Here is a 144,179-nt window from a genome sequence, read left to right as displayed (position 1 = left end):
ATGTTTCGCTAGAAGCATGTTTCTGTAAATCGTTGTGTTAGCTCACTGGTAAGCTGTCGGATTTCAAATCGTAAGGTTGTGAGTTCGATTCTCATCTCCGTCAACGGTTTTTTTTAAATTATATTTTCCGCAATGCATGAAAAATTATATAAAATAATTACATTAAAATACATCAGTTATATATATATATATATATATATATATATATATATATATATATATATATATATATATATATATATATATATATATATAAAACATAATCATTGCAGAACATAGTAATTATTATGTTTAAAATATAACATCTGAGATAGGTAGGTGTTCACAGCAGGTCGGTATTATATATGAGAATGTTAAATACAAGTTAGGAAAATCGTTCAATAGCAATAAATAAATTATGTAGTGTATTTATTTGCAGCTATTTGTCATATGGAGGGTACTTCTCAATATTCACATTACAGCATATCATTTATGTTCTTGAAAAATTATTCGATGCATAAAGAGAGGGTATAAACAGAGAATCCAAAGTCGGAACGCTCGCAAGAAATTCATGAACCCCAAAGGTCACGTGAGCAGACTGGAATTGTCCTTATGAAGCATGCCACAGCAGAAAGTCTTTACATAGATTTTCAATTCAATTCCCATTGGCGTAACTAGGATATGTTCCTAAGGGGGGTGGGGTGGGGCATGGTCCATTAGTTCTGAAAAATTGGAAGAATCTTTTAGAAGACCTTGTTATGATGTTATATATAGTCTCCCTTACCCCGCACTCATTATCAACTCAAAGTTATTTAGTTCTAACACGACACTGTCATGTAACATTTCAGTGAAATTTTTTTTTGAAATTTACTTAAAATTGTATATTCCCTATATTCTGATGCTACTAAATAACTACCTAAAATCTACTCTAATTATGAAAACTCATAATGTTCTATTACTGTTTTACTCAAGCAATTGTGAGCGAAAATACATTATTCGTAAACGTTAATTGTCATGCTCTCACAGTCAGTTTACTCTTACACAAGGGTAAAAGTGGGTCTGAAAAGATAGGGGGACGGTTGACGTCACGCCGTCTTCCGTGCCTATTTTTGCCCATTGCATTTTTTAGGAATTGGAGGGGCACCGTAGATAGTTTTGGAAGTGGGAGAAGGGTGTCCTCCTGTGTTCCCCTTTACTTTTACTCCTGCTCTTACATCTTTTAAAAACACAAATAAATATACAAGAAGTGACATAATTTAAAGTTATAACTTTTCAAAAATCAGTCATGGGCTATTCATTGTCGTTTACTAATGTTGCAGTTTAATTACATAAATCTTTGCGAACAAAGAAATGCAATAAATTTTTATACACAAAACATTTTTAACTAAAAAAACAGAAACAATGGTATACAAAACAGTGGTAGAAATATAGTTGGCTAACTCCCGAACAACTTAAATATTAAAAAAATACAATTAGAGTGAAGCAGATCAACAATACGAGAGGGGAAGACATGTAGACAGACTTGAGGGACCCGTTTTCCTATAAAAGATGTTTCCCATTATCTTTTCAATTAAATATTAAATTACACACCTTACAATTTTCGGAAGGACGTATGATAAGTGGCCCTGATGGACAAGCAGATGTGATTGTAAAAATTAAAACAACAAACATTTAATGAAACAAAGATTCAACCAGCAGAATTGATTGATAATAATGTTGATCACAATATTTTAAGAGAGAGAGAAAATATATCAACACTTATAATATTCCTGAATTACATTATGAGCTTTTAAGCGTATTGTTGTAGTTACATCGTTAGCGTCAACCGTTGGGAAATATCATTACAGCCAGGGGACACCCACAAATAGGTCCACCGGACCCGAACCCTCAAAAAAAATAATGATTGTGTTTTGTCTGTACCAGGGAGCACTCATGGAAAGTCCATCGAATTTGGATCGCATAAAATCTTAGTGACTTGACATACATATGTGCACTTCCTTAATAAAACTATACTTGACTTAACAGCGAAATTATTATTGGTTTATTTCCGACGAACAAAGAAAAGCTTAAATATTTATATTGGCTAATCAGTAAGCGCAAGAATTTCTCTAGATTAGGGAAATTTCCCTCAAACTACGAACACTGCTTGTTATTGCTGCGATACCCATGTAACTTTTACAGCATGAAACTACAATATCAGGTTATCAGGAACATATTTTTTTCTTTAGCATAGCACAAATACACTCCCTTTTCGAAAGCAAAATATAAAAATTGTTTTATGTGGTGCACAACTTACGCTACTTGGAAATTATTTATGGTTTACTCGGACGCAGAATAACGTTATGTCTGTGTCTTGCAATATTGTATCCCTCCCAACTTTCGACACTCTGAACAAAAATTTCTGGGTGCGCACCTGATTACAGTTTATACCTTAACAATGTAACTACAAACTTCAGTTCATAAATAATACTAATACTAAGAAGAAGGAGGAAAAGCAACAAACGATATTGAATAGTGAATTTTGAATGGGTATTATATGCGTAATTGCTTCAGTTTAGCAGTTCAAGAGTTCGGCTTCTTTTTTTCTTTCCTTTCTGTTTTTTTTTTAGTGTACCTTAATAATTTGCTCTGAGAATCGTAACTGTTCAAACATTACTACAGTATGCTATAAATAAAATAATAACAATAAGACTGATTTATCACACATATATAAACAAGAAAAAAGTACTACGTCAATAAGTGAATTACTTGAAAGAATACAAAAATAATTTACATTAATGAAGCTATCAAATAAAAAAAGTCGCATACAGCTCAAGTCGAGAGGTCACAATACTGCCCACTATCACATTAGTCCAGGTATTTTATTACATTCAGGCACAAGACCATAGACCCATATTAAAAAAAAAAAAAAAGTCGATAGGCGGACGAATATAGACACTATTAAACATGTCGAATGCAAGCATCATTAAAATTGTTATGCGTAAATTGAGGTAAATTAATAACATTATTTTCATCAAGTATAAAAATTCTGGGGAGGGCCAGCTTTGCTTCTAGGGGGAGCCGGCACCCCCTGGACCCTTTCTAGTTCGGCCTATGTCAATTCCTGATATATGCTTTTGCAATGTGGAAGTGGTGATGCCTTGAGTCGCTCTCTCTCGCTCGCTCGCTCACTCTCTATTTATACAGCAGGGGTGCCCACAAGGGGGGCTATGACGCAAACTGCGTCATTGAAATATTTGGGGGGATTAAAAATCTATATAAATATGTTTGATGGGGGGGGGGGGTAAAATTAATCGAAAAAATATTTTTTTCATGGAAGAACACCTATGGATAGACAATTGGGGGGGTGCGTCATGGACATAAGGGGGAGTGGGCAGCACTGTATACAGAATATAAAAGTGGATGTTTGTGTGTGTTTCAACATAATTCTGATATATCTAGAGCAATTTTAACTATATTTCTTACAGTCTGGAAAAGAGTACTGTCGGGATACATATCAAAAATGCTAGAAACGGGTCGAAATTAGTATCGAATCCATAGTTTCGTGGTCGCTTAGATGAATAGCTCTATTTTCAATTCAAGTCCAATTAAGCTCCCATTAGCACCCAGGATGGTTACGTAGCGACATAAAAATATCGACTTCAACCGATATTAGAATCGAATCGTAAGTTTTCAGCGCCGCTAACAGTGCCGCATTTCCCATTAATCCACATTAGTCCACATTTCACATTAGTCCCATTGCCTAGAGGGCAACATATTTGCAGCGTGCGAAGTTTAAAACTTGAATAATATCTTAATTTTTTCCTTATGAAAAAAGTTAAAAATCAAGAGCAAATATACTATTTCATGAACAATCCTCTTTTACTATTGTAATATGTTTAATCTTAGCGTTAGAAATTTAAAAATAATTCAGAACATGTTTCACATTTGTTATTTTTTGTTACGTAGTTGTAGCTGTAGCATCTAGTGAGTGGTATTTAATTGTAATAAATTCACTAATTAAGCATATTCGAATTAAGTTTTATTTTTAAGTTAGGGATGAAGGGGCGGAGAAATATGCAGTTATTGGGGACGACGAGAGCAAAAGTGCGTATGTTTTGCCGTGAATTAGAGATCATCTTTTGTTGTAGTTATATAGACCTTGAATCCTTTTGCTGCTTTATTTCGGTAATCCCCGGGAGAATATTGGGATGAGACTGTGCCTTTGACATTTTTTTTTTTTTGGCAATACACAGGAGAGTATTGGGTTATATTAGTTAGCCGGACATGGTGTTGATTTTGAATAATCGGACAAAGTGTTGGAAAATAGAAACAACAAATGTTACTATGTAGAAATAAATAATGTGTAATCGTGTTGATGTAGAAATGGAGCCATATAAGTGGCTGAAGTCTTTTTTATGTTAAGGAAAGTTAGAGCCAGTGTGGCAATTGATATTTTATGGATTATGAGCCAAGCGTGGCTGTTGATAATAAGGTCGAAGAGCCGAGAGTGGACACTTATGATAGGTTGATGAGCCAAGAGTGGCTTTTGATATTTTAGTGGCTTATAGAGATGCAAGGGCTCGGAAAAAAACCGGATTTCTGGAAAAAAACTTGGTTTTTTCTGCTTCGCTTTTTTGCTTGGAAAATTTTGGGCTTTTTTCAAAATTCTGCTTTAAATTGATAAAGCAGACTGTTTCGCTTCTATATAACACAAAAAGTCATTTAATTAGTGGTTGATGCTGATAATAATATAAAACCTCGAAAATAAACTATGAATTTCGAAAAGATATTTTAAACAATTTTTCTTCAACATATTTACATTATGAATTCCATAGGATTAACCAATGAATATAATAAGAATTTTTTAACCTCCTATATACAAAAGTAGAGTTGGCAAGAATCATGGTTGTTTTTGAAAATGCCAAAAACCCGTTTTTGGGGGGATGTTTAAACCAGGGTTTTTTGGTTTAAACCAGGCTTTTTTGGTTTAAACCATGCTTTTTTGATTTAGAATTTTTGCTTTATGTATTTATATTACATATTCACAGAAATAAGTTTGTTTCGCCTTGATGTTATTATGCAACAGCGGGGTTATGCCGGAAGAATTCCCATAAGCTTAAAGAAGTCCGGTCAGTAAATTTCTTAAATTGAGAATCTCCAGCCCTAGCCATCGGGAAAATCCCGTCATTACTTGAAATGTAAGGCAATAACGGGAAAATCCTGTTATTGCTTTGCATGTGAAATTTAAAGGTCAACGTATCATAATCAGTACGCTAAAACTGAGGTATTAAATTACAAATTTAGTACGTAGATGCCATTGAAAATCCAATCGAAGCTAATATTGGAAGCTACGTAGGCAATCGATAAATTTTGCCAATCTATATTTAAGCAATCTTGGCTTCTTTATAAAACAACAGGCATTTAGGCATGCAGAAATATACAATTTGGTTTCGTTTCGTATGTTTGGGCTTAACATCCTTACGAAATACCGAGGTTATCAAGGAGAAGACTTTCGCTTAAACTGACATCCGAACCGCTACTTTGTTTACGCATGAAAGAGGGTTGTTGTTCGACCAAGAATTGAACATGGGGCACCTTGATTAAAAGGTGAAAAGGAAATAAAACTAATGCAGATGGTTTGATGTGTGGAAACGTCACCATGAAGTTCACACGATTCGCATTTTTCATTCTTTTTATTTATTTATTTATTTATTTATTTTTGGTTTAAACCAGTTATTAACAAAAAGTTGGTGTAAACCAGCCAACCCTAAAAGTAAACGCTTCTTTTAAAAAAATACACAAATAACTAGCAAAATAGTATGTAGTATTTTTACTTCAAAATATTCCATACCCTCTTTTTGAAACAAAATAAAATTAAAGTAAAACATAAGAGAAATACTTAGATTTATATGATACACTTAAAGGCTGCACATCTGGAGCTTTTGGTTCTGTATATTCTTGAAATTCTACAGTTAAGTTTTATATAACCACCATCACGGTTTACCCAATCCTCAAGTTTTCTGAATTTTTAACAAGAGGGATTCAATATATAATTACGGAACTCCCCCACCCAAAAAAAGGACTACGGAATACATTTAAGTTAAGCTAAATACAACTGCACAACAAACATGACTGAGTGATTAGCTTTTGCGCTTCTATCGGGAAGTCCGGGACTCAACCAGCATTCGACCATTCTGACAAAGCTTTTCTTCATTCCATCTGTGAATGTAGAAATAGTGCGTGTACTGTGAGTTGGCCGACTTCCTTTCTTATTGTTTTTAAATCGTTATTATTACTGATTACCAGCAGTGACGGTTTTGCGAAGGTTAGGGGGGCGGTCTTTCGGTCTGAAGCCCGTTCCCCAAAGTTACGGAATGTCTGCAACAAAGGAAATATCTATTAGTTATGCGTTTACTCATAAATTTTAAGCTCCCGTCAAATAAAAATTACGAATGTTTAGAAAAACTAAACATTAGTAAGAAAAACCCTTCCCAAAATACTTTTCTAAATCCCCCACTGATTTTCAGTATAAAATGATTTTTGAGGTTGTATCCGGAAGATTATTGCTAAACATATAAACGAAACGAAATATTAGCTATGCCTGTACTCATAAACTTCAAGCACCTCTCAAATAAAATTAGGACTTTTTAGGAAACGAAACAATCAGACCCCCCCTAAAGTACTTTTCTAAATCCGATACTGATTATTTGTATAAATTGGTATTCAAGGTTGTGTCCGGAAAATTATTGCTAAATCACTTCACAGCTACAGTATAACAGAAATGTGGAAGTACGGCTTGACGATATATTGAAAAACATACGCTTTGACGGATAAATAGAAAAACGGGCAAGTTTAACTTTTGCGCTAGAAGCTAGAATACTAAAAGCTCTTAGAGATGACAAACTAAAATGATCTAGAGAAGGAAAAAGATGTCGATAACTCAAAAGTTAAAATTAAGTTAAATAGTCTCTAAAATTGCCCTCAAATACTACATTCTTTATGTTAGTTTCAATTTGTAAAACATGTGCTCCATCCATCTTGATGGTGAATTTCAGAGCGAAATATCGCATTTAGGTCATGGAATTCCTATCTAACTATAGAATATACTATAAGAAAGCTATTTAGATAGAAAAATCATGAAAATGAAAAAAAGCCAAAATTTCCAAAATTCTCGTTTTTTTCCAAAAAAGCCGGCTTTTTATGTAAAAAAAAACATCGATTTAAAAAAGCCGGCTTTCTTGCATCTCTAGTGGCTTATGGTAACGTCAAGTGGGATCATAGTTATTGTTATAGTTTTTGGGATTCAGAAAGGCTCCTGTTTAATTGAGTGTATTGGTGTAAGTCAATTAAAGGTTGACAGTGAAAAGAAAACGGTATAATTCATTTGTAAACTCTAGTAGATTGGAGAAGTTAATTAAAGTAATACTTTGCTTCACTGAAGGTACCAAAAATAAACAAACCTTACAATTATAATACATATCCTTAGGGGGGAGTAGAAGTCCGAATTTTTGCGAAAAATTGAGTATCTCACAAGTCGTTGAACTAAGAGCTGAAATTCAGCATATAACTCTTTATTAAAAATAAACAGCATATGTCCTGACATTTTTTTATTTTTTATGAGCGGGGGGGGCATTTTCTATATATTGGAAATTGGTAGTGGGTTGATTTGTAAAAATAATCGAAAACGTTTGATGTTAGTTGAGAAAGAAATTGAGTAATGAAAACTACAGTTCTTCGAATTTTATACCCACTGCTTTCTATTTATAATTGCAGAAGCTGGTGTTTAATATATGGAGCGTTCAGAACATAAGGCAATCATGCCATAAAGTTGAGAGAAAATGGCCATAAAATTGGTATTCTGAACTTAATTACATGGGCATTTTCAATTAGTACGGCATGCTTAATTATATAGAAAATTAATTTTTCTTTCTTTTTTACGTTCTTCTACTTTTCCTTGATTTGAGACTTTTAAATTTCATCCTATTTTCTACTGAAATGTGTATGTAAGGCAACAAAGAAATAATTATATATGATAAATTTAAATTCATTTTAATTCGGAAGATGAGAAACACTTTACCATTGTATATCTTAAAGGTTAAATCCACTAATATTGTAATAGAGAGGTGCAATGAGCCATTGACGGTAGAAATTCAAACTCCATAAGTGATAATTTCATAGTCTTGTTTTATTACAAGTGTGACCTCTTTAGTCAATAGAGAGAAGGGCGTGGATCATGGGTCAGAGTTGATGACGATGGGTTTTGGTCGGTCGGAGTTGGTCGCAATGGTTCAGAGTAGTTCATAGTTTGTGGTAGGTCAGAGTGGATCACGATGGATGATGGGTCAGAGTGGGTCAATGGGTCATTTGGGTGTTGGGTGATAGTAGGTCATGGTGGGTCGTGGATCAAATTTTCATTTACCCACACCATCTCTGGTTAAAATTGTACTAAAGAGAAGAGGCACCGAAGATGTATGTCGGCTATTATGCTCAAATTTTGCACATAGATAGTACCCCACCAGAAAGCAATAAATCTGAAATGGTTCACGGTACCACCTCCTAGAACTCGAGATGTAGGGGTTTGTCTGATTGGCTAAATTAAGACCTCAATGATTTATCCTTCAACAAGCAAGCTTTTTATGATCGTTTCCGTGGGGAAGTCAGAAGAACACGTGCCTAGTAATCGTAATATTGATAGTTCACATCCACCCCGGGGTATTTGTTTAGTGTTTTTCTGACTCACCTAAGTATAAACAAATCACAGATATAGGCAATTTAACATATTTTGGAAGAGTAATTTTGTGGTTCGTTGGCGTTTCATCGCGTCTCTGCCAACGGTAGTAAAGTTTTCAAATTGGAACTGGTGCCACAGCTGATCGTCACTGCGGGACCACCAATTTTTGGCGAGAGGTCAATAGTTGACCATCTGTAGTCTACCGACGCTTACAGCTTAGAGTAATGAACGATGTCTTTGCCTTGTAGACTTCATGACTACCGAGTTATTATTATTATTATTAATAATAATATTATTATTATTATTTGTAGTAATAGTAGTATAATTGATAATAGAATAATTATATTGTCTATGTATTGTCTCGGTAGGACTACACACAGGATTGGGCTCGTTTTGGTTCGACTCGACTCTAATCCGAGTCGAGTTGGAGGAAATTTTTCGCGCCGAGTCCTAGAGTAGACCTCAAAGATGTCTGTTTCAAGTCGAATCGAGTTTCAAAGAAAAGTCGCTCGTGCCCATTCCAACTAATGAGAGCTAATCGGAGTTAAGCGAAAGTCACACTATTTCTCTAAGCGACTCCGAAAACTATGAATTCGACACTAATATCGATCATTTTCTATCATTCTTTTATATGTATCCCCCTCCCATTCACCATAGGTAACCCAACAGCACTCTTTTTCAGACTATAAAAAATGTGGTTAAAATTACTCTAGGCCAGTGGTTCTCAATCTAATTCCTATCACGATCCCCTTTTATCACATCCTCTTGCCAGCGACCCTTTTATAATTTGTGTTTTATAATAAGCTTGTATGGGATTTTGAACATACCTATTTCTATAATAGTAGAATCCATTTCTTGTTTATAATGAACAGAGCCGTGGCATGGAAAATCAGCGCCCGGGGCGAGAGTATATGACGATGTCTCCGTACATATGAGTGAGGTCGACAGACTAACTGCGAAGCGCCACCATGGTTGGCACGAAGCTCAATACAATTTTCAAAAGTAAACCCTGCTTTTCCTTGATTTTGAGCACATTTTATTACTTTTTCCTTCTATTTTATACATGTGCACATGCGCCTTCCTAACATGAGTAACACACTTCCTCTGAAATTTTTTTCGGCGCCCGGCACTGACAGTGGATTCAGTAACTGTAATATCTATATTCCCAACGACGAAGGAGTTGGTTCAAGATGGATGTTAAACTCCTTCATTGAAGAGGTCATTAACGTATCTGATCTAAGCCCACAACTTCTTGACCAAATAATCGAATGATCATGCGACAAGTCTTTGCAACTGGTTTTCTGTAACGAAGACTTGGACAAGTTCTGCCTGAGAAAAGAATATCCTGGTCTGGTATCTGCTGCTTTAAAAGTAATAATTAAATTTGCTATTTCGTATCTGTGCGAAAGTGGGTGTGTGTGTTTTATTTCATGGTAAACATTAAAACAAAGACAAGAAATCGCTTATCAGTTGAAAATGGCTTGATAATGTTCGTCACGAAGATTGAACCGGGCATTGCTATACTAGTGAAATTACACCATGCTTAGGTATCTCATTAGGTTTCAATTTTAATTGTATTTCAATGTGCAGGTTTTGTTCCTTGTGTATTTTTCTAGCATTTCTATATACAATTCTCAATTAGTTTCATATCATACCCCTTTCATTTAAATTCATTTTTAAACAACTCTGCACCCTTTGAAAATGTTCAGTAGACTTATTTTATATTGTGCTTTACAGTAGGCCTATGCATAAAAATAAAAGTATGCCTATCAGAACAAAATTCAAAATAATATTTAAAAATAATTTCCGGTATTAGATTCTAACTATATTTATCTCTTCCGCTTATCTTCGCGACTCCCTAGGGGCTGCGACTCCCAGGTTGAGAAACCCTGCTCTAGGCATACATGAGTTATGTTGGAACATACATACACACACTTTTATATGTATAAATACAGATAAGAGAAGGTTGAGAGAGAGCGATTAAGGTATTACCGCTCTCAATCTCTTCACTTTACTTTTGCGATTCGTAAATTTCTTACGTGACAGTTTGGGGCTAGCTAGTTTTTTGTCTTGAACCACGATCCGATTTTCGATATGCTCTACCTAAATGCTGTAATGCGAATATTGAGAAGTTACCTGCATATGAAAATAGCTGCAAATAAATACATTACATAACTTATTTATTGCTCTTACACGATTTTCTTAATTTGTATTTAATATTCACATATAACATACCGACGTTCTGTCAATACCTCAGATGTTATATTTTAAAGATCAGTATTAATTATGTCGTGAAATGATATGAATATATATATATATTCAACTGATATATGTATATACAACTGATGAACTGTAATGTAACTATTTTACATAATTTTCATGCATTGAGGAAAGTAGAATATCATAAAAGAATCTCACCTGAACGGGTATCGAACTCACGATTTAAACGCTCGGGGTGTACCACTGAGCTAACATTACCGCTTTCCGGAATCTGCTTCTGAAATATAACTGAGCTCATACGTAAATGCTCTTTTCCGTATGGAAATCACAATGACGAAACAAGAGTGTGAATACATAGTTTCGAGATATTGTATCATTAAGTATTTCAATCAATGCTCTTTTTTTTCTACACTTAATACCACTTCAACATGTCTTATTATATTTAACAGAAGGAAAAGCATATCTCTACATTTTTTTCCCGATTACTAAGGTTGGCTTGGAGGTTCGAACCAGCAGCTTTAGTTTACTGTTTTCCGAAGATACTCGAAGTTGGACTTCGAAAGTGTTCGTCTCAAAACAGCTATCATCATATCGCTCAATCTGTTTGGTATATGGTATATGTTTTTATACGTATAAAGTCAGTATAATAATTTATTCTTTAAACAGCTTTTCGTATGTATTAATATTCCTTTATAAAAACTTTTTTAATATTATTATTACGGCGCACCATTTTCAGATTTCTTTTGCGAGTCGTTGACCAAGTCGTTCCCCACAATAGGCGTGTCGTGCAAGTAACCAATCACACGTCAGGTACTAGCTTTTACCTATTGCTTCCTGCTCACAGCTCAGAACATTGGTAACTATGGATAGACGTACAGCAGTAATTGCTTTATGGGAGTTGGAAGGCTATTCTGCAACTGCAGCTAGCAGGCGAGTAGGTGTCCCGGCCTCTACAGGAAGGCGATGGATTCGGAAATATGGTGCTACAGGTCAGACTGGTAATTTACGATCTCCTGGTCGTCCGCATGTGTCAACCGAAGCCGAAGATGCGAGATTAGTAAACGAAGCCCGGTTAGACCCACTAAGGACGTCTAGACAGCTAAGGGAAGCTTCTCTCTTTCCTGGTAGTACGCATACAGCTCTGGGAAGGCTTCGTCATGCTGGGTTACCTGGCTCTGTTGCTGCCGTGAAGGAAAAACTCTCAGACGACCACAAAATTTACCGTCTCGCGTTTGCACAGGCGAATGTGGGTCGCAATTGGGAAAACGTAGTTTTCTCAGATGAATCCATATTCACATCATCAAATGAGGGACGCCATTTTGTGTATCGTCCGAGAGGCACCCGATATGACCCTGGATATGTGGCTGCTTGCAATCGCAGTCGCCATGTATCTATTTCATGTTGGGGATGGATTTCCAGTCGCGGAGCAGGACAGCTTCACAGAATTGAAGGACATCTAAACAGTGCTCAGTACTTAGACATTATGAGTAATATCATGGTGCAATCTGTACGAGTGTTTCAGCCTGATGGTGTAATTCAGTTCCAGCAAGACCAGTCGCCAATACATACTTCCCGTGTGGTTCAGGAATGGTTCGCAGGGCAGCCTGAGATTGATTTAATTGACTGATCGCCTCGTGGAGCAGACCTCAATCCCATAGAAAATATGTGGGCAGAAGTGAAGCGTACTCTAAGGGACAGTTGGCCTGAGGCAGATCCAACAAGAACTCAGGATGACCTGTGGCATCTTGTTTCCGGAGCATGGCTGGAGGTAGGGAAAGGAGATAGATTTGTCACCCATTTAATAGATTCCATGCCCAGAAGAATGGAGCGTGTAATAAATTCAGAAGGGTCTTGGACACAATATTAATGTCCCCGCCTTAACTCCCGAAAACAGCCCTTTTCAGGGCTACCTAAACGCTTCTGAAAATATTTCTAGAAGTAAACCACTCCTTGTATCCGATTTCAGTGCAATTCTATTAACAAAAAAACGATAAATCGCTGCAGGCTTTGAACTCAAGACCTCTTCATTACCAAGTCGGTACTCTACCAGTGAGCTAACATGAACACGCAACCCAAACACGATTTTCAATTTCTGGTATCCGATGAAAATGATGCTCATATACTTTGCAAATGGTGTATTCAACTTGGGATATTCCGCAACACACACACATACATAAACAAAGCGAGAGAGAGAGAGAGAGAGAGATGAAAATACAAAAGCATATTCAACGTATTCGAATGAGACTCTAAGTAACGACATTCCGTTCTAAAGAGAATTTGTGTTTCTTCCCGTGACGTTAAGGGGATCGGGAAAAATTATGTGTCTTCAAGCAGGATCCAACTTTGGATACTCTGTTTATACACTTTCTATATCCGTAGGAATATACTGTATTTCACGAATGTAAAAACATGCTGTAATGAGAATATTGAGAAGTTACATCTGTATGACAAATAGCTGCAAATAAATACACTACATAATTTAGTTATTGCTATTGAACGACTTTCCTAACTTGTATTTACATCCTCATATATAATACCGACCTACTGTGAACACCTACCTATCTCAGATCTTATATTTTAAACATAATAATTACTATGTTCTGCAATGGTTATGTGATATATATACAACTGAGGTATTTTAATGTAATTATTTTATATAATTTTTCATGCATTGCGGAAAATACAATTTCATAAAAAAATCACTGACCCAGATGGGAATCGAACTCGTAACCTTAAGATTTGAAATCCGACAGCTTACCAGTGAGCTAACACAACGATTTACGGAAACATGCTTCTAGCCAAACATGTATAACGTTTCTCAAGATAATTATGACATTCACATCCAGTACAAATGCTGTTTTTGTTCTACTTTGACTTTTATTTTAGTACTCAGGCGATAATTATGTTCTATGTCTTAACTTTGAGCATTCTTTTACATATGGAAAGATTCTTTAACGTATCTAAATGTTCAATTACGTATGGAGAGCTAAATGACAAACAAGAATGTGCTGACATTAATACAAGGTTTCGAAATATTGTATCATTAAGTATTTCAATCAATGTTGCTTTTTTTCTACACCTGGTAACAAGTCTTATTATATTTAATAGAAGAAAAACACATCTGCAAACTTTTTCCCGATTGCAAAAGCTGGCTTGGAGGTTCGAACCTGGTTTACTTTTTTCCGAAGATACCCGAAGCTGGACTTAGAAAATTTTTGCCTCAAAACACCAATAAAGAATGCGCTCAACCTTTTTGAGACAAGGTGTACATAAGACAAGGATAGATAAAGGAGCCTCTTTCCATCAGAGGGTCACCACCCATTCCATTGGCAGTAAGACTGCAAATTGATTTGCAAATTAAACAATTTGGGAGGCCAGTATTATCAAAGAGACTAGTGATAGTTCCTATTCCTCGCCACTTCCCATAGTGAGGAAACCAAATATTTCAGAGTACCGCCTAGTTTTGAATCTACAGGTCTGCAATAAATTTACACAGTATTTGAGCATTCCATTCCAGTCCAGTGAAGACATTTTACATGTACTTAGAGGCAAATCTCGCATTTCGACTATTGACATAAAGTCGTTATTTTCAACTAATATTGCATTCTAAAAGTCAAAAATTCATGACTTTTGAGCTTAACCATACTAAGAAGACGTATAAATTCCAACGCTGCGTCATGCTTAACACCACGTCTTCGGCAGCCCTAACTATAGCTGTACGCATGCCCTTGGAAGGTCTATCACCTCGCAAAACTGCTTTTGCAAATTACCTCGTAATAGGGAGCAAAAATTGGAAACAACAACTATCAGACTTGGAATTGCTCTTTAAAAGACTAAGAAAGCACGATTTTAGAGCGAGCCCGAAAAAGACCCATCTATTATACTCGGAATTGGATGTTTTGGTATTTACAGTTAGTGGCGATGAAATCAAAACTTCACCCAATATTGTTAATAAAATGCGAAATTTTAGGAAATCAACCTCTAAAAGGACCTTGAATAGTTTTCTGGGACTTTGCCCTTATTTGAGAGCACATATTAAAGATTTTACGGGAAAAGTGGAACCCTTTCAAATTATTTTGAAGAATTCAAAATTTAAATGGACAACTCAGCATGAGTAGTTATTTGAAAAACTTAAGATGGATATTATTCAGGCCCCATCTTTGTTTCATTTCGATCCATCATTGGAAATCCGAGCATATTCAGATGCATCTTCAACCTCCGCAGGCGGCATACTGGCATGTTACAACCCAAAAACTAATGAGGAACGTCTTGTTTCCTATTGTAGTCGACGTTTTATCAAAAGCGAGAGAAAGGCCTCAACATGGCAGAAAGAACTATATGCATTGATATGTTCTTCAAAAATTTCAATATTTCTTATTGAATAGAAAATTTGAATTATTTATAGAAGTTAAATGTTTGCCTTCACTTAATACCCAACCGGACAAAGTCGGAAAATTTAGTCGCTATAAACTATTCTCGGCGGATTACAATTTTGAAATTCAACACATTAAAAGTCAGCAGCATCTTGCAGACATTTTTAGCCGCTTAGAAGACAAGCAAGCTGTACAACAGGACGAGAATCAAGAAGTTGATAACTTTTCCGACGCAGAGGACGCTAAAGTTTTTGCTTCGCACTCTTTAGAGCACACCTTTCAAATTGACCAGTCCATTATGTTACCCAATTTAGCAGATGAACAAAGAGAGGACCCTTCATTTTCGGACATCATTACTGTATTGGAAAACAAAGAACCTAGCAAGTTATCTACACTCCGTGCGGCGGAATACTTTTCTCTTAAAAATGGTTTGTTATATAGGACTCAGAAATACCCTCAATTAGGACTGCTGTATTTACTTTGCGTACCGAAATCTTTACTAGGCAAATGGTTTGAGGCTATCCATTACAACCCACTGGCACCACATTTTTGGTATACTAAGACATACCAGTCGGCACTAAGAAAATACTATTTTCCAAATATGAAAGCTTACATAGTAAATAGAATAAAGACATACAATCTCTGCCAAAGACTCAAGAAGTTACCAGTTAAGCCGGCGGGCCAATTGCTTCATCATAGTCACAAACCGATTGCGACAGCCTGGAAGTATGATTCAATTGGAAAAACTCCAGACGAAGAAGAAAGATTCAAACATATACTATTTGCCATTGAAATGTCTACGCGATACTGTGTGACCAGGGTTGTAGACAATATTACAGCAAAAGAAATTGAACAATTTCTTATATATGACATTATTCTAAAGTATGGAGCTTTTTCATACCTTATTTAGACAGACACCCTATACGTAATGCTAAGACGCTGCAGAACTTAGCGAAATTATACAACTTCGAATTTAAATTTTGTCCAGCGTATGACCACAAAACTCTGGGTATAGTGGAAACATTCCACAAAATGATACAGAACGCTCTTAAATTTTTTGTAGTGGAAAACCAAATCGTTGGAAAAAACTAATTCCGTATATAACATTCGCAATTAATACATTTGTACAAGCTGGAACTAAATATTCAAGTTTTTTTCTTATGTACGGATACGAACCTAAGACTATCTCTGATATGCCTTAGCATCAACTCTGACGTTATGTGTCGACAAAGAACACCTAAATAAGATAAGTGGGATCGTACAGGATAATTTAATCGCAAGTTATAACAAACAGAAAAGATATTTCGACCGTAAACATCAACAAACTAATTTTGATAAGGGCCAGAAAGTACTTGTATTTTTTCCCAATCGGCAAATTGGAATACCACAACCTTCTCAGCTAGATTCATAGGACCTTTAGAAATCATCGAAAGAGTTAAACCCAATCTTCGTAAAATCAAATTTCCAGGCTCATATCGTCAAACAATACAGGAGATTTCAGTAGACAGAATTAAGTCATATTATGAAGATAAAGAGGACATAGAGCAAGAATGAATAACTTATTTTTATTTTCTACACGAGCGAAGACTTTTAATTTTAAAAAAGGAAGAGAAAGAAATTGATACAATCACGAACATTCACATGGACTTTAAAAAACTTTTCATTGCAATACAAATACTTACTATTCTTTGCTTTACAAAAAGCTGATTTATTATTCTGCAACTGAATGAAAGAATGCTGAGATCTGCTTTTCCGCATTTAAAAGGCAACTGATCTTTACAAGGAGCTAACCTATAATTTTACATTTTCCTCGATATTTTTTTCTTTTTCCACTGTGAACTACATACTGTCACCGACATTATGCAACATGAATATTATACAGGATGTTCCAAAAACCATGATCACTATACAGGATGTCCAGAAATTCAAGACCATCATTATCATCATCATTGGCATTTACAATTGGATTATTTTATTGAAGTACATATCTTTAGTGCAAATATTTTAGAAATTTTACACCTTATGCATAGTGACCAAGAAATTACGCCGTTTGCATAACGAACTTTCCAATATAAATTATCTTTATATCTCTGTGTCATTAGCAGCGTTTTTAGTACTTATATATATATATATATATAATATCCGTCTTCGCTCAATACCAAAAATCTCCAAGAGATGTCGCTTAGAAATATCTCCTCCAATTCTAATGGACACATTTAATACAATCCATACAACTAAAGAGCGACAGAGTCCACACACTCCAAAACCCCTCACTATAAGTGAACTAATATATATATATATTAAAGCCAAAGATAAAAACAGCCCTACCTCGAGGGAAATGAAGTGACATAAAAAGTGCCCCGATCCTGTCTGTGACTAGTGAACAACTGTTTAGTGCTTTCTTCCGCTACCTTTTTGTGCTAAGAAAAAAGAATTTTTCAGTGTTACCAGTGTTGTTAATGTTTTCGGTGATTTTTTGTGATCCTTCAGTATTGCCAAGCCTCACATCTAGAAAAATTACACTTCGGCTTATTTTTTAAACAAGCCAGTGGGTGTAATATCCCATGTGATGTTGTAAACAAGTAATTCCACATGTCAGTATTTACAACCACTACCACGTGGTTTGGCAAGAAAACTTCACACCAGATGGATCTACAATCACTTACAGACGACGTCTTCTAGCCCCTCCCACGGAGCAGAAGATGACATCGGAACGGCAGCGCCACCGCCACTCAAGGAAACCTATAAATTGGGTGGACAAAGGCAATTCAGTACCAGTTTTCTGGTGACCCTCCTCTAGTCTGCTACGGGACTTTAGGAGTAACCTAACCACAGGCCTCTAGTCTGCTACGGACTACGCCTACCCTATCTCCTGGCTTAGCCTGCTACGGGCCTCTGTCTGGGAATCCTAACTTCAGCCGCTCAGCCTGCTACGTGGCTCTGTGGAGATCCTGTCTGCGACCTTACGGTCAAAGACAACCTATAACTTATCCTTTATATTAGAGAAAATATTAGTGTAGTATTTTGTAAAAATACTTTTATAGTGAAGTTTTATAATAAAAACTGGTAGTGGGAGATCATTTCCGGACATTCTTTTTATTAAATGCTCTACCTATACCTATATGGGTCAAAGTTTTACAATATGCATTAAGGCAAGAAGACATACACACATACATAACAAAGAAACAATTCAATATGGCACATCAAAATATAAACTAGGTGAACTTCTTTGGACACACCTCATTTTAAAAACGAAAGGTAGGAAAAAGATAACAAAAATGTCTGTGTTGTCAACTTAGAAACTATTTCTACATATGAAATAAAATCTTTTTACGTGCAGAACTATTCGTCAATTGCTGTATATAAAAATGGATATATTAGTTGTATATAGCATCTACTTTCCAGTGATGGTATGTTTTAATCATTGAAAAACCAGAGACGGTATGCTTTCATCACTGAAAAAACAGAGGCGGTATGGCATACCACCGCATACTGTCTTACTTCGACCACTGTCCTGAACGGTTGGAAACTCCCAAGAAGTTCGCCTTCGATCTTGATGGTGCGAATATTTGTGATCACTGTGGCGCGTCATTTTTCATTCGGTTTTCATGGTGTAAGTTAATAGTTTGTTTGAACATTTTGTGAATGATGACGATGTCTATTTTCTGAGGTGTAATACATATATCCCTGTCGCCCTCCTGATGCACATGGTGAGTCATTAGCAGCTAATATTTTTCCTGTCATCATTGTTCACACTACACTTTCAAATGAGCCTTACTTGAAATTGCACTTGCGACCTCGCACTCAAGGGGTTCCTTGTAAGCGATTGTGTACTAAAAGTACAGAAAGGGCGAGAAACCGTTGAATGTTACTGCGCATGAGTAAATGCAAACAGCTGACTCTCATTCGTGCGTCGTTGCTGATACCAATTATGTGTCATAAGTATTTAAAAAAGTATGCACCTAAAGGACGTACCTCGAACATGAAAGATATATGTCTCATGTGACAACATAAAAACAAATGACTATCATATTGCGATACTGAGTCAGATATAATTATGAATTTAGCGAAAGAACGTTTACAGTAATGATATGTCGCAAAAAAAACTGTGTGATGGAAAACATCGTTTACAACACGCACACTTATTACGGAAATAACTGTAAACAAATTGCAAAATGCTGTTGAATCTTTGAAACAAAATGTTACGTGATTTTCAAAATCAGGTCTTTTTTTCTTCCAAATAACCGCTTTTGTACCACGCACATTTAATAAGATTTGTAAATATGGGAGAACAAAACTGATTATGAATCACTGATTGAATCTTAATTATATTATTACGGAGATTTAAATTTATGTTATGGTTATAGAGAAAGACAATGTCAGAAAAATATCTCAGGAAGTTTTTCCACTGCCTAAAGAAAAACAAATCAAGAGGCTGAATCTTACCAGTTGTTCCTGCAGGAATGGTTTCTATTTTGAGGTACTCATTTTGTTCTTAAAATAGGTTCAAAAGTTGATGAATTGTGATCACACCACGAATCAAATAACAAAATGGACTTTGCATTAGACAATGAGAGAAAAAAACTCTTAAAACCATGATCTCACAAGACTTTTTAATTTTCTCTAATTTGTTGCTTTCACAAGGACATTTTCAGATTTAAAGAGGTTGTTTTGGACTATAGTGAGAGGCAAGGGAACTCACTTTCAATAAGCACCAGGAATAGTGAGAGACGAGGGGCTCACTATAAATAAGCACCCCTAATAGCGAGAGGTGCAGAGACGCACTTTAATCAAACATCCCGTTAATTATAAGTACAGAAAGGGGTTCAAATCGGTCGCCAACCTTTTGCAGTAACCCATGCCAACTCTGATTGTTCTTGCCTAACTGCAGAGCACTTCAAACCAGAAGATTTTTGTAACCGGATGTGAAAGTCTGATGCCGGTGGTGCTCTTGACACCCCCTTCAAGCGAAGTTTGAAATTACGCCCCTGTTCCCGTTTCTGACAATGTTTCCACTATTCGGTAAAATACCTTCAAATTGAGTCGCTGGCTAGATATCGATTCTCATATAATCGAGCATTGAAAAAAGTTTTCTGCGCCTCCCCGTAAGTAAATATATAATATTTTCTTATATTGTAAAGCGGGCCATTTTTCTCCTCAAGAGTACGTATTAGCACAACACCACAAGCAAGACACACTATCACAGCGCACCCCTATATTTAATGATGTATCAGAACACACGCTCACACGTATCTCGTGCACAAGATCGTAACATACTTCATGTCTTATCGCAGAATGAGAATCTAGTAACGTCGAGGTGCTGCAGTTTCTAATTACCTATTCACTGTCCTGAGATTGGAAATGGTAACTACATGAGGTTCCTTTGTAATACAAATGCAAGATAATACATAGACCTCAGGAGGTAGGACGTAAACCAAACAAACCAACAATCTTTATGCCGCAGGGTACAGATATATAATCGAGTTCCTAGTTCGTAAACAGTCCAACATTTGCTGAGGTAAGTGCTCACGATACAACGTCATACTTTTTGACTTTCTACCTCATCGGTCCATATTTATATTAGCGTTTTAATACGCTATGCAGCCATAGGGAACTTAGGCAGCCACAAATCTGCCAGATGCCGTCCTTCGGCGGGTAACAGATGAAACGATATTAGCCAGGGCCTGACAAAAATTATGAGAACTCTGGCAAAGCCAGTCAGAATGGCCGATTGAAAGGTTCGATCTAAGATCTGAATGCCAAACTACAGCTCTACCAGCTTCGATCTAAGATCTGAATGCTAAACTACAGCTCTAACAACTAAGCCCCGCCTGTTTATATTTCCTGGATGCATAGCCGTACTGAAACCCAGGGGCCACCAGGAAAGTACTTTCTACGGTGCTCACTTATATGTACGTACTGCCCCTTCCCCCGACAATAAAAGGTGTCCGGGACTGTCACTCAGATCAAGTGTGCTGGAAGGTCTTGAAATGTAGATTTAAAACCTTTTTAAGGCAGTAATTTCTCCCCTGAAACTGATTGATCTGAGATAATGTCCAATCCTCCACTCTTCTCTTGCAACTGTACAATTATCTGCAAAAGCTCTATTACTTCATATCTCCCCCTAAAATAACAGGGCCACCTATGAAATGTTTATGACACAAGTGTGACATTGTTCATATATATGAAGCTGTGACGTAGTAAGAGGCAGGAAACTCACTTCAAATAAACACATCCACTAGTGACAGGCGAGAAGTCTCACTTTCAATAAGCACCCCGAATAGTGAGAGACGAGGGGCTCACTATAAACAACCATCCATAACAGTGAGAGATGCAGAAACGTACTTTAATCAAACATCCCGATAAAAATAACTACAGAAAGGGGTTTCAAATTGGTCACCAACCTTCTCGCAGTAAAACCTGCCAACTATGATTGTTCTTACCTAACTAAAGAGCATTTCAAACCAGAAGATTTTTTGCAATTTTAATCACTATACAGGATCTCCCATTTTGAGTTTTGTAATTTTCACGTCAGATTCTGCATTAGCTATTCTAAAATCCCCCTGGGAGTATGTTTTCTTCTACATTAAATGATTGTTTTCTGTTTATGCTTGGAGACCACCCCTACCTTTCAAAGGGTGGTTTCTACCCTGAAACCCACATCATTGCCGAAATAAAATACGTGCGGATTATTTTTCAGTGTTCTACAAGTATGCAAGGGTTATAGTAGTAAGGGCGTCACCCTATTGCGTTTTTGATTATCCTCAATGAGGGGCCCCAAGGCCCGGGGTCAATGACTTAGGGGTACCTAGGACCACCCCTCTAGATTTTGGCAGGGCTACCTTGGCCCACCCCTCAATTTTGGCAGGGGTACATACGACCATCCCCTTAAATTTTGGAAATTGCCAAATTTAAACATTTGGTATGGTAACCGAAGATCAGGGTATGTACCTCTATTAGTATTGGGGGGTCCACTTCGTTCCCTTCATGGGTAAAAAATTGCCAAAAAATCAAATTTCGGGGGGTTTTGACCTAATTTAACCCCTTAGATGATGTGTTATCACCCTATATGGTTACATGGGCATATACAGGGATCCATTCCCTTTAGTAAGAGCGACACCCTATTGAGTTTCGATTAACCTCAATGAGGGCCCCAATGCCCGGAGTCAATGACCTAGGGTTTCCTTGGGCCACCCCTCTAGATTTTGGCAAGGGGTACATAGGACCACACCAATTAAATTTTGGAAATTGCAAAATTTAAAAATTTAGTATGGTAGCCTAGGATCAGAGTATGTACCTTTATTAGTACTAGGGGTCTACCTCGTTCCCTTTCATGAGTAAAAAATAGCCAAAAAGTCAAATTTCGGGGGTTTTTGACCTAATTTAACCCCTTTGATGAGGTCTTATTACATTATATAGTTACATGGGCATATACAAGGGTCCATTCCCTTTCATAAAACATGGGTATATTGATGCACCCCTTTAAATTTTTGGGAGGGGTATCTTGGACCACCCTAAAATTTTGGAAATTCTATAATTTAAGCATTCGGTACTATAGTACAGGACCTCAATATGTTTCATCATAAATTTGGATGGTCCACCTCGTTCCCTTTCATGGGTAAAGAGCTACCAAAAATCAAATTTCGGAGGTTATTGACCCTTTTTGATGACGTCTTATTACCTTATATGATTATATGGGCATGTATAGGGGTATATTCTATTTCTTAAGATATACATACATTGGTGCATCCATTGAAAAATTTGAAGTAGTACATTGGCCCCCACCTTAAATTTTGGAAATTGCCAAATGTAAACATTTAGTATAGTACTATAGGACCCTAATATGTATTAGTATAAATTTGGGTGGTCCATTTTTTTCCTTTTATGGATAAAAAATTTTAAAAATTCAAATTTCGGAGGTTTTTGAGCCCCTTTGATGCAGTTTTATTACCTTATATGAACAATAAATGTGTTCAGGGGTTTATTTTCTTTCATAAGGCATGAGAACATCGATGCTTTTATCTTAAAATTTGGAAGAGGTACATTGGCTCTCCCTTAATGTTAGGAAATTGCCCAATTTGGTATAATAATATAGGTTCTTAATATATACCATTATAAATCTCGTTCCCTTTCATGGGGAAAAATCGTCAAAATGTAAATGAACCCTTTGATAAGGATGAATCAGTACAGAGGTTTATTACCTTTATATTTTTATGTTCCCTTTTAAATTTTGTTGGGGTACATTGAACCATTTCTTAAATTTGGGAATTATGAAATAACAAGTTGGTGTCCCTCTTATGGCCAAATATTCAAATTTTAAAGGTTATTGACCTATTTTATCTTCTTTGATACGACTTTATTATTGAACTAGCAGCGTTCACCCCGCTTCGCTGCGGTCACCCCGGAACGCAATAAACTTTGTTACTTAGATAATTTTTACTTTTTAGCTTTCAAGTGATATGATAAAAACCATAGTAGATTGCAGTAAATGTTAACATTATATCGCCTGTCATTTATGTTAACCCGCCGAGTGACACGGTCATGCGGGTTGCATATAAATACGTTTATTTTTACCTATGATGAACTAACAAAGGATTTGTACGTTATGGACACTTGAATGGTCAATTATCTCAAGACACTGGTAATTGAAAATTAAAGTGATATGATAAAAACCATCTAGGGTCCAAATCCTAATAACCCCCCAAAAATGAAAGAAATTGGTTCAGCCGTATTAGCGTGATGAGGGAACAAAGGATTTGTGCGTTCTCTTTTATATATAAGACTAGCAGCGTTCACCCCGCTTCGCTGCGGTCACCCCGGAACGCAATAAACTTTGTTACTTAGATAATTTTTACTTTTTAGCTTTCAAGTGATATGATAAAAACCATAGTAGATTGCAGTAAATGTTAACATTATATCGCCTGTCATTTATGTTAACCCGCCGAGTGACACGGTCATGCGGGTTGCATATAAATACGTTTATTTTTACCTATGATGAACTAACAAAGGATTTGTACGTTATGGACACTTGAATGGTCAATTATCTCAAGACACTGGTAATTGAAAATTAAAGTGATATGATAAAAACCATCTAGGGTCCAAATCCTAATAACCCCCCAAAAATGAAAGAAATTGGTTCAGCCGTATTAGCGTGATGAGGGAACAAAGGATTTGTGCGTTCTCTTTTATATATAAGATGAGTACAGGATTTATTACTTTTTTATAAGACACAGGTGTATTTGTGTACCAATCTTAAATTTTAGGAGCATTACACTTCTTATTGTTAAACTAATAATTGGTAGTTTTTCTTAGAATTGGGTGGTATCTTATTCTTTGGGTAAGTCATTGTCAAATATGAGTATGGTCACGTGGTCAGTTATTGACCTATGATGGGAATAGGAGTCCAGGACATTGGTACATTGAAACTTTGTAGGATAATTTGAGAATTGTCAAAATGAAATTACGTTATTGGTTTGGTTATTCCCGCCTATGCATCAAATATAAACGTAAGCAATACGATGTACAACGTGATTGACCTTGACGAGGTAGTGTACTGTAAACCATTTCCTTTGTTATGGTACTTCTTAAGTTTAAGTACACATTTCTAGAAAACAGATGGTTCTGCTAAAATAAACAATTGACGGACATTATTGACCTTATTGAACATATAATGATATGGTTAATTTTAAGCCAGGTATATCGAGAGAAGTATTCTTTAAATTTGGGAATTGTGATAAACAGAATTTTAACATAAGGCGCGAAATTTGAAACAATACTTTGAACTTTAGTCCCAGCTCATAGTCTAAGATCATTGGTTGTGGTTGATTTGCCCTTGAGCTTTAGAAATCTGACAGCTAACCTTATTGAATCTTATGACTCATAGTCTAAAGGCAATACATGCTACAACACTGAAATTTAGTCACAAGGTGATGTAATTTGACACTGGCAAAGTTATTGTTGATGCAATTTGATTGGATGGTCACTATCTTTCGTGCAATCTGATTGGTTGATCACTATCTTTCACGCAATCTGATTGGTTGATGATTTTCAAATCTTTGCTGCATTCAGTTTTAAGTTTTGTTTAACATTTATCAATTAGATCTCTGTTTAGAAATCTTGGTTTCGTTCAACATTTTGCACTCACTGATAAATATGATTAAAAACCGTTTATTTGTTAATCCAATAGTTAAAAACCGGATAAAGTTTGACGGTTAACCGAGAAAGGTAAAGTTTTTAGTTTGAAAATTTTTGTTTGAAATTTTTTATGAAAATTTTTTCGTTTCAAAATTTTTGTTAGAAATTTTAGTTTGTTAAATGTTTTCGCTTCAAAATTTTGTTTGAAAATTTTGTTTGGAATTTTTTTGTTTCAAACTTTTTTGTTTCAAAATTTTGTTTGAAAAAATTTTTGTTTAAATTTTTTTCGTTTCCAAATTTTTAGTTTAAAATTTTTTTTGAATTTTTTGTTTCAAAATTTTTGTTTGAATTTTTTGTTTGAAATTTTTGTTTGTAAACTCTGTTTGAAATTTTTGTTTGGAGAATTTAGGTTTCAAATTTTGAAGTTTGTGTACTCATTAGTAAAGAACCGTTTCGTAACTGTTTAGAACAAAAACCTCTGGCAACATTTTTTATCATGATGCAATAGTACGCGTCAGAACATGGGGTTGTACTTGAAATAAAAAAACACAAATCATTGAAATGGATCATTTTATTACATTGCACATACATCCATAACAGATAAAGAATCTGGATATTGTAGATACAATGTATTTTGAACTTCTTGCAGTAGTTTGTCTTTAGCGTATAATTTTAATTCCAATTGAAGTCTTTTAAGGTCTATTGCAATGTCGATTGATGGAGACCCAATGTCCATTTGATCACAAATAAACTGTTTATCAATACAGGTATGCACCCACGAACGATGTTAACAACCATCACAACATCTAGATACATGTACAATATGCATGATACATTTCTGAAAATAATACTTTTTCAGGAATATACTTTTTTGTTGCACACTTCCACTGCACGTTTAACACACTGGAATACATTGATGAATTTTTTCCATTCCGTTTGCGTTAGATACACCATGTTGCGGGCTTCATGCAATGTACTCTTTTTACGTAACAGCACCATCTTCTTCTCGAGGACTGTACGCAGCACAACTTCATGATTTGAGCCTAATGATTTGACTATGGTCGCATTTAGCTCACCATGAAAATAATCATTCATTTGGTCGATACGTGAACATAATATTTTCTATTCTTCACAGGTCAGTTTTACACCAAATTGTTCTGCTTTGCCCAATCGAATCACAGGTTCAAACGTTGTAGCACAGATACCAACCATGACATGTTTTGTTTATTGGATAATAGCTTGCGAAGAGGAATTCGTTATCGTTAGAAGTACACATCTTTCCTGCTGCCGCCTTGCTCGAATGATTTCATGGGCTGACACGGTATTTGCTGATTTCTTACTTATTGCTGACGTCATGCTAACCAAACCAAATTCATAGATCGGATTCTGTGATTGAAGATTTCAGCATACAACTGCGGCTGACGTCATTGAAAAGGAATGTGCTGACGTTTAAATTCATGATTTAATCACTATTGCTGACGAAACCAAGTTCACAGATCCGGCTCTGTACTAAATTCAAATTTATGACTCCGTCCAACGAGTCTTTTTATAGCACAAAGATACAGATCCAATGTTTAAGAAACGTAATAGTTCTTCTTGTTTGAGAAACTTCCATGGGTAAATAATGGAAGTAACTTGCTGGCAAAATAATATCCTTATCACTACGATTCTTAATCCAAACTTTGTAGGGATCATTTGGCTAGCTAAGATTCTATAAGGTACATTCTGTTGTAAATCGGTAAATGATTTCATCACATCACGTGTGTTTAGAAACTGCTGACAAGTAGCCATGATGACGTTATCATGAATACTATCTCGAACGATGATGCAAAAGTGATGACGTTGCATTACCATGTTCTGACGTGTATTCCATCATGATGAACAATGTTGCCAGAGGTTTTTTGTTCTAAACAGTTACGAAACGGTTCTTTAATAATGAGTGCACAAACTTAAAAATTTTAAACCGAAATTTACCAGACAAAAATTTCAAACAAAAAGTTTACAAAAAAATTTCAAACAAAAAATTTTCAAACAAAAATTTTGAAACAAAAAAATTCAAGCAAAATTTTTTAAGCTAAAAATTTGGAAATGAAAAAAATTTCAAACAAAAATTTTTCAAACAAAATTTTAAAACGAAAAAGTTTCAAACAAAAAAATTCCAAACAAAATTTTGAAACGAAAAAATTTAACAAAAAAATTTTAAAACGAAAAAATTTCATAAAAAATTTCAAACAAAAAATTGTTAAACAAAATTTTACGTTTCACGGTTAACCGTCAAACTTTATCCGTTTTTTAACCATTCGATTAACAAATAAACGGTTTTTGATCATATTTATCAGTGAGTGCAAAATGTTGAACGAAACCAAGATTTCTAAACAGTAATAGATAAATGTTAAACAAAACTTAAAACTGAATGCAGCAAAGATTTGAAAATCATCAACCAATCAGATTGCGTGAAAGATAGTGATTAACCAATCAGATTGCACGAAAGATAGTGACCATCCAATCAAATTGCATCAACAATAACTTTCCCAGTGTCAGATTACATCACCTTGTGACTAAATTTCAGTGTTGTAGCATGTATTGCCTTTAAATTATGAGTCAAGATTCAATAAGGTCAGCTATCAGATTTCTAAAGCTCAAGGGCAAATCAATCACAACCAATAACCTTAGACTATGAGCTGGGACTAAAGTTCAAAGTATTGTTTCAAATTTCGCGCCTTATGTTAAAATTCTGTTTATCACAATTCCCAAATTTAACGAACAACTACCAATTATTAGTTTAACAATAAGAAATATACCGCTCCTAAAATTTAAGATTGGTACACAAATACACCTGTGTCTTATAAAAAAGTAATAAATCCTGTACTCATTCAAAAATAAAGCCGTATCAAAGAAGATAAAATAGGTCAATTACCTTTAAAATTTGAATATTTGGCCATAAGAGGGACACCAACTTGTTATTTCATAATTCCCAAATTTCAGAATTGGTTCAATGTACCCCAACAAAATTTAAAAGGGAACATAAAAATATAAATGTAATAAACCTCTGTACTGATTCATCCTTATCAAAGGGTTCATTTACATTTTGACGATTTTTCCCCATGAAAGGGAACGAGATTTATAATGGTATATATTAAGAACCTATATTATTATACCAAATTGGGCAATTTCCTAACATTAAGGGAGAGCCAATGTACCTCTTCCAAATTTTAAGATAAAAGCATCGATGTTCTCATGCCTTATAAAAGAAAATAAACCCCTGAACACATTTATATGTTCATATGAGGTAATAAAACTACATCAAAGGGGCTCAAAAACCTCCGAAATTTGAATTTTTAACATTTTTATCCATAAAAGGAAAAAAATGGACCACCCAAATTTATACTAATACATATTAGGGTGCTATAGTACTATATGAAATGTTTAAATTTGGCAATTTCCAAAATTTAAGGTGGGGGGCCAATGTTCTACTTCAAATTTTTCAATGGATGCACCAATGTATGTATATCTTAAGAAGTAGAATAGACCCCTATACATGCCCATATAATCATATAAGGTAATAAGACGTCATCAAAAAGGGTCAATAACCTCCGAAATTTGATTTTTGGTAGCTCTTTACCCATGAAAGGGAACGAGGTGGACCATCCAAATTTATGATGAAACATATTGAGGTCCTGTACTATAGTACCGAATGCTTAAATTATAGAATTTCCAAAATTTAAGGGTGGTCCAAGATACCCCTCCCAAAAATTTAAAGGGGTGCATCAATATACCCATGTCTTATGATAGGAAATGGGCCAATATACGTGACCATATAACCATATAAGGTAACAGGACCTGATCAAAGGGGATGAATTGGGCCTAAAGCCAAACACATGGTATTATCTGTCAGGAAAGTAAATGTACACCTATTTTTCGAGTCTGGCATTCCTGCGCTCCATCCGTGAAGAGTATGAGAATTAAATCAATCAAATGTTTACTGAGGGGCAAAAAGAAAAGTTTAATCTGAATAAGACATTGTAGAGGAGCACAAGCTGTGAATACGAATAGTGCATAGGGTAAATAAAGGATGACACCGAAAGAGAAAGCCAGAAACAGCTGTTAAACTTAGAAAAAAGAGTAAAAATTGTCGAAGTGGGAACATAAAACTCAAATACAACAAGTACGCCGACAACTAAACGTTCACCACGCCATGATCCTGGTGTAGTGCTTAAGGTGCTGGCTTACAAATGAAAAAAACGCGAGTTCGAATCCCCATCAAGGACGTTTTTTAAAAATTTTGTTAATAATACATACAGCTCATGAGAGATGGTAAAAGAGGTCGTATTTAGTCCTTCGTAGCAATTATTATTGGTAATGTTTAATACTGATAATACTTTTTGTCTTTGCGTATTGCTTTTATTCTCTTCTTAATTTTGAAAGAGAAGAATATCCGAACAAACGCCACCAAAATTCCTCATATTTGGAATGTAAACGACATTTGCAATTAGTAAAGAATAAAAATTGAACGTTCCGATGTAGCTGCAAAAACTAAAAGAAAAACATGGAAGTGGAGTGTTCGAATCCATACTCATGGTTATTAAAAATACAATTTCTACATGCTTTACACCTCCCGACCACGTTTCTACGTTAGCAATTAAGAGGTTTTGTTTAGGTTAGGCTGGTCAATACGTTTTGCAAAGGGGCCCGGCTTAGCTCTGACGCACCACAGGTGCGAGCAGGGAGCAAAACACCTTTTCTCTCTCCCTCTGTGTGTCTATTTATCTATCTATCTGTATATATATATAACGCTATTTGTGAATGCCATAACCACCCTAATTTTCAGCGGATTGATACGAAACTCGGCACAAACATTAATTGTTCAAATATCTTGATGAGTTCGTTAACCAGAATAATCAGACGGAAATGTTCAAAATGGCGGCCCTTCAAACTCTTAAAAACTTCCAAGGGAACCAAATTTCGCCCATAAATAGGTATTCAGAAAGTTTGAAGAACTTTTCCTCTTTTACTGAGATATTTGTGTGCAGGGACTTATTGAAATATTGGACCCGATTAATCGCATAAAGAAGGTTCACGCTCTTTCGCTACGGTCAGGCTTTTTTTTTTGCAGGAGGGAGTTATTTTCGTATCGGAACAAGATGATTGTTAGTGATGATATGAAATTACACATTGAAAGTGAAGTAACTTGTGAAACGTGTTATTTGAAAGAATAATATAATAAATGTGCTTTCCACTAACACAGAGGACTGTAAATCATGCATTTCGAGTTCGGGAGCGTGAATGGCGAGGAGTGTAATTTGATTTGCTTTTTAGTAACACATTGCATTGGAAATAAAGGTAGGCAAAATTAGTGGTAAGTAAAATAGTATTATTATTATTATTATTATTATTATTATTAATAATAATAATAATAATAATAATAATAATAATAATAATAATAATAATAATAATAATAGGTGTTGTTTGTGGCAAGACAATATCTTCCTCAATTCTTCTTCAAACGTAATAATTGTAACGCCATATCTCCCTTACAAACAAAATATTAGCAATTTGTATCAAGAGAACGGGAAATTGTAGAGTGATGGGAGCAACGTTGGACAGTATGCACTCATAGTAATCAGAGAAATAAGCGATTTCAATGCAAAATGAACGAAGAGTCATTGTCATGGGTAGTCATGGAGTCACGGCAGAGCCCTCTTTAGGCAAAATGTCGATAACTTATATCGATAGAACAGGTGGTGATAGTGAGATGGGACGAACGTTGGACACTGTGAACCCATAAGGCGCATCAAAAAAAATTAGTGGGGGGGCGCCAGCCAGTCTTATTTCCACATAATAATATAAAATTATATTGTCGAAATACACACACGAGTTAGCTAGTAATATTTGACATTATTATTATTATTATTATTATTATTATTATCGACAGCGTCTTTTCATTACGTGTGCATGTTTGACATGAAGCCAAAGAGAAAATCCATCATTCGTAGAAAGAATAAGAATAGTCAGTTACTTTAACTGTGAACGACAGCGAAAAATACGAAAAGAGTGATTAGCTGTAGCGAAAAGAAACAATACTTTCTCTCAAATGGATAAAAAACCAAGCCGAGATAGATTCGAACTCGCATGGACGGCGTGAAAAGCCAGTGCTTTGTCCACTTTTTTTTAACTGACTCACCGAACGTGTTTAAGTAACTTACTTATTGCTAATTTTACTTGCTTCACTCGTTTAACTTGCTTTTTCTAATAACTTATAACGACAGAGACACGAACACAGAAACATAAGGAACAGTTAAAAATCATAGATGCTCTCCCGCCGGGAATCGAACCCGGGACACCATACACCAAAGCCGCACGTGCTAGCCACTAGACCAGCGGGGAGGCCACCACTCGTTCTCTGTGTCGTTAGGGATTACGACCACTGTATTTCCAGCTATCACTTCTGTGGGTTGTATACTATGATCACATGTTTCTTCTTTGCTGGAAGAGTTAAACCTACATTCTATGTAATACATGAGGTATTTAGACCTACATGCTCTTCATATAATGTAATAAAAGGGTCATGCTGGGAATAAGAAAAAGAACATTCATTGGACAAAACGGAAACTATTGGCATCAGAAATATTTATCTACGAGGCATGCGCAGAAACATAATTCAGAATAGTTACTGTTTAGTTCAGTAAACGAAGAAAGGGGTATAAAAAAGCAAATATGTCGCGTCAACGAGATCGACCGGAGTTGACAGAGGCGGAAGCAGATGTGTAGTAATACAACAACTTGGTTAAATTGATAATTGGTTCTTTATTCTGTAGTAGATCGTATCAGAACTTTACGGGAGAGCAGAGAAAGACTTACTAACGCTGTCATATAGTAAGCTTTAGTAACACGATCATATAGACACAAATGGATGTAACTGTGAGTACTAAAACTTGGATTTAACGAAAGCCGTTTAGATATTCAGTGGTTTGCAGGGTTGTATAAGACACAAAAAGATAAGACACAATACAATTCTTCATACCTCAGCTTCCAGTAACTAGATACATCCAAATTTCTGGTTAGATACTGAAACTGCTGTCGGATTTTAATACATGACGTATTGCAGGATACAAAATGCTTTGCATTACTTGTTTGTTTGTAGACAGCTACTAGCTTAGTGTTCTGAAAGGTTGTGCATAAACTACCGATAGCCAATTCCGGAATTATTTCTTTCCGGACTCCCGAAGGTAAAACCGGACAAATTCCGGAATTCGGTAAATTCCCATTTTGGAATAATTCCGGAATTCGGAAAAGTCCGGAATTTAGAAATTTCTGATTTCGTTAACATTCCGGAATTCGGAGCAATCCGAATTTCTTCGAAATCCGGAGTTTTTCTCCATTCTGGAGTTTTCTAAATTCCGGAATTTTTCTGAATTAGGGGGTTTAACTGAATTCCATAATTTTCCGAAATCCGGAAAGTGAAAGTTCCGCTTCCAAAAAATGAATTTACTTTGGTTGATATGAATCGTGACGGAAATAAGTCTTTGAGCAGGTAATGGCGACTGCTTTGAAAGAAATGGAGTGTATGAGAATTCAAGCTGTCATATTTGTAGTTTCGTGTGGAGAAAAAACAAACTTGTGAACCAACGGTTTAAGAAAAACTGAAGTTATTAATGTAAACTTTCCGACATCATAAAAGAAATACGAAAGACATTTTGAATCGAAGAAATATAACACACAAGTTTGCAAGCGGAGACAAAGAAACCTAACGTAACCAGACTAAAGATGAATCGTTTACCGCGTAGCGATCAAGGTCAAGCTGTTTTCGAGGGCAAGTTTCGAGTTGAGTCGAGTTTGATAATGGCTAGCTCGCACGTTCAGTTCGTTTTAACTCGTTTTGAAATAATGGCCTGATTAGACTGGAATTGCGAAAGCCATGAGAAATGTAAGCAGTAGCGTGGAATACTTTTAGTGTTGCTCACGACAGGGGTGCGTCTCGTCTCGTAATTTTAGTGCATCTCGTGGGGCAATTTTAGTGTATCTCGTCTCGTCTAGATAACGAGAAGACAAGAGTTTTTTTTTACGAGACAGCCTCAAATGTCGTAATCACCAATATAAGTATATACTGTAGTTCTTAAAATTAAGGCTGAGACCTGCACTGTCGAATTCTTGAGCCCAAGCAGAAGACCAACTCGGGTAGTGATATCAACCGGTTTGGCTCGTTTTATAGAAAATGTAGCTGTAAGTATAAATTTAATTTGGTTTGGTATTAGAGTTGTAGGTTGTAGGCGAACAGCTCGAGTCGGCTCGGTTGGGATGAGCCGATGACCCGAGCCGGCTCAGTTAGAACGACATTTGAGCTGAGTCGATGGCTCGAGCTTTCTCGGTTGGGATGGGTCCCCTACTCGGATCATGTGAACCGGTTCAAGCCAGCTAAGTTGAAACTAGTCCATCGGCACGTTTCGATTCAGCTGAAATAAGCCGATGGCTCATATCGGCTTGGTTGGGTGAGCTGTTGGCTCGGCTCACTTCTCGTTTCGGTGCGATAGTGAATGAGCTGTAAGCTGAGCCGCTCGAGCCGTTGAGAAGCCTAAACCGGGTCCCAGCTGTTTTGAACATGTTTGGCTGAAGCCTATAACTTTCAGTGTTGCCACGAGACGAGACAGAACCCTTTTACACGAGACACGAGACGAGACAGACTACTTGTCCCGTCTCGAAAATGAAAACGTTGGCTGGAATGGCCAAGATTGATATTGCCAGTGGTCATATAGATTGCAAAAGGAAAATCCCCTTTGTGAGAAAAAATGTTGAAAAGCCTTCATAGAAAAGTGTCCTCTGTCTATTAAATGAAACAATCGTGATACATGAGCCTCCAAGAATATCATCCTTAATGTCTTGTCCCCAATTCCTCTTGCTGTAAACTGAGGAATTCTCATTTTTTTATTTCTGGTTGGAATGATGCCAAACAAAATCAAAGACATGGAAGATTTTTACAAGGTCAAGAAACCGAACTACCACCACCATCTATTCAATTTGAAAACTGGGTAAGGTCTACATTCATTACAGGCTGTAGTTGAAAGTTCTGGCTGAGATGGCGGAAGAGAACAGAACAGACTACACTTGTCTTTATTCTCTGGTGGCGGTATTCTTTTCGCTATATGAACCGAAAACGGCAATTGAAGTATGTTATTTTGCAACTAAAATTTTGTCTTCTCTCTCTCTCTCTCTCTCACACACACACACATAAAAACACACTTTTACCATTTTACCAATCGTTCGCTTATTATACAGCAGTCATGTTGTAAAATTCACCTCTTCGTTTGTAAGCCGGGCGAAGGACAAAGAAAGCAAAAATATTGTCGACGAACCCTTCAAATTGTTTGCTTTTAGCAAATTTATGTTACTAACAATACCACTCGAGTTGAAGAGGTTTTACAGGGGGCCTTCCTGTTGTTACGCGGAAACGTTTGATCTGACCAAAGTGCGAAATTGCCCTCTGCTTCCATGTTGAGAGGAGGGGAATACTTCCCTTTCCTAGTGAATAATATTCATTAGAACCTAAATTATCTTCAAAAATGGTTTCTTTCAGGCGCATAAAATCTTTCGAACTCGATAAATGTAAAGAACATTTGGTATAACATTCATGGAACTCCGTTGAAAGCAGAAAATATCATGAGAATGATCAGAAAATATCATGAGAATGAGAATTCGAACATTGAAGAACATAATTAACAGAAAAGAAATAGGATACCCAAACCATATTTTTAAACCTGCTATAAAATGTATATCCTATATTTTTTACTAATTCCTTACTCCCATGAAAGTATCCTGGGGAGGATATTCTCTCCAATTTTTTCAGACTGAAATCCTTTTATTTCGTACGATTTCCCCCCCTGACACAATACGAAAAAACAAATGCTGTTAAAATCCGTACAGATGACCCTTCCGGGACTAACTAGGGGCCTTCACGCCGATGGTCTATCGCCGCAGACCGCTCGGCTTGGTATGAAGATGTACGTTGTATGATTGCGAATAGATCACGACAATATAAGAAACTTTAATCCAAAATGGCCACCCAAAAAATCAACTTTTTTTTAGACCACTAGCTAATCTGGGTGTACTGTCATGAGTTCGTTACACAAACGGGGCAACCACCACATAGTATCACACACCCCGCGGTTATGGGAACAGATTTGAACCATGGAGGTGAAGACTGGCCGCAAGCATTCTTTCGTCCGATGTGTCGTTCAGCTCCCATTACTATGAAACTTTAAGTAGAGCTTACTGTGCAGTAACATAAAATTTCAATCAAATACTTTCCATTACTCAATAAAATTATTTGGTTCCGAGCTTTTTTGTAAAATAATAATAATAATAATAATTGCAACAAATCTAAACATGCTAAAATGGAAAGTAATTTTTGATTGGTATGGATTAACACTGTGAAACCTAAAGGCTGGAATATATGAAATCAAAGTGTACACACATATCTATCTCTCTATTTATCTATATATCTTTCCATCTCTCTCTCTCTCTCCCTCTCTCATATATACAGACACTATAAAGCAAGTGGGTTGATAGTATACGGTAGTGTCGGGGATGGTGACACCTTTTCATCGAACTTTGTTTGTCGTGTAAACATTATTTGACATTAGTGGCTTCATCTTCGACTTACCTATTAGCAATTTACCGTATATTCGTATATTAAAACTCGTGAAACAAATTTCAATGTTCCACAATGTAAAAAAAAAGCCAGGGTCGAGAAGCCTCAGACAACTAACAGCAGAGATATATTATCTTGTAAACTATTTGTCCTTGCCTTGTGAGCTTATTTGAATTTATTTTTAAGACCGTTAGGCAACTTTGGCCGAATGGATGATGATGGGAAAATTATTGGAATGAAGAAAGTAGTAGGATACTAGACAACTTCGAGAAAACACACACATTCGAAAAATGAAATGAAATTAAATGAAATCTTTGAGTTTTCCGTCCCACGATTAGGCTAAAGGAGACAGTGATGATGAGTAATGAATGAAATGGTAGAATGAAGAAAGTGGGAGGAAACGGGAAAACCCCGAGAAAACCCACGCACACGGTGTTTGTCCACCACAAAGTTCACTTCGCGGGGCTGGGATCGAACCCGAGACCCCAAGCACCAGAGGTGAACGCTCTACCACTGAGCCACCGCGGTCCCCACACACATTCAATGTCCACCACAAAGCTCATATGGCACTAACCGAGATCGAACCGACTACCACATACACCAGAGGTGAAGGCTTCACAGTGTAGCTAACGTGACATTTTTTGGATTGTGTGTTCTGGGTAATACTTGTAACTTCGTTGTATCTTGATTAGCATGGTGCAACCTGCTACATTTTACTTTCGTTCCCATGGTATGCTGCTATATTTTTACGAGACAAGACGAGACAAAACGAGACAAACGAGACGAGACGAGACGGACAGAACCTCTCGAGACGAGACACGAGACGGGACGAGCTCATTTTTTGAGACGAGACACGAGACGAGACATGTTTTGCACGAGACGAGGCGAGACAGCCTGAAGTCTCGTCTCGTGGAAACACTAAAAACTTTTAACAATTTTTGGCTCGAGCCCGAATACTTGCCACTTCGGAACTCAAACCCAGAACGTAACCGATGTCCTTCCCTCCTGAAGACTTCTCGACAACCGAGATCGACAGTCCATTGGGTTTTACTATTCAGATACAAACCGTATATCTTTTAAAGATTATACACGGTGTTGATATAATAATAATAATAATAATAATAATAATAATAATAATAATAATAATAATAATAATAATAATAATAATAATAATAATAAAAGTTTAAACTTGCCATTGAAATTTGGCAAAACTTACTTAAAAGTAGAGATTTCGGGGAAAGGGTTCCGTACCTTCAAGACACCTCTGCAACTACCAACATTTTAAACTACAACGTTCCGTTGAAGTTTCATGTAGAAAGTATTCTACTGTATGTTTTAAGGAAAATAACTGTAATAAATATAACTGAATATCACGCAACAGTAAGGCATATAATAAACTAATTTTTAGGATATGCAGAGGTAAATATAAAAGCTTTGCTACAAAATACCTACACAGATAATAATTAAATTAGCTCTGAAATATAATGTAACGAAATAGCCTATGAGATTCAGTCTACAGAGCAATTGTTACTTAAAGAATGGACATACATTATTTCGAGAATCGAGACAAGACGGGAAATGTTTACCATACTTTTCGTCTCGTCTCGATTTTCATCTCCAAAAAGAGACGAAAATTTTCAGTTAGCCTTGACCCGTCTCTAATGTAAAATGTTAATTCTCATGTTATTTCATTTGTTTTAGAAACGAGATGAGAAACTCCTCTTCTCGTGAGCAACATTAAACCAAACCGAAATATTCTTTCCAAATGCCACGTTTCTGCTTGTAATGGTATGACCTCAGCGATAATTAGCTCCTAGCTTTTAATCTTCTACGAGATAATAATAATAATTATTAGTTTCTTATTATTACTATTATTATTCCTGAAGATTTGATAGTTCAAGTATTGAAACATCCGAGTATTCAAATATCTGAATATAATAAAACGTATGTTATCGCCGATCAATCGCCATCAAAAATCCTAAAGTAAAAAAAGTGCATTCGCACAAGCACCTTGACAAGATTCTTTTTTAGGTTACGTTATGTTTCTGGTTACGTTATGTTTCTTTGTATCCGTCTGCAAACTTGTATGTTATACTTCTTCGATTCATAACTTGAGTTGTTCTTAAACCGCTGGTTCACAAGTTTGTTTTTTCTCCACACGAAACTACAAATATGACAGATTGAATTCTCATACACCCCATTTCTTTCAAAGCAGTCGCCATTACCTGCTCAAAGACTTATTTCCGCCACGATTCATATTAACCAAAATAAATTCATTTTTTGGAAGCGGAACTTTCACTTTCCGGATTTCGGAAAATTATGGAATTCAGTTAAACTCCCTAATTCAGAAAAATTCCGGAACTCGGGAAGAATCCGGAATTTAGAAAATTCCAGAATTAAGAAAAACTCCGGATTTCGAAGAAATCCGGATTGCTCCGAATTCCGGAATGTTAACGAAATCAGAAATTTCTAAACTCCGGATTTTTCCGAATTCCGGAATTATTCCAAAATGAATTTTCCGAATTCCGGAATTTGTCCGGTTTTACCTTCGGGAGTCCGGAAAGAAATAATTCCGTAATTGGCTATCCGTAGTTTATACACAACCTTTCAGAACACTAAGCTAGTAGCTGTCTACAAACAAACAAGTAATGCAAAGCATTTTGTATCCTGCAATACATCATGTATTAAAATCCGACAGCAGTTTCAGTATCTAACCAGAAATTGCATGTATCTAGTTACTGGAAGCTGAGGTATGAAGAATTGTATTGTGTCTTATCTTTTTGTGTCTTATACAAACCTCCAAACCACTGAATATCTAAACGGCTTTCGTTAAATCCAAGTTGTAGTACTCACAGTTACATCCACTTGTGTCTATATGATCGTGTTACTAAAGCTTACTATATGAGAGCGTTAGTAAGTCTTTCTCTGCTCTCCCGTAAAGTTCTGATACGATCTACTACAGAATAAAGAACCAATTATCAACTTAACCAAGTTGTTGTATTACTACACATCTGCTTCCGTCTCTGTCAACTCCGGTCGATCTCGTTGACGCGACATATTTGCTTTTTTATACCCCTTTCTTCGTTTACTGAACTAAACAGTAACTATTCTGAATTATGTTTCTGCGCATGCCTCGTAGATAAATATTTCTGATGCCAATAGTTTCCGTTTTGTCCAATGAATGTTCTTTTTCTTATTCCCAGCATGACCCTTTTATTACATTATATGAAGAGCATGTAGGTCTAAATACCTCATGTATTACATAGAATGTAGGTTTAACTCATCCAGCAAAGAAGAAACATGTGATCATAGTATACAACCCACAGAAGTGATAGCTGGAAATACAGTGGTCGTAATCCCTAACGACACAGAGAACGAGTGGTGGCCTCCCCGCTGGTCTAGTGGCTAGCACGTGCGGCTTTGGTGTATGGTGTCCCGGGTTCGATTCCCGGCGGGAGAGCATCTATGATTTTTAACTGTTCCTTATGTTTCTGTGTTCGTGTCTCTGTCGTTATAAGTTATTAGAAAAAGCAAGTTAAACGAGTGAAGCAAGTAAAATTAGCAATAAGTAAGTTACTTAAACACGTTCGGTGAGTCAGTTAAAAAAAGTGGACAAAGCACTGACTTTTCACGCCGTCCATGCGAGTTCGAATCTATCTCGGCTTGGTTTTTTATCCATTTGAGAGAAAGTATTGTTTCTTTTCGCTACAGCTAACCACTCTTTTCGTATTTTTCGCTGTCGTTCACAGTTAAAGTAACTGACTATTCTTATTCTTTCTACGAATGATGGATTTTCTCTTTGGCTTCATGTCAAACATGCACACGTAATGAAAAGACGCTGTCGATAATAATAATAATAATAATAATAATAATAATAATAATAATAATAATAATAATAATATCAAATATTACTAGCTAACTCGTGTGTGTATTTCGACAATATAATTTTATATTATTATGTGGAAATAAGTAAGGCTGGCTGGCGCCCCTCCCCCCCACTAATTTTTTTTGATGCGCCTTATGGGTCCACAGTGTCCAACGCTGCCGTGTTGTGACAAAATGCTGTAACTTTGGCGGAGCAGTTTTGTGAAAAAGAGCCGTAAAGTTTTCATCTGAAAATGTGATCTCTATCGTGTAGAACCAGTGTATCTTGCCTTTGGAAACACGTGATTACATGTAATGTTACGTAAATGCATGTTGTGAGATTAAATTTGGTGAAAATTGATTGGTTGACCATTATTGCCCAGTTACTCTTCTTCTACACGATACAGATCACATTTTCGGATGAAAACTTTACGGCTCATTTTCGCAAAACTGCTCCGCCAAAGTTACAGCGTTTTGTCATGACACGGCAGAACGTTGGTCCCATCTCACTATCAGCTCCTGTTCTCTCGATATAAGTTATCGACATTTTGCCTAAAGAGGGCTCTGCCGTGGCTCCATGACTACCCATGACAATGACTCTTCGTTCATTTTGCATTGAAATCGCTTATTTTTCTGATTACTATGAGTGCATACTGTCCAACGTTGCTCCCATCACTCTACAATTTCCCGTTCTCTCGATATAAATTGCTAATATTTTGTTTGTAAGGGAGATATGGCGTTACAATTATTACGTTTGAAGAAGAATTGAGGAAGATATTGCCTTGCCACAAACAACACCTATTATTATTATTATTATTATTATTATTATTATTATTATTATTATTATTATTATTATTATTATTATTATTATTAATAATAATAATAATAATAATAATAATAATAATAATAATATTTTACTTACCACTAATGTTGCCTACCTTTATTTGCACTGCAATGTGTTACTAAAAAGCAAATCAAATAACACTCCTCGCCATTCACGCTCCCGAACTCGAAATGCATGATTTACAGTCCTCTGTGTTAGGGAAAAGCACATTTATTATATTATTCTTTCAAATAACACGTTTCACAAGTTACTTCACTTTCAATGTGTAATTTCATATCATCACTAACAATCATCTTGTTCCGATACGAAAATAACTCCCTCCTGCAAAAAAAAAAAAAAATAAAATAAAAAAGCCTGACCGTAGCGAAAGAGCGCGAACCTTCTTTATGCGATTAATCGGGTCCAATATTTCAATAAGTCCCTGCACACAAATATCTCAGTAAAAGAGGAAAAGTTTTTCAAACTTTCTGAATACCTATTTATGGGCGAAATTTGGTTCCCTTGGAAGTTTTTAAGAGTTTGAAGGGCCGCCATTTTGAACATTTTCATCTGATTATTCTGGTTAACGAACTCATCAAGATATTTCAACAATTAATGTTTGTGCCAAGTTTCGTCTCAATCCGCTGAAAATTAGGGTGGTTATGGCATTCACAAATAGCGTTATATATATATACAGATAGATAGATAAATAGACACACAGAGGGAGAGAGAAAAGGTGTTTTGCTCCCTGCTCGCACCTGTGGTGCGTCAGAGCTAAACCGGGCCCCTTTGCAAAACGTATTGACCAGCCTAACCTAAACACAAACCTTTTAATTGCTAACGTAGAAACGTGGTCGGGAGGTGTAAAGCATGTAGAAATTGTATTTTTAATAACCATGAGTATGGATTCGAACACTCCACTTCCATGTTTTTCTTTTAGTTTTTGCAGCTACATCGGAACGTTCAATTTTTATTCTTTACTAATTGCAAATGTCGTTTACATTCCAAATATGAGGAATTTTGGTGGCATTTGTTCGGATATTCTTCTCTTTCAAAATTAAGAAGAGAATAAAAGCAATACGCAAAGACAAAAAGTATTATCAGTATTAAACATTACCAATAATAATTGCTACGAAAGACTAAATACGACCTCTTTTACCATCTCTCATGAGCTGTATGTATTATTAACAAAATTTTTAAAAAACGTCCTTGATGGGGATTCGAACTCGCGTTCTTTTCATTTGTAAGCCAGCACCTTAAGCACTACACCAAGATCATGGCGTGGTGAACGTTTAGTTGTCGGCGAATTTGTTGTATTTGAGTTTTATGTTCCCACTTCGACAATTTTTACTCTTTTTTCTAAGTTTAACAGCTGTTTCTGGCTTTCTCTTTCGGTGTCGTCCTTTATTTACACTATGCACTATTCGTATTCACAGCTTGTGCTCCTCTACAATGTCTTATTCAGATTAAACTTTTCTTTTTGCCCCTCAGTAAACATTTGATTGATTTAATTCTCATACTCTCCACGGATGGAGCGCAGGAATGCCAGATTCGAAAAATAGGTGTACATTTACTTTCCTGACAGATAATACATCGTATTGCTTATGTTTATATTTTGGCAATTTTGTACCCCTAAAAGGGACAAGGTGGACAACCTAAATTTATAGCGATCTATATAAGGGTCCTATACTATAATACCAAATGTTTAGAATGGGCTATTTCCAAAATTAAAGGGGTGGGCCAATGTACCCCTCCCAAAAATTTAAAGGGGTGCACAAATGTAATTATGTATTATGATAGGGAATAGACCCCTATACATGACCATATAACCATATAAGGTAATAGGACCTCATCCAAGGGGATAAATTAGGTCAAAAACCAAACACGTGGTACAACGCATTGCTTGTACCCTTACAAGGGAACGAGGTGGACCACCCAAATTTATCATGATACATATTAGGTCCAGCACTATGATACCGAATGTTTAAATTGGGTAATTTCCAAAATTTAAGGGGTGGGCCAAGGTACCCCTCCCAAAAATTTAAAGGAGTGCATCAATATACCCATATCTTATGAAAGGGAATGGACCCTTGTATATGCCCATGTAACCATATAGGGTAATAACACTTCATGAAAGGGGTTAAATTAGGTCAAAAAACCCCGAAATTTGACTTTTTGGCTATTTTGTACCCATGGAAGGGAACCAGGTGGACCCCCCGGTACTAATAGAGGTACATACCCTGGTCCTAGGCTACCACACCAAATTTTTAAATTTGGTAATTTCCAAAATTTAAGGGGGTGTTCTTATGTACCCCTGCCAAAATTTAGGGGGTGGGCCAAGGTACCTCTGCCAAAATCTAGAGGGGTGGTCCTAGGTACCCCTAGGTCATTGACCCCGGGCAATGGGGCCCCTCATTGAGGATAATGAAAAACGCGATAGGGTGACGCCCTTACTACTGTTATATCAAATCGGTGAGTGACACTTCTAAGTCTCCTTGTTAGTTGAGTTTTAGGACCCGCATTGCAAAACGATTGAAGTGAACGGCCACCAATTTGAGCATTTGCTTCCCTGAACGATAGGATCAGTCAACATTGAGGCTCTGTCATAATGAATGTCGACTGAACTGGTCAGATATATATAACATGTTTCATAGTTTTCAGACACTATACTCCAATCGTACCTCTTCATCCTAATGCTGTTCCAGAAAGTTATAAATATCCATATTAAGAAAGAATACACGATGTTCGGCAGCGCCTCATCTTCCCTCGCCAATCGTATTACCTAATAGCCCAAGACCTCTCACACGCGAAACTACTGATCTATCATTAACCCTATCTGCTAAGTTCCAACTTATCGATCTCCGATCATCCACTATTACACATTGTCCCAAAGCAGTTGATACCTTTCACAGGCCCTAGCCATTGCCTTTCCTACCCTTTTCCACGGACCCTACACTGTTAAAATCGTTGTGTTATTTCAACGATTTGGCTCTATGTGAACGCGATTGTGTTAAAATATAACACAAACAAGTGGTTAGAACAATTCACTCTCCAATTGGAGTTGTGCCAAATGTCGGTAGTTGAAATGATACACAACCTGTGTGTTGAATTAACACAAGTGTAGAATCTTCGGTGTTATTTTCTGTGTGATTCTGCAATATATTGGGCATATAATTATAAAGGCTTATTTACTGAACCTACAGACAAACACAGTAGAAAGAAATACTTAAACAAATCCAGGTATTCACAAAATTTCAACATGCAAACCGCGCGATGTCTTCTCTATTGTTTTACATAATGTTTCTGAAGAAATGTCAACAGCGAGAAATAACTCCGTATTACTGTGTTACTTCTACACTGCACTAGAACTCAGCAGTCAACACCGAGGAGTGCTTCAAAATAGCGGAAAACAAGTAGAAACACTATTAAGAAGCATCATATTATAATGATATAGGTGAGAGTTTCCTATCATTCTTGAACAAGATGTTGGTGAAGGTTGTTTTCCTCACCATCAAGAAATACATCACAATAAATGACTGGGAGAACGACAACAAATTTCGAGATTTTCTCAATGTAGTGTTCCGTAGTTTACTATTCTTATTTTAAAAATATAATTTGTTTCCTTGCTCGCCCTGTTAACATTTCAGCAGTGCATTTCAGGAAAGGGTGCGTTCGGAAACACTTGACGAAATTGACGATGTTCACGCATTAAAATGTTGTTGTTCTTTTCGTTAAGTTCGTTCGTTTCGTTATTTCCGAACGCGATGGATTGGCTGTCATGTTAACTAGCTAGTATTCAAAGATGGCGAAATACTGTAAGCGTAAGCATGCACACTACAAGCTTTTCCAACACTGAAAAAGGGTTACATCAACACCGCACAGGAGTTATTTCAACACCGAAATAAGTGACGTAGTAACACAGAGTTGGAGTCGAACTAACACCAAAAACGGTGTTAATCTAGTGGTCTGACCTTGAATTTTAACACAGGGGGTGTTGAATTAACACCAAAATGATGTTATTTATATAGCTTTGACACAGATGGTGTGTTGAAATAACAAGAAAATTATGTTGAAATATCACAGGGACTGTTATATTGATACTTGACATGGTGTAATATTAATACAAAATAATTAACACACTACACACTGTGTTACTTTCTTCGTGTTAGTACAACACCACCACAAACTAACACTCAACACTTTTCCCCACATTACCGACTCTGATATGATGTCGAATCAACACCGAAAATAATAACACAGATCCGAATTTAACACCGGTTTGTGTTAAAACGCAACACACACCCTGTGTTAAACGCCAACACCGCACAGTGGTAGTCACGCTGGAACCACTGAACTGTGTTAAAATTGAGTTGAATTAACACAACCATTTTTTACTGTGTATTCTCGCCAAGGGCAGTAATCCCTCCGAATTCTGACGGGCAAAGCACACGGATGCCCAACCTTCTCAGTGCAAGATGAAACTCATATTTTGTGGGATGCATTTCCAGCATTTGCGATTCTCTAAATTTCTTTCGTTTGCATAGAACTTTACTAGCCTGTAACGTTGCATCTTAACGTTTTTTCAAAACCCTTACCTAGAATAAACGCATATTCACCTTTACTAACAAGGGCCATATGCGAACCGTGACAACTAGATATTTATGAAAATTAGTACTCTGACTAATTGGGGAGCGCTAATTATCGTGGTGATAGTCACTCGGTGCGGATATGCCCTGTTTACCCGCTATGTATAACACATATACCAAGCAGTGACCGAGTGAGGCTGTGCCGAGTTAAACCCCAAAACACAGGAAAAGGGCAGAAAACGCAAGTAACCTGATACCTATGGGAGAGGGACACGCGACCAAGAATACGGCAGTAGTGTCACACAAGCAGTGTTGCTATCCCGGCACAAACTTATAGTTTTTAAAATAGAACGTATACCATTTTATGGCATTAAAACAATTAACACAAAACGTGAAAGAAAATAAGCAAAAGTTGGGTTAACAGTGTTGCAAAATAAAGGAGATATTAGGCTGTAAAATTGAGAAATTATGGGGTCCGTACAGAGAAACGAACAAATGTATAACAACAAGAAGGCTGCAGAAGGAACAAATGTACAGTAGGGAGTAAACTACAGCATCCAGTGACTAACGGGTTTGATACAGGATTCATCCAAAACGGCACATGTTAGAGTAGACATAGAAAGAAGTTTCATGTGACATAATGCGGAAATGTGAACAGCAAGTCTTCCCGTAGCGCAGCAATTCCAATGGCGTTTGTGTAGGATCAATATCTCGAACCGTTCCCGAAAGCTATAAAACGAACTGTCTTGGGGTTGCAACACTGCATCACATCCTGCATGCCCCAGACATGGAGTGGGTCAGTGGGTCGTGGGTCAACCGCATGTGACACACTGCGACACACCACCCACCATGACCAACTGCGACCCACCACCCACCGTGACCCACTCTGGCCCACCACCCACCGTGACCCACTACGATCCACCACCCACCATGACCCACTGAGACCCACCAACTCACTCTGACCTACCGATCCACTCTGCTCACTGCATTATAGACAGTATCTTCTGAAGACTAGTGAATTTGTCTGCGTTTTACTTTCAAGACCTTCATTTCCCTTCCTTTTCCATTTGTTTCTGTCTACTTACCTGAGATAGGATATTAGTGCGGTTTTTGGCGGATGGCGCTGCTGTTGTGTTTACATCAGTTTCTAAGTAAGCGCGTTGGAACAGGGGGGCGGAGAGCGTTACACAGTGTATCCAACGCTTTTTAAAAGTTGCAATTTACATGTTGTAAGTAGCCTAATCTCTTTGCGCTTAATAAAGAACACCACAAATTATATAGTTATTATTGAATGCAGGAATGGTTCACCATTCCTGCAGTAATGCAGATGTATTGTGGATAATGACATATGCATAGAAAATAACAATTTAAGAACAGCACAGCACGTAAGTGAGTTTCTACCGTGTATTAAGCAGATTGTATAAAATTGATTACTTTTATTCGATTCCATTATAAAACAGGAGCAACCTGTTAAACGCTCGAATGAGATGTCAATAGCTAAACGATTAATTTAGGGTTGATAGCTTAGATACTTCACAATACCTTGTAACTGTAAGTGTAAATCAAGTTAAGGCTCACGATGCTTATGTTTGTTTTAAGTGTGTGTTTATCAAATAAATTATTTTCTTGAGTTTTAGCCAAGGAAGAATTCCGATACGTTTCCACTCGAGAACTGTGGAAGTTCTCTCTGTTGGCCTATTGGCTAGCGCATCTGCCTTTGTTGTACGTGGTTCTGGGTTGAAATCGCAGTAAGAGCCCAAAAATTAATTTTACAATCCTTCATTTTCATTAATCTGTCTCCTCTAGCATAAAGAGGATAATCATGGGACGTTAAACTAAAAAAAAAAAAAAAATCATTTCATTTTCTCGATGAATGTGAATCCATTGGGGGAAAGGAATGTGAAGAAGAATCTTTCCTTCATTTTCTTTAAAGGCCTATGGGATTGCATAGCTTGCCTTTCGGGATTGATTTGTAAAATCTGATTACAGTGCATCTTTCTTTTAGGATTATTATCAAAATCCAGACTTTTGATAAATGTGGAATAAAAGTATTGATAAAACATCAGCGTATGGATAATGTAAGCGTAAGTATCATTGATTCAGCACATAATAAATTCACAACTTTTATTTGAGTAGAGAAATTCACCTTGAACTCCCTCTGAATTTCTTTCAGATACTAGGACTCAGGTGACAAAGAATTAATTCTACTAACTGTTTTCACACACAATATAATTTTGAAACTTGGGAGCCTAGTGTTATCTTTGTGTCCGTAATACATAATCATTTGTCGATTTACTTCAGAGGACTGAGTTTAGCCCTTACGCACAAATTACCTATGGTTCAAACATATCATATGTACGGTCTTGTTTAATAAACCCTGCCTCTCCCCCTCCTCTTTCTGAAAAGCCCAGTATTGTTATCCACATGAAATTCAAAGATAAAGGCAATCGTCTTTAAGCAGATGTATTTTTGTTTCAAGTCTAAGTATTAAAATGTGCTACGTATGGTTGCAAGGGTTTTATTTTATTTTTTAATACTGAATTTAGGTACCTAACATTGGCACTCATTTTCTTCTTCATGAATTGATGTAAGAAGCGGCTGCGTGATTTTCTGCCAATTGTTTCATTACCGGTATCTTTGAACAATGAGATAACAGCGGGAGACAAACTTCGTTCTTCTCAAACTTCATACTTTGAAAAACTTATGCAAGTGATTTTGTTATTCAAATACATATCTATTTACTCTAATCAGATTCAAAAGTAGCATTTATTTTATAATAACATAATGCTTGTAGCTTAGCCTGAAAATGTGTTTTGTATGTTTTCTTTTTTAATACGTAATTCATTTTTTTCTGAATTTCCCTGGAGTTATAAGTAACCTTCAATTGCCAGGCACCACACTTTAAACCTTACTCGCTTCCCTACCGCCCTCAATGTAACATTGGGTATATACCTTTTAAATAAAGTTTTTAAAATATGTAAATAAATATAAGTATTTAAAATAAGAAATACTGGATTTTTTAAAATTACAAAACCATGCTAACTAATGACAGGTTAGACATCAGAGAAGGTTATCTTTATCTACCATCTCAATCAGGGGCGGATCCAAGTCTCCTTCGGAGCTGGTTAGGAGTTTGGCGGTCAAAGGTTATAAGTTTCTCTCTGACCGAACTTTTGCAGCACATCCGAAAATAATCTCAATGCAAAAGAATTTTGTTACTCAAGACACTGCTTAGACAACCGATCGAAGATCACATTGTCCAACTTGGTCGCAATTTCTAATACGTCTCATCTCAAAACTACACAATAGAACTTGCTTTAAACAATGAAAGCACAGTTGCCAAAGTATTACTTTGATTCACAAAGATGAACTTCGAGGTTTTGTTAATAGGAGAAGTAGGAATTCCTTACACTCGAATGCTACGAAGTTCTTAGTGTTTCTTTGTACAACACAGAGGTTAGTTTATTTGCAAGTTATTGCCAAATTAATATGCAGGGTGTATGTCCCTTAAAATGTTCTGGAAATACATAACTTACATAACTTTTGAAACTGTTTGTGTCTTAACTTGAACATATGCTTGAAGTGGTTTATTATGAACAGGACAAAAAGAACGGTGATAGATTCATTACAAGTAATACGGTTAGAAACACTGTTGCTTGTATTTTAGTTACAAAACCAGCCGCCCGTCTCGTTCGCTGGTTAGGTAATATCTAAGTGAAAAAAGAACTTCAAGCACTTTTGGATATTGATATTTGTAATTGTAATAATAGCAATAGGACTTATACTACTACTTGACTCTTGAAGCCTATGAGTTTTTAGAGGAGCTAACTACTGAAAAAAAAATTTTGAATCACAGTAATATATAAATTATTATATAAAAAAAATGAACGTAACTAGGTGTGCCTGATCATCGAGGTCAAATTGCAAAGTCAAATGAAATGACTTTTGGTATATACTTAGGCCTTAATAAAAACTGGGATGTTATATCGCTTTCATTATAATACATAACCTAACGAGGTAGTGGGGATCCGAATTTTTGAGAAAAAGTTGAGTATCTCACAAGCCGTTAAACTTACGGAGCTGAAATTCAGTGTATTAACTCTTCATTGAAAATAAACAGAATGTGTCCTAGCATTTTTTTACATTCTCCTTTATGGGGGGGGGGGCACTTTCTATATATGGAAAATTGGTAGTGAGTTGGTTTGTAAAAATGATCGAAAATGATCGATATTAGTTGGGTAAAAATTCAGAAACAAAAAATACAGTGCTTCGCTTCATATATCCATTGCTTGCTACTATAATAAATGCCGAAGCTTATGTTTATTATATGGGGCGTTTACAGCACAGGACAATCAACCCATAAAATTGTGAGAAAAATGGACATAAAATTTGTACTGTAAGCTTAATTACACGGAAATTTTAAGTTTGGACTGTACGCATAATTAACTGGAAAATCGTACACTTTTTCCCCCTTTATGTTGGTCTACTTATCTTGATTTGAGACTTTCAAATTTCATCCTTTTTTCCACTGAAAAGTATCGAAAATTCAACAAGAAAATAATTATACTATGATAATTTAATTGAAATTCATCGTAATTTGGCCCATAACAAACAGCAGTGTGGTAATTTAAGGGGAAGAAAAGGGGAAATTAACAGGCATCTCTGAACACTTCATCGGAACATCGTTCCCTTTTGCTTTCTAGGGGGGGGGGGGGACTTGGTAATGACATCAAACCTTCATGTGTAATTACAAAAATTAAATTTATAAACAAATAATAAATCATCAAGCTTTAATTGATCATTTATGCGCAAGATTCCCTATCGAAGGTGTGGTAGATGAAGTTTCTGTTCTCCATGAGTCGACATTGCCAACTGACATGGTCGATATAGAAAAGATGTTGTATGGTGATAGAGAGGTAATACTTCTTGCTGAGTATTTCAAAACTGACCAAGAAAAATCATTATCAGACTTAAGTCTAACAATCAGATTGTCGATGAGGATCTGCAGGAATTTCTACGTCGGGTAGAAGTATTATCAATTTCCACAACAGAATGCGAACGGGGATTTCTCCTTATGAATTTACAGATTACTGATATTAGAAATAGACTAAGTGCTCAAACATTGTGTAACTGGTTGATCATCAATGCTAATGGCCCTCCGCTAGACAACCTCAAAGTAAAGGAACTAGTTATTTCTTGGCTGAAGGATGGACATCATTCCGCTGCGGATGATTTACCAAGTAAAAATTCTGGAGACGAACAGGAAAGAAACCCGATTTCAGATTTGTTTTAAGGCGGCAAATTACGAGTTACGGAAAATGTATACTTATATTACTGGTGGCTTATTTGTGTTATTCAACTTAGTACCTAATTTTTAATAAGTCTCTTCTTTGCTTTTTATAAACTAGAAGGTAAACTACTTTGAATAAATATTGATAATAATTGCAATTATGCATATTTGTAACTTAAATTTAACGTTTTGTTTTAGTGATTATAATATATACGTTAATTATACACAAATTACAATTATGAGCATACTTTGTAGAGATACTTTCACAGAGGGTACCGAAGCACCTTAATACGCTATGAAAAACTGATTTTTCAAGTCTTGTGAGAAAAATACTGTGAAATAAGAAATCATAACCTTTTCCATATTGTATAGGGTTATTTTCCTGCGAATAGAAGTTTCTTGTGGAATGCGTTCAGAATTTAACACTTGCAAGAATACTCTCCTAGAACAAGTATATTTTAGGCACACACTAATCCCCCCCCCCCCCAACTCGAAGTGCTTCAACTTCCACACTGACAAACACTTTACCATTTTATATCGTAAAGGTCTGATCCACCGTTATTGTAACAGAGTGGTGTTTGAGCGATTGACCGTAGAAATTCACACTCCGATTAGTAACAATTTCACAGCCTTGTTTTATTACAAGTGTAAACTCTTTAGTCAGTAGAGAAGAGACTGTGGATCATGTGTCAGAGTTGATGACGATGGATATTGGTGAGTCAGAGTAGGTCACAGTGGATGAGAGTGGTTCATGGTGGGTGGTGGGTCACAGTGGGTGGTGGGTCAAGCTTTCGTTGACCCACGCCAACTCTGGCATGCCCTCCAAACCACAGAAATAACGATGTAGCGCCTGAAAAAAGTACAGAAAACTATGGCACGAAAGGTAACAAATCTGTGACAAGAAAATACGTCAGAATATATTCGTAAAGATTAATGACCTGTGATAGGTGTCAATCGAGTGTATAGGAAACGTTAGCGTGTGAGACAGTGATGATGTAAAAAAAACTGCATTTAGGTTACCAGTAATATAGAGGTGCAAAATATTTTAACATAATACACCAATACATACAACAGAGAAGCCATAGATAGTACGGCAAAACATGTACATTTCTCGACCTAGCGGCACACTCGTTATGACGTATCAAGTCCGTTACTCTCTGGATGCTGTGGTTTAGTCCCTACTGTACACTTGTTCCTTTTGCAGTCTTGTTGTTGTTGTACATTTGTTTGTTTCATTGTATGGACCCCATAATTTCTCAATTTTACAGCCTAATATCTCCCTTGTTCGGCAACACTGATATCCCAACTTTTGTTTGTTTTCTTTCACGTTTCATGCCAATAGTTTTAATGTCATAAAATGGTATAGGTTGTATTTGAAAAAACTATAAGTTGTGTTGGAATGGCAACGCTGCTTGTGTGACACTACTGCCGTGTTCTTGGTCTCGTGTCCCCCTCCCATAGGTATTAGGTTATCTACATACATTTTTCGTTTTCTGCCTTTTTCCGGCGTTTTTGGGGTATAACTCGGCACAGTCTCACCCGGTCACTGCTTGGTCTATGTATTATACGTAGCGGGTAAACAAGGCATTTCCACAGCGAGTGACTATCACGATGATTAGGGATCCACATTTAGTCAGGGTACCAATTTTCATGAATATCTAGCTGTCACGGTTTGCATACATCACTTGCATACTCCATATAACATGAAACCCGGGGCCAACCCACAGATACAATAGTTCAAAAGGCTCCATTGTAACTGTTGTCCTTATCAATTTTATCGTGGATATACATTTACCGTGGGGGGCCCGCGGTGGCTGAGTGGTTGAGCGTTCACCTCTGGTGCATGGGGTTCCTTGTTCCATCCCAGCTCGCGCCAAGTGAACTTTGTGGTGGACAAACACCTTTTGCATGGGTTTTCCTTGGGTTCTCCCTTTCCTCCCACTTTCTTTATTCCATCATTTCATTCATTTCTCATAATCACAGTCTCCTTTAGCCCAGCCGGCAAAACCGTGGGACGAAAAACTTAAAGATTTCAATTTTCCACATTTACCGCAATATTGTACTTTGTCGTTATAATTGGTCCACCCTATGTACTGTATGTGCACATCAGTCAATTCCAACTGAGTTAGTAAAATTGCAATAGCTTGCGCGATACCCCATGTTACAAATTTCCTTCTTGCTGGAGGAAAATATCGATAACTAGGTCGTTAAATTAGATATTCAAATGTCATAGAGTCCGCAGGTATTTTCACTATACGTTATACTAAATAAGAAAAATACTTCAAGAGCGCTTTAGTTACTCACCGACGCAGAAACTTCGGACCCTAGGAGAGTCGTTTTCAACATCATATTAAAAACTTTGATTAACACGTGATGCTAACTTCCATATTTAGACATACGTTAGTGAAATTAGCCATGATTTATATCGATAAAGGTCAGCCACAACTTTATCGCAGAGTTGTCCAAGCACATTAGGAGAAACTAAAATAAAAGATAATTATTCTTATCTTGATTTACCGTATCCCAATAATAGCACATCTTTATGTTGTCCGATTATTTCTTGTCAGAAAAGAACTTCCCTGGTGACCGGACGTTCCAATCGACTTCTTTCGTGGATTCCAATCGTTGGTTTGGACATACCAACAATGTATGTTTAGCCTGAGACGACTGACTAACGTGGTATTATGGTTTCCGTTTCTTTCTTGCTTTTTCTCTCTAAAAGTGACACATGTCAGTTGGACGTTTCAGTCGCATGAACATTATTTTAGTAATGTATCTTCGTAACATTGGTTTTGTTTTATTAGTTTGGTTTGGTTCATTTAACACTTCTACTCTGCGCTGACGTGATATCTACAGCTTAATGTTGAATCAAAGTACATTAGCTCCCACCGCGAATCGAACCCGGGACATTATGCGCTACAGCCGCTTGACCACAAAAAGACACATAGTATTGTTTGTTTTGCTTTGGTTAGGAATACTATGAACAGGTATAAACCTTTAAAATCTTTAAAGAATGAATAAGCACTGACACATACATTGATAACTTGTAACCCGAAAGGGCCTATCCGGTTACAATGATATGAACAGACTTTGGGGAAGATGGCTGAAATTCAGCTTAAATGTAGAAGAGATTATCTAGATTCTATACTTCAAAAGCAAATTGGCCTAAAATGGATGGAACATAGTCAAAAAGCACGAAACATTAATATTAATGTCAATGGAAAATCAACGAAAAAAATTAAGTCGACAACATATCTCAAAAACTATAAGATGACTAATTTGAAAGCTTATTACAAAGACATAATGAAGAGCTTGAAACGATGGCTCGTAAGGTAAATATGGATAGAACATTGTCAAAAGTCAAGTTGCTTGAGTAAAATCAACAATGATAAAATATATTCATCTTCTGCAAATTACCCAGGACGCCCCACGCGGAGGTTACGTGCTCGATTTAGCACACAACGTAATTTTTGACCTAATCACGTGCCACAGTCTGGTCCTTATGGTAAACCGGATAGGCCCTTTAATGAAATATTGTTAACGTGTTCTCACGCTAAAGAAGACAGAATAGTTACGCCTTCTCGTTGTAGTCTCTTAATATCAGTATTTCACTTTAGGATGGTATGTTTTTGGTTCACACGCATGCTGTTCTTTCGAAGTATTCGTATCTCAGTACCTAAATTCACAGAAATTAGCCTATTTATGTACTTTTTTTTTTAAATCATACTTCTCTCCGTAGCCAAATATGTGGGTCGCACTCCTTGCATAGTATGCCTTTAAAGGAAAACACGATTTCTTTACATGTTGAAAAGATAAAAAGTTAAACTACAATAATTTGCTTATTGGCTAGTTTGATAACTTTTCTACTTAATTCATGATAGTAAAACTGCAAATGATCCTGTATGATGTGTCGTGTCTGTGCCTCACTTTCTTTATCTGAGTTTTAACCGTCTGCTGTGCAAAGAAGGGGTGAGAGGAGCAAATTATATGACAGCTATTACCGATAATACTTTGCTTCTGAGTAGATACGTAGATTAAAGTAAAAACTTAACGAAAGTTACTTTATTATTATGTTTCAGTTCTTGGGAATATGAAAATCTTACAGGTATCCAACTATTTTAAAAGAAATGAAAAAAACCGGGAATGGGATTCGAACAAGTATCAAAATGCTTTGAGAATTTCTAGTCTTTCACTCTATATTAATTTGTCAATGGAGACTCAGTTGAAAAAGCTTGCTACTTTTTATAATATACTAGCATCAATTACCCGCTTCGATGAGTGAAATTAAGAAGAAAATAGTAATATGTTCCGTTAGTCAGTCACTTTTTACTATTACTAAAGCGCTCTTTGTTATCGGTCATTTTCGATCATTTTTAAATGTCTCTCCCCTCCCCCATCTTTAAGTTACACCGTCAAAGTGATATGACAAAATCCATCTGAGGTTTAAACTTCATCTAGGTTGTAAATTTTATCGAGATCGGTTCGGTGGTTCAAGAGTCATTAAGTTTTATTTATTTTTACATATCTCCCCCTATCCCCTCCCCTAAGTTCTATCGTCAAAGTTAATAGATGAATACCATCCTAGGCCCGAACCTCATCTTTGTTGAAAATTTGATCGAGATCGGTCGGGTGATTCAAGAGTGATGAAGTCACAGACACACTACTTTTTTTATTTTTTAAACATATATCTCCCCCTCCCCTCCCCTACGCTGCACCGTCAAAGTTAAATGACAAAAATTATCCCAGGCCCGAACGTCATCTATGCTGAAAATTTGATCGAGATCAGTTAGGTGGTTCAAGAGTTATTGTTTTATTTATTTTTATAATCTCTCCCCTCCCCAACCTAAGTTCTACCGTAAAAGTGATATGATAAAAACCACCCCAGGTAAAACCTGATCTATGTTGAAAATTTGGTTAAGATCGACTGAGTGGTTTAAGCGTAATGAAGTCACAAAGACAGTCACTTTTATTTTTATTTTTTTTACACGATCTCCCCCTCCCCTACGTTGCTCCGTCAAAGTGAAATGATAAAAAAAAACACCTCAGGTACGAACCTCATCTGTTGAAAACTTGATCGAGATTGGTCGTGTACGAACCTCATCTATGTTGAAAACTTGATCGAGATTGGTAGTTTGGTTCAAGAGTTATTAATTTTTATTTATATTTTTATAACCCCCCCTCCTCCTCTAAGTTCTACCGTCTCAGTGTATAGCTAAGAACACTCCCAGGCCAGAACCGCATCTACATAAACAATTTGATCGAGATCAGTCGGGCGGTTCAAGAGATTAAGAGTCACATAGTCACTTTCAATTTTACAATATAGATTGAGCTTTTCTAGCCATAGTGCGTCCCTTAAAGCCTCAAAAGGAGGTTACAGTTGGACAGTATCAAAACAGAAAAATTGCAAGCGAAGATATACAGGGGATACCAAAAAAAAATCTAAAAACACTTCATACAGGACACGTAAGTTTGGCCCTCCACTGTACAACACGTGTTGCGGTTACCGATCGTTTTTTTTGTTTTCTATGTGTCATATGGACCTTCCTCTTCCGTCAGCAGTAACCAGTTCACCTGTGAGTGCCGTGGTGTGAAAGTGGTGCGGTAAAATGGGCGACCTGACAGACTTCCAAAGAGGCATGATCGTTGGTGCCCGTCTGGTTGGAGCTTCAGTGACAACAGTGGCGAACATTGCGGCTGTATCGAAAGGCACTGTGCCAATGTCACGAGGGCATACACAATTCATGGGCAACGACGTCTGCAAAGCACAACAGTGGTCGAAAGACAATCCTGTCTGATAGGGACCGGAGGGCATTAAAACAGATTGTAGCAGCTAAAAAGAAGACCACTGCAATGAAAATTACGTCTGAACTCAATTCCGGCCTACGTAACCCAGTTTCATCGAAAACAGTGCGACGGAAATTTCATAAAATGAAAATTCGTGGCAGGGCCGCTATCTCCAAACCCCTGGTCACAGCAATAAATGCGAAGAGGCGTATCCAGTGGTGCAAGGACCACAAGGCGTGGACTCATGAGCAGTGGAAACACGTAATCCGTGGTCCGATGAATCGACCTTCAGCTTGTTTCCAACAACTGGTCGTGTTTACGTATGGAGAACACCGACGCAGGAGCAGACTGTCTGCTCCCAACTGTAAATCATGCGGGTGGTTCTGTTACAGTATGGGCAGTGATATCGTGGTTTTCTGCAGGTCCCATCATAGTCCATGGAATGATGCATGTTAAGGCGTATGAGGCCATTTTGAGGGACCAGGTTCTACCCATGGCCCAAATATTGTTCCCTGAGGGTGATGGCATCTACCAAGATGATTTGGCACCCTGCCAAGCTGCAAAAACGGTGAAATCATGGTTTGAGGTGCATGCCCAGGAGCTATCACACCTCCCCTGGCTCCCACAATCACCAGATCTGAACATGATTTAGCCATTGTGGTTTGAGTTAGAAAGGCGTGTTCGGTCTCATTATCCTTCACCAGCATACCTTTAAGGAACTGGAGCATGTTTTGGAGGAACAGTGGTACAAAATTCTACACACCACGATTCAGGAGCTCTATACGTCTATTCCACGTCGGATTCAAGCTGTTTTGGACGCAAAAGGAGGTCCCACACCATACTAGGTATGATTTTCACACTTTTGCAAACGTTTTAGATTTTTTTGTCCAACCTCTGTATATTCCAGTGGTTCAGAGGTTAGCTGGAGATCGTAGAGCATAGAAGCTACTCAGCTGTGACAGGTGACCTGCTAATAACGGCAGAATGCATTTGATGATGGGATTTGTGAATGAAGTCTTGATTATACCTAGGTAGAAGCTAATATATGTTAGACACACAATCTAGACACAACCAATAGATTCAACATTTTACTCCCTCCCACCCGTTTTCATAAAGCACCTTAACAGGAAATTTATGAATCTCTGCTACAAAAATACTCCCTCGAAAAACAGTTGCCCGGATAGATTCAATCGAGTTAACCTTGATTTTTGCTTATATTTTTAATGTTGTTTGGAAACATATCCATACAAAGAATACTTTATATCATTCCCGCTTACTAGCCAAAGGCGGAAGGAAAATGTAAATGTAATAAATGTGAAAAATTGTGAACTACAGTATACGCACAAAATTTAATGTGCATGGGAATACATTGTCCATTATGGGTTTCTGAATGAAGTGACCTGCTATGCTTCCCAGTAACAATGTGCAGTTCCTCATACATAAAGGATAATAAAAAAATTCTTGTTTGGAACAATACTAGGAATGATTCTAGTTCTGCACCAACTGTAACCAAAAATTCTAAGAACTCTATGGACTATGGAATCCGGAGGTTCAATGCCGCGTTCACAAAAGCTCTCCACTGACTTCTGTCCTTAGCCAATTGGATCCAGTTTCTATTTTGTATTCCTATCTCTGCGAGATCCATCTTAATATTGTCCTTCCATCTGCGCCTAGGTCTTCCTAATGGTCGTTTCCCGAGCGTTTCTACTTTCTTCCATTCTAGCTACATGACCTGCCCACCTAAGCCTCCTAGACTTGACGACCCTAACAATGTTGGGTAAACCGTATAAATTATGTAGTTCCTCGTTATGAAGTTTCTGCCATTCCCGTTCCTCTTGGGTCCGAATATTCGTCTCAGGATCTTGCTCTCAAATACTTTGTTTGTGATCTTCCCTCAGAATAAGCGACCATGTTTAGCAACCATACAGAACAACAGGCATATACCTAAGCAAAAATTCTAGTTTAGCTAATTCTTGTTACCTAAAACACATTTTACTTTATCAAAATTTTTGGTTGTAGATGGTATTTTTCTTCAATGGAAAAATAATTTCTAATGCATTCTTCATAACACGAGTTTTAAATCTATTTAATTGTACAGAACTTCAATAGAAACTTTCACGAACCTAAATATCAAATATATTCGGCACGTTTGGAAAGTCGTATTAAAAAAAAAAAAAAAGAAAAAAAAAGTTTTATTGGTCGAAGAAATTCACAGATTTGCCAATGAATCACTTTGTGAGTTTTGTAAAAACTATTAATATAATGTGGAGAGAACATATTACAGTATCAAATACTTGTTGGTCAACGTCTACTAAATTAATGTCACTGTGATAACAAAAATTCTGGACCACAGCTCTAATTTTTCAACTTTCTCAATACTTTCCTTACTGGTATATACCTTGTCCCCAGTGGATATATCTAAAACTGAAAAACCAGTGTAAAATCTATTCTTCATATCCGTGCCGAGTCGTACTGGACCATCGCGAACCGACCTGAGCCATGGCATTCACAGGGTTTCCACAAAAAAGTGAAGATTGTTTTCCCTGACATAAATTCTTGAATATAAATGGGAAGATATGGCGTAAGTTCTATCATACACTTTTGTAACGGCCTTCTTCATCCCTATAGCCGTCCCGTACACACCTTTAATTACCATTTACATATTTGTTATGTTCAATATGAGCAGCTGTTATTTACACAAAATTTAACATGTAAGTATACAATAATATATGTATTATAGATACAGTAACACATACCCTGACATTGCAAATTAGATTTTTTTTTGCTTGAAACAAACAATAAAAAGCAGTCAAGATTATATTGCCAACTCTATCTCAGACTACTACTATCAGTCCTTGTATTACCAACTCTGAGACACGTTAATGCTCACATTTACATTTTTCAGCATTATTTTGTTTTGCTTTCAGTTCTTGAATTTGTTCTACGAGAGCGTCTTGCTCTTGTTTGTAACATAATTCCATTTGTTTCTTCCTTCTTCCAATTTCTTAACTTCAGCATTTAGTTTTCTTTTTTCACCTTTGATTTTACTTTCATCTGCACTTTTGATTCATTTCTGTTTAAGATATTCATCATAGCGTCTCTGAGCTAAACGAACTGAGGGAAGCACTTTTCGATCAATAGAAACGGATTCCACACCTCCATAGTACAAAATTGCATCATGCATCTCTCTCTGTGCTACCAAAGAATCTTCGATTTGGTTTTCTACAATAAGTGTCTAATTGACTGAGAACCCGCCCTCCACTGAGGTATTGCCGCGGGATAAAATTAAACATGTTTTCATATGTCACAAATATTCTGTTATGCTCATGCAGAGTTTGTAGGATGCGTTTCATTATAGTCTGAGCAAGCTCTGGATTGTTCTTTTCTAGCCTGAGGTCCAAAGTTGACAGAGCACGTACTAGTTTGTACTTCAGAGGGCTGCTTTCCACAGTCTTCTTAATTGTGTCCAGAATAAAAGTTTCGACAGTCAAGTCTGAAAGCTTGTTTATCTGATGCTTTCAGTAGTTTTTATGTCAAAATCAATGTCCACCTTTCTTATTTCTGGTAAATTTTCATTTGCAGTCAAATCCAAAGCAAGAAGCTTCACTGCACTGTCAGCTAGTTTCATAATGCTTTGACACAACGACTCATTAGATTCCTTGAGAGAGAGAAATTCTGAGTACAGGAAACAAACAAATGGCTCAATACTCTGGAATTTCCTTTAAAATGTTTCCCACTCTGCTGTGACAGTTTCGAAGAAACATAATTTATACTTCATGACCTGTCTTGCACATTTACGTTCCCTAACATGTTTTCATTTCCCTGACATTCCCTGATTTTCCAGAATGTGGGAACCCTTTAGTGCAAAACCACGAAAGACATACTGCTAAAAATGGGCTAAAGTACCACTACTTAGGTTTGTATCTGAAACAAGTATAGCCACTGGGGATCAAACCTGGGACCATGCACGAACAAAGCATTTCGCCACAAACATGCATATCTAAAATTCTAGTATGTTAATTCGTTATTATAACTTTCTCTCCAACTTCATTTTCTGGTTGATTTTGAGTTTAACGTCCCGTTCAGCAGCGAGGCTATATGAGACGTGGACCTACTAATTAACGTGGAATCCGAACCACATGAGCTCCCGCCGGGACTTTATTTTCTGGGTCGAGTTATGTAGACACCCTTTCCTTCGATAACAAATGTTGATTCATGGTCCAATTGTCAAAATTATTATTATGTTAACAATCCAATTGCACTCACAGAACATCCTTACAAATAGAACTAAAGCTTTTGCCTTCAACACAAGATGTTACCGTTAGTTCGGCTTCAATAGCTTTCATACGGCTGATAATCGCCTTTTATTCTGACGAATGACGGATTAACCAAGGGACGACTAAAATGTATGTAAGTTAGTTGTATTAAAAATATATACAGTATATTACCAAGTACAGTAAAGAAGGTTGCTCTATAATATCGTTAGTCATAAAAAGAATTAATTCAACTTAATATATGCATTTAGGGGAAATGTGTACTCCGCTCCACGATTACATAAACATTATTTTGTAATACGTATAGGAGGAATAGATATTTTTCTTTCAAAGAATAAACTCAACAAGTCGTCTTTCTTTTAACACTCTAAACTTTTGAAAATCTCAAGGTTTTAAAGGAAATTTTAGGCTTTCCCTTATGAAGGTAATGCTCCGAAGCCTAATTACCCTTCCTTCATGCTTCGTATGTCATTATCTTTGGAATAAGACACTTTCCACAAACGAAATTCGGGCATTTTCCAGAAATTTTAAGAAAATGAAAAGCCGATTGGACGCCTTTGTGGGGCTCAGAATGCAGGTATCTTTCAAAAAAAGATCTTAATTGTTGAAATATAGAGGTTATAGGTACTAAGATTAATATTTTCGAACCAAATATGGAGGTTTCTCATCGTACCCTCATTACCTTAGCTTCGTGATTCATTCATCATTGTCTTTAGATTGAATCAAATACCTAGTACACGCCCCATAACTAGGAGGCAGAAGATCATGATCTAAAAATATAGATTTATGACCTAAAATTTGTGAAAATGACGATTAAATTTGTAACTAACTTTAAAAGAATACAATGAACACATCAAATATGTATCGTGTCCGTGATACTAGTAAAAATTAGGTATGTCAGTTCGATTTTAAATAAAAATAATCAAACAGAATATAAATTTAAACAATTTAATGATTAAGACAAATTATACATCGTAAAATGCAACCCGGCCTACTATGCAGCATGATGCGTTTCTATGTCCTGCGCATTACTGCAAAGAAATAATGCCTCCACGTAAATTGTGTAATTCTTCTTTAGAATTAACAAATTGTATATGAAAACTCGGAAAATGAAAATCTGGGACACATTCCGGGGAAAGGGGGTGGACTTCCTAAACACGCTGAACTTTGTGGTGGACAAACACCGTGCTCGTAGGTTTTCTCGGGGTTCTCCCGTTTCCTCCTACTTTCTTCATTCTACCATTTCACTCATTTCTCATTATCACCGTCTCCTTTAGCCTAACCGGCATAACCGTGGAACGTTAAACTCAAAGATTTCATTTATTTTTTCCTACACATGCTGTCTCTTTCCGCCAAGATATAGACCGTTGAAAAAGTTACAAACGTCAAAAATGATTTAAAACTAATAAGTACACACAAATAATTTTTGGAAATAACTAACTAACTAACTAACTCTATGGCCTATGGAACCCGGAGGTTCAATGCCGCGTTCGCAAAACCTCTCCACTGACTTCTATCCTTAGCTAACTGCATCCAGTTTCTATTTTGTATTCCAATCTCTGCGAGATCCATTTTAATATTGTCCTCCCATCTGTGCCTAGGTCTTCCTAATGGTCGTTTTCCGATCGGTCTTCCAGTCAAGACTTTGAAAGTGTTTCTACTTTCTTCCATCCTAGCTACATGACCTGCCCACCTAAGCCTCTTAGACTTGACGACCCTAACAATGTTGGGTAAACCGTATAAATTATGTATTTTCTCGTTATGAATTTTTCGCCATTCCCCATTCCCGTTCCTCTTGGGTCCGAATATTCGTCTCAGGATTTTGTTCTCAAATACTTTCAGAGTAAGTGACCATGTTCTTCCCTCAGAGTAAGTGACCATGTTTCGCAGCCATACAAAACAACAGGCATGATTATCGTTTTGTATATTTTAAGCTTCAAATTCCTCGACAGAATTCGCGACAACAAGAGATTTTCAACCGAATAGTAACACGAATTCCCTGCTTTTAGTTGACATTTAATTTTTTCGTGAATATGATTTTCCTCTGTTAATATTGATCCTAGATATTTGAAAGTATCCGCTTTATCAAAAGTATTATTTAATATTTTAACGCATCCATAATTTGCTGTATTCCGGTCCCGACGCACTTCCATGTATTTAGTTTTATCTGCATTTACTTCTAAACCCATGTCCCTGCAAGCGTTTAATAAGATCTCTGCATTTCTTTCTATTGTTCTCCTATCATCACCTATTAAATTTACATCATCAGCATATGCCATAACCTGGTGAATACCGTTCAACTGTAGGCCCTGGTTGCTATCTTTGATTTTCCTTATAGCGTATTCCAGAACGAAGTTAAATAATAATGGCGATAATGCATCTCCTTGTTTCAGGCCATTTTCGACGTGAAAGCTCGTGGACAAAACTTTTCCTACCCGGACTTTACTTTGGGATTCATTTAAACATATCTTAATTAATCTAATTAGCTTTCTCGGTATTCCAAGTTCTGTAAGAACGTTGTATAATGTTTCTCTCCTAACCGAGTCGTACGCCTTTCTAAAATCAATAAATAGTTGATGTACCGGGGTATTGTATTCTCACTTTTTTTTCGAGTATTTGGCGAATGGTAAATATTTGGTCGATAGTTGATCGATTCTGTAATTTTTGGAAATATTGAATGAAAATAAAAATTCCAGGTTGTTCCACGTATCTTAAATAGGGTTGCAATACACAGCCACTGCCTCGACAACACAGGAACAAAGACTAATATCTGTAACTCAGACCTCCTCCTTTTGCTTGTTAATTCTTACCTCATGAAAAAAAAAAAAATGTGTTCACTAAGGTGCAGTCTCGACCATATTGCCAAAGTCAAAAGGTGACAAAAAATTTAAGAACACTGAGACATACTAAAAACCGAAACGTAGGAAAACTGACCTAAAATCGAAAAAAAAAAAAAACGGTCTAAAAGCTGAAAGTTGGCAAAATATGCAGTAAGTGCACTTCACGATTATTATTGTTGTTTCAGAATGAAGTGTAATATTGTGTATTTGATGGACATTGTGTCCGCGATACTAGAAAAAAAAAAATGTCATTTCATCTACTTCCGCCCCTACTCACAATCCAAAAATTAAGAGGAAATCTCTCGGAAAAATAAGTTATATAGTTGTGTGTGTCTCTAGTGCCACCTCAGGAGTCGGGTAACTGCACCCCAATATTGTCCTAGACGCTACGTTTTCAATATTACAGAAAACTACTTTTCGAAGTTCCTGCTCTTACTCTGTTCTAGGTTTATTGTTTGCACGTTGCTATTTTCAGTGCAAACTTTCAAGTGATAAACAAACAAAGTTCATGATCAGGGTTTACGTTTTTTTTGCGCAGATGTAAAAACTACTTTCAAAAGAATAATTCGAAAGCAGGACACCGTTAACAGCAGAACCCAAAATAGGCCTAGCTTCAAACTTGCTAGTTGCATCAACTGAAGCGAAGTCTAAACTTTCAGAATCTGTATTAGTGGAAAAGGACACGTATAACATGTAGCAAATATTTCTAATTGTTTTACCGGCGCGCGGTGGGACCTCAGCAGAGCGCTCACTTATGGCAACTGGGGTCCCTGTTCAATTCCGGCTTACGCCAAGTGAGTTTTGTGATGAAAAACACCGCATGAGCAAGTTTCCTCGGGATTCTCTTGTTTCCTCTCACTTTCATCATTCCACCATTATCATTCATATCATCCCAGTCTCCCACAGCGCGTAAAGGTGAGACGTTTATAGTTTTGCATCGCTGCAGACTGCGGAATGAACAAAGCTCGGGAAAGTAAAACCAACTGCAAGTGTGGAATTGAGTGAGTCCTTGCGTAGAAAACAGTCAGACCCGACGACCTCAAAAGCGCATGCACATCAAAAGCAAAACATTTTTTGTTACATTGTACAATCGTCGTTCATTTCATCACGGCTTCTCTGGCTTAAAACTTGCCGACCATAGGAAATTTAAAACATAAAACATTATGCATTTTTTTAAAAAATAATCATGTGCACAAATCTTATACTGATTTGCTATTTATAGAGGTAAGGTTACTTTAACGAAGTCAATATGACAAATATAAAATTGCAAAATCGAGCGAGAGCCTATACATACTTGGAAGAAGCGTTTTCCTTTGTTACAAACAGTAGCCAGCGCTAAATAAAATAACATAACAAATCTATCTATTAAAATGCTACAATAGCAATTAAAAGCGACTGAGCTCCAACCTAGAACTATAGCTTTCAAACCTTTGATCTATGGTTATTTGCGATTTTACGTTCATAACAAAGACAAATATCTCTCAGGCGTTTTTCATGGCCAAATTATAATGAAAAACGAAGGATAACCATTTCTCCAGTCTAAGTTGAATCTTTATTGTTCGGAGTGTTCTGCCGAATGATCTGCCGATCACTGATATTATAATTGATTGTATGTGTAATGTATTAGGTTATTTTAAAATATATAAAACGATAATCATGCCTGTTGTTCTGTATGGTTGCGAAACATGGTCGCTTACTCGAAAGGAAGAACATACATTGAAAGTGAGAACAAGATCCTGAGACAAATATTCGGACCCAAGAGAAATGGGAATAGGGTATGGCGGAAACTTCATAACGAGGAACTACATAATTTATACGGTTTACCCAACATTGTTAGGGTCATCAAATCTAGGAGACTCAGGTGGGCAGGTCATGTAGCCAGGATGGAAGAAAGAAGGAACGCTTTCAAAATCTTAACTGGAAGACCAGCCGGAAAACGACCATTAGGAAGACCTTGGCGCAGATGGGAGGACAATCTTAAAATGGATCTCGCAGAAATGGGAATACAAAGTAGAAACTGCATTCAATTGACTACGGATAGACGTCAGTGGAGAGTTTCTGTAAACGCGGCATTGAACCTCCGGGTTCCATAGGCCATAGAGTGAGTTAGTTTATGTATTTGCTTATTACATACTGCATGCAAGAAGAAAGAAAACACTGATCATACATGAATTTAAAACTCAAACCGGAAGTAAGCTCAAATCTTGCAAACGGTGCGAGATATGGAAAAAGTAATCGTAAAAATCTCCCCTTTACGATATATCTTGCCGATTTTTATGAAGACGTCTTTCACTTGTGCATAGCGAATAGAAGAAAAAGTGCGCTTTCTCTGCCTTTTAACCATTAGAAGCGGTGGACCCTCGCAATAATGGCGCTGCGATCGGGGTGGCTTCAAATCGTAACAAGTGTCTAAAGGGAATAAGACCTAGCGTTGTGAAAGTTTCGCTCGTATAATCTGTAAAATATGCCTACGTGTTTTGTTCCTGGTTGCCGGTCAGGTTATCGTGGCGATAGCGAACCTAAACACTTCTTTACATCTCCCAGGGTCGAAGCATTATTTGATAAGTGGGTCAGTGCAATCCCACGGAAAGACAGGAAACTAGCCAGTAACAGTAGGATCTGTGACTTACATTTCGCGGGAGAACTTATAATTAAAGCAGATTCTTTCGTAATAAAAGGAGAAAAAGTTGAATTCCCGAGGGAAAAGTGGAAATTAATACCTGGCGCAGTCCCACATATATTTCCCGATCTTCCCAAATATTTAACCACCCCTATCAAATGTCGGAAGCCCCCTACAGAAAGGCAACTAAAAACGTAGTAAAGAAGGCCAAATTAAGGGAATCAGACCTAGTTGGTTCTTTGATAAGTTCTAGTTCCCCTCAAAATTCACCTGTTTCCTCTGTTGAAAACTTTAATGCTTCAGATGCTCGTAAGACAATTCTCTCTCTCAAAAGAGAAATTAAAAATCTTAACAGAAAATTAACTACAGCAAAGCGTAATTTATCCTCCGCTAGAGAAAGGATTAATTCTTTAGAGAGGGGTCTTAGCAAAGTCAAAGCGAAAGGAACAACTGAAAAATATTTAAGCAAAAAGCAAAAGTTAATAATAGACGCAATGTTAAAAAAAGTCAGGTTAAAAGTTCCAGAGGGATGAGGTACAGCAATGAATTCATACTGGAAAGTTTGCTATTAAAAATCAAATCTCCAAAAGGGTACAAACATTGTTTAAAACACGAATTACTGCCACTTCCATCGTCGAGTCATTTAAGAAAGCTTTGCAAAGGACTCAAATGCACATATGGAATTAACCCACATGCTCTTAGAGCAATAACAGGATATTTGGAAGATGAAAGCGGCAAAAATAAACGGCTAGGAGTGTTAATATTTGATGAAGTGAAGCTGAGAGAAGAAATTCAGTTCAACTCGTGCTCTCTTAAAGTTGACGGTTTCGTTGATTTGGGGGATAACACCCCAGATTTTCAAAAGAAAATTCTTGCAAATCACGCATTGGTATTTATGTTTGTCCCACTTATGCACGACTGGATTCAACCAGTTGCTGTATATGATAGCAAAAATGCGACACCTGGGGATATTCTGGCAAAAATTTTAATTCAAGTAATATTGCAGTTGGAACAATCTGGTGCCAGAGTAATAGGTTTCACTTCTGATGGGAGTCAGTCAAATAAAAAAGCATGGAAATCATTAGGAATCAGTGGGAAGAAAGGAAAAACACAGTGTCACATTTTGAACCCCGCTGATAATAAAAGAAAATTGTGGGTAATTTCAGATGCTGTACATATATTGAAATGTATAAGGAATTATTTTCATGATAAAGTTCAAGTTTGTTATAAAGACACTCTCATAAATTTTTCGCATTACAGACTCCTTTATGCAATAGAAACATCTGATGAATCTGCAGGACTTAGAACTTCTCCAAAACTTACCTCTGCTCACATAGACCCTAAACCATTTGAAAGAATGAATGCAAAGCTCGCATTTCAACTTTTGAGCAACAGCGTTGCTGATAGTTTAAAATTTCTTCGCGAACTTGGATCGCAGGGCTTCGAAGATTCTGAAAATACTGAAATGTTCACAAGATATTTAAATGACCTTGCAGATGCTCTTAATTCTCGTATTCCTTCGAAAGCTTTATACGAAAATTCAAATATGCATTCCACGCTAAAAACCTTTTTATCTGTCCTTAATTCCACCGTGAACACTTTTGCCTCTGAAAGAACGACTGAATCTTTGCGAGTACAGAGCATTTTAGAAATGTCTGAGTGGCTATGGAGTAGAGGGTATAAGTATGTTTTAACCGGAAAGCTCAGTCAAGATCCATTAGAGCGTCATTTTGGAATATTGACATCCTTAAGCTGCGATGACCATCCATCCACAATAGATTTTCTGCAATTACACTTGCTGCAGTGTATGTATGTTCCTACTAAGCAAGCATTAACATCAAAAGGAAATTCTGAGTCAAAAAGTGAAGCCCCTCTTACGTCTTTCGTCAATCAAATGCGTCTTTTAGCCAATGAAATAGAACAAATAAACAAATCTACTAAATCTGCAGTTGAAGCTTCCATTAAAGAAAAAATTGTTTTCGGACAACACGCCACACAATTCCTTGACTGGGAAAGTGGAGTAATAGAAGGTGAAGGAAACGGTACTGTTAAATCGTGCTTGGTCTATCACTTAGTTGGCTATATTATTAAACACTCTTCAAAATTCATCTCGTGCGTACTTTGCAACAGATCCCTCCGCAGTGAAACTCCACCAACAAAACTTGATTCATCTTTTACTAGGATAAAAGATAGAGGATCTTACAACAACCCACTTTTAACTTATCCCTCAGAAAGTATCTATCGTATTTTCCTACAATTAGAAAGTAAAATTCAGAAGAAGTTGCGTGTTGCCGATGGTCTTTGGGGTGACATTTTTTACGAGTGTCTTGATAACATAGACAATATATTTGTAGAAAATACTACAGGATTGGGATGTTGTCTTGACCACAGTGTGGACATATTGCCTAAATTGTTGTTCCATTATATGAAGTGTAGAGTCTTCTTTCGCACAAAGGAAATTCGGAAAGAACTAAAAAGTCGAAGCTTTGTGAAGTCTAATCGAAAACTTTCTAAGGTGGCTGGAAACTAATTGTGATAAGTGACTTTTATTATCGTTATTAATTATTAGATTTAAGTTGGTTTGTCTTTATAATTGTTTGTCATTCCCAGTGGCGTATTTACGATTTTGTTTCGGGAGGCTTTGCTAACTTTATTATTGGAAATGTGAAAATTCTGCAAGATATATCATTTACTTTAATATAGCAATTAACATTTCAGGGGGGGGGGCTTGAGCCCGGAACCCCCCTTAAATACACCACTGATCATTCCACATAGTACCTTGTTAATTTAAAATTATATGTAATATGCAAGTAGATTATTGAAGCTTTCTGTTACTTGATGAGTAGATTAAAAAAGAAGTTACTTCCTTCTACTACATATGGGTTCGACAGCTACATTGAGGCCACAGCGCCGCTAGTGCCATCTTAGCGACGTCCCACTGAACTACGAGGAGTGATCACACTTTTTCTTCTATTCGCTATGACTTGTGTCTGCAAAGGGACATGTACAGATGTGAGAAATAACAAGGAGATTCATGCTCATATGTGAATGATGCGCTGTGTAGAGAGCGCAGGTTTAGCTAGTATGTAATCTAAAAATAAATATAGTTTTTAGCGTGCTTTATATTTTATATTTTACGCTTTTTTCACGTGTCACGTAAAAATTTTTCGTTTAATTACCCAAACCTTGTCACGATCCATCAATTCTGAGAAAACATTTTCCTGAAGAGTATTTTTAAAAATTTGGGCGCTCTTGTGAAAACTCCATGGTCAGGTACCTGCTGTACGAAATGCACCCCGAAAAACTCTACATGTCCTTGACTTTACTATATATTTACCAAGTTTACTGACGTACGTGTAACAGGTATGAAGATATAGGGGGTTGGGAACAAAAAATGTCAACTTTTGTGAAAATGTGACTTTTCGAAAAGAGGATAAAGTGAGCATGTCTTGATATCCATGTTAAACCTATAACCTTATAAGAGTTGCATATTGCGTAACCAGTACATGTAAATATATGTCAAATACGGCGTTGCAAAAATTTTAAAAGGCCGACTAATCACCCCCTTTAAAATTCCAGGAATATCATTACGATTTAAACAATGCTGTATCTTAAAATGAATTTATTGAACCTTTTAGCAAAGCTGAATATGTAAATCTGCAAAGTACATCATACAAAAGAAGGCACTTTCACAAGCAACTGCACATGTAGAAAACTCATAGGGTAAAAATGCACTATTTTCCCACCATGTTTTAAGGAATTTTACATTTAAAAATATGCATGAATAAACTCAAACTGACACTCGAAATAAAAATTTGAGCACACACCTAAATAGTAATCCGAACGTAAACGTTTCACGGCAAGTTTGTCATCTTCAATCAGTATCTCTTCAAAATTTTATCATTTTTTGATGTCAAATTCGAGAACCAATGATAAGAAAACAGCACAGTTTATAATACCAGAAAAATTAAAAGCAACGTTCAAACAATGACTAACAATTATTGCTGCAGAGTAGATATTGTTTCCGAGTCTGGAAAGGCAATGATAATTTGTTGAAGTTTAAGAGTCCACTTTCACCACTGAGGTTCTAAGAGCCTAGACGCAGTCTAAGACGCAATCGCTGTAATCTGTTCAAATTTTTTAATGTTCTCCCACCGGAAACTGAATTCGGAAATGTAAGAAGACAGCAGTACAGGTTACTAATAAGGAAATGTTAACAACAATACTTTAATAACTCCGTACATTGTTTCTACAGTAAAAGAGATTGACCAAAAATTGCATTCATGCAACGCAAATTTTTAAGGGATACGCAATGAAGGTGATGAAATCTTACCGGTGAAACGTTTGAGATTGGATTGGTATTTGGATGCTACGTGATTAAACAAATGTTGTTATGACTAACATCCTGTTACTTCTTTAAGTAAAGATAACACTGAAAAGTCATCTATTTCATACTTCGAGAATTTATCACTCCTGTGTGTATTCTGTACCTCGGGACTTACTTTTTCCAACACACCATCATAGTATTAACAGAGATTATTGAACATCATTGACAATCTACTAAATACATTTATAAGCATTTAGAATGCAAAATAACAGAAATATTGTTGCCTATATCCTCTATATGCAGAAATGCCTATTTCGGTTAGAAGGCTACTGAAAACATTAAGATTCAGTGCGAGAGAGAGACAGATATGGAATGTGATGATATTCTCAAAACACACAATGTTTACCATGATTTTATCACCTTTTTCACAAAGCAAATTGAAAATCTTCATGTTCGTTTCCTTTATAAACTGTATAATCTTACTTTGATCAAGGCTTATGATCTGTAGCTGAAATACAGGAGAAATTACTTGTACATACAAAGAAATGAATATAACTGTATTTTTATTATAAAGAATTTCACTGTAATAAAAAAAAGCCTATTTAGAATACTTATATTCTAAAATTCTTATAAGTATATAAAAGAATATTTATATTCTTACATTCAATATATTATAAAATTTTATTAAGTTTCCAATTGTTTTCCTTTAAAATTTACTAATAGCACCAAGGAATTCTTATATAAAGCTCTTAAATCTCTATATCAAAGTTACACATACCACACACTTTAAAAGTAAATAATAATAAAATTACCGGAACTACACTTTAAATTAAATCATAATACAAAACCAATCAGTTACAATGAACACGAGTACAAAATGTAACACAACCTAATAATATAATTTCTGGAATACTTTATAGGAACTAATATCAATGTAAGACCTCTCATAAGTTATAATACATAATTAATACTCTAAAGCAGTGGTTGCCGATTTATACCAAATGTGGCCAGGACAAAGTAATAATTACTAATACTTGGGAGTCTTTTCTATTTTCCTTTCCCGTCCCTAAATCAACAGTTCGCTGAACGAACGGAAGACATACATTCTCTGACTCATAATTGTGGCTAAATTTCCACTTATTTCTTTCTCGTGGTTCGGAACGCCAAAATGGTTCTATTCTGCTTTTTGTTTCATGTATCTATGCCAATTAGGGCCTGAAATACGAATATTTGAAAGTAGCACTGTACTGCAAATTTCTAAAAAGTGGTTTCGTACCAATGCCCTCATCTTATGGAATGGGCTTGCTAACCAAAAGATTAAAGAAAGAAAGAAAAAATTACCGTTAAAAGTAGAGTCTCAATTTAGATATACTGTGATGACCAGTTACACTCTTTCTTACACATGGAGTTAAAACACAAGACATCAAAACTTGGTATGGAGCAAACAATTAGATTCTACGGAAGAATCATCAGTCTTAATTGTTTGTGCAAGTTGAAACAGAAAATAAATAAATGCCGCCTGATTTTAAAAGCTAAACAAAGAGTTTCATGCCATTACACAATCTGTTAGTATTAGTTTCAACTCGCCAATGCACGTTCCAAGCCCTTAAAAAAAATGTCATACAATTTCAAAGTTGATTTGAACCTACTGGTCTTCCTATCCTTTAGTATTACAAATGTATTGTTCAATTTTCGTAGGTGACAAAGCAGATGTCTTTCCAAAACAGCAAAGTACATCTATATCAGATCTCAAGACTCTTGGAAATCCGAAGAAATGTCTACAAAAATAAAAGTAAAATATTTATCCAAAATGGTTTAAGATTCATTATTAATATTTTGCTTGCCAACTTTACGCAAGTCTTTTTATAAATTTTCTATTTGCAACTTAAGCAATATCTTTGGTATTTGACTGTTCCATACCATAATGTATCTACTACATACTACAATATACATCGATTTATATATACGTTTGGAGGATTTTAAAATGTAATATTTCCAATCGAATTGGAAACTAATATATAATAAAACAGCAATATACTGATAAAACTGCATATATAATTTATGCAGACCATAGTAACAATCTTATCATCATACGAATGTTGACTAAAAATAATTAGTGAAAAAGAAACCCAAATACACACACACACACACACACACACACACACACAAACAAATGAAGGTTATCATAACTTTACAATACTATAAATGAAACTTCGGACACAACAGATCGAACTGTGTGTTCTACATATTGCGATCAATTTGTTTTCAACATTTCGACTCAAAATCTTACATCCTGATCACAAAGTAAAGATACAATACCAATATATCACATTGCTCTACATACGACTATATATGTATATTTTTTTTAAAAAAAATAAGCTTTTTATAATGTATATAAAACTTTAAACTACGGTTCTCAAAATTCAAAACTATTTTAAGGAAAAATAGTTATAAAAATTTAATTTCTTCTCTCTGTATATTCACATATAAACCATATTATTCTAGGAACTTACGAAGCACACAAAACTAAACTTTCTTCGTTTCCCATTTGTGCATCAGTGGCTTCGACGTTTGTTAATTTGATATCACTTGAAACATTCTTTGGCACAAATAATTGAGCAAGATTTTTCAACAGTTTTGAAACTGAAACCTATTCCTGTTGGACCAATTCTGCCTTCGTTGTCTACCAGCTCGACGTACGCCACCGTTACCAGTGTAAGGCTGCCTTTCACCCCGTTTCAATTGGCCAAACAGTTCAGCGGTTGCATACAAGTTGGGAGAAATCTCAACGCGAAGCTCGGGGAATTGTAATGCTACTCGATTCAGTCGTTCCATCAGGTTGTTTACTGTTCTGTTATTCGGAGCAGAGTACTGAATGGAAGTCGTACTACGATCAAGCTCAATAACTAATACTGGCCTCTTGTAGAGCTTTATCATTTTTTTAATTTCCTGATACAAAGCCTGGAAGTTAAAGTCCCCAAGCATGTCGTTCAAAAGTATCCTTTCAACACATACTTCTGGCGTTAAGATGTAATTACCCACTTGCAGTACTTTGAGTATTATATCATTCCCATGAAAATGTAACAGATTTGGAAGTTGATTATGGAGTTCTCTCACATCAACGATCACTTTTGGTTTGATGGGAACATCAGCGAGCAAATCTAAATGAACAAAGCGCAAAGGAGGTCTTAACAAATTTAATCTTTGCATCATCTCAAGATAATCGAAAGCTTCTTCCTCTATACGAGAGGCGGTATCAAGCGTATGTTCCTCTGCTGATTCATCATACCCTAGTAAAAACGCCATCATCCTCGTTCCTGAATACAAGCCGGAATACAACTGCACTTGCCTTAGAGCTGACAGATCTTTGTCATAAAATATCACATATCTTGGCTGGAAATTCCTCAGTACATGTAGTAAACTGCACGGTTCCTCCGCCATTGGCAGAAACATCGTATATGGAGGTCTCTCTATTACAATAGGCTCATTAGTTCCCATCTCAGCTGCATCTGCATCGAAAGTTCCATTGAAAACCTGCAACAGTACAGTGCGTGCGCCATGTAATATAACATCACGAAGTTGCCGACAAACTCTCCTATTATCTGCAAGGACCAGGACTCTTTCATTACCTCTGTGCTGTGCAAGTCGCTCCACCACGTCCATTATTTTCAGTAAAAGATGCCACTTTGGAGTAACTTCCAGTTTCGGTTCCGAATTGGGGCTGCGATTACTGCCTAATACTCTTTTCTCAGCCAGAGAAATAAAGTGAGCTATAGCTTCATATGCCCATTTGGAATTCATTACTACTGGGTCACATCTATTTAGCTCTTTCAAAAAACGGAGAAATGTTACACAATCGTAATGCATGAGTGACGCCAAAATCTTGCTCATCAGTTTCAACTCTGAAAATAATTGCTTTGTATCCAGAGACAGTTCATGCAGTATAGGATTCAATTTTAAGTCCATTGTTTTTAGAAATGACTTGTGTACAGCGTTTCTAAGTGTCAGATCATCTGTGATATGAGGAATGTTTTTCTTTTTCAGCTCCTGAATAATGAAACTAATCTGCCTCTCCACAGCACATTCAATCTTTTTCATTACGGGTGTCAAATGACGCTGCGCAAACAACTGGAAAACTGGACACCTTGCTAAATGATCCTGCACAGCTGCATGGTCAAACCGAAAAAGGTACAATTTAGTTACGTACAAATTGTCCAGAATACGATCAACTCTTGAGCTACCTTCTGTCAACAAGTGCGGGGACGATGTAAAGGCTTTTAAAAAGCCATGACGGATTTTGTCTCGGTACAAACGAACAGCAAAAGCAGTTGCCGTTAACAGAGCTACGCGATGAGCTTTATACACCAACATTCCCAATACCTTAAGAACCGGAATACGATTTTCCACAAGATCTGATATCAAAACAAGATCCGATATGAATATTACATTGCCATTCCTATAAATCTTCCATCTTTCGTCACTGGGCAGCTCATTTGTTAATATCTGCGGCAGTGGATTTACCCTTTCTAATTCTAATTGTTTTATAATATTTTCCCTTTCTCCTTTGGTGACTCCTAGTACAAAAACTATTTCTGGTAAGTTACAGTGGTGCTTTACCAATTCAAGAAACGTGTCGTAACATAAACCTCTCCCAGTTACTAATAGACCATCACCTTCCATGAAACTATTTAACAGTACTTCATTATATGTTGCCATTGTGAGCCAACCAGACAGCACTACAATCTTGAAATATTCTCTTCAAACAAAATAGTCAATTTCGACTAGCGTCCTCAAGTTCAATAACATCACCTGCAAAGAAAATTCCATAGAAGTAAATTAATTTTTTGAAAATGGAAGAAATACATCACACAAAATAAACCCTGGAATAAATAATGTCCCCTTTGTACACTATTCTGCAATGTAAAATTGAATAGTGAACCACGTAATACAGGAAATGCACAAGAGGGTTTTGTATTACACAGGCTTTTTACTTCTTCCCAAAATGATTCTGAAGCCCTATTCGTAGTCCTCAAGCATCTTCACGGAACAATTATGTGACTATTTGAAAGAATGAGAGAGTTTGTAAGTTCTGAGTGAGCAGGGCACACACTTGCGCTCTGGATTTGTCGTTCTACCCTCAATGCTTAGTTCCTTGTTTACGCTCGGGATGGCTACAACTCCGCAAAAGGTGTTCTCGAGTCCACAAAAACATGGTACAGTGTGTTTTACAAAGATGATTCAACATTCCGCCCCCTTCCAAGAACATTCGATGGTTTAAAGACTGGATGTCTGTATACGGAAGTAAGTCCTGATCGATCACGAGGTTCCAAATCATTATAATTGCCTTGATGTACGTGATGTAAGTGGTGGCTACATAAAACAATTGTAGGACAGAAACAGACTTGTCTCTCAGTAGAATATGTGAGACTCGGTTGAAGTAGTTCTTAAAATACAAAATCGTTAGGTTTAACGCCCCACAATTATACCATTTAGGCTAAGAGATTATGGAAGAATCGATGGAATGAGAATGTGCGAGGAAATGGGAGTACACGAGAAAAACCGCGATGTTGTCCACCACAAACTTACTAGGACAGGAACTGAACCTAGAACGCCATGCACCACAGTTAAGTGCTCTACCAGTGACCGACCGTGCCCCTCCTTAAAATATAGCTTCATGAAATCAGTTCATTTTCTTTCTGGCGAACCTAGTATGGCGCCATAAAGAAGGATGGCGGGCTTACATAATCACCTAGCTAAAACAAATTCTCCCATCTTCCAAATGTGTGTGATAGTGAGATGTATGCGCTTTTTTTCAACTCTACACAAGTTGTAACGTGCTACTCGAACTTAATCATGTCTAAAACTAGCAGAAGACAAAGTTAATGTCTTACTAGTAGTAGTGTCTAATAACCAAACATAGAATTATCCTTGCATATACCGCCCAAATATTTCTGCAAATAACATTTCAAACCTATATAGTATTAAGAGGCAAACAGAGAGAGCGAGAGAAGTTATAGCACACACCAAATTCCAACACGATTTTTTTTTTTTACTCCTAGAACCTTATAATTTTGTATAGAGAATTTTTTCTCCTTTTCTTTCTTTGCTAATGTAACCTGTTTACTGTTATCAAACCACAGGGCAAAAATAAAAATTCGCATAAAGAAGAAATGCCATATACATCATTTACAACAAAGTTCCAGATAGTGTAAGACAACATTTAGGTGTACCGCCTGCTAAATACGATATATGCTATCTTGATTTTGTGTGTGTGTTCTTTTACTTTCCATAATAGATCTTGACTTTCTTTTTACTTTAAAATTTCTCTTTTTACATGCTTTATCGGTGTGTTAATCCCATTTTGACCCTTGATGAGAAAGATGTAATTCACACTCTACGTTATACTCTAGGCTCTATCATCGTTTCGTGCTGAAAAAGGACACTGAATTAGAAATCACTTAAAAAAAAAAAAAAAAAAAAAAGTCTATTACAAAAGATCACAGCTCAAACTCAAAATTTCCTGTCAAAAGAATGTTAATAATGTTAAAATAATTATATTATTTTCCTCCTAAAATTCCTTCTATTTAAAAAGCCTTCGAATAACAGATTTTCTTAACAAGGACAATAATTTGTTACATTCCTGTTTCACAGTTTTAATGAAAAATGGATATTCTAATGATAAAAAGTAGGACTGCAATGAGTATAATAACGATGAAATTTTGTATACCGATACCACAATCCCTACAATCCGAAGTAACGAAGTAGGAAATAATAATAATACCGAACTACTCACGATCAGGTATTCAACTTTTAAATTAGTAAATTACATAGTACAAGACATTGATTTTACACGCTGTTAAGGTAGCTCATCAGTTCGCTCACATTTTTCTTTCTTTCTTTTTAAACACTGCAGGGACTAAATATCACTTCTACTAATATCTACCACAAAATCACGCAATTTTCTTATTGCAAGAATTGAGAAGAAATATTAATATTTTGTTACATGCAAACTAAATGCATTGAACTCCAAGTATTAGAAGCGAATGTGGGATAACGTGATTTTAAAAATCCACAAGTTAAGATCTTGGAAAATTCAGGTCTAATTTCGCACATGAATTTATCGGCACATTTTGACATACCCAGTGGATTTTCCTGAGTACTAAAAAATAGATTTTTAGTAAGATTCAACATTTTATTGGTCGTGAAACACCTAGTTTAATAGGAGTGCTTACCAAAATTTTCTATTACTACCCTATTGAAGTAGATATAACATTATTTCTTGAAGGAATACAGTACGGTAACGTACGGATATTTTTCCTTTTTGGTAAGGAAATACTACAGGATATCAACACACTACATATCGTAAAATCTTATTAAATTTTAGTACTTACTCATCTGTACAGTTCTCACAACTACCATCCCAACAATATTTTGTACGTCTAAGTTTACCATTTCTTTCAGCATCGAGTGTATGAAATGTGAACTTACGGCTTAACGTGCAATTCGAAGCAGATGACCAATCATCGGTAAATGAATCCAGATCTCCTGTACCCAAGATGTAATGCTAACCCTATAACCGTCAAGGAGCTCAGTAATATTCTTTTGTATAATATCGAAATAAATTAGCTGAAGTGCCAGTTCTTCGCACGAAAAAAAAAAAAAAAAAAAAAGTTTATGGATTTATTATTTGCTACATCCTAACCGATGTGAAACGAAAAACACTCAGGTTCAAAACTCCATTTGAAACGGCTCAAACGTTTCCTCGATTTGATTTTATGAACTCACAATGGGAATGTAAGACAGTTCAGAAACTAAGTTTTGAATGGGTACAAAATTTAGAAATGGATTTAGAATTTCTTGTGTACCAAGAAGTATATGTAAGTATACATATAATCTGACTTATTCTTTCTCTGCTACTTCTAGAACAAAAATTTTTTTGAAGCCCTGTCTCCTTAAATCTTTAACGATTGCTATCTCAAAAAGATAAAACTAACTTCATTTACTTCAAGAGTTTAGACTCTGTTAAAAATGAAAACATAATTAAAATATTTTGTTGGTTTGCAGGAGAGAAAATGGATACCACAAGAATGCGTGTGTGTTGTGTCAATGTACACTTCTCCAAAATATAATTGTGCGAGTACTGGCAACAACGCACTCGATGGGGAAAGACTCGGATTAGTGAAGCATTTCCAATACATCTTATTCTGGAGCGGGTTTTGGTTGGATGCCACTTCGTGATGGACAAACACAGCCAATGGGTTTTCTCGGGGTTCTTCCATTTCTTCCCACTTTCCTCATGCCACTAAAGAATAACAAAAAAGAGAAAGAAATGTCGCACACGGGAATCCACGAAGCCAATCAGCGTTTCGTAGATACACGTTGTACAGTCCGCAGAAAAAAAAATCCTGCAACATGAACATGTAAGTTTATTGTGAAACGACAGTCTTTTGCTCCAAAATAAGTATACAGGGGAGGAAGCCGAGGTTTCTTCTGGCGTGATTCGTGCCACTTAGACGTTATGTTGATTCCCTGCGCTGTTAGGCGTAGTTTCACAATAAACATACCTGCTCATGTTGCTTTTTTTTTTTCTGCAGACTGTGCCATTGGTACTCGCTTATATTTCGATTTCTAGAAAGTAGTAGTAAACAATTTTGTAGAGCTAGAAAGCGATCGATAAGTTATAACACAGAATAGGAATAAAATCCTCTATTACACTCCGGATTGAAATCCCTAAGCCATACGTCCTGTCTGAAGATCCATTTACTTTCCCTCAAAACACGCCAGGCAAACACTAGAATAGTACCTCAAGGTTCAGGGGTCAGAGATAAACAACTATATAGGCCTATATATATATCGGTTTCCTCCAAAACAGGTTTCAGTTTTTCCAAAACTGTTCTATTTCTGACCAGGATAGTGCTTCGCTGTTCTCCAGAACGTTTTGTGTGTTTTTCCGAAACAGTTTTCAGCGAAATCAGTTTCGGTAAAAACCAAACCGGTTTCTGAAGAAAACCGAAATATCGGGTTTTCGGTTTCTCTAGAAATCTGTTTCCGGTTTTTATAACGGTATATAGATTTGACGGTTAAAGGGCCTTTGTAACATACGATAATTGTACTATATGTCACGTTCTGCACCACGTACGCAAGTAGTAGTAGTAGTTGTTGTTGTTGTTGTTGTTCATCATCATCATCATCATCATTATTATTATCATCATCATCATATCATCATCATCGCCGCTGTCCTCCACCACCTACACAGCCATCCAACGTTCTTGTTTTTATTTTAAACATAGTACAAGTTTACTTTCTTATTGAAGCAAGCGTTAGTGAAGCTTCTATTATTCAACTCGACTGGCATTTGTCTGTCCGTCCATATGTTCTACAAAGACTCTCGTAGAACTTAACCAATTTTCATTAAACTTGATATGTGCTTTTCCTCCACTTGTAGAATTAACTCTATTGTTTGGAGTTGCAATCAATCAAATATAAGGAGGATCAAATCAACTCCATGCTGCAAGTTTACACATGTACATGAATTTTCCAATATAAACCACGTAAAAATTTCTCGATTATGATAAAACTTAGTGTACATTTTCATTATGACGATGTGAATATCCCGAACTTGGGGTTAAAATTTGCCAAAGAATGAAACAGTATTGTTATAATTTTATATTTCTATATTTAATAATCAAATATTGTTGCAATCCTCTTCACTTTACATTGTAATAAACTATTCCAAATTTCACTTAATTTTAAAGTGAGAGAGGGTATTCAGTGAGTATTAAGGTATATATCTACTGTGAAGGAAAAAAAAATCATACAGTAATTATCAATTAGTAAGAGAAATAAAACTCAGGTTAATCAAATCCTCTGAATTAAGTAATATATAATCGTTGGTAACTCAGATACTACAGATCTGTGCCAAAATCAAACTACTACTTCATGAAAGAGGTCTGGCACTGGAATATCAAACTTTGTCTACTTTATGTGTTATCTCGTAATTTTATTTCTACTGTTTCTCTTAATTTTTTACATCGATGACTGGATCTACATATAACTGACGCATTTTCAAACAAAACTTTGTTTTTGTTGTGGTGCATGTTGCACTAATGCTGACTTCCCTGGCTAATTTAATCTTTTATATATATATATATATATATATATTTATTTATTTATTTATTTATTTCAGGAGAGCTTGGTCTAGTGGCTAGCACGCTTGACTTAAGTTCGTGTAGTCCCGGGTTCGATTCTCGGTAGGGATACAGTTGAACGAACAAAGTGATTCCGATTCAACTATAATCAGTAGGTCCAAGTCTCCTTTAGCCTAGTAGGCATAAACGTGGAACGTTAAACTAAATCAAACCAAAAATATTTGAGGAGCATATAGCATTAAATTAACCAAGTAAGTCAGCATTAGGGCAATATGTACTATATAAAAAAACAAAATTTTATTGGAAACTTGGTCAAGGTATATGTAGATCCACTCACAGATATAAAATATTATTAAAAGAAGCAATGCAAATGCACGATAACACGTTGAATAAAGGTGGTTCAAAATTGAGTGAAATTTGTAATATTTTATTAACATGTAAAGTGAAGAGAATTGCAACAATATTTGATTATTAAATATAGAAATATAAAATTATAAGAATACTCTCACAATAATTAAAATACATAATATTTATACAAAAATTCCCCAAATTAGTACAACTCTGAACATAAATGCAGTCAGTGCTTTGGAAAGTCAGTTTAATTAAGTAGACACGGATCGGATATCAAATGTCTTATTTATTGAATTACAATAATCTCAGTGAAAATTATGTGGAATATAGAGTGGAGTGGATTTTAGTTTAGCGTCCTTTCCAGCAGCGAGGCTATATGAGACGTAGACTACTGATTAACGTGGAATTCGAACCACATGAGCTCCCGCCGGGAATCGAACCCGGGGTCTCTCACGCCAAAAGGCGCGTACATGTGGAATATAGAAAGGATAAAACATGTTCATGTATGTTTTAATTCATACCTTCTTGAGTCATTCATCCACTGTAAATTGATTTCTGATGCATATATAGTAAACTTTTGCGTAGTGCTACATTTGTTTATTTGAACGATGTAACTTTGTGTTCATAATAATAGTACTAGTAGTAAAACATGAAACCCATAATTTTGGAAATATAAACGTTCATACAGAGCTGTTACGGGGAAGAATTGTATAATTTTATCAGGCCCCCGTCAGAGAGATCCTGTAAAATGTGCACTTTTTCATTTTTCCGAATTTTCCCAAAACCGTAAAAAGCACCGAGCTGAAACTTGCTGCATAGGCCCACCTACATCAGAGGACTCAATCCAGAGGAACAAAGCTTCATGAACATTTCCCTTTTTAAAATCTCATCTGTTCAAGTCGGATTTTTTTTTTTTTTTTTTTTTTTTCTTGGCCGCTTCAAATTCACCCTTTGTAATTCTTGAATGACAATGGCTAAGACAATCTTGTAGCTCACAGTATGCTGAACATTTTGGTTTTCATTCGGTTAATTAGCATCTCAGAAACTCCACACTCAGTAACCCGTTTCGACACCAGTAAAATATCTGTACAGAAAATACTGCATTTTGAACATTTGTCGAGCTACATTACTGGACCACCTGACATGGATTTACCCAATTGCAAAGACAATAGTAAAGAAACTCTGTGAATAATTAACTAATGTTGTCTTTGTCTATTATCATGAGCAAAATGCTCGTTCATGGTCTTAATTTTGTAAAAACTGATATTATGTTCTAACAGAATACCAGAACCTCTCAATAAAATATTTTCCGAACGAATAACATGATGTAAGTGAAATTTTATACAAACCCATACGAAAATGAAAAATCTATACAGGTACTGTACAGGCACTGGAAACATGTCTAGTGCATGTGTTACATTTTTCCAGGCCCTGTTTTATGCATGTTGCAAATTACGTACCTGTTTCATGAAAGAAAACAGGCGTTTCTTGATCTGTAAGTGCATGTATTGAGATCTATTTTGAGGTAAACGGACATACGCTGTACAGTGAGCTCGGTAACATCAATGTACAGTGCATGTGCAGACACTGGTTTTGCCTTCAACATGTTAAAAAAGTAACAAGCAATGTAGAAGCGCTCAAAAATGCGTTGAACAGTGAATGTTTAATAGTTTAAATACAAGCATTTTACATGTTGCATGTACAGTGAATGTTCCTGTGAAAAATTCATGCAATTCGACAGAAAAGTACACCTGTACTGACGTCTGTTCTGCACTGACCATACATTGTCTGTACATAGCCCTTCCTAACAGCAATGTACATCTGCATGTCTAACACCTAACAGGGAATAATTGAACAGGTGTTGTACAAACTACTTCTAGACTCCAGAAACATTCCCCTTACAGAGGCTGCTTTTAACGTTAACATGTTAGGAATGAACAAGCACTGCACATGGGTTCAAAACATGCGTTGTACAGTATAGGTTTGATAGCCTGTACCCAGACATGGTACATATTGGATATCAATGAATGATTCTGTGAAGAAACCATGCAATTCGACAGAAAAGTACACTTGTATTGACGTCTGTTGAGCATTGGCCATACACTGCCTGTACATAGCCCTTCCTAACAGCAATGTACAGGCGATGAACAGCTGCATGTTTAACACCTGACAAGGAATAGTTGAACAAATGGTGTAGGAATGACTTCCAGGCTCCAGAAACATTCCCTTTACAGAGACTGTTTTTAATGTTAACATGTTTGAATGAACAGGCATTCCACATGCGTTCAAAACATGCTTTGCATATTATGTGTTTGATAGCCTGTACACAGACATGTTACATACACAATGAATGTTTTTTTAAAAAGAATACATGCGAATCGACCACGAAGTATACCTTGAATGGCGTCTGTTCTGCATTGATCGTACATTGGCTGTACACTGCTATTGTTAACAGCAATGTACATGCGATGTACACTCATGTCCACAATTATTGTCGCATGTCTATAAATATGTTGTTGTAGGAATATAATTTGATAATGAATTCGCCCATGTTAGTATGTGTATAATTAGTAAAGACACGTATGAGGTAAATTTCATGTCAAAAGAGCAGTAAATAAGAACAACAAAACTAAAATAAAACTTTCTTGTCCATTTAGCAACATTTTGTTTTACTCATTCTAATTTTTGTATTTATAATTCTTTTCCCATGAAATTTGCCACAAATATACATTTTCCGATTATACACATAGTATTAAAAGTACCCTGAAAAATCATTATCAAATTATATTCTTACAAGAAGACAGTTATAGACATGCGACAATCATTTTGGACATGGGTGTACATCTGCATGTTTAACATCTGACAAAGAATAGTTGAGTACGTATTGTACAAGCGGCTTGCAGACCCCAAAAACACGCCCTTTACAGAGGCTGTTTTTAATATTAACATGTAAGAAATGAACAGCACTGCACATGTGTTCAAAATATGCATTGTACAGTATGTGTTTGATAGCCTGTACACAGACACATTACATGTTGCATGTACAATGAATGTATATTTGGAGAATACATGCAATTCGACAGAAAAGGTATAGCTGGATTGATGTTTGTTCTGCATTGATCGTACATTGGTAGCACACAGCTCGTGCTAACAGCAATGTACAGGCGATGTACAGCTGCATGTTTAACACCAAATAAGAAATGCCTGAACATGTGTTGTATAAACCCTTTCCAGACTTCCGAAACATTCCCGTTACATTGGATGTTCTTAACGTTAACGTGTTTGAAATAAACAAGCACTGTACAGTCACTCAAACCTTGGGTTGTACACTATGTGTTTAGTAGCCTGTACACAGGCATGTTGCAAGTACAGCGAATGTTCCTGTGAAGAATACATGCAATTCGACCGAAAAGTACATCTGGATTGATGTCTGTTTTGCATTGATTATACATTGGCTGTACAAAGTTACTGCTAACAACAATGTACAGGTGATGTACAGCTACACGGTTAACACCTAACACGGAATAGTTAAACGTGTTGTACAAGCGATTTCCAGACTACCGAAAGATTCCTTGCAGAGAAGCAGACTTTAATGTTAACATTGAACGTACCAGCTTCGCTTCGTCAGACCAACAATTGATGAAATACCGCGCCTCCTCCTTCCCCCATGCCGATGAAGCTAAACTTGGATTTGAATGGCTTCTGGATTAGTACTAATCATCTCAGCGATCCCAACAACTACGTACTCGATACTTATCTTGGTAAATTTGAATATTTTATTACCCTTCCCTTAATGTCGATGGGGGCTAAACTTGGATTGAACGATTTCGTAATTGTCATTGGTAAACTCAGCGACCCTGAAAACTATAGATTCAATACAAATATTGACCGTTTTGGGTTATTTCACATATAACGCATTATCAATTCCCCATATAGAATATAGAAAATACCCCCTCCCCTCCCTAAAAGAGTGAATTTTCCGAAACACTAGGGGAATATCTGTTTATTTTTAATTACGAGCTATATACCTAATTTCAGCTTAATAAGTTGAATAGCTCGTAAGATACTAATCCTTCGTTAAGAAAGAAAAAGAAAAAAAAAAAAACAATCACCACTGCTCCCCCTTAGGGCACGTATTATAATCAAAGTGAATATTATAAATCCCCTGTATAACCCAGATTGGGCCTAACTGTGTGCCAAAAATTATTTCATTCGGCCTTATCGTTTGGCCGTAATGAGATGTCAAATATCGTAGCTTTTAATTTTACTAGCCTTCGGCTAGCTGGAGGCTTCGCACACAGACAATGGCGTAGACAGGATTTCATTTCGAGGAGAGCCGGGGGTCTTCTCCCGGAAAAAAAATTGACTGAAAACGCGATTTTAGGCTTTATTTTAAAAACTTTTAAAAATTTCGGGGTGTTTAGATCCCTGGATCCTCCCTAGCTACGCCACTTCCCCCAGACGCCCGTAATGGCTCGGTCTATGGCCTCGCACCTCATAAACCTGTAAATACACCGAATTTCAGTTCAAATACCAAGTGTTATGTCTCTTACTTTCCAGAATTCTGAGCTATACCAAATTTCAGTTCAAGTAACAGGGGGCAAACCCACCGCTTTTGCTTGTAGCTCGGCCTACGGCCTCGCACCTCATGAACCTGCAACCATACCGAATTTAAGTTGAAATACCAAGTTTCATGACTTTGTTCCCACACACCAAGGTATAAACGTCTTATTTTAATAACTGTATTCCTCCACATATTTTTCTTCCCGCCCTTTTCTTTCCTTCTAGGTTACATATAGATTTAAAAAACAGAAATACAGATCTATATTTTAAATAAGAGGTTCAAAAACCAAATTTCATGTTTCTAACCTTCAGAGATTCCGAAATATCGACGTCTTATTACAATAATTGCAATCCCCACACCTTTTTTTTTCCACCTCTTTTCTTCCCCTTTTTACTAAAATATTTTTTAAAAACGCTAAAACACGTGTCAGATTATTTCAAATGAGAAATCCAAATAAATTTCAAGTCTTTAGCCGTAAGGGATTCGGAGATACGGCCATCTCTGAAAAATTCTTCCCATCCCATTCTCCCTCTTCCCCGTTGAATTTCCAAAAATCCTTTCATACTGGTACCCTACATCACATATCTTATGTACTGTCCAAATTTCAAGTTTCTAGCTTAAGTGGTTTGACCCATGCGTTAATCAATCAGTCAATCAGTCACTTTGAACTTAGTCTTTTGTATATTGAGATATGTGTATGTGTTTAAGTCATAGGTGTAACTAAAGGGGGCAATGTTGTCCCCCAGAATACCATTACAATACTATATGATCACTGAAAAATTCTTTCAATTCTCAGAAGTAAGGGCCATGCCCCCTGAGCTAAATATTCTAGTAATGTTAATGGCTTAAGCCTCCCCTTTGATGAGTTTCTGGCTACGCCACTGATATACAGAGCATGTTCGTGTAAAGGAAACATGGATCTTTACAGTAGCTTGTATGTCTTTCATGTTTGTAATATTTGCCTGCAAACTGTGGTTGCTAACTGTGAAGTACGGCTACAATACATGCACAGGTTTAATGATTGAAAATACCCTCACAAGATGTCAGCAAAAATGTGAACGGAATTACGTAATTTTCTTTATTTAATTCTAACGGCATATAAAATAAAATGATAAAACATAAAATCATAGAAGTAAATGAGCATGCAATGCACACGTATCCTGTACAGGTACTGTACACGTTGCCTGTTCAGTGCATGTAAAAAGTTCAACATGCAATACACAAGTAACCTGTACAAGCATTATACACATTGCCTATTCAGTGCATGTAAAAAAAAAAAAAAAAAAAAAAAAAAAAAAAAAAAAGTCAAGCGATGTACATGTACCTGTACAAGCAATGTACATGTATTTATACAGGCAAAGTAAAAAAACTTCACAGTTATTGTGTTGGGTACTCTAAATGGGTGTTGGATGTTCTAAATGGGTACTGCATACCTGAAAAGCACTTGTATTTCGCCTTATACATGCAATGTACATGTACTGGACATGTGCATGTATACAAATTTGTGTGTGTGTTTGTGATCCTGAAAACAGCATGTTCCTCACCTGTAAACAAACTTTCTTTCTCCGAACATATACTGTACATTGCATGTACAGGTTTCTTGTATGTGCTTGACGCCTGTAAATGCATGTTCTCTGCGTCTATACAGGCACATTAACTGGATAAGTCCAGGCACAGTACAGGTGAAAAGTCGTATTCCATTTTCAGGCATATGTTTGACATTAACTGTACAGGTGCCTGTTTTTTTTCGCATGGGAAAGCAACAATATTTTGTATCTGTTTCTTGGTTTATGGTACTCTTTTCAAGCCTGACAGTTTGAATTTAAGCAACCAAAAATTCACTCAGAATAACAGCCCTGAAAAGGTTTTTACATATTCCCGACCAACTTTACCGACCGGGAGTCGAACTCAGAACATCTCCCACCAAAGGCAAGAGCGTTAGCGACTACGCTATGCGGGGCCATGTTCTATTTATATAACCCACTACAGAAAAACAAATGTGGTACTTAATAAGAAAATCAAAAAAACAACTAAAACATTTGTAAAGGAAACGGGCGCGAGATGTGAAAATACCATATGACATTATTAGTATGATGGGAATGTACTGTACTGGCCTTCATACTATATGATGCCAGTGACAAAGGGTGAAATCTAAATAATGAGAATGATAGAAAAGCCTCGAAGGAAATGCACCCTATATTTAATAAAATCCATGTGAGTTAGCCTATGTGGGAAGCCTCAAAGAAAGCACAATCCTATTTATAAAAGATGAAGTGACAGTATGTCACGCTAACTCCTAATAATACAACAGTCACGCTAACAGATGTCGCTACCTGGCGAAAACAGATATCGCTAGCTTGCAGGCAATTTGAAGAAATTAAAACTATTGTGACGATTTAATTCCAACTTAAATGGATAATGGTAATGCTGAACATAAACATGATTTGCTGCATATTATTACAAGAGCTGTAACCATATTTAAATATTAATATAAGCGGAAGTTGGTGAGCAATTAAAAATAAATTGAAATATTAACAATTAGAGCTCTTAATTAAGCATGATTTTAACCTATAGTGTACAGGATGAAAAAGGCTGAAGCGAAACTATTAGTTTCATTTAAATCGGGTAATTCCTCAAAAGTTATCGATAAATGAACACAGACGCACAAATGAATGTCGTGTCGAATGATAGAAGCTCTCATTTATCCTCGCTTCAAATGTGATTAGGCAATTTATGATATTTAAAGCTTTTTATTTAATAACCTGATACATAAACTCAATACACGCAAACTAAATAATTACCTGGGTATATTATTTGTATGAATGCATGGATGATGCAACAGTCTAAGCAAAAATCTCCTCCTTTCTAGCTTTCCCCCTTAGACTCTTCAATCAGCACTTCCATGGTCACACCGGAGTCCTGCACCTGAAAAATACGATTCATAGTAACATAGGTATACAGCAGAGAAAGAGGTCTAATGTACTAAAATGAAAATGAAATGAAATCTTTAAGTTTTACGCCCCATATTTATGCCGGTTAGGCTAAAGGAGACAGTGAAGATGTGAAATGAATGAAATGGTGGAATGAAGAAAGTGTGAGGAAACTAGGGAACCCTGAGAAAACCCACGAGCACGATGTCTGTCCATCACAAAGTCCACACGGCGCGAGCTGGGATCGAAACAGGGACCCCAAGCACCGGAGGTGAACGCTCTACAACTGAGCCACCGCACCCTTTAATGTACTAAGAACCACACAAATTAAATATCAAGACATTCATTATCATCTAGTAATCAGTTCTCATATAAAATTCTGTTCTCCAGTTTAGCAATTGCTTTGGTCTGTGGAAAATCACTTGCACTGCGTTACTTCAAGGATATCATTAATTCGCCTGTTATGAGCATTGTCAGGAAAAAAAAAAAAAAAAAAAAAAAAAAAAAGAGTCACATTGTCATTTTTTCACTTCAAACCACTGTCTCCGGTTTAACTTCTTGGAATGATTATGTATATTTGAGATTTAACGCGGACTCAAGAGTCGCATGTGCTTGTAACGAGAGTAGGAACCAGCACCATGTGATCTATTACACAACACTGGAAAACTATTATACACTGTTAAGCCTCTGTTTACAAAGGGGCTGTGTGCATACCCCATTGCTGTTTATTTTGTTGTTATGTAAGTAATAATATTTATTCGAGGATGGTGCTTCTTGACTACTTATATCTATGAAAATGTTTACAAAAGAAGCAACAATGGTCATTAAGTTGTCTTATAGAAATTGGTAGTTAATCACAGTGGGGAGATTCCAGTTGGTGACTTTGATGTTTCTGATTCTATCTTAAGAAGAGTCTGGTATGTAAATATTTATTTACTTTTCTAGAGAAACAGTTTCTGAACTCCCACCCGGTAAACAAAGTAACTATTTTAACTTGGTAAACAAATGGTTAGTACTACTACTACTCTTGTTCTCCCCAACCATAGGTTAGTGGGAAACATGGAAATTTTTCAAAATCTCTCCCCCTTGGGAGAGCTGTTTTATACTTTGATAATACAATATCCCTAGGTAAATTTCTTAATAAAATGCGTAACACCATCGTCCCTCAACAAATTATGGAGCGTAAATTAAAAAGAGAGGACAATAAAATTGTATGTACTCGTGTGGAAAACACCAAACAGAAGCTTCAAGTTAGTATCTATTATTCGGTTGGAAATATTCCGTTAACGTCAACAATGGTAAGAAAATTTCGTGTTAGAAGGAACTCTTGAAGTGTTAGATGTATTTGCGTTCCACCAGGCTGGCTGGTTAAACCAAAAAAGGCAAAATGTTCGTAAAATCTTGATGAACACATATTTGTGGGTTATCACGTTTCACTCCCGCATATTATTCGTATCATATTCAGACTTAAATTCCTCATTCATTACTCAAAGAGATTATACTACAAAAGCAACTTTTTTAAATAAGTTTATTTTAGTTATTTATTTTTTTTTTTTTTGTGATTTTTAGTTTGTTATTACTGTTATGCAATTGTAATCAAAGAAATTCTAAATATTGTTTTGTTTTAATAATGTTTACTTATGATAAAATACATCGAAATTCCGTACTTTGGGAGGGGGGTCATACAAATCCCACGAGAGGCATTTATAGAAATCAAAAGTATCTTGTGTTTCTGTTTATGTATAAGTGGGTCAAAGCCAAAGTGGACTCAAATAATTCGTATCTTTTCACTTTTCTTACTGATATGCAAATTAAGTCGTTGTATTTCTTTAACTTGGACTAATAAAAGACGTAGTGAACTAACTTGGACTAAATTAGTTCTTCTGTACTCTGCAGTATTTTGAAATTGTCCATATGTAACTCTGTATAATGGTTTCACTTGTGCAATGGTTTATCTTTTTGTCCTTCTAAAATGACCCGTAACAAGTATGTAAAGTTTAGTACAACGTATTTTCATCAGGTGTCCTTGATGAGTGAGTCGGCAAACGTATCACATTTGTAGCCAATTAGTCCCTGTTTCGAGTTCAAGTTGAGGATAATGTCTCTCGGATATAAGCCGAAAAGCGGTTTGGATTGCGCTTTAACCTAATGTCATGACCCCTTCCAGTATAACCAGGTTGTTGCATAATAACACAAAGCCGAAACAAACTTGTTTCTATCCATATGTGACATAAATACAGAGCAAATTATTAAAAAAAAAAAAAAAAAAAAACTGGTTTAAACCAAAAAAGTTTTTTTTTTTCAATAAAAACCATGGTTTTTGCCAACCCTGGATTCTACACACATTTCATTTGGTGTATGCTCAGTGGTATTCATGATTTACTCATTTAAATTCCTTTTACTTTTCATGTTAACATACAGATCCTAGAAACAGAAAGTTAATGTCTCGAAAAACGTTAAACGAAGAACGAGAAAAAGTTGTTATACCGTTAGTGTTCTTCCATGGCAGAAATTCGAGTTATATGCCCGGTAGTTCACGTGTTTCAGTCCTACTTAAACTATAAGTCAGTCTACATGTTGAAAAGAATCGTTAAATTCCAAAAGTTGAATTCGTGCGGAAGAGAATCTATCTGCTATTTTTATTTGCTTCTGGAGTTTCCAAATAAGAAGCAAACTCTCAGTAAAAATAATGAAACAATATAGAATGGCAACAGTTAAGTTTTTACAGGTCATTTAACTGTGACTCATAATTGATGGATATAACACTACACTTTTTCTTTATTTTCTTTTTTTCTTTCTTTCTTTTTTTTTTTTTTTTTTTAATCTTGTTGGATTCTGACGCACATGTTTAAAGAAAACATGATTTAGAAATCTTTACTTTAAGAGGCAGCAAGACTGAGTACAGTCACTATGGATTAAAAACTTCGATTTAACATGGGCCATAAACTTTAAGCCAAGAAACCATAAAGAGACACTAGACCCTTTCATACTCACTGGAGATTTTTGCTTCTAGGGCCTACCTGAACGAAGGAAACACTTCAGAACATGTCAAGACTGATCTGTTGATTTATGGTTTACGGAATTCAGGATGCCTTCAGCGGGGTAGAGGCTGTAGCGGAGTGAAGATCTGAAACTTGAGTACAGAGACATTTGTGGAGCAAAAAATATTTAATACTATTCGAAACCCTACAAACGTGCGTGAAAGAAAATACTTCGAATGTTCTATGCTTGCTCAATTAAGGCTAAATAACACTATGATGATTGCAACGATGAAAATGTTAGCATGAAGTGCGAAGAAACGAAAAAACCTCGAGAAAATCCATGATCACGATGCTCGACCACCACCAAACTCACATGGGCAGTCAAAGTGCCCCCATACAAATTACTATTGTCAATTGAGATGTAAACACTAAAACACCCATATTTAAATTTAGTGTAATCACCACGTGCTGCAATTACGGCATACAGCCGCTCCTGCGTGCTTGTTGCAAATGCGGTAAAGTGACCGGGTATTGCGATTGTACTGCCATACTTGCAGAATCGTCAGGTTTCTATCCTCTCCCATTTCCAACCATTCTGCACCATCAAACCCCATAGATGTTCCACAGGTTAAGATAAGAAGACCATGGAGGTCAGTCGAAGGAGATGAGTTTTGGGTGTTCATGTAACCTAACCTAACCTGGATACGTCTGGACGTATGCACAACACTGTTGTTGTGGATGAAGACAAACGCCTATTTGTCTGGAAAATTTGCAAGGTAAGATGGTAGCAAGGTGTTCTCCAGAATATCAATGTAAACCTGGCTGGTCATCCTCCCGGTGCTGAAATCAGTTTCCTTGAGCAAGCGAGTGTCATGTAGCCCTAGAAATATGCAGCAATCGGTCCAGATTCTCATCTCTCCACTGCATGTTGAGGAACATATCTTGTCCCTTGTGACCTATAGAAGATGAGTCCGTCATTGATCGGGCAGAAATATCTTTTCATCACTCCATATAATTAGATCCCAATATACATGTGAGAGTTCAATGTTCCACTGCAAACATTTTAATCGTCTCGCCTTGTGCGACTCTTGGAGAAGAGTCTGCATGACAGGACAACAGTTCTTCGGTAGGCTGCCTTTAGTCTTTACCGTATGGTTTCATGAGAACAGTCGTACTCTTTAGTCTTGTCCCGCATAAGATGGATCTATGAAGTTTCGAATTGCTCCCGACGTCTTCTATCAGTGCTTCATTCTGAGCTGCAGTTGTTGCCCTAAGTCTGCCTGATTTGGAAGAAGATTTAATTTAATTTTAACATTTGCTAACAATGTGTAGGTCGCAATCAAATGCTCTGACGATTATAGATGCATTTTGATCTTGTGATGCACGAGCCACAATTTTTCACCACGCTGAACTACTGTCAACTCCTGACTATCACGCGAATGGGACTGACTTTAATTCTCAGAATAAACGTTTTAAACGATATGCTGTAAACAACATGTGAGGCGTTACTGCACATATTCTCGGCAATAATTGTATAGACCCCACATTTTTATCCCTGAATCAGGAATGGGGGATCTTTTACTTTAGGGCACATTGGTAATACCCATTTCCCAAGAAAGCTGCATATGATAGTTTTGAATATGCCTAATTTTTGTGGATATTTTACAGTTATTAGAGTTATATTAACAATTTGCATGAAAATTTATAACTAACGAATTAAAAACCTACAGAAAAAAACACAATTTATTTAAATTGAAAGGTGTATTTTTTAAACATTTTTTTTAAACAGGAGTTTCGCGCAGACCCTGGGTTGACAGTAACGTACAGTTCCTAATGATGATGTCATAAGGTTAAGTGATCAATAACGATAGGCCCCGTTGGAAAGTCTGACCTGCTTTACGAGATGGCGTGAATCAATCCTCTTCCCTCTTAACTTCAACCATATAATAGGAAAAACTCAGTATGTAAACCATACTATATAATACCGAATAATTATAAAAATTATAGCGAAACACCTTTTTAAAGGAGGGAGGTTAATTCAACGCTTATTACAAGTCAATTCAACCCTCATTCTTGAGTAATTCTAATCCCAAGCAATGGAGATTGTGGAAATCCTAAGCGAAAACACATACCATATTGTGTTAAATTCAAGTTTTTCTTTTTTAAATAAATTTTTCTTTTAAATCAAAAGGGTAGAGTAAATTCATATTTTAATTCTTTGCAAATTTCCACCACAAGCAACAGGAATGATTGGAAAGTCCTAAAGGAGACGGCGATGATGGGAATGAGCGAAATGGTGGAATGAAGAAAGTGGGAGAAACTGAAGAACTCAAAAAACACCCATGCACATGGTGTTTGTTCATCACAAAGCCCACTTGGCGCAAGCTGACAAGGATAGGACATGAACCTGTCATCCAGACATCCGAATAAAACCTATCCATTCGATAAACATAACAAATATATGTTCATGCACAAAAAAAAAAAAAATTAGGCGCCATGGACAACGGAATAAGTCCATGGACGCCCATTAACCCTGTTAGTATAAAGAAAATCGTAGACTCGCAGTGAAAAAGCTATTGCATCAACACTGTTCATTGGAAAATGATGGTTTATATTTCATTCTCTTCAGCATAAAACAAGATTTCCAGAGGTGCTATGTATTGGCGCCCATTACATACTTGAACAGGAAAAATTGGGAGAATGTCGGGAAAAGTCCCTCCATAAATCCCTCCCATAAACTTTGGGCCCCTCTGGAGTGGCCCCGGGTAAAAGCACACAATTCAAATGTATCTCGAAAAATACTATAGGGGTTAAGAAATGTGTATACCAAGTTTTGTATTGCTAGACAGAATAGGTATGACGAGAAAGTGTGTATTGTTATACAAGATTTTCCCTTATATCTATTCCATCTATCAATACAAAACTTGGTACACCCGTTTCTATATATAGTATTTTTTCGAGATGTATACGGATTGTGTGCCACTCCAGAGGGGTCCAAAGTTGATGATTTCATATCCGTTCCTTGTGAGATCGAACCATGGACCTCACGCACCAGAATTGAACGCCCTATCACTGAGCCACAGCGCTCCTCCAATTGAAAGTACAGATCTATACAACAATCACGAGAGTAATGCACCTAAAAAGTATTTCGGTAATATTTACTGTTAATATTTCCTATGACATAAGCTGATTACAGGACGAAACTTTTAAATTTCCTGATAGAGATGAGTATTTCTGATGGCACAGTTCATTGACACACAAATCAAACTTATATATCCCCTCTTGGTCAGGCTTTGACTACCTCTTTACGAAGGCAGTTTTTATTTTATTGATGGGATTTTAATTTCAGAACAAACTGCATGTAGAAAAAAATGACTTAATTCATTCTTACAAAGAAAAATTATTGTATATACTTAATATGTAACTGCTGAATATTAAGGCCATGTCTAACGTTTTCAGCTGCAATCATCAATTCCTATATAACAACATGGTGAACTTCTTTCCAAAGTCTTATGAAAACTATTTGTCTTATACAGTTCAGTATTTCTTCAGATGTTAAACTACCCCAATAACCCCGTTAACTTTTTTATTTTTAAACTAGCTCTTATAGTTCATTAATATTACTTTTTACAAAGAAATGTGACAGTGTTGTAAATATATACACAAATTCAGATATTGGAGAATCAGCAGCGTTTCTTTTACTGCTTATGGAGGCGCAGATACTATCTCTCCTGATCGATTCAGACTATTGTTCCTCACTGATCTTCAAAATGTTGGTAGCGGAGGGAAACAAGTTGCAAAATGAGAAAAACACCGTTCATCTAATAATATGGAGAATGCTTATCTTCGAAGTTATGTTAGTTGACAATCTGATCATATCGTTCGGAAGAAAAAAGGGTTGCGTAAGGCAAGACTGCCTGCTGTCAGAAATGAGACAATCTTATCTACCTACGCATCTTTTTACTTGTATTTTATAGTAAGCCTTGTCAAATAGGGTGCACTTTCCTTATTTTCATTGTTCAACCATATTTGATCCTAAATCTTGATTCTTGCGCGGTGAACAAACAAAGGATCGTGAACAAAGGAGACACGACAGAGAAAACGCAAAACTAAAAGCATTATCATCAATATTTGGTTTCCAAAATAAGGGAAGTAACTTTAAAAAAATAATAACTCTAAAAGAAATATTTGTGAAGATGAAAGAACAAATCATGGAATTTCAGGCGTGTGCATAGCAGTAATATACAAAATAAATAAATAAAGATTACAATATTTCTGAGGGTCTAGATCATTTCGACCCGATATTGGTACTCCAAGGGTAAGCAAGTGAAATATTTTTCACTGAAATCTGATTTATGGTTTGTATATATGTATAATGTGTGTGCATTATATAGTATTTTGACTCGGTTTCTTGACCAACGTTACGTTACATCTTAGGAATCTACAATTATGTCACTTTTGAACAAAGATTATCCTTTTTCCCCTACGTACTTCATAACACCAACTCTCCTGATTCATTTAAAGAACCAATTGCCGGTTGGTCGCAAACTGGAATTATTATTTTCGGCTGAGGAATTTTATCGAACTCTCAATCAAATTTGGGCGATAAACAGTAATGGCCTTGTCGCCAATTGAAATGATCACAAATCGCACGGAATCAATTATATATATATATATATATATATATATATATATATATATATATATATATATATATGGCCGGATTTAGGGGGGTGCAAGGGAGCACATGCACCCCATTCACTGTAAATATATACTATCTAAAATGAGAACCTAGTGAAAAAGCAACATTTTCCGAAACTTTATGTTGTCATGCGTCCGTTTGAGGCTTTAGAAAAAAAAAAAAAAAAGAAGAAAAAAGCTGAGTTTTGCAAAAGGAATAACTTGAGTCGATTTTCTGAAGGTTGAAGGAAAAGGATTCATTGAACAAAGTAATATTCCTCATTCACACCATAGGCGCCTAAAGGCATTTAAAAACTTAAAAATTCACATCAAATGTAGTGGGTTATTGGCGCATCCCTCTCAAGAAATCCTGGATCCGGCTCTATATATATGTATATATACAGAAAGCTATATTTGCCCATATATCCACATTCATGCATGCTTCTATTTTGTAGTTGACCATTCATCACAAGAGAGTTAATACTTGATCTGTTGATGATTTGCGGGTGAAACATCGCAATCAAAATCTCGCCGCCTACAGTCTCGCTTGGCAAAACCTCGCGGACCAAAATCTCGCATAGTCAAAATCTGAAGGAGGACGAAATTTATCCTTGCCAGAGCAATCTAAAATCTCGCGTGACCAAACCTTGCAGTGGCGATTTCTTTTGTATAGAATGTTTAAAATATATATTTAAAATATTCACCGTACACTTGGAAAGTAATAATTATTATTATAAATAAACGACAAGACAGAACGTGTGATTTTATTATTTTTTAAAAGAGGGAAAGAAAGATAGGTAATCAGTTAGATCCTGCCTTGTTAATATAACACCTGTATCAAAGAGAGATCTTCACAATTAACGCTCACCATATAATTTAATCAAATAGAGATGCAGAACAATAATAGGATGCCACTTTTTTTTTTGGGGGGGGGGGGGGAATTTACATGTAAAACCTGTAAACTTGTTTATGTTGGCGGACAAGGCAATGATCATACTTATTTAGTAAAATTTGAAAGATAGTTTACATTTTTGCACTTAAGGAGCTATCGAGCTCAAGGCTCCCGAAAAAAATTTCACTATTATTTTTTCGCATTATACGTACAACACAAATGCTGGTTACTCGTTCTCAAGCTCCCCCGAATCAAGATCCTAAATTCGCCACTAGTTTTGATAATATTTGAATCGATATTATAAGTAGAAATACTTTATAGGAAGTTCAAACCTGAATTATCACAGAAATAAGAACACGTAAGATGTTACTAACTGTAGTCGTATTGTCTAACGAACTCCCAAAGGGTTGACCTGTTGAATGAAAGTGTCAGAGATACTTGTTAATTTGCATTTGAAACTAACATCTAAACAAGTACCTTGGCAGTTTATAGGCCCTACAGAAATATATTTCACTGTGGCATAAGAAAAAAATGGATATTGCACCTTCTTACCATTTTAAATTCGAGACGAGGCTAGAAACACAACAATTATCGTCTTGTTTTCAAGACGATAAATTTCTCGAGTCTAGTGAACAACACTAATTCACGCAAGTCTTGGATCTCAAACACTGTTTTAGTGTTACATGATTCATATATAATAAAGTACAAATTGATAAAATGATAGTACGAAAGCAATGAAGAGCATTTATCTACGTTTAAAATATACAAGTCGTTACACAATTTACTTCAATAATAAGTATGGTTTATATGTTGTTATATCACACTATTCATAGACCAATCGTGATGCGAAACGGTTGTGATAACTTCCAGATGAAATTAAGAAAAAAAAAAGTTTTTTTTTTTTTTTTTTTTTTTTTTTTGCATAAGTTAACAAAACGGAACAATAAAATTTCAAGACAAGAGCGAAAGAAGCCTTCTAGACTCGAAACTAGACGATACCTATTAAATTTAGGAGACGAGACGAGAAACCTTACTTCTTTTCTCGTCTCATCTCATGGAAAACACTACCTAAACAAAATAGATATCGCTCTTTCTTGTATTGACTAAATGGTAGATGTTGCTGCATTTTTTACATGAATAATCGATTTTATGGCATATCAATCTGCAAGCATATCATCAATCTGTACGCTATTATTGGGGCATTAGCCAAGAATAGAACATTGTAGAACGCATTAGGTTATTATTTAAAAAGGAAATTAAATCTTGAGTTTTAGGTTCCACAGTTATCCCGGTTAGGCTAAAAGAGACGGTGATAATGAAAATGAATAAAATTGTGGAATAGAGGAAATATCTCGAATATCTCTGAAGAACAGATCCTTGACGAGATTTTTTTCTTTGCAGTTTTGAATAATGAATTCTCGGTCGTTTCCTTATTACACATATATTACTATTTTGCAGTTCGCTATCCATCACAAAATGGTAAATCCTCTTTAATCTCCATGCAAACTTTTGTCAGTTGATGCGACAAATAAACGAGTTTACTCTACACTATACAGTTCGAAACTATTTTTATAAGATGAACACATCCCTCATTTGAAAGCAACACAGACAGATTTTCTGAATCTTTCGTAGATTGTTAGCACCAATATGCTACTACAGGTAAATTATTCGCGGAAATGTTTACGTAGAATCAATGAAATCTTCACGATCTATGAAGAAAGGAAACAGATTTTGCTATTATCAGCTGTCGATCTGCATTTCATCGGTCTATTTGTCTTCGGGGATAACCCGAAGTTCACACACGTGACCTAGCGAGGGGCAAAGAATGTAAGAAACTTACCTGGTTAGCCTCCTATCTGCTGCTCCAACGTGAATACCATAAATTAACAGCGTTTAAATGGAAGAAAATTGATTTTTAATTAGCGCGCTCTAATATTATTCTAGCAAGAAAAAGTAAAACTGAACATGCAATATTAGTACTAACAAACATTTGGACGAATTTCGAAATAAATAGTTTTCATAACATTTTGGAAAGAAGTATGCCAGGTTTTATATAGGGAAATCTCATTGCATTCCGAGTGTTGGACACAGTCTTAACAGCTTTAGTATTACGGTGTTATAATTGAACTACATTCGTATCAGCGTTGTGGAAACTACTGCATTGTCACAGTTCTGTGCTGGTGGCGAATTTCAGAACTAAAGCAAGTAAAGTGAATAGATACAATATCTAAACAGCGTAAGACTAAATTTAGATCTTATGTCCATACTTTTTAAGACTTATGAACGTTACCAGTTTACAAGGAACTGTTTATAAAGTAACCAGAACATGAAAAGCAACCAAGCACACAATCGAAGATGGCAGGTTATTAAAAATTATATACACACAGAAGTTTTAGCGTCATATTTATTTAATGCTAGAAATCTCTTCTAAAATCGGTATAGGAATTCTATTATTATTTTTCTTAATGGTACTGATCGATGAAAATAGTTTTACACAAAAGTAACACGAAGTTTAGTCTCCCATAAGGAAGGAAAATTTGATTCCTACCTTAAACAAATTACGATAGAGTGAAATTTTATTATTGTTACTGCGGGCAAAAACAGCATGTGCCTATATATCCATTAAAATTAAATTAAAACTGAGATTAGCATTTCGATGGTTTAAATAAAATGAAGAAAAGAAAATACAATTGCCACGTAAAACTATTTTATTAAAATTTTCACCTGATAGCAATATATATATATATATATATATATATATATATATCCTACTGTACGTAAGATAGGCAAATTATTATTATTAACGTTACCTGTGAATACAACCTCCATGAAAGGATGGATGATCGCAGAAATCTGATGTACGGATTAATTACGCAGTAAACGCTTCAATCCAGATTTCTAAATCCTTAAGATGTCACATCTGAAAAATATGGCGAACTTTTATAGTAAACAATAAAATGAAAATAACTCAACTTACAATATATTTTCAAGTAAAATTACATTTAATTCAAAGTACACATGTAAAAACAAAAGCGGACAATTAGGACATAGTTTTCACGACACAATAAATATACCTATCCGGTTTCGATTCCCGGCGGAACTCATGTGGTTCGATTCCACGTTAAACTGTAGGTTAACGTCTCATATAGCCTCGCTAAACAAAATATCAAATAAATATACCTATATAAAAGTAACCAATTCTAAGATGTAGCGTCGAGAAAACAGCTCTTTAGATTAAAGTTTTCTCTTTCAGAATACGCCTTCAGTTCAACAGTTAAATTTTAAAATTATTTGCCAATACACATTAAAAATACTGTTTGAAATATACAGAATACAGCATACTTCAACAAGTGCCATTAACGATATAGTTACTAGATGTGAGAGGTAGAGTGGGGCACGAAGACAGTGGAGTTGAAATCCATAGAAAGTATGACAGGTTCCTACTTCCACTTCATTACACTTCCTCTCAGGAGAATTTATTACTTTATACAAAAGAAATTACGTAATTGGATGTTTAGTTTGCCTACATTAGATTTTCCAAAGATCCTTAGCTAGAGAGGATACACTTAATTTATCCTACAAATGAATATGATACTTTGAAAAAGAGAAGAGCAGTATACTAAGAAAAACAAATTTTTTTTGCGGGTTGATCTGAAAAATGGTGTATTAGAAACTGTCACCTTTTCCGGGAATTAACGTCATTTTTGACATTTATTAATCGTTTTATGTATGTACACATGCTACTTAAATATTGCACATATATTGTAGTTTACGATTGTTCACATTTATTACAGTTTTCTTTGGAGTCAAGAGGAACGGGAAAGGTGGAAACTTCATAACGAGGAACTACACAATTTATACCGTTTACCAAACATTGTTAGGGTCATCAAATCTAGGAGGCTTAAGTGGGCAGGTCATGTAGCCAGAATTGAAGTAGGAACGCTTTCAAAGTATTAACTGAAAGACCAATCGGAAAACGACCATTAGGAAGAACTAAGCGCAGATGGGAGGACAATATTAAGATGGATCCAGTTGGCTAAGGATAAAAGTCAGTCGAGAGCTTTTGTGAACGCAGCATTGAATCTTCGAGTTAGTTATTAGTTTTTCTTTCCACCTTTTGCTAAACCTAAGTGATGGTAGAGAGCGTTGCTTGTATGAAAATGTTCCCCAAAAATATTTGTAAAAAACATTATAATCAAAAAACAAAATTAAACTGGAATGAATGTATCCTGGCAATCGTGCTTTCAAGTGATTTTTGTAGTAACGAAGGAAAAAACCACAAACTTTCAGTAAACGACGGAAGGAAAGGGAGTAAAAAAAATGTTGAATATGTTGGTTTAAACCTAGTGTCTACATTGTCTACCAAACATATTCATTTCTGTAATCAAGATTCGGTACACAAATATAGAAACAAACATAACAATTCACTTGAGACTCGAAGCGACGCGCTACAGCTAGAAAACTTTAATGTATGGTACAAAGTAGGAAGCCTTTTCAAGAAAGTACATGCAGGTGAGTGAGTAGAGTGAAAGTCTACAAACTCGCAAAGCATTTTGATACCGGATCGAACTCCATTCCCTTTATTTTATTTACTTTTACTTCTTTTAGAATAGAGGGATACTGGTAAGATTTTCATATTCATAAGAACTGAAACAACATAAGTAACTTTTAGTTAGTTTTTCCTTTAATATACTTATCTACTCAGAAGCATAATACTATCGGTAATAGCACTTGTATACTTGCTCCTCCCACTCCTTCCCCTTCGTTGCACAGGGGCCGCGGTGGCTCAGTGGTAGAGCGTTCACCTCTGGTGCTTGGGGTCCCGGGTTCGATCCCCGCCCCCGCCAAGTGAACTTTGTGGTGGACAAACACCGTGTGCGTGGGTTTTCTCGGGGTTCTCCCGTTTCCTCCCACTTTCTTCATTCCACCATTTCATTCATCACTCATCATCACCGTCTCCTTTAGCCTAACCGGCATAACCGTGGGACGTAAAACTTAAAGATTTAATTTTTTTCCCCTTCGTTGCACAGCAGACAGATCCACTTCGAATTTTACTAGAAAAAGAGAAGCACAGACACGTTGTAGTCTTGCTAAGACGTAGTATTGTAGCTAAACTTTTGAACTTTTCAGCATATCAAAAAATATTTTTCTTTTCTTTCTGAGTACGCACTAAGCAAAGATGAGTTAAGCTGCTTTCGAGTTTAACGTCCCTTTCAGCAGCGAGGCTGTGAGACGGGACTTACTGATAAACGTGAATCCGAACCACATGGGCTCCCGCCGGGAATCAAACCCGGGTCTCCCATGTCAAAGGCGCGTACGCTAACCGCTTAGCCACGAAGGAACTCATACACTAAGCAAAGAGTTCGATCGTACCATAAGTTTGATGGAGTGAAGACTGATAATTTTTTTAATAAATATATAAATTCGATAAGTCTAGGTGCGTGAAATATAAGTACTTCGAAAGACACGTATGAACCAAAACCATACTTTTCTGAAGTAGACGGGAAAGTAAAATAATGATATCAAAAGACTACAACGAAAAGGCGCAAGGAATTTTCCTTCCCTAGCGTGAGAACATATTAACCATATTTCTTGGGTTACAAATTATCAACTTATGTGTCGGTGTGTATTCTTTCACTAATCATATTTTTAAAGTTTACCCCTATTCACAATATTCCTAACTAAATTGAAGCGAAAAATCCTATGTGCTTCTTTGCGGCTAAGCGACTAAACGCATAGACCCGGGTTTTATTTACGGTGGGAGCTAATGCATTTTGATTCAGCGTTAAGGTTTAGATATCACGCCTGCGGAAAAAAAAAGTAAAAGCAAACAAACCGAACTAGTCAAAGAAGGCAGTGTTACGAAGGTACATCATCAAAATAGTGCTGGTGCGACTGAAATATCTAACTGATACACGTCACTTTCAAGGTGAAAAAACTGAAAACTACAATACCAGGTTAGCCAGTAGTCTCAAGCTAAAGCTACACATTTTTGTCATCTCAACAAGCGACTAGATTCCATGTCGAAAGAAGTCGGGAGTTTCTGATGCGAAGAAGTGAGCCGCACGTTGCACCATCCGGTCATCAGGCAAGTTCTTCCCTGACAAATAGTGATTGAAACACAGGCAGATCCAAAGGTTTCTAGAGTGCAGGGCGCAGAATGGGGGAAGGTATAAAAAGAAGTTCAACTTAAATTTAAAGTTTCGATATTCCCTACGACGTTTGGTATTTCTTCATAAACGTCTAAGTAATATGTACTAATTCTGTTTGGCCCCATTTTTAATTTATCGTTTAATAGACATGCCTAATTTGGTCATATTTGGCCACGGTGGCTCAGTTGTAAAACGTTCACCTCTTGTGCGTGAAGTCTCTGGATCGATCCCGGCTCGCGCCAAGTACAATTTGTGGTGCACAAACACTCCGTGCGTAGGTTTCTCAAGGTTCTTCTCGTTCCTCCCAATTTCTTCATTCATTCTCATCTTCGCGGACTCAGACTGTGGGCATAAGCGTGGGACATAAAGCTGAAAGATTGATATAAATAGTTTGGTTATCCTTTGAAAGGATATTTTGAATACACCATATAATGAAATGTAGATTTTCTATGTTATATAATTGAAGTTAAGAAATGGAGTGAAAATAAGTTGTATTTTTATACCACTTCAAGGATGATTAAAAAACATGTTTTTGCACTTCACAGAATCCTGTTCCCTCATAATCTCTCTGTAAATAAAACAAGAACGGAACAAGCGTCAAACTGTTCAGCTGCATTTTTTTTTCACCTTTTCGCCGGAGATAAGGTAAACAAAACTACGACCCTTTAGCAAATAGTGTATAAGCATAGCATTATCGCACCTCAATTTGCTACACAACCTGCCTTAAAAAAAAAAATTAAAAAAAAAAAAAAAAAAGTTACATGCTGAGAATGTTTTTGAAACAAGAGCGGCGCCAGAAAGTTTGAAAGTAGCAACTTACTGTATTATGAGTTCCGTTCCACAGCTTGTATAAAACCTATGTATAATTCAGTTTCAAGTCTGTGGCCTTTTGTATTGTATTTATTTTAGTCCTTTTCCCATACGTTTAGCACTGTTTTGCAACGCATGTGAAGTGGACACGTCATGTATATATAAACACAAATTTAATTTCTTATATAATTATATCCGGCCAGTCTGGCAAGGTTTATGCTCATTTTGATGCTGGGGATAACTAACAGGGAGCATCATCACAAAATAATATAAGTTAGATGTTCGGAGGGAGGCATAAATAATGCCCCACTGTAACACAGTTTGATATTAGATAGTTTGAAGTAAAAATAAATTGAGAGCACATTACTGGAAAAGTAAAAAGGTGGTTTTCAATTAGTTCCTTTTTATGTGATAACCGTGGCATCAGTTGTATGAACTTTTTTTTAAGGATATAAGGACGTTTTCTCGGACTTAGCCTCTGGAAGGCAGCCTAGGTTATTGTGACCAGAAGTGTACTGCAGTTTGGGATGGAATAATTACGCAGAAACGGCATAATATTTAAAATCATACATGCGAACTGATGAGACCTCTTACGGGTATTATTACGAGTCCAGACAAACGCAATAGAACTATTGTACAATGAAAGAGCGCAGCAGTGAAAACCGTGCGAGGAGGTGCGTCCTCAGGAACGGATGTTATGTGCAAAGATGATGATAGTGGACAAAACCTATTTCGCATAAAAACAGCACACTTGAAAGTGCACTTGTCGTGGTTTAACATCTTATATAACCTTACACAAAAACACAAAATACACGTTATCTACATTACGCAGAAACAGTCCGCCGGTAGAAAATGATGTTACACAGTCTTCTTTCAAGTGTAGCTACTCATTTTAACTGTAGTATTCAGCGTATGGAACACATTATCCCGGTTAGTTTTGATATATATGTAGTATAGCACTTTTCATTTTGACACCTGTAAACATAAAATACTTGTTTCCTATATAGTGCAGAAATTATCCGCCAATGGATCATAATGGGCCATATCAATAAAAGTGAGTAACTACTACTGAGAAGTTCTGCTCGAGAATCGGGGTAACTACACCTGAAGTAATCTCCTCCCTCAATTTCGTATAAATAAAACAAGTCACTACTCAGGTCGAGACTCCTCCAGATTTATGAAAGTTTTCTCGCGTTTTCTCTGCGCGTAGCGATGAGCTATATCAATAAAAGCAGTGGTTACTCATTTTTCCTATCTGTCGGGCGGTCATTTTGTTGTGGTTAACCTATGGTGCAGTAGCCCAAACGCCATGGAAAGGACAAGTAGCGACGACAGTTTCAATCAAAGTGCATTTGTGGATATTAAAAAAGATTGCTGCTTGCATATCACACACACTTTCCGGAAACTTAATCCAGTTTTCAGATTTCGCAATAATTGCATCCATTATTGTAATAGTCATACACACAGTACTTTGAGCCACGCCAGAATCTTGACACTCCTACCTGGAATCCCGGATCACTCATGTAACTCACGTAAACCCCATTCTTTTTTTCGTCATTACTTAGTGCGCCACCTTAAATTTCAGTCGATTCTCCTTAAAAAAGAAAAAGATGTGTTAACCACTCCACATTATTCTTCTTGAACCTATCAAGTCTTTTGTAATCACCATTTGCAACATTTCTACGCAGTTTATAAGTTTTTCTACGCTGCAAAACAATCATATATACTACCATGTTTCGCACGGAATCACCCTACTGAGATTGCTTCACAAATTTGGAGAAGTTACTCGCACCACATAGCAGTCTCTGAATTTTATTGTTATCAAACGCGGAATAGTTACTCAGCTGGAGAATAGAGATGTGGTTACTCTAAAGGGGCGGGGCTTCTCCGAGGTCAGCCGAGACATGTAGTGCTCAGTTCTCTTTTTATTGATACCAATGTGAGTAACTACTCCAAAATTTGTAGTAATGAGTAACATCTCCGTTTTGATATCACCCAATATGTTAAGACAATCCTCTTTCATATGAACTCGATCATTTGAACAGTGGAATTCCCATCCTTATGATGACATCCGCTATTTGTATGAAAGTCAGAAACTGAGAACAGAACTCGAAATAAATTTCAGTGGTTAGACTGTTGCCTAAACGACATAGGTAAAAATGGTAATGACCAAAAAACAATGTTGTTTACTACAAACTCAAAAGATCGAAAAAGACATATTTTGCTCCACATGTGATCGCTCTATTATTGATCCAGTAACCCCCAAAATGAGAAGAAATCCGATCGACTTTACCTAATCCACCTACGGTTTGTGGTAACTAGTCTGTACATCTGATGCAGTGGGTCCACGTTACTGACTGACTGGCGTTATAACGTCCATTTTCAACATTAAGGGTATTACATGGAATCTAATGCCTGAAGTCCAATTCGAAACATTACTCGGAATTATCGCAGACTTACCTTTACCAGGAACCGATCCAGAGTACACGCTCGTAAGCTTCGTAGTCATGAAGGGCACATGGTTTAATTGTGGCGCCACACAGTAAAATTGTATTGCAAGGAGATGCAGCAAGGATATGTACAGGTGTAAATATTTCTGGTTATCTATCTATTAAAATGCTACAATAGCAATTAAAAGTGCCTGGGCTCCAACCTATAACTTTAGCTTTCAAATCTTTCATTTACGGTTATGTGAGATTTCACGTTTAACAAAGGCAAACATTTTAAGTATTTGTACTTTAAGTAGTCTAAATTAGTTAACTATATCTTTTTCGTAAAGTTTATGATATAAAATTATTGTTCAAAGCCTTTGTATTTTAATAAGCCTTCTCCAAAATCAATGCATGTGAACTGTGCTTCCATCTTCCGAGTTCTTTTAAACTATATGCTGAGAACGTTTATATGTTTGTGGTCAATCCTTTCGACAATGAGATCTCGGAAACTACATGTTCTAGAAAGATGACGTTTTCACTGATAGATTGGAAATTTTGCGTAGATTGTCCAGTTCTAATTGAATATTTAAAAAGCATGGCCATTATTTCTTTATTACACTTTTTTAGGGTACACTGGAAGCGTGGGAATTTAAAAAAAAAAAAAACTAAGCCATCCTATCCTATGCGTCATACATTCCAACACCACATTGTTGTATATTGGGGTTGTATATGTCTCAGGCGTTTATTTCATGGCCAAATAACAATGAAAAAGGAAGGATAACCATTTCTCGAGTCTAAGATGAATATTTATTTTTTGAGTGTTTTGTCCAATGAACACCACATATAACTGACATTATAATTAATTGTATATGTGACGTATTTGCTTATTACATACTGCATGCAAGAAGAAAGAAAACACTGGTCATACTTGAATTAGAAACTCAAACGGGAAGTAGGCTCAAATCTTGCAAATAGTGCGAGATATTGATAAAAGATAATCGAAAAAATCTTTCCTTTATGATACCCTTGCCGATTTTTTATCAAGACATCTTTCACTTGTGTCTGTAAAGGGACATGTACACCTTGTCTCAAAAAGGTTGAGCGCATTCTTTATTGGTGTTTTGAGGCAAAAATTTTCTAAGTCCAGCTTCGGGTATCTTCGGGAAAAAATAAGCCAGGTTCGAACCTCCAAGCCAGCCTTTGCAATCGGGAAAAAGTTTGCAGATGTGTTTTTCTTCTTTTAAATATAATAAGACTTGTTACCAAGTGTTTAAAAAAGCAACATTGATTGAAATACTTAATGATACAATATTTCGAAACCTTTTATTAATGTGAGCACATGCTTGTTTGCCATTTAGCTCTCTATACGTAATGGAACATTTAAATACGTTAAAGAATCTTTCCATATGTAAAAGAATGCTCAAAATTAAGAAATAGAACATAATTATCGCCTGAGTACTAAAATAAAAGTCAAAGTAAAACAGAAACAGCGTTTGTAATGGATATGAATGTAATAATTATCTTGAGATTCGTTATACATCGCTAGAAGCTTATTTCCCGAAGTCCTTGTGTTAGCTCATTGGTAAGCTGTCGGATTTCAAAACATAAGGTTGTGAGTTCGAATCCCATCTGGATCAATACATTTTTTAAAATTATATTTTCCGCAATGCATGAAAAATTATATAAAATAATTACATTAAAATACATAAGTTGTTTATATATAACATAATCATTGCAGAACATAGTAATTATTATGTTTAAAATATAACATCTAAGATAATTTTCACAGTAGGTCGGTATTATATATGAGAATGTTAAATACAAGTTAGGAAAATCGTTTAATAACAATAAATAAGTTATGTAGTGTATTTATTTGCAGCTATTTGTCATACAGATTTAACTTCTCAATATTCTCATTACAGTATGTTATTTATATTCGTGAAATACAGTATATTCCTACGGATATAGAAAGTATATAAACAGAGTATCCAAAGTCGTATCCTGCTTCAAGACACATAACTTTTCCCGATCCCCTTAACGTCACTGGAAGAAACACAAATTCTCTTTAGAAAGGAATGTCGTTACTTAGAGTCTCATTCGAATACGTTGAATAGGCTTTTGTGTATTCATCTCTCTCTCTCTCTCTTTCGCTTTGTTTATGTGTGTGTGTGTGTGTTGCGGAATATCCCAAGTTTAATACAACATTTGCAAAGTATATGAGCATCATTGTCATCTAATACCAGAAATTGAAAGTCGTGTTTCTTCAGGTTGGGTTTGTGTGTTCATGTTAGCTCACTGGTAGAGTACGGACTTGCCACTGAAGAGATCTTGAGTTCAAAGCCTACAGCTAATTATCATTCTTTTGTTAGTAGGATTGCACAGAAATCGGATACAAGGAGTGGTTTACTTCTAGAAATATTTTCAGAAGCGTTTAGGTAGTCCTGAAAAGGGCTGTTTTCGGGAGTTAAGGCGGGGACATTAATATTGTGTCCAAGACCCTTCTGAATTTATTACACGCTCCATTCTTCTGGGCATGGAATCTATTACATGGGTGACAAATCTATCTCCTTCCCCTACCTCCAGCCATGCTTCGGAAACAAGATACCACAGGTCATCCTGAGTTCTTGGTGGATCTGCCTCAGGCCAACTTTCCCTTAGAGTACGCTTCACTTCTGCCCACATATTTTCCATGAGATTGAGGTCTGCTCCACGAGGCGGCCAGTCGATTAAATCAATATCAGGGTGCCCTGGGAACCATTCCTGAACCACACCGGAAGTATGTATCGGCGACTGGTATTACTGGAACTGAATTACACCATCAGGCTGAAATACTCGTACAGATGGCACCATGATATTACTGATAATGTCTAAGTACTGAGCATTGTCCAGATGTCCTTCAATTCTATGAAGCTGTCCTGCTCCGCGACTGGAAATCCAACCCCAACATAAAATAGATACATGGCCACTGCGATTGCAAGCAGCCACATATCCATGGTCATATCGGGTGCCTCTCGGACGATACACAAAACGGCGTCCCTCCTTTGATGTTGTGAATATGGATTCATCTGAGAAAACTACGTTTTCCCAATTGAGACCCACATTCGCCTGTGCAAACGCGAGACGGTAAATGTTGTGGTCGTCTGAGAGTTTTTACTTCACGGCAGCAACATGGCCACGTAACTCAGCATGACGAAATCAAAGAGGTATGATATAAAACTAATGAGAACTGTATATAGAAATACTAGAAAAATACACATGAAACAAAACCTGCACATTGAAATACAATTAAAATTAAAACCTAATGAGATACCTAAGCATGGTGTAATTTCACTAGTGCAGCAATGCCTGGTTCAATCTTCATGACGAACATTATCAAGCCATCTTCAACTGATAAGCGATTTCTTATCTTTGTTTTAATGTTTACCATAAAAAAAAACACTTTCGCACAAGTACGATATAGCAAATGGAATTATTACTTTTAAAGCAGCAATCACCAGACCAGGATATTCTTCTCTCCTCATCAGGCAGAACTTGTCCAAGTCTTCGTTACAGAAAACCAGTTGCAAAGACTTGTCGCATGATCATTCTATTATTTGGTCAAGAAGTTGTGGGCTTAGATCGGATACATTAATGGCCTTTTCAATGAAGGAGTTTAATATCCATCTTGAACCAGCACCTTCGTCGTTGGGAATATAGATATTACAGTTACTGTATCCACTGTCAGTGCCGGGCGCCGAAAAGAGGGGCCACACATTTCAGAGGAAGTGTGTTACTCAAGTTAGGAAAGTGCATATGCACATGTGTAAAATAGAAGGAAAAACGTAATAAAATGTGCTCAAAATTAAGGAAAGGTAGGGTTTATTTTGAAAATGTTATTGAGCTTCGTGCCAACCATGGTGGCGCTTCGTAGCTAGTCTGTCGACGTCACTCATATATACGGTGACATCGTACTATACTCTCGCCCCGGGCAATGATTTTCCATGGAACTGTTCACTATAAACAAAAAAATGGATTCTACTATTATAGAAATAGGTATGTTAAAAATCCCACACAAGCTTATTATAAAACAAATTATAAAAGGGTCGCTGGCAAGAGCGTGTGATAAAAGGGGATCGTGATAGGAATTAGATTGAGAACCACTGGCCTAGAGTAATTTTAACCACATTTCTTATAGTTTCAAAAAGAGTGCTGTCGGGTTACCTATGGTGAATGGGAGGGGGATACATATAAAAGATTGCTAGAAAATGATCGATATTAGATTCATAGTTTTCGGGGTCGCTTAGATAAATAGTGAGACTTTCAATTTCGCTTAACTCCGATTAAGCTCTCATTAGTAGGGATGGGCACGAACGACTTTTCTTTGAAACTCGACTCGACTCGAAACAGACATCTTTGAGATCTACTGTTGGACTCGGCGCGAAAAATATCTTCCAACTCGACTCGGATTAGAGTCAAGTCGAACCAAAACGAGCCAAATCCTGTGTGTAGTCCTACCTAGACAATACATAGACAATAATTATTCTATCATCAATTATACTACTGTTACAACAAATAATAATAATAATAATAATAATAATAATAATAATAATAATAATAATAATTATTATTATTATTATTATTATTATTATTATTATTATTATTATTATGACAACACCGTGTACAAACATGAACAGTTAGTAAAGGAATACTAAAAGCTAGTTGACTGCCGACGTCGGTAGTCATGAAGTCTACAAGGCAAGGACATCGTTCATTACCCTAAGCTGTAAGCGTCGGTGGACTACAGATGGTCAACTATTTCACCCCGGCTATTTGAAGCGATCGCAAAGCGCATTTATTGCTCCTGCGTATGCTTGAAATACGCTGACCATGTATTTAAATCTGAGCGGCTAAACGTGAACGCGAAAGCAATAAAATCACTGAAAAAACGTCGGCTCGAGCGTATTTGGTGTAGGTCGGAACAATAGACCGCCTGCTGTTTAAAAGATTTCAAAAGGAAGGACAGAAAGGAAAGACGTGTTGCCAGGCAAGGGGATTGTAGCAAGAAACAGCTGCTTGGAAGACGCTTTGTGCAGAGGATGGAACTGTGCTATTATAAAGTATGTGTGTGTATAACAAAAGAAAATTCACAAAAATAGAAGGAAATTCCGAAAAATAGCTAATCACAGAAAAATCTATGTAACACGGTGATTTCTCGTGATACACTTGATTGACAGTTAGCTGGTGCCATGGTAATCTATAAGCAAAATATTTGGCTTTAGGCAAAAGATGAAACAACGAAATAACTTGAATTTGAGCCCCTATCTCCGAAGCTCGAACTCCACCCCCAAACAGATAACCACAAGTGTAATCACAAAGAGAAATTTTCAGTTGTGTTTGAAAACGTGTCCTGTGTACATCTCCAATCATGGTTAGTGTGTTTAACGCAGAGGCGTTTATAATCGGAATACAAAATAGGCCATGCCTATATAATTTAAGAGATACGAACTACATGAATCGTGACTTAACAATAAAAATGTAGAGAGAAGTAGCTGCAATATTTGTTCCAGACTAGGAGGGAATGGAACAGAATTCTCAGAATGAAGAAGGAAGAATATTCTTATTTTATGGTTTCATTTAATACGTTAAGTAGAGCTACATCGAGCTAAATTGTATGTTCACTATGAATAATAATAATAATAATAATAATAATAATAATAATAATAATAATAATAATAATAATAAATACTTTGTTACAGTTGTGCCAACTTCCAATATACCTCATATATACCAAACCTTAAGGCGCAACAGTCCGAAAGGGCCAGGGCCGGCTATCCGGCATTTTATGGGGTGGATATGTTAGATGATGGAACAATTGCCCTTAGATGGTCTAAGCCATAGATGTGTGCACAAGAGAAAGGCGGAAAATGCCACCTCTAATAGTTTGGTACTTAGGTATATCGAAAATGTTTTAAACAGCAAAGACCATAATTTTAAATTGGGATTCAATACATCTTATTCTCTTTCCAGTCTTTGAAATGACCGAAAAACTACGTTGCCAAATTATTTCGAAATTTAGTTTTGTAAAACAAACACATAATGTTTCAGTTTCCAGACATTTCTTTCCATGCAGCTTAGAAATATTCCTGAGAAAGATATGTAATTTTATTTTATTTATTTATTTTAACTGCAACTGCTCGTGTTTTATCAACTTTGTTCTGAAACTGAAAATAAGGTGCTAAAATTGGTAGAGAGTAGGAGTTTCAGAATTAGCCTAAATCATGAGAAGAAAAAAAATTAAAAGATTAAACCAGAGAATTGGTTAAAAATATCATGATGTAAATTTTATACTTGGTGGCTTGGAATTTAGCGGTCCTTTCAGCACCGAAGCTATACAAGATGTGAACCTACAGTTTAAGGTGGAATCTAAACAACCTTTATGCGCTGAAACTTTTCAATGATCTCCCACAGGATTCGAATCCGGAACCCCATTCTCCAAAGGCACGTGCATAGCTAGTAAAGTATAAAGTAGTGTAAATGTTGGAATTTATTGATTGGGGTCTAATATTTGTTTTCGATACAGAGGATATCTTAGAAAAAAAAATGCCTCTTGCTCCGTCTCTTTCGACTATATCAGCGAGGCTACATCAGACGTGAACTACAGCTCAACGTGGGACCCTAACCTAGGGTGGCCATCCGTTCACTACCATTCCCGGTGTCCCGAAAAATTTTCCCGGGACGCCAAAATGTCCCGTATTTACGTACACTGGGTGCAAAAAACTTTCCAATCTAAAATTTCCTAATTTATATTATTATTTTCTAAGCTATGTAATTATATTGGAATATGTCTAATTACTGAGCAACGTCATTACGACTTTTGCGATATTGGATGTGGTGGTTGCACTGTTTTCCCTCCTAGGCCTCCCCTCAAGACTCCCACTGCGCAGACGACAGTGCAATGGGCTGAAAGTCTTATGAAAAACAAACTGTTTTTACTCTCTGTTTTGGGGGGTGGAAGACTGAGGCGCTGTCATCAGAACAGTACAGTTTTTCCGTGATTTAACTAAGATGTAATATACTGTCATTTACGAAAGGGGAACAAAGTATAGAACAATAAAACTGAAAGTAAAAAGAAAACTAGTTCTAAGTGAAATAATGTTTAAAAGTAAGAAAAAGAAAATAAAGGGAGTTGGAAGCTGAGAGTAGTTTGTTATAAATTCTGCCAGTGACAGATTTTGTTGTTGACATATTGATGAGTGTTTCATATATTTTCAGTCTTCTTGTTCACCTCAACCATAGGTTGGTGGGCAACATGGATATTTTGAAACTTTTCTGTCGCTTGGAAGAGATAATGTTTTCAAAACTTGTTTTTTTGTAGTTGCTGATAGTTACTTGTTATTTAATTAATTCCACAACCTTTTCAATAGGTTTTAAAACGAAAATGTGTAAATTTGCCTTTTTTGTGAGAGATACAGAGAGAGAGAGAGAGAGAAATAGAGAAGGGAGAGCCAAAATATATATTTAGGGGAGCAATCTATCCAAAAGTAAAAAGTTGTCCCGTTTTTTCTAGTTGATGATTTGATGACCCTACCCTAAGCACATAACCTCCTGCCTAGAATCGAATCCAGGTCTACCACGCCAAAGACACGTACGCTTACCACTAGTCACGAAGGAGCTCCATATATTGATGGAAACGAGACCGAGACTAATACGATGTTTTTCGACTCGAGACGAGACCGAGAGTGTATTGAGTTTCATCTCGTCTCTATACCATTCCTAACATACATACACATCCTTTTTATACAGATACACAGATTAATATGGATTTTATACAAATTAATACACAGATTATTCTCACAAGAAACCAACTGAAGTAGTTCATTCTCATTCTACACTTCTGGCGCGGGAAGTGAAAAGAAAAGACCTGGAAACCCTGACTGGCTTATAGTATGATTTACAACTCTGGTGAAACTAAAATTACCGTATAGCCACCTAGGCCGCGTTCGCTCTGGGGGTAACGCTCTCTCGACTAGCCTAAGTCTTAACCTCTCGCCAGAAATTGGTGGCCCCGCAGCGACGATCCGTGATGGCCCAAGTTCCATTTTGAAAACTTTACTACCAGCGGCAGAGACGCGATGAAACGCCAACGAACCACAAAATTACTCTCCCAAAATATGTTAAAATGCCTATATGTGTGATTTGTTTATATTTAGCTGAATCTAAAAAACACAAAACAAATACCCCGGGGTGGACGCGAACTATAAAAATTACGATTACTAGGCACGTGTTCTGACTTCCCCACGGAAACGATCATAAAAAGCTTGGTTTTTGAAGGATAAATCATTGACGTCTTAATTTAGCCAATCAGACAAACCCCTACAAATCGAGTTCTAGGAGGTCATACCGTGAACCGTTTCAGATTTATTGCTTTCTGGTGGAGTACTATCCATGCGCAAAATTTGAGCATAATAGCCGACATGCATCTTCGGTGCCTCTTATCTTTAGTACAATTTTAACCAGAGATGGTGTGGGTCAATGAAAATTTGATCCACGACCCACCATGACCCACTATCACCCACCACCCAAATGACCCATTGGCCCACTCTGACCCATCAACCATCGTGATCCACTCTGATCCACCACCAACTATGAACCACTCTGAACCATTGCGACCACTCCGACCCACCAAAACCCATCGACATCAACTCTGACCGATGACCCACGTCCTCCTCTCCATTGACTAAAGAGATTACACTTGTAATAAAACAAGACTGTGAAATTATCACTTATCGGAGTTTGAATTTCTACCGTCATTGGCTCAAGCACCTCTTTGTTACAATACTGGTGGGTCTGACCTTTACGATATATAATGGCAAAGTGTTTCTCATCTTCCGAATTAAAATGAATTTAAATTTATCATATTTATTTCTTTGTTGCCTTACAGACACATTTCAGTAGAAAATAGGGTGAAATTTAAAAGTTTCGAATCAAGGAAAAGTAGACCAACGTAAAAAAAAAAAAAAAAAAAAAAAAAAAAAAAAAAAAAAAAAAAGGAGAGAGAGAGAAACTAATTTTCTATATAATTAAGCATGCCGTACTAATTGAAAATGCCCATGTAATTAAGTTTAGAATACAAATTTTATGGCCATTTTTCTCTAACTTTATGGCTTGATTGCCTTATGCTCGGAACGCTCCATATATTAAACACCAGCTTCAGCAATTATAAATAGAAAGCAGTGGGTATAAAATTCAAAAATAACTTTAGTTTGCATTACTCAATTTTTTTCTCAACTAATATCAATCGTTTTCGATTATTTTTAGAAATCAACCCACTACCAATTTCCAATATATAGAAAATGCACCCCCGTCCCCCGCTCATAAAAGACAATTTTAAAAAATGCCAGGGCATATTCTCTTTATTTTTAATAAAGAGTTATATGCTGAATTTCAGCTCTCAGTTGAACGGCTTGTGAGATACTAAATTTTTCGCAAAAATTCGGACTTCTACTCCCCCTAAGGATATGTATTATAATGAAAGTGACACGCGTATGATAACTTTCCAGTTGGGATTGGAGCCTGATTATATACCAAACGTCAATTCAATTGACTTTGCAATTTGACCGTGATGATTACGCAGACATAGTTACTTTCAATTTTTTATGATACATATCCTTATTTCATATGTTACAGATGATTCAAAAATATTTTTTCAAGCAGTTAGCTCCTCTAGAATCTCACAGGCTGCATCCCAAAATCCAACTCCTACTATCCTATGACAATCCAAAAGTGACTGAACTTTTTTTATTAGGAACAAATGACAAAAGAAAAATGGAGATCTTGAAAGTAAAATGTAGAAAAGCTCGGTGCCCCAATAACTACATATTTCTCCGCCTCTTCATTCCGAACTTAAAAATAAAACTTAATTCGAATATGGTTAATTAGTGAATTTATTACAGTTAAATTCCACTCACTACATGCTACAGCTACAACTATGTAACAAAAAATAACAACTGTGAAACATGTTCTGAATTACTATTAGATTTCTTACGCTATTATTAAACATATTAGAATAGTAAAAGAGGATTGTTCGTGAAATAGTATATTTGCTCATGATTTTTAACTTTTTCATACGGAAAAAATTATAATATTATTCAAGTTTTAAAATTTGCACTCTGCAAATATGTTGCCGTATAGGCAATGGGACTAATGTGGACTAATGGGAAATGCTGCACTGTTAGCGGCGCTGAAAACTTACGATTCAATTCTAATATCGGTTGATTTCGATATCTTTATGTCGCTACGTAACCATCCTGGGTGCTAATGGGAGCTTAATTGGACTTGAATTGAAAGTAGAGCTATTCACCTAAGCGACCACGAAACTATGGATTCGATACTAATATCGACCCGTTTCTAGCATTTTTGATATGTATCCCGACAGTACCCTTTTTCCAGACTGTAAGAAATATAGTTAAAATTGCTCTAGATATATCAGAATTATGTTGAAACACACATATAAATCCACTTTTATATTCTGTATAAATAGAGAGTGAGCGAGCGAGAGAGGGCGACTCAAGGCATCACCACTTCCACATTGCAAAAGCCAGGAATTGAATTGAAAATCTATGTAAAGACTTTCTGCTGTGGCATGCTTCATAAGGACAATTCCAGTCTGCTCACGTGACCTTTGGGGTTCATGAATTTTTTTGCGAGTGTTCCGACTTTGGATTCTCTGTTTATACCCTCTGTTTATGCATCGAATAACTTTTCAAGAACATAAATGACATTCTGTATTATGAATGTTGAGAATTACTCTCTATATGACAAATAGCTGCAAATAAATACACTACATGATTTATTTATTGCTATTGAACGAGTTTCTTAACTTGTATTTACATCCTCATATATAATACCGACCTACTGTGAAAATTATCTCAGATGTTATATTTTAAACATAATAATTACTATGTTCTGCAATGATTATGTTATATATAAACAACTTATGTATTTTAATGTAATTATTTTATATAATTTTTCATGCATTGCGGAAAATATAATTTTAAAAAATGTATTGATCCAGATGGAATTCGAACCCACAACCTTATGATTTGAAATCCGACAGCTTACCAATGAGCTAACACAAGGACTTCGGGAAATAAGCTTCTAGCGATGTATAACGAATCTCAAGATAATTATGACATTCATATCCATTACAAACGCTGTTTCTGTTTTACTTTGACTTTTATTTTAGTACTCAGGCGATAATTATGTTCTATTTCTTAATTTTGAGCATTCTTTTACATATGGAAAGATTCTTTAACGTATTTAAATGTTCCATTACGTATAGAGAGCTAAATGACAAACAAGCATGTGCTCATATTAATATAAGGTTTCGAAATATTGTATCGTTAATTATTTCAATCAATGTTGCTTTTTTAAACACTTGGTAACAAGTCTTATTATATTTAAAAGAAGAAAAACACATCTGCAAACTTTTTCCCGATTGCAAAGGCTGGCTTGGAGGTTCGAACCTGGCTTACTATTTCCCGAAGATACCCGAAGCTGGACTTAGAAAATTTTTGCCTCAAAACACCAATAAAGAATGCGCTCAACCTTTTTGAGACAAGGTGTACATATGTTGTGAGGAATGAGGAGATTTATGCTCATATGCGAATGATGCGCTGTGTGGAGAGCGCAGGTTCAGCTAGTCAAATTGAATTATTTGTAACGAACCTCAAAATAAAATTATATATAGTAAACACTAAGGCCCTCATGAAAAGCATGTTGTTGCATTTTAGTAATTTAATTATTGTTGGTTGATTCCCAGAAAAAATCCGGAATGTCACCAACAGAGTCGCATAATGAAACTTTGGCCGTGTCCAAAAGATACAAGTGCACATTTGAAGTACGCTTATTTCCGGAAGTGACGTCACCTAGTGTGCGTCAAAAGGTCCAAGTTCACAAGTGTGCAAGTGCATAGTGCGTAGTGTGCGAGGATGTACACTACGTTAGTATACTTGTGTGCTTAATATGGCGATTTCTCGTAGAATGACCTAATAAAATTTTAATAGGCATATTCTTAATATTTTTGTTTAAGTAAATATATTTGTGGACTGATTTTGTAATAATTTACTTGATAAACATACAAGTTAGTGATTTTACAAGTCGAATATAAAAATATTACGCAAATAACAAATGTATTTACGTTATGTTCTTTGAGTATGCAATAGAATTTAAAATAGTATAGGGAAAACAAACAAATAGTTTCTTTAATAATGCTATAAAGACATTTGTGCTTAAATATTACATGGTTTATGTAGCTTAATTGAAATAGTTGCACTATCGGTAATGCGGCTATTTGTACGTAAATGACAAATTTTAATGGTGTATGAATATATTAAGTTCTAGCATAGTATACATAGAATATTCATTTCTCTATAGCTACAGCTACAGCCGCAGCCGCAAATGTTAATTCATAGACACATAAACCTAATTTTATAGTTTTGATTCTAAACGAATTCCTTTCAAGGATACCATATTTCCTTGCACTTGAGAGAGACTGTAATATACCAATTACCATACATTGTGTATTTTTGACAGGTACCGAAAAGTGAAATACAGATCAAAAATTCCTTTCTCCACATTTATCAAAGATTTCACAAATTACTCCTGGTAAGTCTTTACTATGGCCATTTCATTTTTTTTTATTCTTCGATTTAGTGATTTGATCTCTTGGTTCCGGTTTTAACAACTTGCCTCTTCACCCATATACTGTATATAAGGTAGTAGGTAGGTTGGTTCCTTTTTGTACCAAAGTATAACATTTAATTCACATAATATTGACGAGCGAGTGTTAGCGAGTGAAGGCTGGTTGGAACCCCGCAGAGCACTTTCTTTTCCGTCTTCGTTACGAATCGGTTCATTGAACGATTCATTGAAAGAAATGTCCAAAGTAAAGACTTGCCTTCCTCTTAATTCATATAATCCCATTACTGTACCCAGTATTAAAAGATTATGAACAATAATTTCTTCCGTATAGTTGAACAATGAGAGCCATTACATTACATACTGTATTTTTTCATAAAACCGTCTCTTAATTTTCATAAAATTCTTATTATATTTTTAGTAGTTTATTTTACGTTTATATTTGGACGAGGGGATTTGCTTCGTTACTGAATAACCATTTTCGCAGTGGGAAGCATGTAGGAGAGTATATTTCAAGAGAGATGTAGGGCGCCGAAAGCGTAGTAAAATGCACGTAAATGTTGAAGTGTATACAATATACAGAACTCCATTCAAGCAGGCTTATAAGATAGTAATCTCACTTTTTTTTTATTTTTACCATACTACTTTCATTAGGGTTATTCGCCTTGAGTATGCATTATCCTTATAAATTGGTATTTCATAGCGACATAATAGCTTTTTTCTGTAATTTTGGTCCTCATGTTGTTCAACTTTACCATTTCTTTCCTTGTCATCCTTCTGTGTGTTAACTTTTGCTGTAGATTAAGAATACGGAGACACTATTTCGATGATTTCCAGGTAAAATCAATAAATTCACAGTGAAAGAATAACATCTAAGGAACTTCAATATTAGCGCAATATGGTAGAAAGAGTTCAATCAGTATGCCTGAACTGAAAGAATACAGTAGAACTACAACAATTATACTGTCATTGTTGTGAAATCTACCGTACAGGAAGCAATTATACTCAGTATCAACCCTCTCCCAAAGTAGTTTTGTGCCACATTATTGTAAATACCGCTCCCCTCAGTGTCCTAACGCTCTTGCACGTTGCCTACTTTCAGTTGCAATAAAATTCCTAAACTAATTCGCAAAAGTGTCTTCAGCGCCCTAATCACCAGTGCTACTCTTCTTTCGGGAGATTATTAAATATTCCCTCCGCAAGCATGCCTAATAAAGTAGAATATCGCCAATAGTTTAGTGTTTTTTATGCTGTTACGAGTTTATTGTGCACATAAGACAACGCACACATATATTATATATGTATTGCATTTATGCTCCGCTCTTGTTAATCTGCGCGTGAAATACCCAAAATGACAAATATTTGCAGGCACGGCAAAGCTGAAGCTGTTGGCATACATGAAAAAAACTCTTAAATCATTTTATGGTTACCCCATATAGTCAATCTGTACGGTTTATTTATCTTTAATATAACTGGAAAGTCATTCATCTAAAGAAAAAAAAGCATGCTAATTTTTTCTAGTACGCGAAATTCTCCCTTCTTTTGTCATCAATGTTCCATATTCCACCACAACGAGGCGCTGTAAGCAAGTGCTGATCAAAAGCTAATTTTACGAAGTGTACACTATTTAGTGTGCACTCCATTTGTAGACTTCGAGTGTGCATCCTCGAAGTGTGCACTATGCACTTTTGGACACGGCCTTTGTGTATTCCTTAATACTGCTACGGGGTAAGTCTTTACTATAGGCATTTCATCGTTCATTTGATTCTTTGATTCAGTGATTTGGTTCTTGATGTGAATCGTCTTTAGAACGTGATTTCTCTGGTACGTGGTACTTTCGTTCTTCTTGTATGGAATGTTGCGAGGCTCTTTCCCGCCAGCCTCGGAAAGTTGGGTGTGACGTCATGTGGTTCTGTTTGTAGGTGTGGTGTGTCAGTGCTGTTTGTTCTGTTTTGCTGTAGGTTGTGCTATGCTCTCTTCCTTGCTGGGTACGTTTTGCGTGGGCGGTTTACTGGCAAACGGTGTTGAAATTTTATATGAGGATGAAAAGATCGCTAATTTAAATTTGTGTATGCTAGGATCTTTGGTGGTTAAAGGTGAAAAAAATAGCTACCGCTTTTGTTTCTCAGTTGGAATTTTAAAGTTAGATGTAGATTGCAACGTTTGTGAAAGGAGATGTAAGTTAGATACTGTAGTTCGAGGTGATCGTCTGAAAGTTTCTTGTGTGTATTACAACCGAAATGTCATGCATATTTAAAACGAAGTTTCTGTTCGAAATGGTTCTTTTATCAGTCATTCGAAGTTGCAAGTTCGTGAAATTCTGTTAATATCATATATGTTCGTTGCTGGTGTTACTAACTACGCAATTATTATTCATGAGTGTTCGTTTCAAGGGAAAATAAGTTCGAGAACTGTACCCGATTGGCTAAATTATTGTAGAGAGGTGTGCTTTGAGGCTGTTGTAAGACATTCTGTCCTTGTTATTGGTGGATCCGGGTTGAAAGTAGAGATTGATGAGGCACTCTTTGGACGGAGAAAATATAATGTTGGAAGGGAAAAGAAGAAAGTGTGGAATGTAGGTGGAATTTGCCGAGAGACAGGAGATATTTTTTGAGTGAATGTCCGAATGAGAAGAAGTCGGCAGAAAATTTAGTTGAAGTTATTACTAGACACATTAATGTTAATTCCACAATTATAACTGATTGCTGGAAGGGGTATTCATTATTAAGTACTGATGGATGACATCATTTGACTGTGAAGCATTCTTCAAACTTCTTTGACCCAGTAAGTGGTGCCTACACGCACAATATAAAAAAATCTTTGGTGTCATTTGAAAAGAAATTGAAGTTGTACTCATGGTTCTGAGCCCATAATTTGCAATTTGCATATTATCTATGGTGTCGAGAATTTTGTAAGAATGCAAGAATTGGTGAAAAATATTTAATTTTTATGAGGCATGCTGGTGAATTGTACACTTCAGTTTCGCCTCAGGTATGTTGTTCTTTTATATATTTTCTTAAGTTTTGATATGTAGGTAGTGCTTTGGAGAATGGTTAGGGGGGCTTGCCCCCCTTGTAGTAAAATTTACTTCAATATATATTTTTTGGTTTAGAGGCGGTTAGGGGGACTTGCCCCCTTGTAGTACAGTGCATTTTAATATATAATTTTTGCTTTGCTCTCCCTTGTAGAATGACTTAACACGAATTCTGTTTTATATTTCGTGCAAATTTTTGTATTTTTATTTTTTAAAGCGTGGGGTATTGGTGGAACGTTCTAGAATGCTGCTCTACCATATTATTATGAAGCAGGTTGTTTCCTTTCTCTGTGAAATTGCATATAGAAAGTAACCAATCTGGTTAGTAATCAGTGTGGTAAAACAGCATTCTAGAACCTTTCTCGAGTTGATTCTTTACGAACTGGTTCTTCGGAACAATTGGGAAACTGTTCCGAAGAATCAGTTTCTAAGGAATCGATTCAATGAACGAGTCAATTGAATGAAATGCCTATAGTAAAGTCTTGCCCTGCTACGGTATTAAGATTCTTCTGTAAAATTTTACTTCCGTACTCCTAACAATTTAAGGTCAGTTTCAGAAACCCCGGTCGTTCTCGAGGCTGACACTGTGTAAATCGTAATACAGAATATCATATCACAGTAGACGTTTTCACACTAGAAATCAACTCTGGGTTGACCCATGTCAGCACGCTTTCGTCAGTGTAAAATCACTCAAGTCGCGTCGAATGAGACTAATACGTGTCGAGTAAAGTCGGAAAAATGAAATCTGAGTTTAACGTCCCACGATTATGCCTGTTAGACTAAGGGAGACGATGATAAAAGCAAGTGAAAGATGATGAAAGAATTAGTGGAATGAGACGGGAGTATACATAAACATGATGTCCACCACAAACTTACTTAGACAGGGATCGAGCCTTGAAGTGGAAAGCTAGTGCGAAAGGTATTTTCTGGCATTACTCAAGCAGACGGGGTTCTACCAAATTTTGACAGATTTCTTACATATTTAGGTTGGTTCTACCATTCAAAATTAATCTCAATATGCTGTGCACTGACAGAAATTACGGGTTAACTTTACAACGCCCGCTCCAGCAGGTATACTCACTCAGAAACGAGAAATTACACACTAATAATTTTATGAAAATGGATCAAAACTTACTTAACCTTAAGCTAACACGTTCCTAACCCCTACCTTACTTATTTATACCTTATTCTACTCTACTCTACTTTTTAAAAGAGCCCTACTTATTGATGCGCAGCTGGAGCGTGCCTTGTAAAGTTTACCCGAAATTACTTATATTCACACTCTCATTCCTTCACGAAAAATGTTTCACATCTCATTTTATTCCTAAATGTTCTTTTTGGTAGAACTGTCTGCTCGAGTGAACCATATATATATATATAATATTATATATGGAGTCGCACTGGCCATGTAGGCGGACCAGAGTCATGCTACTCAGTGCGAAAACCATATCTCGTAACCAATGCATCGATTTCAAATTTCTGGCCGAACCTTATAACACTCGGTAGGTAGAGTTAATAATTAAACATATACACCATCATGGTTATTGAATATTAAGGGTAAAAAATACATCCTTGCACTTCAAAAGAATAAATTTTAGGAAGCTAAATTTCTCAGTTTACGCAAAGTACATTATCGCTGTGACGCAAAACAATTTCCTTCCCGCGTCTGTTCTAAATTAAAGGTGAAGTTATGTTCTAGATGACTTTGAAATACCACTAGTAGTCTTGAGTGTTTTGGTTGAAAAGTTTTGATTAACCCAGAAAGGCCGACGCCCCGCAATGTATGAGCACACTATTTCCTCGATACAGTCTAGGGTTGCCAACTCTAGAAAATACAAAAACCGGCATCCCCTTAAAATTTCCTATGCTGTGGATCTAAATGTGAAGTATCTCTGTTCGAACCCATCCATTGGAAGGATATGTACTATCGTGAACAAAAGTGCATTAGCACCTGTATTCTGCATATCCTTAGTACATTTACTAATAAGCTTAATAGATACATTGTGCTGGGCTATATATGAGTACCTGAAATCGGTATTGATCATTTTATTGTATTTACCTAACGATTAATACTAGTGGAGTATGTTTAGTACAAGGGGTCCAGAAGCACGTAAAAACACAAAATTTACAGGAGAAATGAATGATGCAAGTACTTACAGTGGACAGATGACGAGAAGAACCCTAGCAGAAGTAGTATGACGTAGATATGGGCTCGCGCACTTTTCGCACGGGGTTTCAAATGACACCACGGAATAACACACATATAACTTTACCCGGAGTAGCAGACGACATCTAAGTATAGACCACACCTCAAAAACCAAAAATGGACTTGACCGTGTCGTTGACCTTTCGCGCTTCCCCTGTTTTAGGGTTCTTCTCGTCATCTGTCAGCAATAGACGTAACATAATGTAACCAAATCTAATCTAACCTAACTAACCAACCTAATATTAGTAGAAATAAGCGAAATTCTATTATTTTTTGGAAAATTATGCGGGACCTTTATAGTAATATAACGCTAACCTAACCTATCCTAACCGAATGTGAACAGAAATTACCAAAATTGTAACTTCTTTTTTTTTTAGAGAAAAGAGCAGGACCCCTTCTGCTAAACATAGGCCATAGTAGTTCATAATGAATCGGAATCGCACGTTATAAAGATTTAAGATGTAAGTAGTAGTAGTTGTTGTTGTGGTGACAATTATGGGTTTGGAAAATTTAAAATTGCTACAGGAAATTGCTTTAAGTCGTCCTTTTTCACTCTCCATAAATGAATAAAATTCGTTACAAGTAAATTTCAAATATTCCCTGATACAGTCACATCTCTCTAAAATTATCTAAACACATGAGCAAAATATATTAACCGTTGATAGATGGTGAAAGGTGGTGGTTTTGTATTTACAGAATGAAAGTTACTTTTTAAACCTTTCCAACAACACAAAAAAAAAAAAAAGTCATATAGGGCCTGGTCACCGGCTTTAATCAATATATCAGCAATATTTTCGACCAGACCGGTCAAAAACTGGCCAGTTGGCAACCCTAATGCAGTCACATAAGTCATGAATCGGACGGTGACTTGCCCTGAAAGATTTAACGTATGAAAGAAAATTAAATTCCTACCTTCTGTGCCTATATCTACTGATACAGAAGCCTTGCAAATAGCTAACGTACAGGACCACATACTTTTGCTCTGTACGTCGCACACCTTCTAGACTTAATGTAAATGTTTCTAAAAGGTGTAAGAAATTTATCGATCAGTGGTGATTATACGTGAAGCAAAATTAAAAAAGAACTAACAGTTCAAAATCACCGTAAATTTGTGCTGATAAAGGAAGCTACGTCGCGGGATCACAGAGGGAGACCATTGTAACGTCGTGGTGGTGATTTTCTTTCCTTTTCTTTGTTTTTTAACAAAGGGTAATACCATTACTATGTTACAGCCTTTTAACAGTGTTCAGAAGAGTTGTTGACTAACGGGAATGAAGTACAATGGACTCATCAGAGGAATATTCACAGCGTGGTAACAGAAGACTAACAGAACACGTGTTCCTCCAGATGTCAATTCGTTTATTTTGCTAAGAATATAATACACTCAATGAAATTGTAATTAATACCTACAATATTCGATCATATTTGCATACCCAAACCTGAAAATTTACAAGTGAACGCAAATTTTAATTATAATAATTGTGTAAGTTTCGGCAACTAGCTAAACTCTTGGCTTCACGAGGCACAGTGTCTTATGCAGCCAAGACGTTTAGCTAGTTGCCGAAGCGGGTTAAGTCTAGAGTTGCCCCTCCACTTTTTATAAAAATTAGGAAAATTTACAGGAGAAATGGGGTAAGCTTCTATGAGAACCGGTTCTAGTCTAACTAGTCTTACTGGGTAACGTAACTTAAACTAACCAAACCTAACCTAAGGTAACTTAACCTAACAATATTCAATGCTTTAGTTGCTTTTTTGTAGGTTTGAAAGTGGAGGGGTAACTCTAAACTTAAGCCGCCGAAGCTATTACCCAATTATTTTTTAATTACAAATTGATTTGTTCAGCGATTTTATTTTTGTGAAGTTATAGTAATAATTTGTGGTGTCCTGCAAGTCTAGTAAAGGATGTTAGTGAAAAATGAAACCTTTAAGTTTTACGTCCCACTACTATACCGGTTAAGCTAAATGAGACGGTGATGAGAGATGAGTGAAATGGTGGGATGAAACTGAAGAACCCCGAGCACGAAGGATGTTAATGAATTGCATATCCTTTATAATCAGGAACAGAATTCAAAACCAATTTAAAGTTAAATCAATATCACTAACGTTCTTATTTACGAGAACTAAAGTATTAGGGAAGGTCAATCTGTTACTAATATTTCTGATACATGTCACAACTTTGGCTCAACTTCGAGAATGACTTTCGCGTTACGAACCACGTGAGCAACGTTCGAAACATAGATCAAATTCTCTTGTTTAAATTTCCTCCCAGAAATTGACACATAATTACCTAGTCTTCGTTTTCAATACCCAATCAATTGCAAACAACGTAAATTAAACTCCAGTTAAAATATTACGATGTTCGACACAAAAATTAGAAGTTAAGGACAAAGAATCTCAGTCACATTGTCATAAGGAAACAAATTACGGAAACTGCACGATATGATATATACGATAATACTTATAACTACAGAACCAGAAAACATACCTATTACTTTTATTCCTTAAACACCTCTTTCATCCTTCTTAATTCCTCTATTTTCATAAATTCAAGGTGAACAACGCCAACTTTCATACCAATCATACTATTCACCATTTCCAGTCGCTTCTTTCAGGGTTGGAACTTGGTTGACGAAGGGTTTTAGTGGTGCCACACTGACATGAAATCTTGTCAAGGACTTAGAGAGACTCATTCCGTGTCGGTCAAAGTATGATAAGCAATTAATTATATAAGTTGTACCGATTATTGCAAACTCAGAGGGAATTTTCACTCAAACCGCAACAGAACGAGTGCCTAGTGCAGAACGAAGTTCTTGAGGACTTATTTCAAGCCTGCCTTAGCAAAAATTGGTAGCGTATACGAACACAGAGCGAGCAAAAATCAATTATAAGTGCTATGCTTAATATCGTAACTCAAAAAGCAGATTTTACGTAATATTAACTGCTACGAAATATGACACATGGCCATTTTACATTTTGAGCTTCAGTCCTCCCTTCCCGGGACCTTATTCCGTAACAGTTTACATCAACGTAGCGCGAATCTGCTACGGCCCTCACTCTTTGCAATTCTCGTACGGAATAAGGCTTCAAGTAGATTGTTTTATTGGAACCACAATTAAAAACTATTATTCCCTGGGAAATACCCGAAGAGTTTAAGATAACCCCAACTGCAGGATCGTCAACCGCGAAATGATTATCGCGAACTGCTCTTGTTGATTTTAATCTTCTTTCAAAGTTCACCATCTGGATCATCAACCCAAAACAAAAGAACTCCTGGATCAATGCATCAAGCTCGCTGGATGGCGAAGGCAATCTACAGTCTTAATGATTCATTGTTCCGTTCCCAATTTAAGCTGACATAGAGATAGAGACCTGCACGGACCGAATTTTTCGGCCCGAGCCCAATCCAGCCCGAAAGTACCTACGTCCGGCCCAGCCCGAGCCCGAAGAGTTTTGGAGATTTTCGGCCCGGGCCCGATAAATTATCGAAGTTTCATTTTGTAACATTTTTTACGGGCACACTTCTTCAACGTTTGCCTTTATTCTAATTATCGTTTAACAAATGTCAATAATTATTAAAGAATTGCAATTAATCGGCCCCAGCCCGGCCCGACCTGAAGAGGAATCAGTGTCGGCCTGCCCAAGCCTGGCCCGGCCCAAATAAATAATAGAGTCGGCCCGCCCAAGCCCGGCCCGTGCAGGTCTCTACACAGAGAAAGTTGCAGGGATTGCGAAATCTCTACACATTTCTTGCAACGATTTATGTTAAATTTTGGTTTCTGCCACCCCAGGCTTTTAAAGCAGCCTGAAATGATCTCATACTTAAGGAATTTCATGCTTATCCTCAGCGTGGGATTAGTGAAGGAACATTACACAAAATAACATGACATCTGTAGTACCTGACAGAAGATTTGATCCTCCTTAGTCTCTTTGATCCAGAGTTGGACTGGATGGGCGGTATTCAGAGAAAATTCGTTAATCGAAGTTTAGTCGCAGACTAGTTAGTATTCATACTAACTCTAACTAAGGAAAGTGCACTTTTTGGTATTCAGAGTCTACTTTGAGTACAACTAAAATGATGATTTGGGTATGATTAACACATAGAACCCCAATGCATCGGTGAGTAAAATAAATGGGGCATTTACGGAAAAGTAGATGAGCGCATGCGTAGTCTGTAAAAATGAAAATACATGATTTACGAAATACGAAATGTTGTGTAGCACGCTAAACCGTGGGTAAAAGATTACTTTCTGCTGTAGATTAATTAGTCACATGTGATTAACTTCGTCCAATTCTACGTCCTAAGAGTCTCTGAATACAATTTTGATAACCATCCTTTAGTCAAGCCCATAGTATGGTGTTAATCAGACATCAAAACAACTCTGCATAAGGCCCGAGATATGGTGCAATCATCTGCAGAGATTAAAGAAGGAGAAGGTTTATCAATCCGAGCATAGGTGCATTTGGCAATGGTAGAAAGCAAGAAACTCGGAGCCTTATGGAGAATCGTTTTGAAGTATGATTAGCGTAATACTAAAGGTCTGACTACAGCACGAAACATATGTTAATCGAACTCTTTAGTATGACATTAATCAAGCTTTAAAAAGACTCTGTATAAGGCCTTCGTAGATCTTGACAAGAAAAAAAAAAAAACAAAGCCGAAATATATTTGTTCTTGGCATGCCAGATGTTTCTCCAGTGAAGACCCTGTTGTATGGAGTGATGGAGATGACTTTAAGGCCACTAAGGCAATTGTTTGTTCATTAACAAACATAAATGCTCATGCAGAGCGTGATGTCGCCCTGATACAAGTAGTGGCTCACCCAGGACTCTTTAACACTGAAGAACAGTTACAGTATGCGATCCAAGTAATCGAACACACCCGGGAAAAGTTCCCTGTTGCAAAGAAATCAACTTTTCTGCAACATCAGTGATTGCAAACCTATAAAATAAAATAATGGGGTTACTCACAACAATATTTGGCTGAAATGTTGGATGAAAGAAGTAATATTAGTAGAAGAATATGCAGTATCTTATGCTTCTTGTAGACGATCCATGAAAGCTTGAACAAAACCATTCAATACTTCAAATTTACACGTTCAAAGGAGTATTGTTCAAGACACTTGAACAAGAGTCTCCAATGGACTTGAAACAACTTTTACACCATCACAGAGGTATTGAATCTGTTTTATATTCTTGTTAATAGATGTCAGTGCAAAACAAGTGACTGTAACTATGAAAACTTATGAAAGCGAAACTGCGTACTGATTTAGTTCAGACCTGCGCATGAATAGCAATAATATTAGCATATTTTTCGTAACTTTCTGCAGACATTTGTAATTTAATAGATTATATTAAATAACTTAGAAAACAGATCAACTGATTTTGCAGTAATCCCATCGAATTTTCACTAAATATTTTGTCCTTTTTTACATTAAATGCCAGTTAGGTTGGCTGACGTTAAAACAGTAAAGTGCTGCTTAGGTATAAAATCGTTTCCTATACTAAGCTTTTTTCTTAAAAAAAAAATCTGATTCTTCAAATGGCGAGCTGATGACAGAACCACACTCAAAATGAAAAAAATCGAACTGTTTCCTAAAATTGTGTGTATCACGAGGTAATGACTGCCTTTTTTATGTTATTTATGCTATGGCATCGAAGACTAAAGAAAAGGCTGAAATCACAGAAAACAGAACGAAGCAATGATAATATTTTTTCAGCTACTGGACTTACCGTCCATATCTGCATCAGACTTTCTTCAAAAATCTATCCCTGATTTGGTACTGGTTAAGAATAACCTGTCAAACGAATAGTAATTTTACTGTTAAAATGTGTGAGTGCGTTTGAAGCAGGATTGAAATGAAATGAAATTTTGAGTATTACGTCCCACGGTTATGCCGGTTAGGCTAAAGGAGACGGTGATAATGAGTAATGAATGAAATGGTGGAATGAAGAAAGTGGGAGGAAACGGGAGAACCCCGAGAAAACCCACGCACACGGTGAAGCAGGATTATCTGAGATACCGTAATAATTCCCACTGTCGGAACATGCCTGTATAATATAGGATACCAGTATTTTATGTTTAGAACTTTAATGTTACCAGCATCAAATCATTACAAGGTCAGTTCAAATGAGTGAATACGATGTCAAGGGTTTGTTGCACTATTCTCATTTATACATGATTCTTATTCTCGTGTTTCTTACACTACAGCCTACGTCGTGATGAAGAAATAACTTCTGAAATACTACGTGTGGATTTCGTGATAAAATAATTAGATTACAATAGGGTAACATGTAATCATTTCCAGGGACTCTTCTTTCTTAATCTAAACCCGGTATTCTTGTATATTAAATTCTCAAATTAATACTTATACTTCTCATTCCCTCAAAATTTAACAAAAGTTATGGGCATATGCATTGTAACTATATAAATCGTGTATGTTATCAACAAAAAAATACTAATATCTTCCGGCGCAAATATTAGCTTTTGTTTATTATTATAATGCACGCTTGGAATATCAGATAATTATGGAAAAGAGTAACGAAAACATATTTATTCAACTACTGCAGCTCTGTCTCACGACGCCATCATACATGCTTTGTATTTTCCTGCACTCAACTCGAGCGCTGATAGGCTATTGAATGCTCTTGAATTGGATAGAACAGGACCGAAACAAAATTTCTTGAAAGAAACTATTGAATTCAAGACAAAAATGACGTCAGTGCTCACGTCTTTTTCATCAAATAGTCTTGAATGGTCTTGAACAAGAGTCTTGTTCAAGCTTTTTTGCATCGTCTACAACCAGTATTAAAGACAACGACAAGATATTGAAAACAGTAGTGCATTCAAAACATATGCAAGCCAGACGTACAGTCAGCGACAGTAATAAGTGGAGGTTGGATACATAAGAAATGATAGCTTTTTCCAGTAGCAGAATAGTTTCACTCGATGTCTGATAGTTGGACAACCAACATGACAGCAAATACGTGCCCAAAAACATAACATGCCAGGATATTCCTCCAGTTGGAGGAAAAAGTATTATTATCTGAGAGCATCATTTAGAGAAACAACCACGAGATAAATCTGCAGAAATTCCATTCACATTAAGTTCAAAGAGATAGGAATTAATGCAAAGAAAACGAAAAGAACAATACGCTTCATGCAAAAACCGAAAAAGTACGGAAAACTAAACAAAATGAGAAAAGAAGGAAAGAGGGAAAGGAAAGAGCAAAAGACATGGGAATAAATTAAATTTTAATACTTAAGGATAAACAGTGTCCGTCTTTCCCCCTGCCCCCATCTTGGGTTTTCTCCCTTCATAGGATAAATCTCTTTCAGTATCAAACGCGAACATCATTTCTAGTGTTGAATTCCTTGAAAAAACTTTAACTCAGTCTAGGCCGAGACTCGAACCCCAGACCCTTAGAATGTCAGTCTCACGCAGTACCCACTTACCTACACAGGCTCTATCTACTGCGTTTATAAATCAGCTATTATTAGCGCTGTTATCAAACGTGTTAAATCAGCCATTGTCGGTGAGCCACCCCAGTTCCATTTCAAGATTAATTTTTTTTTACCTCACTTAGCCATCTATGGGTAGGAGTCCCCTTGCTTTCATAAAAAGCATTTGTTCTGTAGATTAAAATCAAGAATGAATTAATCTGTACTGTTGGGAGCTTACTGGTGCACCAACATATCTATTTATCTATATCTATATCTATATCTATCTATATCTATATCTATATATATATATGTCGGATTGATTGACGATTAAAAGAGCGACTTCGTAAATTTACGGAACGCGTGTTAACACAACTGTAAGGACATCTCGTAGCGCTGTTACGTAACACACACAGTGTAAATAAAGTTTCAAAACCAGAAGTCGGAAGATATGCCGTGGGTAAGTCGGTAAGACGTCTGCTTGCTGAGTGGAGAAACCCGGGTTCAAATCTGAGCTGATACGATTTTCTTGTTCCGTTGAAAATACAATTCTATATTTTTGCGTTTGAAATTGCTTTCTTTCATTTTTTGTAGATTATCTTAAATTAGTGAAGGCGAAGTAAGGTCAGGTTACATATATGTCTGCTTTATCTGTGTGTACAGTCCAGAGACGGAGTGACTCAATTCGGTCAAGATTTGTGAGTAGGTCAGTGGGTCGTGGATTAACAGGACGTGACTCACTGTGACACACCACCCACCGTGACCTCTCTGACTCACACTGACCCTACGTTTTAAATTTTAAGGTCTCCCTCTTTATTCGGCCTCCCTCCTTCAAGGTCTCCCTCCTTATTATTAAATTCAATGTATAGATAATTATTGAGTTGAGTTGATTTTGAGTTTAGCGTCCTTTTCAGCAGCGAGGCTATATGAGTAGTAATGGCGTGACTTGGCCTAACTTTGGACTTTGACCCCGACCTTTATGACGTCATAGGTCAAAGGTCAATGACCTTGGCCCGGGGTCAATGACCTAGGGGTACATAGGACCACCCCTCTAAATTTTGGCAGGCGTACCATGGCCCACCCCCTAAATTTTGGCAGGGGTACATAAGACCACCCGCTTAAATTTTGGAAATTGCCAAATCTAAAAATTTGGTATGGTAGCCTAGGACCACAGTATGTACCTCTATCCGTATTGGGGGTCTATGTCGTTCCCTTTCATGGGTAAAAAATTGCCAAAAAGTCAAATTTCGGGGGTTTTTGACCTAATTTATCCCCTTTGATGAGGTGTTATTACCCTATATGGTTATATGGGCGTATACAGGGGTCCATTCCCTTTCATAAGACATGGGTATATTAATGCACCCCTTGAAAAATTTGGGAGGAGTACCTTGGCCCACCCCTTAAATTTTGGAAATTGACCAATTTAAACATTGGATATTATAGTACAGGACCCTAATATGTATTATGATAAATTTGGGTGGTCCACCTCGTTCCCTTCTAGGGGTACAAAATTGCCAAAATATAAACGTAAGCAATACGTAGTACCACGTGTTTGGTTTTTGGTCGATTTTATCCCCTTTGATGAGGTGTTATTATCCTATATAGTTATACGGTCATGTATAGGGGTCCATTACCTTTCATAAGATATGGGTATATTTGTGCACTCCTTTAAAATTTTGGGAGGGGTACTTTGGCCCACCCCTTAAATTTTGGAAATTGCTCATTTTATATATTTGGTATTATAGTACGGGACCCTAACATGTATTATAATAAATTTGGGTGGTCCACCTCGTTCCCTTCTAGGGGTACAAAATTGCCAAAATATAAACGTAAGCAATACGTTGTACCACGTGTTTGTTATTTTGGCCCATTTTATTTCTTTGGATGAGGTCCTATTACCTTATATGGTTATATGGTTATGTATAGGGGTCTATTTCCTATCATAAGACATAGGTACATTTGTGCACCCCTTTAAAAATTTGGGAGGGGTACCTTGGCCCACCCCTTAAATTTTAGAAATTGCCTATTTTACACATTTGGTATGATAGTATAGGACCCTAATATATATTACTATAAATTTGGGTGGTCCACCTCGTTCCCTTTCATGGGTACGAAATTGCCAAATTTTTAGTACAACCACATGTTTCGTTTTTGACCTAATTTATTCCCTTGGATGAGGTCCTATTACCTTATATGGTTATATCGTCATGTATAGGGGTCAATTTCCTATCATAAGACATAGGTACATTTGTGCACCCCCCGGGAGGGGTACCTTGGCCCACCCCTTTAATTTTGGACATTGCTCAATTTAAACATTTGGTATTATAGTATAGGACTCTAATAGAGATTACTATAAATTTGGTTGGTTCACCTCGTTCCCTTTCATGGGTACGAAATTGCCAAATTTTAGTACAACCACGTGTTTGGTTTGGCTCAATTTATCTCCTTGGATGAGGTCCTATTACCTTATATGGTTATATGGTTATGTATACTGGTCCATTTCCTATCATAAGACATAGGTACATTTGTGCACCCCGGGAGGGGTACCTTGGTCCACCTCTTTATTTTGGAAATTGCCCAATTTAAACATTTGGTATAATAGTATAAGACCCTAATATATATTACTATAAATTTGGGTGGTCCATCTCGTTCCCTTTCATGGGTACGAAATTGCCAAATTTTAGTACAACCACGTGTTTCGTTTTTGACCTAATTTATTCACTTGGATGAGGTCCTATTACCTAATATAATTATATGGTCATGTATAGGGGTCCATTTTCTATTATAAGACATAGGTACATTGATGCACCCCGGGAGGGGTACCAAAGCCAATCCCTTAAATTTTGGAAAATTTTCAATTTAAGCATTCGCTATCATAGTACATGACCTCAATATGTATCATGATAAATTTGGGTGGTCCACCTTGTTCCCTTTCATGAGTAAAAAAAATGCCAAAATATAAACATAAGCAATATGTTGTATCACGTGTTTGGTTTTTGGCCCAATTTATCCCGTTTGATGCGGTCTTATACCGTATATGGTCATATGGTCATGTATATAGGTTCATTTTCTATCATAAGACATGAGTACATTGATGCTCCCTTTAAAAAATTTGGGAGGGGTATCTTGACTCATCCACTCAGTTTTAGAAATTGTTTAATATAAGCATTTGGTATCTTCGTACAGGTCTTCAATATGTACCACTATAAATTTGGATGGTCCACATCGTTCCCTTTCATGGGTAAAGAACTGCCAAAAATCAAATTTCGGAGGTTATTGACCCTTTGATAAGTATTTAGCACGTTATATGGTTTACTACCTTTATATGTTTATGTTCTCTTTTAAATTTGGGAATTATAAAATAACATAATTTGGTAAACGTTTTCTAGGACCCATTGGTGTTCCTCTTATGGCCAAATATTCAAAATTTAAAGGTTATTGACCGGCTTTATTATTGAATAACTACAGGATTTATTACTTTTTCATAAGACACAGGTGTATTTGTGTACCAATCTTAAATTTTGGGAGGGGTACATTTCTTATTGTCATATCAATAATTGGTAATTGTTCTTAAAATTGGATAGTATCTCATTCATTGGGTAAATCATTATGATCACGTGATCAGTTATTGACCTATGATGGGATTAGGAGTCCAGGACATTGGTACATTTAAACTTTGTAGGATAATTTGAGAATTGTCAAATGAAATTGAGTCATTGGTATTGATTATTACAGCCAAATATAAACGTAAGCAATACGATGTACCACGTGACTGACCTTGATGAGGTAGTGTACAGGGATACATAGCTAACCTTATTGAATCTTATGACTCATAGTCTTAAGGGAATACATGCTACAACACTGGCAGAGTTATTGTTGATGCAATTTGATTGGTTGATCACTATCTTTCGTGCAATCTGATTGGTTGCTGATTTTCAAATCTTTGCTGCATTCAGTTTTAAGTTTTGTTTAACATTTAAAAATCTTGGTTTCGTTCAACATTTTGCACTCACTGATAAATATGATAAAAACCGTTTATTTGTTAATCGAATAGTTAAAACCGGATAAAGTTTGACGGCTAACCGTGAAACGTGAAATTTTTTTTTAGTTTGAAAATTTTTTGTTTGAAAGTTTTTGTTTAAAAACTCTTGATTCAAATTTGTGTTTGAATGTTTTTTGTTTCAGAATTTTGTTTGAAATTTGTTTCAAAATTTTTTGTTTGAAATTTTTTTGTTTGAAAATTTTTAATTTTTTTGTTGCAAAATTTTGTTTGAAAATTTTTTGTTTAAAATTTTTTGTTCGAAAATTTTGTTTTGAAATTTTTCGTTTCCAATTTTTTTTCGTTTCAAAAATTTTGACTCAAAGTTTGGTTTGACATTTTTAAAAGTGTGTGCACTCATTAGTAAAGAACCGGAACTGTTTAGAACTAAAACCTCTGACAACATTGTGGTGCAATAATAGTACACGTCAGAACATGATAATGCAACGTCATCAGTTTTGCATCATATATAAGTATCGTTCGAGTTAGTATTCATGATAACGTCATCATGGCTACTTGTCTGCAGTTTCTAAACACACGTGACGTGATTAAATCATTTACCAAGATTACTGATTTACCACAGAATGTACCTTATAGAATCTTAGCTAGCCACATGATCCCTACAAAGTTTGGATTAAGAATCGTAGTGAAACTTGAAAATGATAAGAATATAATTTTACCAGCAAGATATTTACCCATGGAAGCATCAAAACAAGAAGAACTGCTGCGTTTCTTAAATACTTGATCTGTATCTTAATGTTACAAAGGATTCTTGGGTCGAAGTCATCAATTTGAATTTAGTACACAGCCAGATTCGTCAGCAATTGTGATGAAATCATGAATTCAAACGTCAGCACATTCCTTTGACGTCAGACATAGTTGTATGAATTTGGTTGGTCAGCATGACGTCAGCAACTGTGATGAAACCATAAATTCAAACGTCAGCACATTCCTTTCCAATGACGTCAGCCGTAGTTCTATAAATCAACCAATATACTGTCATCCCACGAAATCATTTGAGCAAGTGCTTTTCAGGAGGAAAGATGTGTACTTCTAACGATAAAGAGTTCATCTTCGCAAGCTATTATCCAATAAATGTATTTCAAACAAAACATGTGATGGTTGGTATCAGTGCTAGAACATTTGAACAAGTAATTCGATTGGGCAAAGCAGAACAATTTGGTGTACAACTGACCTTTGAAGAATGGCAAATATTATGTTCACGAATCGACCAAATGAACGATTATTTTCATGATGAGTTAAATGTGACCATAGTCAAATCATTAGGTTCAAATCATGAAGTGGTGCTGCGTACAGTCCTCGAAGAGAAGATGGTGCTGTTACGTAAAAAGAGTACATTCCATGTCCCTCGCAACATGGTGTATCTAACGCAAACGGAATGGAACAAATTCATCTGCGTATTCCAATGTGTGAAACATGCAGTGGAAGTGTGCAACAAAACAAGTATATTTCTAAAAAAGTACTATTTTGAAAAATGTGTTATGCATATTGTACAAAATGTATCTAGATATTGTGATGGTTGTCAACATCGTTCGTGGGTGCATACCTGTATTGATAAACAGTTTATTTGTGATCAAATGGACATTGAGTTTCCACCAATTGATATTGCAATAGACCTTAAAAGACTTCAATTGGAATTAAAATTATACGCTAAAGACAAACTAGTGCAAGAAGTTCAAAACACATTGTATCGACAATATTCAGAACCACTATCTGGTATGGATGTATGTGGAGTGTAATAAAATGATCCATTTCAATGAATTGTTTTTTTTTTCATTTCAAGTAAAACCCCATATTCTGATGTGTACTATTGCACCACAATGTTGCCAGAGGTTTTAGTTCTAAACAGTTCCGGTTCTTTACTAATGAGTGCACAAACTTTTAAAAATGTCAAAGCAAACTTTGAAACAAAATTTTTGAAACGAAAAAATTTGGAAACGAAAAATTTCAAAACAAAAATTTCGAACAAAAAATTTTAAACAAAAACTTTTCAAACAAAATTTTGCAACAAAAAAATTAAAAATTTTCAAACAAAAAAAATTTCAAACAAAAAATTTTGAAACATAAATTTCAAACAAAATTCTGAAACAAAAAAATTCAAACACAAATTTGAATCAAGAGTTTTCAAACAAAAACTTTCAAACAAAAAATTTTCAAACTAAAAAAAAATTCACGTTTCACGGTTAACCGTCAAACTTTATCCGGTTTTTAACCATTCGATTAACAAATAAACGGTTTTGATCATATTTATCAGTGAGTGCAAAATGTTGAACGAAACCAAGATTTTTAAATGTTAAACAAAACTTAAAACTGAATGCAGCAAAGATTTGAAAATCAGTAACCAATCAGATTGCACGAAAGATAGTGATCAACCAATCAAATTGCATCAACAATAACTCTGCCAGTGTTGTAGCATGTATTCCCTTAAGACTATGAGTCATGAGATTCAATAAGGTTAGCTATGTATCCCTGTACACTACCTCATCAAGGTCAATCACGTGGTACATCGTATTGCTTACGTTTATATTTGGCTGTAATAATCAATACCAATGACTCAATTTCATTTGACAATTCTCAAATTATCCTACAAAGTTTAAATGTACCAATGTCCTGGACTCCTAATCCCATCATAGGTCAATAACTGATCACGTGATCATAATGATTTACCCAATGAATGAGATACTATCCAATTTTAAGAACAATTACCAATTATTGATATGACAATAAGAAATGTACCCCTCCCAAAATTTAAGATTGGTACACAAATACACCTGTGTCTTATGAAAAAGTAATAAATCCTGTAGTTATTCAATAATAAAGCCGGTCAATAACCTTTAAATTTTGAATATTTGGCCATAAGAGGAACACCAATGGGTCCCAGAAAACGTTTACCAAATTATGTTATTTTATAATTCCCAAATTTAAAAGAGAACATAAACATATAAAGGTAATAAACCATATAACGTGCTAAATACTTATCAAAGGGTCAATAACCTCCGAAATTTGATTTTTGGCAGTTCTTTACCCATGAAAGGGAACGATGTGGACCATCCAAATTTATAGTGGTACATATTGAAGACCTGTACGAAGATACCAAATGCTTATATTAAACAATTTCTAAAACTGAGTGGATGAGTCAAGATACCCCTCCCAAATTTTTTAAAGGGAGCATCAATGTACTCATGTCTTATGATAGAAAATGAACCTATATACATGACCATATGACCATATACGGTATAAGACCGCATCAAACGGGATAAATTGGGCCAAAAACCAAACACGTGATACAACATATTGCTTATGTTTATATTTTGGCATTTTTTTTACTCATGAAAGGGAACAAGGTGGACCACCCAAATTTATCATGATACATATTGAGGTCATGTACTATGATAGCGAATGCTTAAATTGAAAAATTTCCAAAATTTAAGGGATTGGCTTTGGTACCCCTCCCGGGGTGCATCAATGTACCTATGTCTTATAATAGAAAATGGACCCCTATACATGACCATATAATCATATTAGGTAATAGGACCTCATCCAAGTGAATAAATTAGGTCAAAAACGAAACACGTGGTTGTACTAAAATTTGCCAATTTCGTACTCATGAAAGGGAACGAGATGGACCACCCAAATTTATAGTAATATATATTAGGGTCTTATACTATTATACCAAATGTTTAAATTGGGCAATTTCCAAAATAAAGAGGTGGACCAAGGTACCCCTCCCGGGGTGCACAAATGTACCTATGTCTCATGATAGGAAATGGACCAGTATACACAACCATATAACCATATAAGGTAATAGGACCTCATCCAAGGGGATAAATTGAGCCAAACCAAACACGTGGTTGTACTAAAATTTGGCAATTTCGTACCCATGAAAGGGAACGAGGTGAACCAACCAAATTTATAGTAATCTCTATTAGAGTCCTATACTATAATACCAAATGTTTAAATTGAGCAATGTCCAAAATTAAAGGGGTGGGCCAAGGTACCCCTCCCGGGGGGTGCACAAATGTACCTATGTCTTATGATAGGAAATTGACCCCTATACATGACGATATAACCATATAAGGTAATAGGACCTCATCCAAGGGAATAAATTAGGTCAAAAACGAAACATGTGGTTGTACTAAAAATTTGGCAATTTCGTACCCATGAAAGGGAACGAGGTGGACCACCCAAATTTATAGTAATATATATTAGGGTCCTATACTATCATACCAAATGTGTAAAATAGGCAATTTCTAAAATTTAAGGGGTGGGCCAAGGTACCCCTCCCAAATTTTTAAAGGGGTGCACAAATGTACCTATGTCTTATGATAGGAAATAGACCCCTATACATAACCATATAACCATATAAGGTAATAGGACCTCATCCAAAGAAATAAAATGGGCCAAAATAACAAACACGTGGTACAACGTATTGCTTACGTTTATATTTTGGCAATTTTGTACCCCTAGAAGGGAACGAGGTGGACCACCCAAATTTATTATAATACATGTTAGGGTCCCGTACTATAATACCAAATATATAAAATGAGCAATTTCCAAAATTTAAGGGGTGGGCCAAAGTACCCCTCCCAAAATTTTAAAGGAGTGCACAAATATACCCATATCTTATGAAAGGTAATGGACCCCTATACATGACCGTATAACTATATAGGATAATAACACCTCATCAAAGGGGATAAAATCGACCAAAAACCAAACACGTGGTACTACGTATTGCTTACGTTTATATTTTGGCAATTTTGTACCCCTAGAAGGGAACGAGGTGGACCACCCAAATTTATCATAACACATATTAGGGTCCTGTACTATAATATCCAATGTTTAAATTGGCCAATTTCCAAAATTTAAGGGGTGGGCCAAGGTACTCCTCCCAAATTTTTCAAGGGGTGCATTAATATACCCATGTCTTATGAAAGGGAATGGACCCCTGTATACGCCCACATAACCATATAGGGTAATAACACCTCATCAAAGGGGATAAATTAGGTCAAAAACCCCCGAAATTTGACTTTTTGGCAATTTTTTACCCATGAAAGGGAACGACATAGACCCCCAATACGGATAGAGGTACATACTGTGGTCCTAGGCTACCATACCAAATTTTTAGATTTGGCAATTTCCAAAATTTAAGGAGGTGGTCTTATGTACCCCTGCCAAAATTTAGGGGGTGGGCCATGATACCCCTGCCAAAATTTAGAGGGGGTGGTTCTATGTACCCCTAGGTCATTGACCCCGGGCCAAGGTCATTGACCTTTGACCTATGACGTCATAAAGGTCGGGGTCAAAGTCCAAAGTTAGGCCAAGTCACGCCATTACTGCTATATGAGACGGGACCTACTGATTAACACAGAAACCGAAACACACGAGTTCCCGTTGGAATCGAACCAGGGTCTCCCACGCCACAGGTATATAACTGTGTCTATATAGCAGTTACTATTCTTGCTATAAAGTATCAAATAACTAAACATTTGATGTAAATAAATGAGAAACCTAAAATATTGCAGATTACTGCAATTGCGATTTAATTCAATTTTAAGCATTATACATCCATATGATTGTTGAAGTTGCGTTATAAAGATGCAGATTATGAATTATAGTAATTTTTTCAATGAAATGAAATTAAATTAAGTTTGACGTCCCATGCTTATGTCGGCTAGGTAAAGGAGACGGTGATGATGAGAAATGAATGAAAATTGTGCAACGATGTAGGTAGGAGGAAACAGGAGAATCCTGAAGAAACGAACGCACACGGTGTTTCTTCACCACAAATCTGACTTTGTGCAAGCTGGGATCGAACCAAGGACCCCATGCACCAGAGGTGAACGCTCTACCACTAAGCCACTTCGGCCCTATGAAAAATACAACCATACTTATTCTCTCTCTCTCTCTCTCTCTCCATATATATAGGTATCAGAAGCATGAATAATTTTCATTTTGGGGGGCGCGGTGGCTCAGTGGTAGAGCGTTCACTCCGGTGCTTCGTGTCCCTAATTCGATCCCAGCTCGCGCCGTTTGGACTTTGTGGTGGACAAACGCCGTGTTCGTTGGATTTCTCGGGGTTCTCCCGTTTCCTCCCACTTTCTACATTCCATCATTTCACTCATTTCTCATTATCACCGTCTCCTTTAGCCTAACCGGCATAACCATGGGACGTTAAACTTAAAGATTTCATTTTACTTTAGTTTTTAGTTTGAACGTGTGGTTTCAAGTTGGTATTAAACTCAGAACTCTGATCTTAATGAGTTGAGTTGATTTGGAGTTTAACGTCTCTTTCAACAGCAAGACCATATATGACGTTGACATATTGATTAACGTAAAACCCGAACCATGTAAACTCCCGCCGTGTGGTGGTGATTGTGATTTTGAGTTTAACTGCCTGGTCAGCAGCGTGGCTATAGAACACATGGACCTACTGATTAACATGGAATACGAAACACATGAGCTCCCACCGGGAATCGAACCCTTGTTTCCCACGATAAAGGGGCGCGTACGCTAACTCCCACCGGGAATTTAAATCTGTTTTCATTGTAAGAATGTTAACGTTCCTTATTTTACCGTTTTTGTATAACTTCATGGACCAAATTTCACAGAAGTATATCCCCACGGTAAGCAGGTTTGCATATCTAGACTCCTAAGTATGAAAATATTTACGCTCAGTCCAACCTCAAACATTTCATGAATTCAAGCTGATTTACGTATGTTATTAAGACGTAAAATTGAATGTGATTTACTCTACAAACGCTTTTATATATTGCAAGAGCTGTGACGTCCAAATATTCACTGAGAACTCATAGTCGTATCACAATAAACAAAAGCGAGTATGGAACAGTAAACTTCTTTCACAAAAGTTAAAAGAAGGCCTGCAAAAGCATGCAAAATGGTCGAGTAGTTTAGGTCGATACTCTATCAATCACATGTTTGTGTGTTAAAACCGGATAATAAGTTTTTCTATTTTCATTTGGAGGCGGAAAACATTTCTTTGAGTAACTCATTGGAAACTTCTTTTGTTTCAAATTCGATTAAGACGGAACAATATATCAATTGCAAAACTAAAATCCATAGCTTAAAACAAAATAAAAATATATTTACTACCCCATTATTATCCTCTGATTTGTAACGAAAAACTAATTATAAACAGTGGTGATTTGAGAAAATTATCCTCGGGGGAATTTTTAATAGTGGTGGTGGGTATACTCACTGGTAATCCACATTAAGCATGATCGAAGATAGGTCCCGAAGGCAGAAATTTCTTAGCTTGAGAAGGGTCTCAAATTCGACCTCAGATTACTCCCTGAAATTATCACTGATTAAAAGGTTTTCGTAACAAATATAATATTACACTTCTTTCTCGTTCTGCATTTTGAAATAGTAGTATCATAACTTATACAGAATTATAATAGAAACATAAAGAAATTGTAAGACTAATTATGTAAAAGTTATCCTGTAAGTTACAATTTTGTGTATTAAAAATCGATTTTTTTTCGCATTGCACTTGAAAGTAACTCATCTCTATATAATCCTAACCTGTAAGCCATGCTCAACTCCAATTGATTAACCAATATTTATAAGAATATTTTTTACTTTACTATTTTCACTATTCCATATTATATACACTTCCAAAATAAAACTCTCGAACGCGTATATTAGACGAGTGGAGACTCGTAAATAAATTATCATTTATGATACATATTGGTCTCTATTCCAAATTCTATTTAATCGAATCCGACAGGAATACAGACAGAAACATCGAGAACTCGTAAAAAGAGAGAGAAAAAATGCGTTAGACTCTCCGGGGACTCGAACTAAGCTCGCAGGGTGTTTTACAAAAATGATCGCCTTAGACCACTTGGCCATGGTAGCAACTAGTGATTGTTGCAAAGGCTTCGAGTAGCAGTTCTTCTTACAGAATAGCATGTATTTTCTATTGGTTAAAATTTAAGCCTAATTTACTTTGATGTAATATGTCTATTAATTTGTTTTATGAACACGTCATTGATTACTTTGACGAATGATGTATGTTGTTGATATAGATTCTATTACACGTTCTTTCATAAATACTATAGAAAGTATCAAGGCTATTTATTATCTTTCATGAAAATTGACTGGTGTATGCGCAGTACACAGAGAAGGTGAAGAAGGAAATGCTAACAGATTGTTAGAATGTTTCGCTCGCAAGCAGTAGTTCTCAACCAGGAGGCGCGCTTCCTCCTTCTGGAGAGGCGTGAAGGGCTTTCGAAGTCCCTTCGTTTTCTTATATCTCTTGAATGATTATATACAATATCCAGCAACATCTACACATTTGGAAGTGATAAATCGTAGTATAAATTAACCGTCCT

The 144,179-nt window shown here is 36.2% G+C and overlaps 1 protein-coding gene across 1 annotated transcript; it reads right to left on the bottom strand.

Annotated features, from left to right (window-relative positions):
- Positions 1–69,749: 69,749 nt before the first annotated feature.
- Positions 69,750–127,090, bottom strand: LOC145688273 (DNA repair endonuclease XPF-like). The gene is made up of 4 exons (XM_081762269.1): positions 126,813–127,090; positions 99,826–99,935; positions 88,334–88,457; positions 69,750–75,278 (listed from the first exon to the last, which is right to left on the bottom strand). The coding sequence occupies exon 4, from the start codon at positions 75,183–75,185 to the stop codon at positions 73,098–73,100; it is 2,088 nt and encodes a 695-aa protein (XP_081618395.1). The 5' UTR covers positions 75,186–75,278; positions 88,334–88,457; positions 99,826–99,935; positions 126,813–127,090; the 3' UTR covers positions 69,750–73,097.
- Positions 127,091–144,179: the final 17,089 nt, after the last annotated feature.

This window comes from Thermobia domestica, chromosome 6, assembly GCF_964235325.1.
Source record: "Thermobia domestica chromosome 6, izTheDome1.hap1.1, whole genome shotgun sequence".
NCBI classification, from domain to species: Eukaryota; Metazoa; Arthropoda; class Insecta; order Zygentoma; family Lepismatidae; genus Thermobia; species Thermobia domestica.
This window is presented reverse-complemented; position numbering and strand designations above follow the sequence as displayed.

Excerpts from the sequence above, each read along its gene's own strand:
- LOC145688273 (XM_081762269.1), bottom strand. The coding sequence starts at position 75,185 with ATGGCAACATATAATGAAGTACTGTTAAATAGTTTCATGGAAGGTGAT.